The sequence below is a fragment of the Microtus oregoni genome, unplaced genomic scaffold, assembly GCF_018167655.1.
Source record: "Microtus oregoni isolate MIOR12 unplaced genomic scaffold, Mior012 000036F_ref0000092, whole genome shotgun sequence".
Classification (NCBI taxonomy): Eukaryota; Metazoa; Chordata; class Mammalia; order Rodentia; family Cricetidae; genus Microtus; species Microtus oregoni.
Genome location: NW_024543095.1, coordinates 10,278,983 through 10,423,161, shown reverse-complemented (window position 1 = coordinate 10,423,161; position 144,179 = coordinate 10,278,983). Strand labels below are relative to the sequence as shown.

Below are 144,179 nucleotides of genomic sequence, written 5' to 3'. Positions count from 1 at the left end.
ACCACACTTCCCCTGCTACGTGCTCCTGTCCACACCACATTTTCCCTGCCACGTGCTCCTGTCCATCACATTCCCCCTGCCACAGGCCCCAAACAACCAAGCTGACTGTGATGGATTGACCTTAGCAAAACTGTGAGTCAAATAAACCTTTCCACTCTTAGATGCTTCTCCCTAGTATTTGGTCAGAGTTAAACAAAGTAACTAATGGAGAAGGCAGTCATAGAGAGCGGCTGATTGGCTATCAGGAGGGGTAGGAACCTGAACATATGCTCTCATAAAGTGTGTGTGTTTGGTGTGTAAGGCTAGGGCAGGTACGCGGCATCACGGGCCCATATTTGTTTAAGAGGTCTAGAGACTTCCTAAAGAGTAAGTTAGTACTCCCACCCCTCCTGTGGATTATAAAAGGTTAAAAAAACCCACAAACAAACAAACAAACAAAGCCAGCACCTCCCACAATTCAGGGAGGTGTATCTTTCTAGAAACCTCCATGGGAAAAGCAAGTTACAATGGTGTCCTTCCTTTGCGCTCTGTCTCCTCCAAATCCGAAAGTCTGGGCCCCCAAGCTTTAGTGTTAATTATTCTTAAACCAAAAAGAAACAATGCTTTCTTTCATTTTTTTTAATGCAAAGAAAATATATTGGCCATATATATTTGGCCATATGTTTACAAAGAACATTTTTTAAAGATATTTGAAGATGAAATTCTACCACAAAAAAAATGAGTTTTTTGTTGTTTGTTTTATACAAAACAAGACATTTAAATGCAAGTTTTAAGTCCCACACAGCCTAAGTTAACTAGAAAACTAAAATGCTCTTGGGAAATGGTTTACCTTTGGCTCATTCAGCAGTCAGATAGACTGAAGGACAAATCAATTAAGATGAGAATATGGTCACTTGGAATGAAATCTAAGAAGCTGGACTGCAGCTACCTTGTAGCAAACACCTGTGGCCTACCTTAGCTTGCTGGTTCCTCTCCAGGGAGCACCACGCACCTTGGAGAAGAAGGCACAGCATTTTAACAGACAGCAAACTGAGAGTCACTGAGGTTTACAATGAGCAATCACGTCATTGTAAATGTCAGAACCAAGCTACCAGGAGTGCATTGGTGCTCCAGGGCATGCATCTCTGCTACTCAAGAGCAGCACTCTGCTTTTCTTTCTTTCTTTCTTTCTTTCTTTCTTTCTTCCTTCTTTCCTTCCTTCCTTTCTTCCTTCCTTCCTTTCTTTTTAAGATTTATTTAGTATGTATACATTTGGCTTCCATATATACCTATAGGCCAGAAGAGGGCACCAGATACCATTATTACAGATGGTTATGAACCACCATGTGGTTGCTGGGAATTGAACTCAGGACCTCTGGAAGAACAGTCGGTGCTCCTAACCTCTGAGCCATCTCTCCAGCCCACCCTGCTTTTCTCTATCACCTTCCTTCCCCGCTAAAAGTGCCAATCATTTTGAAGCCATGCATTTCAACTCTGGCATTCACAAGCATTGAGTGCAATGGTGAATTTGCCTGTTCCTAACCCACGGGCATGATTACGGCTCTGAAGAGGAAAGATCCCAGAACTAAAGCCAGCTCTCCTGTCTTCCTTAGTACCTGTGAAATGCGGACCCACTAGAGAGCCAGAAAGGAGAACAGCTGAGGCGAGGTCTCACCGTGTAACTCCAGGCTTCAACAGCTGCAACACGAGAGTCTGCTTGGGCCCTGACAATCCCATGACATGTGATACACTAGGTTGAACCAGATGTGGGGCAAACCTTCAGGGACTTTGTTGTGATGTCCACACTCCAATACCAGGAAGAGAGGAGGGTTTCATAAGGCTGGGAAGTTGAAAAGATTTGAGGAGTCACAAATAGATAAGACATATTTCATTTATTGGCACATGGGTTGCTAGGAGGGCTGATGCCAGCAGGCACCCAGGCACACACTGGCACACACAGGCTGCACAGAGGCACACCTACCGACCAATACAGATCCTTAGAACCTGGGTACATCTGGAGGTGGTAGCAAGAATCTATAGTCATAAATAGGTTGGAAGCTAGCAGGCCAAATAACATGGTTAACAGTTTACATAAAGGTGAACAATAAGAGACCCTGCCTCAAATAAGGTGCAAGACACCAAGGTTTGACCTCCACAAAAAGCACTGTGGCATGCGTGTTTCTGCACTTGCATGTAAATGTACACTCATGTATGTGCACGTACACACACACACAGACCAGAAGGCATTGGAAGAAAGAGGGACTCAGTGTTTGCACGTCGTTAGGAGCTCCAGGATGCCTCAGTACTTTGGTCCTGAACTTTCAGCTCAGGGACTTGCAGTTTTTTCACTGGCCTTTGTGCTTCAGTTCAGGGAAGACTGGTATCTCTGGCTCCTCCGAACTGACCTCACCTTATGCCTTTGAGGGCCCTAGACTCTCAGCTGGAAAGGACCCTCAACACAGACGGATCGCTCAGATGCCCAGCTTTGCATGCACGTGGAACTCTGAGACCTTGGCTTCATGTTTTTCCTCTCATCTCCAGGCCACTGCGCCTGCCCTGGCCTCCACCCAGCCCTGATGGAGGCCCCAACATGTGTGCCTCAAACCAGACAGGCCCCCAGAGTTTGGCAAAACACCCTACATGCACTAACTTTAACGTCAATGGCGCCGGCCCACACCATCCACACCCAGCATCTGCAATGTCTTGGAGCCTACCAAGGAGCTAACGTTTCTAGAATATTCATAATCATAATGGAGTTATGCTCTGAGAACACTTATCTAGTTTCCAATTCGTCCTTGTCCTGGACGCCTTAGCAGGTCCTTGCTGTAACTGCCTACATTCACTGTCAGCAGGGGAGCAGCCAGCCAAGGGGAGGATGGGCCAGGACGTTGCTGTCATTCGGTTCTGCACAAGCAGTACTTGGAAAAAAATAAACGATGAGCTTAGGAGATAACTCCCCAGCTCGTTCATCTCTCCCGAACAATAATACAAAGGTTCACTGTGTTTAAGGAGTAGACATTTGCTACTACCCTTCTGGTGTGTTGGCCTGGGGCCTATTTCTTCAGCTTGTTTGTAAGTGGAGACATATTGAAGGGAGGGTTGTGCGTTCTCTTCACAAACCCTGCCTTAGCTTCAGTGTCTCCCCTGTAGCGGAGCGATCCCTTGCAATGTATGGGAACTGGCTCCAGGACCCTCTATGGATATGAAAATCTACAGGGACCCAAGTCCCTTGCATGAATGGTGTGGTGTTTGCATGTAACCCAGACCCATCCTTCCGCATGTTTTAGATCATCCCCAGTTTGCACACATCTCCTGATGCAGTGTAAGTGCTGGGTAAACAGATGTACTGCTTAGAGAGTAATTATAAGAAACAAGTTTCTACATATTTAATACAGATGCAATCCTTCCCCCCACCAAACATTTCAATTTGTGGTTGGCTGGCTCCACAAATACAAAGTAGGCAGATACATAGAAATATTTTAACAAAAAGCTATAATAGCAAAAAATTCAATGAAACCTCACTGAACAGGGCTAGAGAGAAGGCTTCATGGCTGAGTACTTGCTACCCTTCCAGATGACCCAGGTTCCTTTCCCAGTACCCAGGACGGTACACACATCCATGTGTATTACCAGTCCCAAGTGATCCAAACCTTCCTCCGGCCTCCAAGAGTACTGCATTCATGGTGCATAGACATGCAGGCAGGCAAAACACCAATACACATAAAATGGGGGGAAAAAATCAATCTTGCTAAGCATACATTAGAACATAGTACCTGTAAGGGAATTCTTGTTACTCTTCGGAATTTGTGTGAGTCCCTTGAAGAAGTGTCTGAAACAAGAGATGTGCCTCGGGAGCTGGAGAGATGGCTCAGACGTTAAGAGCACTGGCTGCTCTTCCAAAGGTCCTGAGTTCAATTCCCAGCAACCACATGGTGGCTCACAACCATCTGTAATGAGATCTGGTGCCCTCTTCTGGCCTGCAGACATCCATGTAGACAGAATGCTGTATACATAATAAATAAATCTGAGAGAGAGAGAGAGAGAGAGAGAGAGAGAGAGAGAGAGAGAGCGCCTCCATCCCAGGTAAGAAGGTGGCCGGGCTGAGTCCAGGTCTCAGAGGAGTGAGAAAAAGTCCTGGATCTCCTGGAGACAAGTGAGCAGCACCAGGGGCCGGAAGCTGAAGGAGAGGCAGAGGGACGGCCATTTCTTGTCTGCCATGCAACATTCATGTTTCTGCTGCCTGGAGCCTTCTCTCTGGTGGAAGGGAAAGCTCTTGCTTTCTTTCTGTTTTAGAGAAGATAATGACACACATCAGTTGATACATTGAAGAGACACAGTATGTGGAATGTGGCATCTGCTAACCAATACTATCTCAAGCTCTTTCCCCTGTACCAGCAGTGTACTGAGTGTCCAAGCGAATATCGTCGCCTATGAGTCCCACCGGCCCCATCCACACACCCAGTTCTCAGTCTGGGAATGAACTGTAGCTCCTGTGCTCCATGCTGGAGGAGTCTGTGGACGGCAGTACCCGGGACTGCTATGCCAGTCTGTGCACTCCAGTACCCCAGACGGTCGTGCCAGTTTGGAGGTTGGGAGCTCCGGCAGCCTTCGGTATGCATTCCCTGCTGTTCACTTCAGTAATCCATCTCTCCCCTGAAGTAACATGCAGGTGACTTGGCTTATGTCCTCCTGGGAAATGGTGGCAGGGGACCAGTATTGACCCAAAGTGTTTAGGAGGCACAAAAGCCAATGTGATCTGTGGCTACCCTTCCCTTCTGGCTGGGCCACTGTTTAAACACAGAGCTGCAGATCCAAAGGCAAGCTCCTGCAGAAGTTGGCAAATAAGACCTGCGGGCCAAAGTCACACTGAGCTAAACCCGCTGATTTATACTCCTCCTGTAGATGGCGTCTTGCAGAGCAGAGTTAAATAGCTGGCTGCAAAACCACAAAACCAGACAATTCTCTTCTCAGAAGCATTTTTTTTTTTTAAAAAAAGATATTTAAATCCATAAAGAAGATCCAGGGAACAGTGCTGAGATTTAAATTGTTTTGCTTCTTTCTACCCTCACACGCCCCAGTCTAGACTAAATTGTAGCATGAGGTACGAACAGGAATGGGCCAGAAAACCTCACTACATGCTTCCTGTCCTCCTCTCCAGTGGTGGCCTTCATGGGGGCAAGTGGCCTCACTGCACAGTCCCCATGTTTCCAGAAGTCCCCTGGGCTGGGTCTCCTGCAATAGGCTGGCACTTATCTGTCTGTAACTCAGATTTTTCTCTCCACAATGCCTATGAAGATGTACCTTTATGTCAGCGTTTTTTCCTAGGAGATAGGACTACAGACTCTCTGCCCCCACACCTCCTCACACAAAGGTGCTAAACTTGGCACAAATAACACCACGAGCAAAGAAAACCCAGCTATGGGCAAATCAAGGGAAGACAAATCAGTGTGCAATAGGGTCTGGGGTCACGACCCATTCAAGCAGTCCTCTCTTTATTGCCACACCTCCTTCTTTGGAAACTTTACCTTGCTTGCTATTCCTTAGTGGCAGCTGCCTGACCTCTTCCCTGATCTTCAAGAATTGTGTCAGAAGTGGACACAGGCCCCCTTTGAACCAATCAGGCCTCTTCATCCGTACTTGGGATTGGAACCCGGAAAGCTCAAGGCCACCAGCTGTCTGTGGGTGTAGGATCTGTGAGATCCTATAGGACAAAGGGCGAGAGCAGTGGTTCTCAACCTGTGGGTCGAGACCACCTTTGCGGGTTGAATCACCCTTTCAAGGGGTAACCTAAGACCACATGCAAATCAGATATTTTCATTGCAATTCATAACAGTAGCAAAATTACAGTTATGAAGTAGCAACGAAAGCAATTTTATGGTTGGGGGTCACCACACCATGAGGAACTTTATTGAGGGGTCGCAGCATTAGGAAGATTGAGAACTACTGATCTGTGGGGAATCAGCTAGAGGGAACCAGCTGTATGCAGTCAATACAGTCAGAGGATCTAGACTGAGGGAAGTGAGAGAGAAACGCTGAGACGAAGACAGCTGAGAGACAGGGTTGGGAGAACCGCTACTGGAGACCCCACCTCTAGAGAGTCTCAAGCTGGGCGTTGTCACGTTCCTTTAAGAATGTGGAAGTCTTACAACAGTCTGAGTGGGTTTGTGGTCTCGAAACAAAATGTTTCTCCATGCTAAGATGAAAGAATTGGGGTGAGCAAAAGATAGTGAGGGAGCCAGAGGGGGCTTTTCCAGAGAGAGTAAATCTTAGGAGTCCCAGCTCATGTACAATAACCCATACATTCCAAATGTATGGAAACAGTGAGGCAGTCTGCTTCCAGGGTGTCATTTTGCCCAGATTTCTGTTTGGACAAGTGTGGTTCATTTGCTTAGGTTTATAATCTTAGCATTGGGTGTCATTGCTGGGCAGATGCAGACCTGGCATCCATGAAGAAAATATGGACGGTTGAGACCAACTAACTCCAAATCTTGAATTGTCTTTAATGAAGGCATTAGGAACAAAACCGAAGGCAATTGGATCTTGTGGATGTGCACGAACTCCCTCCTGTTGCAGACTGCACACACTTCAAGGGAGGCCATTGGCTGGGCCCAGCCTTGGCTTCATGGTTGCCACGTCTGCCAAGAGTATTGCAACTGTTGGCAGGAAGACCAGGGCCTCTCCTTGTCTCAGAGCGAGACAATTAACCGGAAGGAAGAAGGAAGGCACAGGACGCGAGGAAAACTGTCTGAGAGAAGCGGAGGGAGCAAGAGATTTGGAGACGGTTAGCTGTTGCTTCCTTTTCTGCGGCTGAGCCGTTTTTCCTGCCACCCTCGTGGCACACTGACTCACCGGAGTGTGGCTGTTTTAGGGACTTGCTGTAAAAGGCAGCTCGGGAGCTTCGCAAGCCGGCAACAATAGTGACATTACATGAGTGGTCCTAACATTGATTCAGAATTCAAACCTACTTCATCATTCCTTAAGCCTGTGGTTGGGCAAATTCATTTACTGCATGGATGGACCAAAGGCCTCTGAGCAGACTTTTCAACATCTGACATTTCCTTCCTATTTCCTTTTCTCCTAAGCAAAACTCCCTTTATTTTTACCACCCACTAGAAGGGAGAATTGAAATTAGGTCCTTTTATTTAATAGCTTGCCAAACAATAAACAGCTCTCTCAAACTAAGCCACATCTTATCTAGGGAGAGGGCAATAAAAATTGTGATTTATGCAGTCAAGAGGATGGCGAGACATTTTTATAGCATCACAGATGGTTTTGCAAATTGCAGAGCAGCGTTATTTGGTTCTGTGTATCGCAGTTGTTCAGCCTGTAATGTGCAAACTGTGAGCAGGCTCCTTCCCGCATCTCCAGTTGCTTGGGTAGACCGCTTCAATACATAGAAGCACCTTGAGTCTTCTAAGAGGAGATTCAGATGGTGAAATCAGTCCGTTGTCTCTGCATGGCAGGTTAATATGAGGGAGGCTTACAGGAATGTTTATGGGAAAGTGAGTTGACCCAGAGGATGCTAGACTTCACGCGGCCCCTTGTGCTGTTTGCAGGGATGTGAATATACAAAGGACCATTAATTTGCACGCACCTTCCACAGCCCTAGAGCAATCCTTTGAGGCACTCGAAGGGTGGGATGATAAGAGAAACGAGACCCACACTTACATTTCACTCCGCCTATGTGAGTCTGGAATACAGTCTCCGGTCCAGCTGCAGCATGAGGGTACGTGTGTGCAGCACGTTTGATTTGCTGTAGCAGAACGCCTACGAGAGACGACTTAAAGAAGGAGATATCCTTTTGGCTCACAGTTTCTGAGGCTTCAGTCCATAGACATTTAGTTCCATATCTTTGGGTCATGGCAAAGCAGTAGTGAGGATCAAGCCATAGAACAAAAGGAAGTGGGGGAGAAGGAGGGAGAAGATGGGAGGGAAAGGTAGGCAGGAGAGGAATACCTGGGATAAACATCTACAGCTAGAGCCTTCAAGGGCAGACTTCTAAAGACATCAATTAGCTCTAAGTTTCTGTCATTGTCCAGTAGCCAATTAAACAATGAGCCATCAATAGGTCAATTAGTTATTGAGGTGGGAGCCCTTTAGTCATCTGAATGGCTGGGGATCATGCCTTCAGCAAATAAGCATTTAGGGAATGTTTAAAATCCAAACCATGACAATGGATATTAGATCTATTCTCAGTATTCCTCTGGTCTCCTTCTCTTCGGGCCAAGCCATGGGTGCCATGTCTTTGAGATTGGCCAACCTGGGTCAGAGGAAGTCCCTAGAACATTGTTGAAAGCACAAGGCCTGGAGCCATCTTGGCTGCACATGAATGCCAGCTCCACTCTGGGACTTGAAGTGTTGCTTCATCTTTAAAATGGGCAAGCTACAAATACACCTACAGAGAAGGCTCTCAGAATAAATAAATGTGATGAGATTTGTAGGGTGGTTAGCTCCCTTCCTGCCACCATAAATGATGACTGGTTTGAAAAGCATAGGGGGTGGTGTCTTAGTTAGGGTTTCTGTTTCTGTGAAGAGACACCTTGGCCATGGCAACTCTTATAAAGGAAAATATTTCATTGGGGGGTGGCTCCCTTACAGTTTCAGAGGTTCCGTACACTATCATCATGGCCGGGAGCATGGCGGCATGCAGGCAGACATGGTGCTGGCTACATCTTGATCAGAAGGCAACAGGAAGTGAACTCTCAGTCATACTGAGCAAAGTCTGAGCAAAGCAGACCTCAAAGCCCTCCCCCACAGTGACACATTTCCTCCAACAAGGCCACACCTGCTTCAACAAAACCACACCTACTTCAACAAGGCCATACCTACTTCAAATAGTGCCACTCCCTTTGGAATTATGGGGTCCAGTTACATTCAGACTACTACAGGCGGGGAACAGTGGTTCTTCCAAAGGCAGAGCCCAATATTTTCTTTTGCTTATATTTATTTTTCTTGCATAAAATATTCTCTTTTAAATTGTAACCAGATAAAATTGCTGGAATTTTACAATTCACATAACTGAACTGATAAATCTTTGGTAGTTTTATAGTGTTTCCAATTTTTAACAAAAGTCTGCTTTCTTTTCTCTTTCTTTCTTTTTTCTCTTTTGGGATTTTAGGGCATTGCCCTGGAAAATAGGCACTGCATTGGTGTGAGATTGTACTTTGACATGGGATGTACATTGATACAGGATGTACATTGACGTAGGAGGGCCTTCTATCTGTCTTTTGCTTTCATTGTTTAATTAATGAGGAAACCTGCTTGGCCTGATAGGTCAGAACATAGTAGACGGGAAAGACAAAACAGAATGCTGGGAGGAAGAAAGCAGAGTCAGACAGATGCCATGAAGCTCCAGCCCAAGACGGATGTAGGTTAGAATCTTCTGGGTAAGCCACCACCTTGTGGGTGCTACACACATTAATAGAAATGGGTTAATCAAGATCTGAGAGTTAGCCAGTAAGAGGCTAGAGCTAATGGGCCAAGCAGTGTTTAAATGAATACAATTTGTGTGTTGTTATTTCAGGTGTAAACCTAGTTGTGTGGGAGCTGGACGGGACAAAAAGCAGGCCTGCTCGCCTCATCACTACAGTACATTGATATGGGACTTAGATCGTGGTATATCCTATAAGATCCACCTCTGGGCTTTACATTATAGTTCAGAGGACTTATGTTTCTGAATTTAAGGCCAACCATAAGCACCTAGACCCAGAGTTTGCAGAAAAGGAGCATGGCCATTTCGTGTATACTGAACAAACTGTGGAAACTGTTGGCTTTTTATATGCCAATTCTTGATCCTCAGGGAAGTGAGTCCTGCCACCTGGTCCATTTCGCAGATGTGGAAACAGCACTTTAAAGTGACTGACCTATGCCACTAGGAAAGGATAGGGTCAAAGTCCAAACCAAAGGCATCTGGGCTGACAGCCCACATTTCGGCAATTTGCTGCACTTTTGAGCATCGGTACTCGGCAGCGGCAGACCTGCACGGACTAGCCTTGGACTCTGATGTTTAGCTCTGCCATCCCACGGCAGCTGGCAGGTTCATGTGAGGCCACCAGTGACTAGTGCCAAGTCACCAGGTGTGGTGCCCAGAGAGCGAAGCTGGGAGGAGGATGAGTGACATGGGGACGATGAAGAAGGACTCTGCCAGTCGGAATGCGCATGTCCAGAACACACGTAGATGCTTCAAAGCATGCAAGTTCCACATGCTCATAAAAATGCCCGTGCCTTTATTTCAGTGGGAATACAGGGTGGCTAATTCATCCCTTGTTCTTGATAAAATGGTTAGAATTTGTTCAACAATACCTTCCATGGACAACAGAAATGATAGCCATCAGCCTCATTTGCTGTCTCCATTTCTTCTCCTGTTCCTTAAGCTCTCATCCCTACCTCCATCTTCGCCTCTGGCTCACTGTGCTCTTTCATAGCACACAACCAACTCATCCAGACATCAACTCACACATTTTCCCCTCCAGCAGATGTAGATTGACTCCCCTCCCTGATGGTCTGGCCCTCTTACCTTTGGCGAATGACTTTGCCAGGAACATTAAAGGAAAGAGTAGTACTTCCTTTAGGAGATCTAGCCCGTTAAACATGTGTCGTCTCACACTGACTTTTATAAGCACTTAATGCTCCCCATGGTACATGCAGTCACACAGCTATCCCTTCCGACATGAATGGTCACTTGGTCCACAGTACTCAGATTGACCAAGGTCATGAGCTTATGATAGGTTTACTTGAAGTGTGCCTGACACTCGAGCCTGATCTCTCAACACTAAACCAGACCATCCTTCCAGGAGGTCGGGCTGTGGCCCTCTGACATAACTTTCCCTAGGAAGCGTAAATAGCTGCTGTATACACTAGGGATGGAAGTGTCAGGGGCTGTAGCGTTTTTTTGGACTGTGGCTGGGGCTTTCTGAACTTAGGATGAAAAATGAAGGTGATTTAGCAGATTCCATTTGTTCAGACAGGGATCCTGGAACTCCCCAACATCTAGGGGAAAGAATGCATTCAAGTATGTCTCATTGTGTCTCAGGCTGAGCTGGACTTCACGATGACCTCCTCTGACCCCACTGTTGGCTGCACAGAGGAAGTCAAGAAACCAAGAAGCTTGATGAAATTTCTGAAGAAGCAGCCCTGTTTGAGGCAGGCCAAGACTGAATTTGACTTTTATTTAAAATTACTTGCCTTTCCCAGTCCACCTTCATTCTGCTTGCATTTGCTTGTTTGTAAGAAGTCGTGAAGATCAGAAAATTAACTGCCTTGTAAAAATACAATTTCATATTAGAGAGTTTAATGGCAAATAATTGTAACAATAATGTCGACAGTTCTAAACCTGTGGATTATGAAGTATTTCTGCCTTTACCAAGCTGATATATAGAATTCCAGAGTCGCATTTGTGCCCCATAAAATTTCCAGAGATCTGGATGATTTCCTGTAAAAACTCAGTTGAATGCTGATTGCCAAAGTTGAGAAACCCAGGATTTTCCAACAACTTTTACTTTCTTGTCTGGAGGAAATGCACACTGGGAAGCAGGCAATCTTTCCCAGCTTCCCCCTCTACCGGCCCCGCAGCTCGAGCCCCACCAACCCTTTCTGTCCTTGAGACTTTGTACATTTCTCTTAGGATCCTGTATATGCCCTTCCCTCAAAGCTCATCACATAAGCGCTACATTCCCAAGCTGAAGGTTCATATTTTTTCTCCACATTCCAGGACTTCTGGCCTAAAATGTAGGCAAATTTAGCCTTGTTTCTGGTGTAAATCTGAATCAATCACTTGAATTCTTTGGTCCTTAATTTCTCACTAATAATTCCTGCCTGGTTTCCTCCAAGGCTGTTCTGAACATTTCAAAAGTTAGAGATCTTGAAGTCAGACATACTGACTTTGGTCTCTGGTGTTAGAACTGAAAGAACAGGGCCCCTGGAGTTCTCTAACCCCTGCAAGATCACTGAGGCTCTGAGGTCATCGAAGTCCTGATCAATGACACAACCAGGGCCACGCTTCAGGTCTTCCTGGAAGTTCCTTCACTGTTTAGCTTTGATAAATACCACAGAGACAGCACACAATTATTTTATTAATTAATAGACTGTACTTTGAGTCAACAACACTAATGAAATATTTTTCATGCCTTGACAGGACTGTAGGTTGTTAGGATTTTCTGAAGACAGAAAAAAAAATGTGCATCAGAAGACAAATTCTTCCTCTTCCAGTAAATACAAGGGAAGCAGCAATTTTATCAAGAGATGCTTAGGCTCAGCCTCCTCCAGCAACCATCTTATTGCTTTCTTTAAAGATTTGTTATTGAGATGTGTTTTACATAAGTTCCCCGTGTTCTGGCATACAGTTCAGTGGCATTTATATATATACAAGATTATGTTTCCGGCACCACTCTGTAACGTGTTTACCATCTTGCTGCTTTCTGGTGTCCATCCTTGCCAGGCTGAGGGTAATGTCACTCATGGATGGTACTTAATTCAGATGAATTGCGTCCCGTCCTTGTGTAGACTTCATCTTGCTGAGATGATCAGCTATCCCAAGGGACTCTCTCCCATGGAGGGTCTAATTCCCTTGGCCCTGGGCTAGGAGTAGAGATAGTAAGGCCCTCGAAGTAAGCCTAAGCACATTTGTCTTTTTTTCCAAAGCAGATCTCAGCCATCAAAGAAGGCTGCCCTGCAAGGAGAAAAATTGCAGGCTGAGGATAAGTAGAGCTAGAAGTTAAAGGGATGGCTAGCGTCAAGACTATGGGGGGGGGGGGGTGGGGTAGTGTCAAGACTATGGAGGGGTTCTCCAAGAGTTATTCTTTGAACAACACTGCTGCCTCCATTGTGGATCTCATGGATGCTGAAATCACCCCCTCCCCAGCACCATCTCATCTCATGTTTGTTTGATCTAAGTCTTCCGGGATTCATGAGTACACATTATGAGATGTCTCCACTGCCCCTATGCTGGCCTGTCTCACTCTGTGCCTATACGATTACCTACATGATTGTCTGCATTCCTTAACAAACCGCAAGTTTCAAAGAGGAAGAATCAGCTTTGCCTCTTTCTGTTGTTGTCCTGGTTAGGTTTTTGTCAACCTGATAAAAGCTAGAGTCATCTGGGACGTAGGAGGGTTTTTTTGTTTTGTTTTGTTTTTTAAGAAAATACCTTCATCAGATTGTCCTGTAGGCAACTCTGAGGGACATTCTCCTAATTAGGGATGAGGAGGGAGGACCCAATCCACTGTGAACGGCACCATCCTTGAGCGTTTGGTCCAGGATTGTATAACAGAGAAGGATGAGAAAGGCGTGGAGGGAAATCCTGTATGCAGGACTCCTGTATGACATCTACTTCAGGTCCTGCCTCCAGGTTCTGCCCTTTTGTCCCTCAGTGATGGAGTGCGACCAGGACATGTAAGCCAAACAAGCCCTTCCCTTCTCCAGTTGTTTTTGGTTGTGTTGTCTTTATCACAGCAATGGAAAGTCAACTAAGATAGTAGCCTGTCCACCCTCCTCTCAATGTCGTCTGGCATTAGGACCAGTAACAACTTCTTAACCAGGTAGCTAATTTGAGCACATGCCCTCTTGCCTTTATTTGTTCCTCCAAAATTTCAAATCAGGTGCTGAGAATGTGCCCTATCACCACAGTACTTTTCAAAGCAATAACAGTTCTGAGTAGGAGCCATGTTTCTGTGTCTTTCCCTAATCTAGTTCTCTTCTGCACACCAGAGGATGAGAGGGCTCTGCCCGCTACTCTGTGATAATTCTTCAGGTGTTGAAACAGAGCTGCCACATCTCTGGGTCTTGTTTACCTGTGCTAACCGTCCCTGCTACCGTCAAGAAGTACACATAAAGCACGGTTGTATACACACTCATTCTGTGGAAGGGAGTTTGCACAATGGGGTCAAGAGAGGGTCAAGGCACAGACCCTGTCCTGAAGTACCTAGCTTCCCCATGCTCTGGCCTTTCTCTTAATTGATTAACATTCCTTTCCAAACATGGTTTCCAGAATTCGACAGTATATTCCCCAGTGGTCTGATGAGCGCGGGATTCAGGGAGAAGATGACTCAGGCCCTCATGCCACAGACCTCCTGCTTGTAAGAGCTTTCAGTCATTCTCCCGAGGGAGTGCTCAAGACTCATTGATCTCTCTCTCTCTCTCTCTCTCTCTCTTTCTCTCTCTCTCTCTCTCTCTCTCTCTCTGTGTGTGTGTGTGTGTGAGCGCGTGCGCACGTGTGCATGTATGTTTCTGTAACAGAGAAAGAGAGATTATTAAAAGACATTTTGTGAAAATTTTATAAGCTCTTTGTGTGTGGCAGGATTTCTGGCGATCAACGTTTGGTGAATGTACATCCTCACCATGAGCCCCTTTTCTGCAGCACACAAAAACCTTTAAGAGGAATCAAATGGCACTGTTTTGTCAGATTGAAAACATAAGGATGGACAGATTAAAAAATAAAGACAAGCCAGGACATTTCACACTGTCGCTAATGGTTCTTTATGATATTTCTGAAAATGGAAGGGAAGCCCAGACATCTGGCATGTGACTAAAGCTGTTTCTAATTATGGGGGGATGTTTGTCTTCAAAGCAGAACAGACACTGGGGTGTCCTTGCATGTGCTTTTCTTTAATGATACTTGCTCAGGACCTGGCAACCTCCAACAGCCTGTTCAAAGCACAGCAATCGACTCCCCTCCCCCCATTTTCACCTCTGACCTGAACAATTTGGTTCTTAACTTCTTTAGAGTTTGAGGGTTTTTTTTTTTTTTTCGGTGGGGGGAGTGTTACTTTGAAGCTGAAAATTGGAGGGGGTGGTTGTGCTGTTTTTGGGTACTTTCCGTCCATTTGGGACACAGCATCATCTGGGGCCAGCAGGTCAGCGGAAGAGAAAGTGCTCCTCCTCAAACAGACTTGGATGAATGTCGGAGAAGTCTGCACACTTGGGTGGGCAGTGACCAAGGAATGGTTCCAGAAAAAGGCATGATGTACTCTGACAAAATTTAGAGATGGCTTTGTGTGGAGTAGATATAGATAGATGGGCTATTTCACTAGTTAATATGTTGTCTCTATTTTTTATATCTATCTATCTATCTATCTATCTACCTATCTATCCATCTTTCTGTATCTATCTATCTATCTATCTATCTATTATCTATCTATCTATCTATCTATCTATCTATCTATCTACCTACCTATCCATCCATCTTTCTGTATCTATCTGTCTATCTATCTATCTATCTATCTATCTATCTATCTATCTATCTATCTTATGTGTGTGCATGTGTGTACCCTGCAAGTGTCAAAGGACAACGTGCAGGAGTTGGTTCTCTCTACTTATCATGTAGTCTCCAGTGATCAAACTCAGGTTTAGTGACAAGTGTATTTATGCACCCAGCCATCTTGCTGACCCTAATCAATATTTTAAAATAATTTTTCTTGATTCAATATCTTTCTACTTGGCAATTATCTATTAGGTACTGAATATGTGCCAGGAACTTGAGCCTCCAGGGGAAAAACTTCCAAAAACAATTCTCACAAAGGTGGCTTTATGAAGAACCTGTAGCTTCCGGTTCTGTGCATCACCCTGCAGTGCACCAAGAACCTCAGTCATCACCATGGAGACTTCTGGGGACAGATGAGGCGGAGGTCTCGGAACTCTCCCATGGGATAGTCTTGTTACAGGATTTCACTGATGTGTGAAAAACAGCAGGGGAGGCTCTCATAATCCCCAACTCTCTTTCAGAAATTACTCCTGGACTTTTGAGGTACATCTAGCTATGCCCGAAAGGGGGATGGTTGGATTTATAAAATTTTAAACAGACTTTGTCCTGATTATAATGTTCTCACCAAATTCATTCTTCATTAGATATTCTAATAAAATAGTGATAAATAAGAAGGCAGCATTGTCTTCCTCCTCCCGTCCTTGCTTTCTAACTTCTTATATTATACTTTATTGTCAGTATGTGTCTAGACTGCCATTTTATCTCCACTAATATCAATGATTCTCTATTTGTGGGTCACTGTCCCTTTGGGGAGGTCACATATCACATATCCTGCATGCCAGATATTTACATTGTGATTCATAACAGTAACAAAATTACAGTTATGAAGTGGCAACAAAATAATTTTATGGCTGGGGTTGTCACAACATGAGGAGCTGTATTAAAAGGTCGCAGCATCAGGAAGGTTGAGAACCGCTGCTGTATAACGTTAGTTCTGACCACCAGCTTCTTTGTGTTCTTTCTCAGTAATATGAAATGTTTTAAGTCTCTTACAGATTTTTTTTAAAGTCTTGTATTCTGTTCTTTCCCATTTTTTTAAAGTCTCAAATGAATACTTAAGTGGAAAGGAGAGTACTCATATCACCTGTCCAGAAATGACTCAGTTTATATGTAAACTAATTAAATATTTACTAAACCCAAAGGGCCCCAACTGGGCCTTCCAATTTGGACATAGAATCAGTAGAGTTTTCAAGTTGGAAGAAAATTTGGTGCCCCGAAATTCTGATCTCTGTTTGTAGATGAGAAAACTGAGGTTCAGAGAGATATAGTACAAAGCCGTGTGCTCCCCAGGCAGCAGCTGCAGGAGATCTCCATGGCACCCCAGCGTGTCTACTGCTGTTTCCGTGGGAATATGCACGCCAGAACACATCACAGCTGGTCCTTTCAATCTTGTTTTCTGGTAAACCAATAAATAAATCTACCCTTTAGGACTGGAGAGATGGCTCAGTGGTTAAGAACATGGACTGCTCTTCCAGAGGATCCAGGTTCAATTCCCAGCACCCACATGAGAACTTACAACTGTCTGTAACTCCAGTTCTAGAAAATCTGATACTTTCACAGCAATGCACATAAAATAAAGTTAAACAACTAAAAGAAAATCTGCCCTCGGTAGCAAGAATGCAGAGAGCAATACTTCTGCCTGCTACACTAGAAGTCCAAGCTGTTCTCGTGCTCCTCTCTGAGTCTTTCTGGAAGTCCTTGTCCCACTGTCAATGGCCCCACAGACTGCCACAGCCATACAAGTGTCATCCACATTCAGAGGGTGACAGTCCTGTGAAGGTTCTCCTGCTGTCATTCTGGAGTCACTGAATTCCCTCTAGCTCAGGTCAGCTGTTTTAGTGGGTATCCATCATGGTCTTGACCCCTTTGCTCATATTATCGCTCCTCCCTCTCTTTGACTGGACTTTGGGAGCTCAGCCCTTCTAGAATAATTTCTATAGGAATATTAAACACATTTTAGAAGATCAGTGGCCCAGGAGAAATTTAACTCTTAGAGGGACTTTAAGTCAAGAAAACATGTAAAATGATGTTTGTGGGAGCCCTGTGCCCCCTTCATCTGTTTCACTCTACCTATAAATTCTGTTGAGATAAGAAAGGTCTTTCCATTACACAATGACACATGATACTTAAGATGTAAATACCATAAGAGCCTTATTTGCAGACCAAGGAATAAAGTCTGAGGATGAAGAATTCACCAACTGTAGACGCTGACAGAGACCATGAATCACCTAGCAATGTCTCTATCTTATGGATGAAGAAACTGGGTTCAAACATGTACTCGTGGAGAATCCAGAGACTTGTACATGTTAGGCAAGGATTCTACTATCGAATTCGTCCTGGATTCTTATGAGAAGTGTGGTTAGATTGCAAATTGGAAAGCCATAGAGACTTCCCAGAGGATAGTGGCGCTGGGGTAAGACCTTCCTCACCTGTCCCTACGCTCTTGTCCTTTGTATGGGTCAGCGTCTGTAGGAGAAATGGCTTACACCAGTTGTCTCTCTGCTGCTTTCTGCCTATTGAAGGCAGGAGTTTCCCCCATGTGTTGTGCAACTATATAAGTAAAGATGTTTCTGGATCATTCTCAATTATTTATGATAGAGCCCATGCTGAGGAGAAAGTTGGAAGATGCGTTCAAAGCCACTGTCAAGAGGGGGACTGTTTAGATGAAGAAAGAATTTGGGGGAAGTACCTGGTGCCCAAGGGAAGAATCAGTCGGAGGGATGGAAGAGGAAGGTTAGGATTGACTGAAGAAGGTCCACTGTGAGCAGAGAGCAGAGAAGGCTCCCTGCTGAACTGAACCATCCATTGGGGGCTGAAGAGAGCAGACAAAAGCTGGAGGAGCTCACAGCAAGAACTGTAACTGCTCCTGTGGAGAAACGTAGGCTGGAGGCATCAGAAGAGGTATATGATGCCAGGAAAAATTCAAATGGGAAACCATGAGCCCTGCTGGGCAAAATTCACCTTCTGCTTGGAACCTAGGGAAGCTGCTCAGTGTGGCTGAATGAATGTGTCTCTGGGAATCGCTGCAGACACCTCACTATTGAGAAACCACTTTCTCCCAACCTTTCCGTGGCATTCTTCATTGAGCCCATGGCCAACCATTGAGCCCCAAGTTTTGATTGAAAAAGGATGCTCGCTCTAGGGAAATGAGGAGGTGAAGAGAGTCATAACAACAAGGAGGACTCACAGGGTCTTGGGAGGTGATGACAGAGTTGATATTTGTATGAGTCAAGGACATCCCACTGGGGGTGCGTGTGTATGAACCTGCATACCCTAAAACCCCCTTACACTCTATTTTGTTGTTGTTGTTATTTGTTATTTTTTTCAGCTTGGTCACATCTGGCAGCGTTTAGTCTCCCTCTCTAAGCTAATGCTTTGAAACACTGAGACAACCTGGTGTCACTAATTGTCACCAGCTGTATCTAGATTTTGAAATCTGTTATTAATCTCAGAGCTGGATGTTGCTTATTAACCAAACACGGCTTATTAATTATTTACAGGTATGTGGCGATGATCAGACTTGAGCCGCCAGAGACACTGCCTTGGTGGCTAAGAATATGCAGGCTTTTTACCAAAAAAAAAGAAAAAAAAAGTACTAGAATGTGAGAAAGGACCTCCCAGACGCAAAAGGAAAGGGGTATGGGAAAACATATACCGTATACTGAAGTCCAACACTCTGTCCTGCTGAACTGTCTTAGAAAATGCATAAGAAAAGAAAGGAGAGAATGCTTCTAAAGCCAGAAGAAACCCAAACCTCAGATAGTAACTCTAGAACAGGGAGTCCCGCTCCCTACACTGAGTCTGAGGGTGCCCACGCTGTAGTATGTCTCAGAGTACCCTTGAAGCTGGGCAGTTTTAGGGTTTCACTCTCTTGGAGTGTCCTCTTTATATTCTAAAAATGTAGGAATCACTTTTAAACACCCCTGTTAAAGGGTTTATGAGCCAAGCTGTAGGCTAGCTTCCCAGAAAGTAACCTTGGGACTCAAAAGCAGGGTCCATGATGATCCTATCCAAGCTGAGTTTGGGAATGGCCACCTTCTAGAAACCCTCCCAAGAAGGCAGGAGTTTCAGTCCTTGGAGTTCATCTTTCCAGAAAAGTGGTCTGATTGGAGAGTTGACAAGAGGCCAAGAGGATTCTTGTAGAAATGGAAGGTGGAATCCAGAACTTTGGAACATGCAGACATATGAACACCACATACATGTGAGCACCTCATACATATGAGCACAGCATATGTGTACATGCACACATATAGTGTGTATTACCATGTCAGAATATTAATGGATAGTGGAGAAATAAACATAATCATGGGATCATTCATCTAACCAAAAATTTCTCAAGTTTGACTTCTCAGATTACAGTAGAAACATATGGTCATTTAGGGGAAATAGTAAAAGTACAAAGAAGAAAACAATCCCATCACCAAGAGAAACATTTCCCACTTTGTATTTGGCAAATAGAGAGTTCTTTATTTTTCAGGATTGGAATCCTACTGAATACATTGTTTTACTTGCATTATGGATGTGCTCTTCCCCTGTTTTAAGTTAAGAATGCATAGCAAATGTTTCCCTACATTTCCATATATCCAACTGGACCATCATCGGATGAACACATTTCCTCATAGGTTAGCTTGACGATATTAATAAAAATGATTCTATCTCTAGTTAGGTTGATGGGGTCCTAATCTAGAGGCCTGACCCTGGGGTTTCCAGTGTCAGAGTTAGCCACTCATGACAAGCAGAAACAATGGTGAAAAGGCAGGAAAGGGTTTTAATCAGCAGAGCTATGTGGGGAATATGATTAAGAGTAAGAAGCGAGTCTGGTCTCAAATGGAGGCCATAACCCAATGGAACCAGAACAGTTGAGGGAGCTGTTTATTGGGGATCTGAACTTTGGAACCACAGATAGCAACAGTTTAAGAGGACATTCTGAGAAATGGAGCATGCTTGCAGACTATGTGATAATGAGAGATCCCCAAACACAACGTCCTAGGGACTTTGGTTTGTGACTTACTCATGTATTGAAGAGGTGGTTGCTGTGAAGTGTGCTTGGTCACACAGGTTGATGGGCGTGTGCTGGAACCAAAGACAGCCTTTTCTAGGAGGGGTGTTCTGTAAAGCCCCGTGCCCAAGAAAATGTTTGTTAGTGGTATTCAAGAAGATACAGAAGAATAGAATCTGAGCGACTACTTTGAAAAGTATGGCAAGATTGAAACCATAGAAGTTCCGGAAGACAGGCCCAGTGGAAAAAAGAGGGTTTGCTTTGGTAACTTTGGATGATGATGGCACAGCTGATAATGTTGTTTAAAATGCCAGAGAGGTCAGTGGGCAAAATTGTTAAGTGGAAAAGGCCCTTTCTAAATAAGAAATGTAGTCTGCTGGATTATGGAAGCTGTCTTTGGAGTTCGGGAGAAGACACTGGATCCCCCAGAGCTAGAATTACAGGCCATCGTAAATGGAACTATGTGGGTGCTGGGGATTGAACTTGGGTCTTCTGCAGGAGCAGCAAGTGATATTTACCACTGAGCCATCTCTTTAACCCCCTTCATTTTTTTCTTGATTATTGGTTGATAGCTACACTTGCAAGGTCTCCCTACAGATCCTTCTGATAATATAAACAGACTTGGTGTTTTTAAATGGTTACATAAATTACAACAGAGGTCTTCCAAAGATCCTGGCTCTTTAACATACCTTGTATTCTTATCTTCTTATCTGATCTGATGGAATTTTAAATTTCCTTGTCAAAATAATGAATGAAAGAAAGAAAGAAAGAAAGAGAGGAAGGAAGGGAGGGAAGAAGGAAGGGAGGAAGAAAGGGAGGGAGGGAGAAAGGAAGGAAAGAAAGAAGGAAGGAAGGTCACCTTCAAACAAAGGAAAGAAATGGTTTATTCCCAGAATAGACCAACAGAACTCTAATGACAAAGAAACAAGAAACTGACTACAATTCCAACAAATTTTCAAGTTTTTATTTTTAAAAAGCATATGCCTAGAATACGCTCCAAGGAGCTCAGACAACAAAAAGTCAAAAGAACAAAGCCCCAAGTGTGTGTTTGGGAAGACAACTCAGCAGGGGTCTTATGTTAAAGGTCTCTGAATTCAAACACTCTCTTCCTGGCTTCACCGGGTAATGGGATTTAGATAATGCCAGCCAAAGTGGAAAGCTAAAACAGAAGTCTCTGGAATAACAGAAATCCTGGCAGCTGTGTGGGTTCATTCAGTGTTTCCATTCAGTGTCAACTTTCTGCAAGTGGTCAGTGCTCAAAGGTTTGCTTTCTTCTATCTGGCTCAACAGAGTGTTATTGGAATATGGGAGCAAAAGTTGCAGCTCTTTTGGGAGCTCCAGGAACTAGGCTTGGTCTCTGATTCCAATGTGCCAAGTAAAAGGATAAGGAGTGTTGAGAGGCGGAGAAAAGAGATGTAATCAATGTGGCCGTGTTCAGAGTAATGGATAAAGGGGTATAATGGCCCCAAGTTTCTTTAAGGGACAAATGAGATCACTGAGGTTTTTTACAGGAAAGGGAATCATGAGGGCTTTTTGGAAGGTATATTCAGTGGATGGAGAGGTGATCTTTTTGGGTACAGTGTCTAACTGATGGTTAACTCTCTGCTAGTTCTATAAGGACCTTGGTCATCTCTCAAAGGGAACAATTTCAATCCACAAAATAATTCCATCTGCTCCAGGACACAGCTTCACCACCATGGGTAATCAATCACCCTTATTTGGAGGGTGGTCTGTCCTGTAAGTTGCTGTTGTTTGACAAGGCCGCTTGTCATGAAGAAGCTAATTGGTCAGTCCCGTAATTCCTGGGATTCAAGGTTACTTCAGGAGAGGTAACTCAAGGAGAAATTTTTAAAATTAAGCTAGAGAGGAACAAAGTCAGGAACTCTTCAGGCCAATCACTGGGATGCTCTTTCAGTCCCAGGACTCCTGTGTGTGTATACAAACATAAGTGCAGAAAAGCAATAATACACACAAAATTTAAAATATGTGTATTTGCTGGCTTTCACAGGAGGGAAATTACTTTCGAAAGGTTAAAGAAATGTTCTTAGTTTTCTGTTCATGCTTCTGACTCCCCTGAGGTATTTACAGCCTGTCCAAATCACACCTCGAGTTTTCCCTCGGGTCTTTCTCTCCCCTCTCACTTTCAAGCCCTTGCTGTATCTGTGCATTGCTAGGATAGCTTTTTCCTTTCTTCAGGTTCCGGCTCTCCCGATAACGCAAAAGACACGGCCTATGTTGCCATCATCATCTCAGGAGAGAAGAATGGCACGTGGACACCTGTTCCCCTGGCCTGGATGGTCCAGATGAACGGAGGTCCTTATCCCTGATGGAACCATCTGAGCAGTGGGCATCACAGAAAAGCACAGGGCTTTTCTACTCTCGGATTCTACGTCACTTTTTCTTCTTATCCTCTTCCCCCAAGCTTATCTCGGAAGAAAACAGATGTGACGTTGTTCAAGCCCAGAGGAAATGAGAAAAGGGCAGGAGCACGACACTGACAACAGAAGGTGAGGGCTGGCAATACTCTGCTGGTCCTTTCCAGTTCTCGTATCATCTTCCCTCTGTTCCTCTCAACAGCCCGCGGAGAAATGTCAGTAGCCATGTGCCCACCCATTCTGCGGACTAGAAAGCACCTGCTGGTCTGCAGGGGGTACCATGCTGGGCCAGCGGACTGGTTGCCGATGCAAGCACATCCCTTGCTGGGAACCTTACTGGGCTGTCTTTTCTCATTCTCCTTCTGAGATCATCGTGTTGTGCCATATTCAAGTCCTGTAGTTCCACGGCATCGCCCCTTTCCTTTCTTCATAAAATGAAGCTAACGATTTTATGTTCACAGAGTGATTGTAGGTACTGTTAAATGTAAATCACCCTGCATAGTGCTGCCATGCAAGAGGAACTCCACAAATGTTTGCTTCAGGCTTGCTGGAAAGAAAATGTCCCTTATCAGCCACTGTACTGTAATCACTGCCTGGAAAATAAGACTTTCAATGCCACCCTAAACCCACCACCCCTTTATACACCAAGTAGATAGTCTTTCAGCTCCGGTTGCTGGTAGAAGGCCAGCATCTCTGGCCCTGCATAAGCTTTGTGACTGGCCTTTCAGAGCCCCCGGAACACTGAGCTAATGGATTCAATGAATAAGGCAGAGAATAAACTGAAGAAGGAAGGAGAGAGCACCACGTAGGTGAATATGCCCCTCCTTCCACATATTTTCTTTAAAATGTCTGCTGTGGAGTGTGTCAGCCCACCCGAGAGAAGAGAACAAGAGATTCGGGTGGATTTCTTTTCTTATCTTTCTCTGTGCTGAAGCTCAGAGACATAAGCAGTGATGGAAACACGCGAGCGATACTCTATGCACTGCTTGGAAGCTGCATTCTCTTTGGCTCCATAGCTCATTACAGTTGTCTATCCATACTGATAAATATGAAGCATCTTTCATAGCTGCAAATGATCCCGTCTTATTGATATCTCCAGTTTATTGTTCGTATGCCTGGATGTTTAGGTGTTACACTAGCTGCTTTTCTTACTCCCATGACAAAGGATCTGACAAAAGCCCCCTAAGGAAGGAGGGTTTATTTGGTCATAGTTTGAGGATATTGTCCACCACGGCAGGGAAGTCTTGGGGCCGAGAGTGTGGGGGCAGCTAATCACAAGCAACCACAGTCAGGATGCAGAGACAACATGGCTGCTCAGCTCACTCTCTTCCTTTTGTTCAGTCTGAGACCACTGCCCATCAACAGTGCCTCCTACATTCAGGGTGGGTCCTCCCACTTTGGTTAAGCCTTTCTGAGAAAAACCATATGGACAAACCCCAAGTGTGTGTGTCTCCATGGCGATTCTAAATTCAGTTATGGTTGACAGTGAAGACTAGCCATCACGGGTGCTTTACAGCTATTTGTTATCAATTATAAATTCTTTATTAAGTATCTTTGTTTATGTATCTTAAACATGGCCAGTTCTCTGTAGGCTAAATTCCTAGTAAGGCTACTGAGTCAAAGACACGGCTTTCCAGAGAAGAGGTAATCATATTGGGTCCCATCTCAAGTATTGGGGAACGGTCCCCCATTATCGCTGTCTCGTGCATCATGTGCGGCTTAAATGGAAACATTTACTCTTATAGCACACATCTACATTCTTTCTCAATATTTGCAGCAATTCTTTTAGCCCTTTTCATTTCGAATTAATTCTACTATATCCTTTTCTCTTTTCACATGTTTTGATTTCAAACTTTAACAAAACAATTTTTTATATATATTTTGTATTTCTCTTTTTATTCAACAGGGACATCCAAGTGTACAGAGGGAACAATCTTAGAAACACAAAACATTTCCTAATCTATCATATAGTGCACAGTGTAGACACTGGAGCAGCCACGGCATTAAGTCAGGTGACGTCTTGGCTCTGATGGAATTATATGTTTATTCATGGTGGGAGGAATATCTCAGGTTCCCACCATTTATTAGCAGCAAACTGTGAAGGAAAAACAGGCTGGTGTGTTGACTCTGTGAAAGCAGTAACGGTTTCTAATTTCCATGTGCCCTCTGTGAAGGAGGTGTATGAAACATTTCAGAAACTCACTTAAAATTGAGAAAATAAGCCGTTCCTTAAGTAACACAAAACAGCTCATTTATGAATCTGAGAACTATAGAGAACATTAACCTTGTCTGTCTACCTTCAAATCAACACACATATACACATACAAATACACAGATACCACATACAGACACAGTCACACACCACCCCACACCCACACCACACAATCATACCATACCATACATGCACACACCACAACACACACACCACCACACTACACACACACACCACACCACACACACACCATACCATACCACATATGTTTTCTCTGACTTCACCATGGAAGAATCTACATGGAAGACATTGATTGACAACTTTCCTGAACCACATTTGTCCCATGAGTCATGGATTTCTACTTAGTAGTTGCCATGTAAATTTGATACCATAGTTGAACAAGAAGCCCACTGATATTTAGGGGTGGAGGGAGAGGAGGTCCAAGAGTGAAGCACAGTTTCTGCTCAGCTCTCATGAAGCCCATTGGTGAATGGCGTTACAATGCCCAGGATCATGTGTGGAACAAGGCTATCTCGGGGTAGATGAGGGCAAGCCAGACTCCCCTCTATAATGACCTACTCTCAAGGGAGTGAACAAGAGTCCCCCAAGAATGACTAATCCTTCCAGAGGACAATCCCCAGTGATCTATGTAACTCCCACAGGGCGCCCCCTCTGAACAGTCCAGTACTTTTTAATTCTATCTTATAGAACCCTGGGCTACTGACACAAACCTTTGAGAAACCTGCTTGTAAGATATCCAAACCCACAGATATAAACCAATCAAGAAAGATGAGACCATGGTAATGGGTGCCAGGTAATGAGAGAAGGACAGGACAGATAACAATGGGGAGGATGTGGGACACCTCTTCAGAAAGAAAGGACAGGAAATAAGTGATGAAGACAGCCGTGAAAGGATCAGGGAGGAATGTTTTAGACAAAACAAGAGGAAGTCTGGCTGAGGATGTTCCAGGCACTGTAAGGGGGCACAAGGCTAGCTAGACAGCAGTTCACAGTAAGGAGTGGTCAGAGTCCCGGTGCTGTGGGCCCAGATAGGAAGGCTGTGCTTCCTTACAAACCCAGTGGGAACTCATTGCAAAATTCCAAGCAACAAGGTTGAAATTTAATTTTTTTAAAGGAATTCTTGTGGAAATTAAATCATATGAGAGGATGCTCTCATTTTTATATTAAATCATACAGAACCCTAATAATCCAATGATGTAATCCTAAAAATCAACCCTAAAGATATATATGTATATATTTATATACATATATATATAATCCCACTCTCAAAACTAAGGTGAATTACTTGTGAAGATCTCTGAGTGTTACAGTCTATAAAACCTCTCTCTCTCTCTCTTTTTAAATACTTGGTTAAAGGCCTTTCTTTCTTTCTAGAAAAGAAAAATCAGATTTGTCCTTCTGAGAGAAAAAAGTTTGGCACAGGTTCTAAACAAACACAGTAAAACCATATTTTTTAATCTTCTTAGACTCATAAATGAACTGTTTTGTGTTACTTAAGGAACGGCTTATTTTCTCAATTTTAAGTGAGTTTCTGAAACGTATCACATGCCACAGAGAGCACGTGGAAATTAGAAACTGTTACTGCTTTCACAGGGTCAACACACCAGCCTATTTTTCCTCCACAATTTGCTGCTAATAAACGGTTGTGGTTGGAACCTGAGATATTCCCCCCCTACCATGAATGAACATATAATTCCATCAGAGCCAAGACATTACCTGACTTAATGCTGTGGCTGCTCCATTGTCTACACTGTGCACTATATGATGGATTAGGAAATGTTTTGTGTTTCTGAGACTGTTCTCTCTGTACACTTTGGATGTCCCTGTTGGATGAAAAGAGAAATATAAAGAGAGGACTTGATTGCTCCTAGATATGCTGGAGAAGAGGGTTTATTATAGATGAAAGGGAGAGCATTGTCAGAGTCCAGAGTGAGAGTTCAGGAGAAGGGGAAGGGGAGAAGGAAGAGGGGAGAGGAGAGCCTGGGCAAAGAAACTAGCCAAGAAAGGGGCATAGCCAAAATGGCTGAGTTACATAGGGGCTAGAGGAGCTGGTGGGGTGGGTGAGAAGGAAGCCCAGCCCAATATCTGAGCTGGAGAGTTTAGGGTAGGGGGCAGGGTAAACCAGCCAGGAGAATCTTCCTGTGACAGGAAGACATTGGCCGAGGTTTCTGTCCCACCTGGTCTCACAGCCGTTCAGTCCCAAAGAAACACACAGAGGTCTACATTAATCATAAACTGGTTGGCCTATTAGCTCAGGCTTCTTATTAACTCTTATAACTTAAATCATAATTCTTGTCTGTGTTAGCCACATGGCTTGGTATCATCAGTGAGGCATTCTCATTTTGTTTCCTCTGTGTCTGGCTTCCTCTGTGATGACTGCAGACTGACTCTTTCCTCTTCCTAGAATTCTCCTGTTCTCCTCGCTCCACCTCTACTTCCTGCCTGGTTGCCCCACTTATACTTCCTGCCTGGTTACTGGCCAATCAGCGTCTTATTAAAATACAAGTAACAAATCTTTACAAGGTACAAGACCATTGTGCTCCCCCCCCCCCCCAAGTAGAGATTGAGGGAGGCTGGAAGAACCAGCATCCGCTTTGATATGTTAATGGATACCTGGGTTACCCCTTTGTTCATGAGTTAGAGAAACCTGTAACCTTGCTTTAAGTAAAAATAAGATGGCTGGTGTGCAAGCAGGTCTGGGGTTGCTTTCAGCCAACACACATTTGACTAAATATATAGAAATGGAGCCATTTCCTTTCCAAGTCATTGTTTCTCAGAGCGAACCACTGGCAGTAGAATTTTCGCATGCTGGAAGGCTGAATGTCCTTGCTCCCTAGGCTCTCATATGTGGCTCGCGTCCCTTCAGACTCAGTGTGGACATCTTTGGTCATGAGTTTTCAAGGCTAAATTTTCCAGCAGTCGGAGCCTTGATAAGGGTTTCGGATTACTGTGACTCTCTGAGATAAACGTTCTTGCCTCCTCTTTATTTAGGTTCCAGATCTTCATGGGTGATCAGAAACTTTCCATCTCTTAGAACCCCAGAGATTTGGAGGTGTCGTTCCTGTGTCACCTAGGTCCACCTTGGCAGCCTTCCGTCACCACAGGCGCCTGTGAAATTCGGCAAGCAAAGCTAATTTCCCGGCCCTGGAAAGGCAGCCATGTATCTAATGCAGGTGAAGGGACACTGTCACAGACAGTCAGTCATTGTAGAAATTCTTGTGGGGGATTTTAAGTCAGGTAATTAGAAACCTTCCAGGCATGGGGGTAGGGCCATCCCCCACCCATTCCTAAAATAATTCTCAGCACAAATTTCCCTTTCGGGTTAGAAAGAAAAACTGCACCCCCACCCCCACCACCCCCGCCAGGTCACGTGTCTCTGACTCTAGCAAACTTGTTCTGGGGTTTACATCGCTCTGCTCTGGCCCATCCACATCCCCAGAATCCTGCCCTCCAGCCAGGGCACACTCTTCTACAGGTCTTGGTGGTCTCCAGCTTCCCCCTGCCATTACCCTCCCCCTCACTTCCTTGCCTTCTATAGGCAGCTTTGCCACATTCATTAACATTTCTGAAATGTTACAGCCAAGACGGTATTCCAGAACTGAGCCTTTCCCTTCCTTTAAGCCTTAATCGCAGTCAGGCATGGGGGAAAGAGCAGGGTAGAGTTGTTTCTCCCTGCTAGGACCTCTCCCAATAAGTAACGTCAAGCCTCCTCTGTACCCTGTGAACCTGGGAGAAGCGAAATGCCCAGTTCTCTTGGCCACTGGGCAGGAACCATCACATAGACTCTTGTTAAGCACCACTTATTGGTAAGAAAGCTCGTATTTCATTAAGGAAATGAAAGGGTCCTCCAAGGACATGCACTATTTATCTCCACACATGTTTATCAAGTGGTCACATGTTTATCAAGCTGACCACTGTAATCCTTTCCTGAAGAAATGGTCAAAGCTGGCTATTGTGACCTCACCATTCCCGCTGGGCAGCCCGAAAGAGCATCCTTGGAGAGAATAGGGCTTGTGCTCTCTGCCCAACATGGCACACTTCTATCTCAGCCCTGTGGAGCTTCCTCTCTCTGCCGTGATGAAATCCACAGGGTTCAGCAGTCAACTCATCAACAATGGATGTGCAGCGGGGTGCAGAGGGGGAGGGGGAAAGAGACAAAGACGGAGGAGGAGACCACATAGAAAACTCAGTCCCCGAGGCTGAGGAGATACACTGGTATCACATGAGAAAGAATGAAATCAGTGGAGCAGCAGGCCAAGGCAGTTCTGGTGTTGAAATGGTTCTACACGGAGGAAGGGAGGATGGGGGCAAGAGTTTTCCCAGTGGAGGGTTTTGAGGAAAAGTACGGCCTCAGGCAGGCCATGGAGCCTGTATTGTTGCGGATACAGAGTAAACTGAAAGAGGGTGAGGGGGGGCTCTTACTAAATCAGAGTACTATACTCTTCCTTACCTCGAGTTACTAGAGAGAACACTTTAAACTAAGAATCTTAAAGGAATGGCATGGATGGTGAAGTTCTCGGAAATAATCATAATAATAACGGTCATTATAACTTGATTATTGTTTGTGAAACTGCAAACGACGGCATTGTAGCCGAGGACCAGCTCACCCATTGTGCAGAGGAGCTCACTGGAGTGCTGAGGTCCTTGTCTCATTAGCGGCAAAGCAGGGCTGGGCTTCTTCTGCACCTGACCGTTTAAGTGAGATCGCTACCACTGACGTATGTCCCCTGCAGGGCCAACATGTCCTGTATCTCAGAGGAGGCTAGACAGTGCTGGGAGGTGTGATGTCCTCTCAGGTAGAGCTCAAAGCTGGAATGTTGGGGGGTGGCACAGCCCACACCGTTCTGCAAACTTTCTCAGCAAAAGAAAAGCCGGTTGCGAGTGATGGGGTATGAGCCAGACGCATAAGGCTTGTGTTTAGAGACTTCTGTCTTCGAATCCCCAGTCACGACCTGATTACCAAGCACAGGGGGCTGGGTGGGGGTCTGTTGTGCCTCAGCTGTCATCCGTCTAGCCTCACACCAGCTAAGCTTCGCTCTGGAGCTTACCAGCAATCTGGTTCCAATCAGATATGTTCTGCCTGAGTAGAATAAATCACTTAGGTGATATGCTGACAAAAAAAAAAAAAAAAAAAAAAAGGAACAGTCTGCGTGCTTGGAAAGCTTAGGAGGATTTAAATTATACGCTGTCACTTCAGAGAGGCTCCTCTGTCCCCCACACCACCACCTCCGAATCGCCTGTGGGAGGGAGCCACGGAGCCTTGCGTGCAAGCTCTGCCATAACCCAAGGCTTAACATAAACTTCAGGCTCTCAGGTCATTGGGAAAGAACAGGTATATCCGGTTAGGTCTTTTGTGCTTGTCTGCACGCAAATTGAAAAGCGCAAGCGCGTGCAAAGCTAAACTCCTCCGGAGCCTCTGGTTCCGGAGAAGGGAGGATGCCTTGGAATGGAATTTGTTCACAATCTCCCCCTCTTTTTTTCATGGAGTGAGGGCGATAGAGCTTGTTTATGGGACATTCTTGCGCCTCTGAGAGGCTGAGGTCAGAACGGGTGGGATGTGAAAGTGGGCCCGGTGCCAGATAGCCTGCTGGGCAGGAGGGCTGCAGAGAACCAGGGCTCAGGGCTTCGAAGGGGCATGGTTTTATGGGGGAGGAGGCAGGGGTGCCGAACTTCAGCTGGTGCCCACACTGCCAAGTTGGCTTGGTCCTGAATGGAATTCACAGATGGAGGTGGGTTGGGAAGGGTGTGAAAGGACTCCCGAACCTTGGGGAACCACGCCCTGAAGGCCGTGGTCGCCTCAGCTCCCCACTTCTCTACCTCCCCTAAGTCTGTCCTGTCCCTAAAGCCGTTCATCTCTGGGCCCTCCAGGAGGATGTCTACACTAGGAGCGGGATCCACTCTGTCTTCATGCTCTCTCCAACGGGAAGCAGGAACACTGCTCTAGCGGCGACAATAGCCTTCTGTTTCAACAGTGTGCATTTGGCTCTCTATTAGTGACATTTCCACTGTCATCAATTTTCCCACTTGGTATGTTAGAGCAGCAAGAGAGTTCTTAGAACCTGGTAGATGAAGCCAAATTCCAGGTCAGTCATAATAGAGACTTGTGATTTTGATGGATAACTTCACATTTTCCTGCCTTGTTCTGTTTCTCTATAATAGGGGGATTAGGATAATAGCTATTTCCAGCGGTTGATTGTGAGGGATTAAAGTAAAAGATTTATATCAAGCGCTTGGCACACCACCTGCCTCAAAGTGCTCATTATTATTGTCACTCTTAGTATTATTGGCATCACTGCCAACCAAGACGCCACTGCAGTTTTAGGCTTTGGCTCAATGCCTGCTGGTCCCAATCTGAGAGTACCCCTTTCTTCTCCAGCCCACCTGACTCAGGTACCTCCGGGCTCAGAGCAACTTGGATTTGCGGACTAGATCTCTCTATTTCCTTCCTTGCCCTTCCTGGGCTTACAGGCCATCAATCAGATGGGTGGTGGCCATGGGAAGGTGTCATCTTTCTGGTCAGACCCCTGCTGGGACCCCTCTTGAGGTGCTGCCTGAATGTACCCACACTTGTCTTAGGAGCTTGTCTCAGAACATCAGTATTTGGGACGTCACTCCTTTGAGAGCCACCATGTGCCTGGAAACTTTCTACATCACAAGAAAATCAGACGGCTTGAAGCGGGGGTCCCCAAAGGGTGGTCCAGGAGCCCCGTGTCTCCGAGGCCCTCTTTTTGAGAGACCCATCAGGTTGAAACTCTGATCATATCTTTTGCCTATCTCACTCTTACCCCGAGGTTCCCCAGGGATCTCCGTGATATTTGACATCATTAGCAACTGGATGCAGAAACAGGAGAATCCAGCTGTTTTCTGTTAAATTGGAAATTAAAGAGATTTGTAAAAACACAAAGCAATGTCCTTCTGACTAAATATTTTGGTTTTGGAAAATATAATCATTTCCTTAAAAGATTTGTATTACCATGCACTATCTTTATTGTTTTTAATGGACTAATGTGTAAATATTTTTTAATTTTTTAAGCCTTCATTTCTAAAACTGTAAATATTGATAGTTATAACTCAAGATAAACAATAGTTCCTTGGACTCTAGTAATTTTTCAGAGTATGAAGAGGTCATGAAAGAAAAATGTTAGAGAAATATTGAGCAAAGCTTTTGGCACCATGACCCATGAAGTCATGGTTTTGCTCGTCTCCTCCTGAATAAACCTGTCACCTCTGGGGACTGGAAGAGTGTGAACTTTATGAGGATTTCAATATAATGGGTTTGAGTGTAGCAGATCTAGCTACAAAGCCTTCATTTTAAGTTCACACCAACCCTCTCATCTTCCAGCCACTGTTTTAAAGGAAGCTTTGTAATGCTCACTCAAGATTTGTCCGGAAATTACAGACTTTAAGTTGTACCAGCAAAAGATTAAAGATATCCCAGGTCGGGAGAGGAGGGGAGAGCTTGATTCACGTTCACCACTGGAACAAAGATGGTTGCTTTTTGGAGTCTTAGGCTCCTGTAGAGAGTCACCTTATCTGGCCATGAAGGGCACTTGTATGGCCCAGATCCTTAATAGACTTATGAGAGAAGCCTATACGTGGTGTGAGGTTGGAAGGGAGAGGCATGCCAAGTCTTGGTGATGAACAGTAAGTCAATGATTGCTTGCTTACTGGTATAGTAGTGGTGGCCTTTGGAGTCGGCTCACCTGAGTTCAAGTCTCATCCTCTGCTATGATGTGACTATGGATTGTACTTTGAAAGTTCACCCTCTCAAAGCTTGATCCCAAGGGTGGTGATGTTGGTGGGGTGGAACCTTTGAGGGGTGGGGCTTAGAGAAAGATAATTTGGTCATAGTAGCTCTATTTTCATGGACAGGTTAATGGCACCCTGAAGAAGTGAACCAAGTCCCACAAGTTTGATTTGCAGATCAAAGTTGCCCCCAGCCAGTCCTTCTGAATGTCGCCTTTCTGCTACACGCTGCTCTCCCATGTTGTGATGAAGTTAGAGGACCTTTGCCAGGGTACTTCACTGTGTTATTGGGATCCTCCAGTCTCCCGACCTGCAAGTTAAAGAAACCTCTTTATGTTTCCCTACTTTGTGTATTTTGTGCTAGCAACACAAAGTGGACTCATTGCCACCTTCCTTTGCAACCCACATGACTCTAGACAAACACACACACACAAAAAAACCAAAACAAAACAAAAGAAACCCTTTATGTATGAAATAGGCTAACATACCAATCTCTTGAGGGTGTTTTGGAGAAATATGAAGCAAGATTTAAACACAGAGGACAATGTCCATCACTTGGGGGTGCAGTGGGAATCTAGTTCCTTTCCTTTCTCTGTCTCCAACTAGTTTTGTTGTTTGGGGGGATGCTAAGAGAGTAGCTAGAGGAACACAAGCCACAGGCCCTGTCTTATGATTATGATTATGACATGAGAGGAACAACTTCATACTTGGGCATAGTGGCCTGTATGTAGAGCTCAAAATGTTGGTGTGTGCCTTTCTTGTTCAATGATGTATGCAATTTGATTTTGACCTCTTTAGTCTTCTGAAGGAAACCCAGGCTAGTACTCACATAGCCTGGCAGTAAAAGAGTAACAGAAATAAGTCCTCTGCTAGCGGAGAGTCCCTTACATGTCCCTGTGGTAGCTCATACCCCAGAGAGTCTCCTGGGTTGTGACTGGACCTCAGAGGACTCCAGGCGCAGGCACATCCCGACTGCATGAGGCGTCCCTGAAACAGGAGACTGAGAATCGAAAGGAAGCCCCAGCCAGCCCCAAGTAGGTCACAGTGCCAGGTTGTCAAAGCTTGGATGCTAACAAACCCATCCCTCTTCACTTAAATTCTTAAAACGGATAACCCAGCGGGGACTGACTCGGCACAAGGGGGAAAAGAAAATTGGAGGTTAGTCAGTGCCAAAGTACAGACTGTTGCTTGTAATTTTTCCAGTTTGGACTGGGAAGGCTTCTGGCCACTTTCCTCCCTGGCATTCAGGAGGGAGAGCTGAAGATCTCCATGCCCTGTTTTCTGCTGTAGGCGCCTGTGACAGGATCATGGTATGGCTGTCATATGGGTCATACGTCCCATGTCTCAAGTCATGTGCATTTCTTCCCAGGGCTGGGAGAGAGGCAAGCGGATGAACCTTCTAGAAAGCAGCTTAGTACTGCTCCTTGGTTTCCATCCTCAGAACGGCTCCACAACACATCCTTGAGTTTTCACCCACTCTAGCTCCCTTATCTTTGCTGCCAGGGACTGTTGAGTACTACCCTGGAGCCTTCTTTCAGCTCTAGGCTGCAAAGCACACCCATCAAAGTCAACAGAGAGCCTGGACAAGAGCCTCAGAAGGAGGGAGCCAGCACGGTCCCTCCAGGGGCTTTAGGGAGCAAGCACACAGCTCCCACGGAGGCAAGCCCGGGTCAGGTAAGATGGGATAAGATAGGGTGAGGAGGAAGTGCCACAGAGCCACCAGCTGGAGTTGGTGGAAATCACAGGTTGGCCCCTGCAGCTGAGCCTGTCTGCCAAGAGTAGACGGTTGGGCGAGAGCCTTTTAAAGGCTGCAGCAAATGGCCTCCCACAGAACAGCGACAGTGGATGCTGTCTGAGTGGCTGCCACGGGACAGACACCAGTCTAGAAGCTTGGTATGAGCTCGCTCGTTCGTCCTCACACAGCTCTGGGAACCAGCTCCTGCTGTCATTGCCATTTTACAGACATCTAAACTGGGCCTAGAGGAATGACGTAAAGCAGGGAAGCCACTCAGCTCTACACGAAGAGCAGCATTCAGACCCTGGGATTCTGGCTGGCACTCAGTGCGGTACCTAAGAAAGATACTACCCAGAAACTCAGGGTTCTGAGTCTGGGCTGGCAGGAGTTGGCAGGTGGCTGAGCGGTTACTGTCCTAGTAGATGTCACACAGTGCTGACAGACTAGGTGCTTATTCCTGTGACAGAGCATAAAGCACTCCTTCAAGACCATGGTTGGCAGCTCAAAAGTAAAGACGTCGTAAGAGTAGGCGTAATACTGATACCACTACCGCTACTGGTTGATTTTTATTGAGAGTTCATTTTGTCATGTACTATAATAATTGACTTTCTCATTCACTCCTCATGACCACTTATCGTGGTTGGGATCTTATTTTTTTTAGACCCTAACCTTAACCCTAAACTGGGGAAACTCAGGCTCAGGAGTGCTTAACAGACCTAAAGCCACTATTTATATAAAGAACCCAGCCTTAGACCCACGAGTGTCAACCTCCTGATGAGTGGCATGTTGGATACATGGCTTCTAGTGTCCTGTAAAGCTTTAGAAGATCTTGAAAGGCATCTGGGACTGGGCCAGTGGGGGGCATGTGAAGAACTGTAATTATTTTAGAGTGGGTCTGTGCGGGGTGCTGATGTTTCTCTCCCCAGACTCCGGGAAGCCTCCCTTTGGGATGAGGAGATCTGGAATCCCCCCTTCTATTGTTTCACCATCTTGAACCTGGGGTTTTCCTCATTTGTCAGGAGGGAAAGATCTTCTGAACCCAGGCACACATCTCCTTTGAAATAAGAACGAGTTTGGAAGACAGCTGATATTTGTAACTTTGTGTCCCGTGTTTGCAGAGCTAAGTTAAAGTAACAGGGCTCTGTAGGGGGAGCAGTGAGTGCTCTGGCCACAAGCTACCTGGGACAGAACTCAAGAGTTGTGGGCATGCACCTAGTAGGCTTTTGCAGGAGGTAATCGGGTGAAGTTATTCTATATGTCTGGGTAAGCTTCAACACTTGCAGATACCTACAGAAGCAGAAGGAGAAGCGAACTCACTGAAGTGGAGTCAATAGTATCAGAGTCAAGGACAGCACAAATGATCACCTAAGTCATTACTTAGGGTTAAATCACGTCAGAACTGTTCTCCAGGGTTGTCTAAAAGCAGCAGCTCTACATCTTCCTTTGAAGTCAACACTGCTCAGCTGGAAAAGGTCACCACATAGTAATAATCTGAATAAGATCTATTCATATACATATATATGCATATATGTATATGTATATGCGTGCGTGCGTGCGTGCGTGTGTGTGTGTGTGTGTGTGTGTGTGTGTGCAAATAGGTAGAAGGTCCAGGGTTTCTACTCCTGGGGTCTGGGAAGCAGTGAGAGCAGTGCATCTTTCCAGTTGTTCTGTGTCATCTACTGGTTGGCTCTTGCAGCAGGAATCTACTTATGGACTGTGCAGGCATGCTTTAAGAATGTGTTTCTGGGGCTGGGGTGATGCTTACAACCAGCTGGATGTCCAGGTCCCCGTGCTCCAATGCCCTCTTGTGACACACATGCATATATGCATAAATAAAAAGCTTTAAATGTCTTATCTCATCAAAACAGAAAATAATAAGATGTGTCTAACATTGTGATTATAGGATATTGTAAGAGTAGAGCACAGTGCGGACCACGGCCCAAAGCTCATTGTCTTGAAAAAAATCAAGAGGAGGCCACAGTCACCTGGACATAGGCAGGTTCTTCAAATGCTTTTACTGTCCTGAGCTAGTCTCCATTTTTCAGGGTTGACAAAAGCATAAATATGGTTTTTCTAAACAGATGCAATGACAAGTTTCCTTCTAAATATTTATCTTAATAACCATGGCTCCATGCAGCCTCTCGGGCCTCATCAGGGCTGCTTCATTTTGCAGGAGATAGTAAATATTACAAACTGTCGTAAGTGGTAGAGGGCAGAGAATAAGTGTCTGTGCAGTGTTCAGCCCTAAATGCCTGTAGCACACCAGCTCCCTCCAAAGCTCAGGGAACCAGAGAAGGGGTAGGGAGAGTGTAAGAACTAGAGCTTACTAGTTCTTACTAGGAAGGCTGTTGCAAAACAACGTGTCTGGTTAGAACAGGGGCTGTTGGACTTTTGTTGAAATCACAGCAGCTGTGGTTTGCCTGGACAAGACCTACACAAGATGAAGCCAAGTAACATCACAGCACGGACGTGGCTGGGACTCTGGCTCTTTCTCTCTCTCTCTCTCTCTCTCTCTCTCTCTCTCTCTCTAAACTTGCATTGATTCCTTGTGGATTTCACATCATGCATTCTGATTTCACTCTCTCATCATCCCTCTGCCCTTGCAACACCCCCAAACAAAAAGAAATTTAAAAGAAAAACAAAAAAAAAAAGCAAAGAAACAAAACAGAAAGAAAAACTAAACAGAAAGGGAGAGAAGGAGAGAGAGAGAAGACTCGTGTACTGAAAGCTGTAGTGTGGCCCTTTGAGTCACAGTTCACCCTTTAGCCCGTTCATCTCTTCTTGGAAGTGTTCATTGCCACAGCCATTGGTCTGTCTTGAAGCCCCTGGCTTCTGGCTTCCGACACACCACCATCAGTGAGCTCTCACTGGGGCCCCTCTTGAATATCCTGCTGTCCCGTGTCATGGAGATCCTGCTGTTTTGAATCTGTAGGCTCATCCCCTTACATGCTCCAACATTCATAGATTCGGTGGATGTTGGGGTGGGTCAACTCATAGCCCTGGTTCTGGGCTAGGTCAGCCTGCCAGCTTTCCCTCATTGTCACTAACGGTGGGGCAAGCTCTCCATCACTGCCTGGCTCTGGAGTCACAAGAGTGAGAGAGCTGGCCCTGAGCCTCACTAGCTGTAGCCCTCAAGACAGTGGGCTCTGTGCCCATCTGAACATCTGGACTGCACACTAGAACTGACCCTGCTGTTGGGGACATGGGTGAGCCAGCCCTGGGGGCGTGAGAGCAACAGAGCTGACCTCCCCATTTGGGCACGGATAAGGGGATGATGCCCTCCCCCTTTGCCCTTTGTTTCCTGTGGCAGGCAAAAGGACTGATTGGAAAGTTCTCACAAGAGTGAGAGAACTAGCCCTGCCTGTCACCAGCTGCAGCCCCGGGCACAGGAGAATGGTCCTGCAACCCACCTGGGCCAAAAGGTAGAGCTGGCCATGGTGATGTGTGTAGTGTGGATGACCTGAATCTGGAGACTTGAGAGTGGGACAACTGGCCCAGCTCCTTGCTTCAGGCTGCATTGGGTGAGGTAGGGGATGCAGTGAGCGGGGACTCTTGATGTCCAAGCCCAAGCTGAGCAGCTATTGGTAGCCTATGGCCGCTTTAGGATGAGCAGCCAGTATTCTTCAGGAGAGTGGCCCTTAGTACTCTGCCCATGCTCCTGTGGATGGCTCTGTAATCATGCACAACCAGACAGCACTAATTGGCCTCAGTGGGTTATTCAGAGAGAGGGAGGGAGGGAGGGAGGGAGGGAGGGAGGGAGGGAGGGGGAGAGAGGGAGAGAGGAAGGGAAGGAGGGAGGGAGGGAGGGAGGGAAGGAGGGAGGGAGGGGGAGAGAGGGAGAGAGGAAGGGAAGGAGGAAGGGAGGGAGGGAGGGAGGGAGGGAGGGAGGGAGGGAGGGAGGGGGAGAGAGGGAGAGAGAGACAGAGAGAAAGTTGGGAAGGTATTGTGAAGGATTTCAGACCAAGTTGGAGAAATGGAGTTGGGGGTTGTAGATGATAAAAATACATTGTAACCATGTATGAATTTCTTAAAGAACAAATAAAAAATAGTACATGCTTAAGAAACCAAACAGAGCAAAACAAAACCAAAAACCCCAAGAGTATCAACATGGCCTCCAGGGCTAGAAAATTATCCTCAAGCTGTAAGATGTGTTTGGGAAGAATAAATGTAAAGCTTATATTGAGAAAAATAAAACATTGGTTGAAAAATGGGCAATTCAAGGCTGCGCCAGCTCTCAGGTGCGGTCTCACAAGGTGAGGGTGCTTCTCGATCGCAACATCAGCCAAGTGTAACTATTCTAACTGGGGGCACTTAAAAAGGACAGGACAGCAGACCTGGGATGTGTTCAGTTCCAGGCATTTGCTTCAACAGGAATATTAAAAACTCACATTGTCCAGGAGACCCAGACACTGGACACAATGCTGGAAACCAGGTTATTCAAATGTTGACTAAGGGACCAGGACATTGTGTCAGTGATGGGAGAATAGTTCAGAGGCAACATGGCTGCTCTCCTCAGGCGTGCCACTTGAAAGGTATGTTCATTCAGATGGATGTCAAAGAGTAGCTCAAGGTTTATTATACTTTAACAAAGTTCATTCTGGAACTTTCTTGCTTCTGAAAAGAGCCTCTTAGTATCCAGAACTTTCTCACTAAAGAAATGGAAAGACCATAGCATCTTTAATAGCAGAAGGGGTGAATTCCATTGAGGTCAAGGCCAAAAAATGCTAACATGTAATTATCCAGCTCTTATGTTCTCTCTGGGATTATGAAGGAAAAACAGCCACTTAGGTTATTTAACTACCAATTATTTTTTTTTTCAAACCTTGGGCATGAGTACAACTTTTTTTTTTCAAGCCTGAATTTTTATCTCATTGTGGTAAAAGAAGAAAACTTGGGAGAAAAAAGACAAATATAATATCAAAATTAAGAGGCTAAAGGAACAAAAATAAAAGCCTGGCCCTGAAGCTGGGATCTGCTGTTCGCTTTCCCGGAGCCAAGTGTACATTCTCTCTCTCTCTCTTTTTTTTTTTTAAATGGGAACTTTGTCGAAATATATATTTTCTTAGTAACCTAGTAAGCACTTAACTTTTGAAAAGGAAAACGAAAAACAATATCCCTCGTTTGTCTACAGAGTTTCATATGAAGTCAAAGGATCAGGGGGAAGAGGAACACTTCAGAACTGGACCAGGCTGTGGCAGAACCCCAGAGGATAGATGCGCAAAATCAACCATAGACCATGGCATCCTTTCTTCTCCCATGGCCCCATTGCTGTGCCCAGTTGTTCTAGTCAATGGCTGTAACACTAGATGGAATGATCACAAAGTTTAATATTTAGACCGACTAGTTTGCATTCCGCTCCCTTTCTTTTTTTCTTAGTCCCTCTTTCCCCTACTCCTCCTCTTATTTTCTTTGTTCCCACTTTTCTGCCCCCATCCTGGTCTGCTCTTTACTCTTCCATGAGAAAGAAAAGGATTCAAAGAAAGTAGAAAGTATGTGGGCATGGGTTTGTATGGGGTGTGGGGTGGGCAGAGAGGCCAGGGTGTATGTAGCTCAGTGATAGGATACTTGTGTGGCCTGGGTAAGGTGCTGGCTTCCGCCCTTCAAATGGAGGGGGAAAGGAAGAAAGAAGAGAAGGGGAAAGGAAGGAAGGGAAGGAGGGAGGGAGGGAGGGAGGGAGATAGAGTTACAGATAGATAGAACTGCAAGGTAGGGAAATTGGAGAAAAGTTTGCCTGAGAGGAAAGGAGACACGGAAGCTGGAAATGGACCCAGGGAAAGGGGAAATGAGACCGCAAGAACAAAGGGGAAGAAAAAAGGCCTTAAAGGAAGGCAGCCAAGAAAAAAGGAGGAAGTGAAGTGGCTGGGGAGGCTGTTGTTGGTACAGGCAGCTACAGGGTCACTTCACCAACTGCTGTGTCTATGTCTTGGAACCTTGAATGGGAGATGTGAGAAGGATTCTGTGCATGGATGGAAAGATGGGGGGATTGTGGTGGCTCCTTATCTTCCTGGTGTTTTGCCCATCTTACTTTTTCTGATTATAAAACAAGTTCTTAACTATAGTGTGAAACCCAAATACCAGCCTGGCCTTTCAGAGTCCTTCTAGGACCTTGGAAGAGATGCTTTCCTTCTCTCAGGGTTTCCAATGGAAGGCTGCCTGTAGCCAGCTTCCCCGCCCAGCATGTGAAGGAATTAGAAGAACGAAAATCAGCAGAAGTAGAGGCAAGAAAGAGCCGCTTTGCCTGGGTTGTTCCAGGCTGTGAGCTGTCTTAACTAATCCTCTAAGCTGGTGCATTTTTGCCCTGTGTGAACTTCAGCTGGGTCTTGGAGTCAATACACTATAAAGCATTTTAAAAAACCCCACTTTAAACCGGGCGGTGGTGGCGCACGCCTTTAATCCCAGCACTCGGGAGGCAGAGGCAAGTGGATCTCTGTGAGTTTGAGGCCAGCCTGGTCTACAAGGGCTAGTTCCAGGACAGGAGCCAAAAGCTACGGAGAAACCCTGTTTCGAAAAATAAAAAAACAAAAAACAAACAAACAAACAAAAACAAACAACAACAAAAAAAACCCCACAAAAACCCCCACTTTAAACCATTCTCTTACTTAACTGCTCTTTCTGAAAGTTAGTTTCAGGAAAGAAAAAAAAACAAAAAGAAAATAAATCAAGTTTGAGATTTCAGAGGGCAAAATCCTTCACCCTTTCTGTTTTGTTGACGGAGAGGGGATTTCTAAGCTAGGATCCACAGGTTGGCTGAGAAATTCTTATGGTTATCCCAAAGCCCCAACACGGATGCTTGGCTAAGAGAGAACAGAACTCCATTTTGAGATGGATTAGGAATATATATCAGTACTTTGGATGGATCTATCTATATACCTATCTACATTTATGCTAAAGTTTTAGTTGAGGACTAAGTAGTCAGCCCCTTCGGTGACATTTGTACTAAAAAAAAAAAGCCTGGAAGAGACTGAGACCTGATGAGGGTGCACTATGGCCAGTCACATCAGTGTCTGCATCTTCTTTGATAAGAGCCTATCTCTCTGACAGCACCTGACAGCATTGGTCCACCTGGTTCCTCTACTTTTTGAGACCCTGTTCTAGCACAGGAGCTGTGCCCAAGGACAACATTTTGCTGTGGCAGGCAGGTGTGCACACGGTGATCGAAAAGCTACCCAGCATTTGTTAAACAGGAGTTCTAGCCTTGCTTTATATTTTAAAACAGCAGTTGACTTGGCTTGAAGGCAGCTTCCACCTTCTCTACTTCTGGCAGAGATGCTGTGAGATGCGCTCGGAATGTGCACCAGCTGGTTGTAGATTCTTATCTCCTAACCTAGTGCTTTGGTGGGAGCCGAGTCCCAGGTCACTAGTCAGGGTCCTGCAAAGCTGGATCAAAAGTTGTCACAAACCTCCTTTGGAAGTAAGGTTTGCACGTGTCTCCAAAGAGTGCATGGGTGCCCCTTTAATTCCTCAGTGTAGTGCTGGTGCCTAGTGGGAACGTCTAGACACTGGGAGCTGCATTGTGGCCTCTCCTGGTACGTTCTGCTCTAAGGGACTGTGGCCATGGCTGCCCCCTTCCTTCTCACTCTTCTCAGGAGCTGGGATAATGCTCTTGGAGGGCTGGCGTTCCTGCTAACTGAACTGTGATCCCAAATAAACCTATTTTCTTCTGTAAATGGGCCAGTCTCGAGCCTTTTGTTACAACATGAGAAAAACAAATTAAGACAGACACGTTGGAGTAGTGCAGTTCTGAGAAACCAAGGCTTATTATTAAACTAATGCTCTTGCCCCGCAGGCCAACTTCATCTCTGGTCCGAGTACTTGACTGTGGTGTCTATAAAATCCCATTCAGAAAATAGCAGAAGTTACCGAAAACACTTATAAAAAGGCATTTTCTTAGCAGGCCAGGCATTTCATTCACAGATGTTAGACACTTTTTCAGACACCTTCGTTAAGTTTCTTTAGAATGTACTCAGTTATCCCAGCGTCAGCTGTGAGGCACTGCCCACTGGCCTCTCTCATAAATGCCAATTTAAGTGTAGTAAGCATACCTTTTCTTTGTGAGTCTTTCAACCCTCGGCCATGAACAAAGAGCATCTGATTCTTCCATCTGATTGAAAAGGTATTGTATTTATTATGTGTGTGTCTGTGTGTTTTGGCACAGGTGGGGAGATCTAAGGATCACTTGTTTACGTTGGTTCTCTCCTCGTACCTTGTGGGAGCCAGGCATCCAGTTCAGGTGGTCAGGCTTGTTGGTCAGAGCACTCTGCTGTTGAGCCTCTGGCTAGCTCTTGGCTGATTAAAAAACTATCTATCTATATTTATATATCATATAAATTATATATGATATATATTATTTATTTTGAGCAAGAAAGACAACTTTGGGCCTCTTAAGTATGCTTTTACTCCGTATAAACCTGTATGAGGAACTTGGAGTGGGACTTTGGGAGTTCAAATCCTGTCTCCACTTCTAGAGAACTGTGTGACTTAAGTGCCATAATCTCTCTGGATCTGTTTTTTGTAAAAGAGACAATAACAAAGCATTGGGAGTGGGTTGTCCGGGGATCACACCAATGGCCCGGAGCTACAATTCCTGCTTGATTAACGAGAAACAATCTACTTCTTCTATGGCTGGCCCTTTCCAGAGCCTGGCAGAAACCTTGTTCTCACAGGTGTTTTGAAAGTACGATTCTATGCCTTAACCGGTAAGAACAGGAGCAACTGCTTCCAGGACCTTGAGTCACCCTGGGAAGCGTCCCCGTGGTCCGCAGCCCCGCATTTGGGAAACAGGCTGCCGGAACGAGGGTCGAGAAGCCAGCAGCGATTGAGCATCCTTCGGGCAGGCCCTGGGGGCACAGCTGTGCGTGCGTCGCCAAGGGTGGTGGCGGCAGGCACCCCGCCCTTGGCCGCCGCCTCGGCGTGTCAGGTGGCGTGAGAAGCGCGGGAGGGGCGGCCACGAGCAGCGCCCAGGGAGATGACTGGAGCCCTATTTCCCAGAAGCGGCGCACGCAAGGCACAGCTCCGCACGCAAGGGGGAGGTGACAGCAGAAACTTTTCAACCCGAACGTTCGCAGGCTTGCAGAGCTGCCTCCTCCTTCCACTCACCGCCCCCTCTTAGGTCTCGCACTCCAGAACTGCCTCAAGCTTGGCTCAGAGCCTGAGTGCGACCAGAGCGCGTCCAGCAGGTGGCGTGGCCCTTATCTTTTCAAAACGGGAACCCTCCAGGCCAGCTGTGCTTTGTGTGCCGCCGAAGGGTGGTCCGCGCCTGGAGCGGTAGGGCAGCCGCTTTCAGGGTTTCCTGATCTCGCCAGCAGAGGTGGAAAGAGATCTGTGCACACAAAGGGCCACGACTGTAGGGCCAAATGGTTTGCAAAACCTTCAGATAAAAATAAATGCCAGACAAACCGTCTCAAACCAAGCTACCGCGGTACCTAAAAAATGACAAGTTTCCTTTTCTGGCTTGGTGCCTAAGGATCATGAGCAAGGCACCAAGCTCGAGTCACCTGGAGAAGGAGGGCGTGCTCTTGGGTGCTTTCTGCTCAAGCGCGCAGAAGCGTGGGAAATTCTGTCCCAAGCTCGGTTCTGGGGAAATCATGGGGTCTTGACTGGGGGATAACTGATGACAAGCCCTTATCGCCACGGGAAAAGTTTTCAAGGAGGCTTCCAACAAAACTGCCAGCTACTTTTTCCAGAACGGTCCGAGCACGCGGAGCGGACTTTCCATTGAACCATCCTTGGGTCACCCTGAGCGTGGACATGAGACCTGAGAATCCAAGTCCAAGTCCCAGACTTTCACGGCGCCCCGCCCCTCACGCCCCACCCCTCAGGGTCCCGTTTCCTCTCTACCCAGCCCTTAAAACCCCGGGTAGAGGGGTGGCGCGTGTCACCTCTGGGGCGCATTGCAGATACCTCTGCGACGCCAGCTGGAAAGTCTCCCTCAGCCTAGGATTTGACTCCAGTTTACCAACTCCTAACCCCCGCCCATCTCAACCGCAGCTCCAACTCCGTGAGAAAGCCCCGACTTTGCAGAGCCCCAGGTGCAGTGGAGCCCGGCAAACTTGAGACACTTTTTCCTTCCTTTCCTCCAACCCAATCCAAGTTTAGGTTCTGACTGAGCCAAGAGTGGGTGCTAAAGCAGCGGGGCATCAGGTGTCTAGGGCGGGCCTCCAGGTCCCTGGGGGGACTCTCAGGTTGAAGTCTTGCTGTGGGCAGAGGCTTCAGGGCTTCTCCCAGAGCCGGTTGTTCTGCACCGCTGGAAAACCACGCTTCATCGCAGGTCAGTCTGTCGGCGGAGCCACCTTCCTTGGGCCTCTTTAAACCAGTTCTTGAAAGTCAGGGGTCCGGGGTGTTAGGCACTTTAAAAGAAACCTGCCTCTGTGTCTGCCACTGGCCTTGTGTCGGAATTCTGGGAACCGTTAGGCGGCTGGGGATTCAGAAGCTGGCGTGTTTCTGCTGGAGGCTGGGTTGGGTATGGAAGGGTATCTTAAGCATCTTGTCCAGAAAGCCATCCTTGACCGAGGTAGGCACCGCCTCCTCTCTATTCAACAGAGTTCTATAGTCCCATGCTGATGCTGGGACCCATTCTCTCTCTCTCTCTCTCTCTCTCTCTCTCTCTCTCCACATCTGAGTGCCACGTTTTGCCTTTGTGTCCCCAGCATGGCCACCAGCCTTAGCGCAGACAGCCCGCAGCAGCTGAACCCGTTGTCTACCCAGCAGACCACACTTCTGCTACTCCTCTCTGTCCTGGCCGCTGTGCACTTGGGACAGTGGCTGGTGCGACAGTGGCGGCGGAAACCGTGGTCCTCGCCCCCGGGTCCTTTCCCATGGCCACTGATCGGAAACGCGGCGTCTGTGGGCCGGGCGTCGCACCTGTACTTCGCTCGCCTTGCGAGGCGCTATGGTGACGTTTTCCAGATCCGTCTGGGCAGCTGTCCCGTGGTGGTGCTGAATGGCGAGAATGCCATCCACGAAGCCCTGGTGCAGCAGAGCAGCATCTTCGCCGACCGGCCGCCCTTCGCCTCTTTCCGCGTGGTGTCTGGCGGCCGCAGCCTGGCGTTCGGCTCCTACTGCGAGCGCTGGAAGGCGCAGCGACGCGCGGCCTATGGCACGATGCGCGCCTTCTCCACGCGCCACCCGCGCAGCCGCCGCCTCCTTGAGGGCCACGCGCTGTGCGAGGCGCGAGAGTTGATTGCGGTCCTGGTGCGACGCTGCTCAGGCGGTGCCGTCCTGGATCCGACGCAACCGATCATCGTGGCCGTGGCCAATGTCATGAGCGCCGTGTGCTTCGGCTGCCGCTACAACCACGATGATGCCGAGTTCCTGGAACTGCTCAGCCATAACGAAGAGTTCGGGCGCACGGTGGGCGCGGGCAGCCTGGTGGATGTGCTGCCCTGGCTGCAGCTCTTCCCTAACCCGGTGCGCACCACCTTCCGCGAGTTCGAACAGCTCAACCGCAACTTCACCAACTTTGTCCTGGACAAGTTCTTCAGGCACCGCGAAAGCCTGGTACCCGGAGCTGCTCCCCGTGACATGATGGACGCCTTCATCCTCTCCGCAGAAAAGAAGGAGGCCGGGGGAGCTGGCGAGGGTCCCTTCGGGTTGGACTTGGAGAACGTGCCGGCCACTATTACGGACATCTTCGGAGCCAGCCAGGACACCCTCTCCACCGCGCTGCTCTGGTTGCTCATCCTTTTCACCAGGTAAAGCCTCCAGGAGGGATGGGTCAGGCCTTGCGCTTTTCTCCTTTGAAAAGGGGCGTGTGGCTAAAAGGTCACTAGCTGGGCGCGGGGTTTGAGGTTTCACCCTGCCCCACCCCCCATTCCTTAAAACTGAGATCTCAGGGAAGATAAGTCCCGATCAAGGGGGCCAATTGCGATGCCTTCCCCACCTAGCGTTGCCAGCTTCTTTAGCGTTGTCTCTGTCCCTCCCCCCTCCTCTTGTGACTGGGAACAAATTTATGAAGAGCCCTTGCCCGCAAAAACAAGATCTTTTTGTCATTTGCGGCAGATCAATCTTGATTCTTCTGTGGCTCAATAGAAACAGAATTGGACCCGTTCCACGGTTAAGGAGGCGCAGTAGAATGTTAACTAAACACGGCGGCGCACGGCTGGCACTTCCGAGGCTGTCCAGCCCCGGTCTTAACACCCAGCTACCGGGCAGGGTTTGGTTACCAGGTAAAGGAAGCCAGCATAGGCAGGCCCTCAGAGGACAACCTGAGAATAAGGTTTACCCGACGGCTGACGCAAAGCAAGTCGGAGCAGGCACTTCTGTGACTGCTACAGCATCTAGAGAGAAGTCTCTGGCACCGGGGCCATCCTAATCTCTGGGCCAGGGCACAGACCTCTACAGTCCTGCAAGGCTGCCTGCAAGGATTAAGAAGTCTCCCCCACCTCCGCTGTCAGGTGATCTAAGCAAATGAATCCTTTGTGAGAATTTGAAGATCACCTATTGTTTACCTGAAATTCTGATTTAGCCTGTATTTTATCTGGAAACCCTACTGCGTTTCTTAGCACTTAAGGGATACTGAATATGCGTAGCCCTCCGAGTTTAGCAGAAAGAGTCCGTTTCCTGTTGGGATTTACACAATTCGTCTTTCTTTAGATGTTCTACGTCACATTTTTATTATATTTAAAATAACTTTTTAGTAGTAAAGTCAAATTGTGAAAACATATATTGGAAATATTGCGACCTAGGGGCAAGGGAGGCCGAAACAGAAGAAAGGGAATTCAACCCAAGATCAGGAAAAAGGCCTTGGAGTTGGGTCGCCAGGTCTTTCCCATTTCAAAATAAGTGTGTACCCTTTTTTTTGGGGGGGGGGAATCTGTATTGAGCTGTATAAGCAGCTTTTCATGTGTTCCGAAGAAATAAAAATAATTTTGGGGTCGTTGCCAGTTAAAGATGACATTATTTTTTCTTTTTCGTGAAGAGGCAATATAATCAGTGGGCAAATTACAACGCCTGTTTAGAGTGTAAATTTCACTGACGCAGCGGGTTGATCCACTCCTATAATAGTGTCTGCTTTCACACTACAGGTTGGACTAGTAGCTGTTGGTGGGAGGGTTTGGTCCATGCGATCAAAATGCTTACCATTTGGCCTTTCCTGGGAAGCTTTGGGAAGTTCTGATTTTAGCATCTCTCAGTATTTAAACACCACTTAAATGGTCACTGCAGCTGTTCTCCACCCCCACTCCTTCTGAGCCTTCCATTTAAACTTCCTGGGCGGTTAGCATTGATTTTAGTATGTTCTTTTTCTTTCGAAACGATTTTTAAACTTTATTTGTTTTGACATATATGAAGGTTTTGCCCGAGTGTATGTCTGAATATCCAGCGCATACCTGTTGCCTGAAGAGGCCAGGAGGGCGGATCCCTTGGGAATGAAGTTACAAACTCCAGTTAGTGGTCACGTGTGTGCTGGAAATTATCTCAGGAAGTCTGAAAGATCAGCTGGCGCCCTTAACCACCAAGGCATCTCTCCAGCCTGGATTTTAGTGATTTTGAAGGCTACATAATATCTTGTACTAATATTGTACATATGTAAAATCAGTTTTGAGCTTTAGTATTAATTGTGGGTTTTGACTACATTTTAAGTATTGTTATGATTATATATATATTATACCAATAAGTTATTTTCTGAAAGGAGGCCCCTAGGGATAAATAATTGGGCTTAAAAATGAAGGACCAAGGGATTATTGCCTTATATAGAGTTTACTGTGCTTTGTCTTCCAAAGAACTGTCCCAGTTTCTATCAGCAACACTGCAGAAGTAAAACGTGTACCCCCATCTGAAAAACTGGGGCCCTGCTCTTTAAATTGAAGAAATATGTAGCTTTATCTAGCAAGAGACCAAAATTGCTTAATAACATAGGAATGATGGGGAGGGAGGAGGAAGGATGGGGGACAGAGAAAATATATAGCTTAATAGAAACAATAAAAAGTAAAGTAAAAAAGAATTAATTAAAATTAAAAAAGAAACAACTACCTGTGAAATTTTCAATTTAATTTTATATGCCTTAGTGCCTTTAACTATTAAATAAACTGCACATGTTTTCATGAAAAAAAAAAAAGACAATGAATTGCCTAAAGATCTAAGGGAAGGAAAAGAGTCTGCTTTCAGGGCAGCATTTTAACTTTTGTGTGGGGGGGGTCCTTTCGCTATAAACACACGCAAAAATACCTTATGACTACATTGATATAAAATGAATATGTGAAAAGTGTGTTATGTGGGCTTCTACTCATAAGTCCGTTTATTTAGGTCTACAGGCTTTACAAGAGAGACAGATATTTTCCTGGAGTCTAAAATGTATTGTGGGCCTAGGCGCTGTGTCCAGCCAGGACATAAGTAGGTCTGGCCACTAACGTGCATCTTTAGACTGTAAAAACTTAAGGGTTTTATCTTCTCACAATGGGAAATAAATCCTAGGCCATAAGAGGCTTATTACAGAAAAAATAAGATTGTTGTTGTTTAACTTGCCATATTGAGAGAGCGAAATTAGCCTGTTTTTTTTTTTTTATTTCTTTCAGAAATTGTAATTCAGTCACAGACCTAGATAGTTTGTGGAATTAGAGTAGAATTGCGGTGTGCTGTAGGTGAAAGGTAAATTAAACTAATTTTGCTCTCTCTCTCTCTCTCTCTCTCTCTCTCTCTCTCTCCATTTTTCATACTGCAATCCAAACAGATACCCTGATGTACAGGCCCGGGTGCAGGCTGAGCTCGACCAGGTTGTCGGTAGGGATCGTCTGCCCTGCATGGATGACCAGCCCAACCTGCCTTACGTCATGGCTTTTCTTTATGAATCGATGCGATTCACCAGCTTCTTGCCTGTCACCATTCCTCACGCCACCACTGCCAACACCTTTGTCTTAGGCTACTATATCCCCAAGAACACGGTGGTTTTTGTTAACCAGTGGTCTGTGAACCACGACCCAGCCAAGTGGCCCAACCCAGAGGACTTCGATCCAGCCCGATTCCTAGACAAGGACGGCTTCATCAACAAGGAACTAGCCAACAGTGTGATGATTTTTTCCGTGGGCAAACGGCGGTGCATCGGCGAAGAGCTCTCTAAGATGCTGCTGTTTCTCTTTATCTCCATCCTTGCTCACCAGTGCGACTTCAAGGCTAATCAAAACGAGCCCTCAAACATGAGTTTCAATTACGGCCTGACCATTAAGCCCAAGTCATTTAAAATCCACGTGTCTCTCAGAGAGTCCATGGAACTCCTTGATAGTGCTGTTCAAAAGCTGCAAACTGAGGAGGCTCGCCAGTGAGAAGCCAGGGTAGCAGAGATGTTACAAGAAGATCTGACTCATTACCTGGGGAGGGAAATACGGGTTGTTTTTTTTTTTTTCCCCAGCTCCATTTTTGGTATCACTTCTCTAAGTGAGCAGAGGCTAAGTGGCCTGAAGGTGAGGCGTGTTTACTAGTTCATGGCTCCTCATGTTTATCGGCGTAAATGAATTTAGACAGATTGTAATAATATATACAGCTTTAATGGGGAAATAGACTTACAGAACCACCGGTTCCCACGGAGAACAGGGAAGCAGAGAGAGCAGTGGGGCTCAGGCTTGCTAGATTTATAAGTAAACATTAGCCCGAGGCGAACATGGCCCCTAATGGGCTGGGCTTATCCCTACACTCATGGGCTCATGCTGCCCTTCCTGGAAGTATTTTTGAGTCAGAGAAAAAGGGTCTAAGGATTTTTATTTTTTACAATTAAACATATGCACATATACCAATAGATGTGCACAACTACCTAACAAAGTATTTCAGTAATTCTGCCCTTGTAGGTGGATTTGAAATGGAACCCCTATGTGCGGAAATTTACGCTTTCAGAACCTACACTAAACAAAGGTTTAGAATATACTCAAGATTCAAGATGAGTGATTTCAATGAAAAATTGTGAAGACCAGAAATTCTCCACCAAGAACCAACTTACTTGAGAAACTACTTTAATTCCTTTGTAGTGGCCTGGCTGAGGTTTGCTTTCTTCCTGAAGACGTTCCTGCCACTTTAGGATGGACCATAAAGTCAGTTACTCAAAAAGAAATTCGTAGTTAATTCAATAACTGTAGCAGGTTTCAGAGATTAATTAATTTAAAGGTAAATTTTTTAGATGGTAAAAAAAATTTTTTTTTACAAGTTAAAGTTACATGCCATTTGGCTGCTAAAGTGAACTGTTCCAGTTGGGAAGAGAAAAAATATGTGCCAGGCCAGCTTAAGCTGTTAAATACGGGACTGTAATAGTGGTCTCAGTAGTTAAGTCTCATAAATAAAAACAAACAACAAAAAAACCCCTAATGTCACCAGACAGTATTCAATGCCTATAAATTTGTTACGTAGTAATTCATAAACATCATATGAATATGATTTGATCAGAAAAATATTTGAATAGTATATTTCTTATGTCATATTATAAACCAAAAAGTATAATCATTTGAAATGTGTCCAAGGTCAGGGAATGAGCTTGACTAAATCAATCTGTTTTGACATCAGGAAACCAAGTAACAGATTTTTTTTTTTCCTCATTCAAGGTTCAGGCAAGGGACAAATCTCAAAACCTAAATTAGCAAAATATGTTCTTATCTGGTAATTGTTATAATACAGATGCTTCTTTTGGGATTGGCCCCGTTAATTTGTTAAAATTCCAAACGCTTGACATACTTCAATTTTAAATGAGCTTAAAATCCACCTTGATTATTTCGTTTCAGTTGAAGCTAGAGGAAATACGGTCATTATTTCATCGAAGGTGAGACACCTAACCTTTGTCTGAGGACAAATGCTGAAAAAAGGGGGGGGGAAGCCTGAAATTTCTAGATGTTCTTTATATTCGACAACTGAGAAGTTTCTCTTTAAATGTTATTATTATTGGTAGTGTTTTTAAAATTGAGTATTAAGGTCTGTGATTTTGTTTGTTTTGTCTTTGGAGGCTGTTTAAGTGATTGCATTGTGAGCTGGTAGAGATAGCTAAAATCAATCCTTTTATTTAGGATGGTACACTATGAGCAGTTAATTTTTGGTAGCTGGGAAAGAAGAAATCTAAGGTTTTGGATTATGTAAACAAGTCGGAAAAACCTCAGGAAGGGCTAGAAGAATGGGAAAGGAGGCCCAGGGCCGATGGGGGGGGGGGGTTCCCATTTCCGTTTTCACTGCAATTAGAGGTAACAAAAGAAGCCTGCAGCACTCCAGAGAGCATGCTGCTTGCTTGGTTTCCTTGGGCTTTTTGGAATTTTCAAATCAAAACGACAAAGGAAGGAGTGTGTGGAGACCGCCGGAGCTGCAAGACAGAGAAAGAATGAGTAGGAGGAAGATGTGTAAACCGCTCCTATTCGCTCCAAGTTAATTTACTGAACTATAAAATTTGAAGCATGAACATTGAGGAAAAAATATGTTTGGAGTGGCAGTCCTTAAATTTCAAGGGTATCTCTAGAATCGCCCTAGTCCTCCTCTACCTGCCCTCTCCACATCTATTTTGTAGTTGGAAATTGAACTATAAAAATGTAAACTTTATTCAAAAATTTTCATAACAGAACCCCTTGAATTTGGAACACAGATTGTGTCAATATTTCAAAGGCCTTAATTTCAACTACAAAAGTCAGGTCTATAAAACATTTTTTTTTAGATATCTTAAAAACATGTGCCTCAGCAGGGCTGGGACAGTGATTTGGGCCCCCGTGGCCTCTTTACTCCGAGAAATTCCTAATGGTGAAAGCCGTCGTGTACCACTCTGGACCCCTTATTACGTTAACCAAACCCAGATGTTTGTTTTGTGAATGTAGGCACCGTTTCCATCTAAGGCTCTCAGTGAACGGGAAAGAGGCAGTGTGTATGTGCATGTGTGCGTGTGTGAGTGAGTGTGTGTGTGCCTGCGAGAGAGAGAGAGAGAGAGAGAGAGAGAGAGAGAGAGAGAGCGCTTTGTCGAATATACTTAGAACTCAGTGAAAGGAAGGAGGTTGCAAACCAGACACAAGTAATAATTACCAAATCTGGAGGCTATCGAGATAGATTCCTGGCTTCACCAGAAAGCCTGATTTTTTTTCTGCCACAGACGGCTTCATTTGCTGATCCCCACATAAGTCAGAATGTCCACTTCAGCTCAGAGCAGCAAAAGTGTGTTTTTGTTAAATGCGTATTAGAGCTCAGACTTTGTCAGAACAGTCCCCCCCCACCCCGCCCCAAAACAAAAGAAGATGCCTTGGGTATGTTTTGTGGATTAATCAACAGAGTTCATGCCCCAGAACTTAGCCTTTACCTGTGAAATGTTACCTACACTTGGGCTGTGCCAGATCAACTCGATACTCCACCATGTGTGTTAATTGGTATGTTTTCAGCTGTGACGTGATTGTGTGATAATGAGTGTATATTATGTGATGACTAGAACCCAAGGATAACTTCCTACTTAGCCTTTTCCTATGTTTTTGTACTTTAACATATGTATTCTTAGTATGTATATAGCTGATACAGTGCACAGTCATAACCAAGACAGATCCTATGCACACAGCATTAACTGATGTATAGCCTTTACTTTTGATGTACTAAAATGTAAAGAGTTCTATTGGTCATTGTCTATTACCAAACACCATTACCTAAACAATAAAATTCACTTTCATAATTCTGTGAAGTTCCTTTTTATGTTACAACGAGGTCTCATTGGTCATGTATTTCTACTCTTATGTGCCCTTGCATTGAAACACTGAGGCGGGTGGTCCTTGCAGCCCCTACGTTTGTCACTTCACACCTCTCTGTGGTGTGTGCCCGCCTTCAACTTTGCTATACACCCGTGCTCTACTCCCTAAAGAAAATGCAGCATAAATATTTTGTTTGATCATTCCATACTTTAGCCTGTTTGATTATTTTTTCCAATTTATTTTTTATTTAATACTTTTTTTTTTTTTTGGTTTTTTGAGACAGGGTTTCTCTGTAGCTTTGGTGCCTGTCCCGGAACTAGCTCTTGTAGACCAGGCTGGCCTCGAACTCACAGAGATCAGCCTGCCTCTGCCTCCCGAATGCTAGGATTCAAGGCATGTGCCACCACTGCCCGGCTATTTAATACTTTTTCAACATCCAATTTTCTTGAGCAAATCCATGGTCTTTATATTATTGAATTTATAAAGACCAACAAAGAGTTAATTATTCCTGGTGATCAGCCAAGCAAAATAAGAATTAACTTGCAAATTTGAACGGATTGGATTGAGGTCTTATCATGCTGACCTAATATTTCTGCTTTGCCTGGGAAATGTAGGATATGCTTATCCCCCCTTGGCAGCAAACTGACCCCTTCTCTGAGCACGCCATCCATTCATTTGCAAGATTTATGTCCCTTGATTAGTAAGAGAAGCTGATGTCCAGTAAAATAGATTGGGTGAAAAAAATTCTGCAATGTGCTATGTGGAAATATTTTTCTGCTGTTTATTTGATAAGCTACATGGTATCACAGACACAGCCAGGGCCTCACTGTTCCTTACACACAGGTGGTAGGGCCATGCAATGCCAGGGGTCCTCATTTCTTCCAGACAACCACTCCTGTTACTGTGAAAACAGGAAGGGAAGCAGGAAAGCCAAAGTGGCACTCTATGTCACCGATGCTTTGGCTGGGAACATCAGTTTAGCAGCCCAGAAGCATTTCATTCATTTATTTTCCAGATATATGCAAAAAAAAAGTGCCTGGAAAATGGTCATATCCATTCAGGACAAGGGAAAAATACTTTCTGGGGGAAAATTAAAATCCCAGTGGGGTCAGGTTTTTTGTTTGTTTGTTTGGGGGAGTAAGCTCAACTAATCTAATAGAGTCCAGGCTAGGTGCAGGCGGGGAAACCAAGGCAGCTTTGGGTGTCGTTTGGGTGTGCTCACCAGAGGCTTCTAAAAGTCACCCTGGCACTTAAACCCAGTCCACTCTGCTGTATACATCTTCCAGAAACCAACTGGCTTTTAGCTTTCTCTTATTTTAGCTCAGGAATCTGGCTTTCTTCTCTTAGTTATCCTCAGAAAAGGAGGAAGAAGAAGGAAAACTAAACATGTTCAGATACAGAAACCATTCTCAGTTGGCATTTTGAATTAAGGCGCTTGGGGGATAAGGAGATGGTTCAGTGTGCAGAGTGCTTGCTATGCTAACATGAAGACCGACTTTGGATCCCAGTCCACCCACAAAAGCCAGGTGAGGCAGTGCCCATTGTACAACCTTGGCGCTGGGGGACAGAGATCAGCATAACTCTGGGGACTCATGGAACCAGTGTGTAGCAATAAGGGCGGCGGGGCTGCGTTCCCAGCACCCCGGCCGCCTGCCCAGCTAGCTTATGCTCTGAAATAACAACACACAAACTGTATTCATTTAAACACTGCTTGGCCCATTCTCTTCTAGGCTAATTCTCACATATTAATTTAGCCCATTTCTAATCATCTGTGTATGGCACCCCAAGGTGCACTTACCAGGAAGATTCTAGCCTATGTCCATCCTGGGTCGGAGCTTCATCCCAGGAGCAGGGCATGGCATCTCTCTGAGGCGTCTGCTCCTGAGAGGAGAGCTGTCGAGTCTCAGCTCACTTCCTCTTCCTCCCAGCGTTCTGTTCTGTTTACTCCTCCCACCTATCCTCTAACCAATAAAATGGGCCAAGGCAGTTCCTTTATTAGCCAATGACCTTCCTCCATCACCAGTGCAGCTGGAACACTGAGCTCCGGGTTCAGTGAGAGACCTTGTCTCAAAAAGTAAGGTGGAAAGGTGATTGAAGACATCCCAGTGTCATCCCCCGGCCTCCAAATCATACACATACTTGCACATGCACGACAAAAAGCACGGAAAAACTGTCCATTTTGGACATCTATGGGCAATCTTGAAGTATCAGCTTGTGTCTCACTCCTTTATTCGCTAAGTACCAACTTTAAGAAAACAGAAAAGGTCATTACTGCTTTTCTACATGTGTCGGGTAAGAGAGTCAGAAAGAGAAGGAAGGAACATTAAACACTTAGGAGTTTTGGGTCAGAATATTTAAATAATCTCTTAAACACATTCGAGTGTGGCAGCCTTACAAGGGGGTGGAAATATACAAAAATAAATTAGCAGCATCTTCATGTGGACTGTCTCTGAAAGCTGACTTCCTTGCCTTGGTACCATCACTGCGGTCTCTTCCCAGCTGGCCTGTGATTAGAAGCACAGGGTAGTTTGCTAGCTTTTGAGAGCCCCGATCTGCAGTAGTTTCACAAGCAATTTCCTTCCTTTTGGGAGACACACTGTTGCAAATTCATTCTAGTGGCTTAATTAATTAGTTAATTAATTAATTTTGAGGCAGAGTTTCTCTGTGTAGCCCTGGCTATCTTGGAACTCTATGTAGATCAGGTTGGTCTCGAAGTCAGGAAGCTGTCTGCCAAGTACTGGGATTAAAGGCGTGTAACATGACTGCTTGGCTGCTATATAGATTAAAACCTGGTAATAGTAAGAGCTAGGGAATATGTGAAGCTCCTGGAATTCTCACAGTCCTGAGAGGAATGTAAAATGGTGTGGTATGAGCTGACTCCAAGATATTTATTCTATATAGGGGAAATGAGTGCATACAGAAACTACCTGAGTGTTTGCAGTGGCTCTACTCACAATCACCCAAACTGGAAATGACTGTTTTTCAAGGATGATTAACTAAAGTGAATGTGGTACAGTCACATAATAGGATATGAGTCAGCAAGAAAAGGAGTAATTGTACATAAACCCCAAAATGTGGACACTTGTCAAGGGAGTTATGTTGGTTTTAAAAAAAAAGTTAGCTTCAAAAGACTATACACTGCATGTTCCCAACAGTTCAGCGGGGAGAAAGCTGTATTCAGTTCTGTACCAGGCTTTTTCCTTTAGACCACCAACCAGTTCCCAAATCATGACACGGAGACTTATTCTTAGTTGTGAACACTCAGTCTTAGCTTAGCTCTTATTTTAATCTGTTTCTCTTTATCTACATTTTACCCCAGGGCTTTTTACTGTCTTTCTGGATTGCTCCCTTTCACTGCTTCTCGTGTCTGCCTGGCAGCTCCCTGACTTCTGGCCCCAGGCCTCTACTTCTCCCTCATCCTCTCTTCTCGCTCTCTTTCTCTTTCTTCTGTGCCTAGGTTTCTGCTCCTTATGCCCTCTGCCCCGCCTATCCTGCTTTCTGCCTAGCTAGTGGCTCTTATTAGACCAATCAGGTGCCTTAGGCAGGCAAGGTGAAACAGACACAACACATCTGTACATAGTTAAACAAAGGTAGCAGAAACAAATGTCACACATCTTAACATGGTTCAATAGTATTCCACAGCATAGTTCTTCATGATGAAAATAGTTACTTGGACATAGAATTTTATGGAAATAAAATGATAACAAACAAAATTGTAAAAGTTTTAAAGGGTAATCGGTGTAAATGACTCCATTGACTGAGGTAGGTTTTCGGAGCTCATGACAACCATTTTTGTTAAGCAACAAGATGGAAGCTCTGAGTGGGGAGGGCAAGCCAAGGTTTGTAAAGAAGGACTGAGGTCTGTGCTGACACTATTGCTGTTTGCTGGAATCTCCAAGTTCAGCAGGAAATGGACTGGTGGTCTTTGGAATAAAATCACCACAAGTCAGAGAAATTTTACTTTGATGCCTTTGGCTGTTAATTGTCTATCAACCAGGCACTGCTGTAGGAACTGAGATAGAACGATGACCCCCAGACCCTGAGCTCATGGAATCAATATTCTTAGTGGGATGGATGGGTGGGTGAAGGGAAATAACATTTCAGTTAATTTTGTTATAAAAACAGAGTGGTGTATGTGTGTGTGTGTTTGTGTATGTGTAGTCATGTAAGGGTGGTGTGTGTATAGTGTGTGTGCATGCATGTATGTGTATAGTGTGTGTGTGTTTATGAGTGTGCACGTGTGTGAGTGTGTTGGGAGACTGTTTACCATGAGTAGTCAGGAAAGGCTCTCTATGGGAAGCAATACCAAGGGGTGAGCATTGAGGATGGCAGTTTCTGCCTAAGCTCCCCCCACACAAAGAAAATTCAGAAAGGGAGGTATCAGACAACACATTAATTACCTCAGCACTAACAGAAAGTCTGGTTCCACCCATTAAGTTGATTTCACAGTCACTTAAAATCTGGGCAATCAGAAATAAAACAGTCAGATCACACCCTGTGACAGATATTGTGGGTAAATCCTTAATCTGCCAACTTCTGCTTTGCCAAACGGCATTGCTGTGGTCCAGACCATTCCCTGACATCAGTTCACTGGCTCATTCTAGAAATGAAGAACCAGACAGCAGGCTTTTGGAACTATACCTTTAAAATACAAGTTACAGTGGATTTTAGTGGTGCATGCCTGCAATCCTAGCACTTAGAAGTAGAGGCATGAGTTTGAGGCCATTCTCCCACTCACAGTGAGTTTGAGGCTGCATGGAACCTCAGGAACAAAAATAGAATAAGAACAAAAAGTGTGTTCTAATGATCTGTGGGATCCTTTAATGTGGCATGTACTGAATTGATTTTGTGTGTCCCAGGAGTTCCTCTGGTTTTCTTCATACTGTGTCATATAAACACACTTTTATTATATATGATTGAAAAGATAGTCACCCATCCCCATAGAGTTGGGTCTCCTGGAGAGAGACTGGATGCAGGATCACACACCCTCTGGTGTTGAGTAGCCTGTGGAGGGGGGACCACACACCCTCTGGTGAGCAGCCTGTGGTTGGGGGACCATACACCCTCTGCTGGTGAACAGCTTGTGGATTGGAGATCACACACCTTCTGGTGAGCAGCCTGTGGATGGGGGATCACACATTCTCTGGTGAGCAGTCTGTAGATGGGGGACCACACATCTGGTAGTAAGCAGCCTGTGCTGGGCCTTCTCCTCAGGCATTGCTTTATTGTTTTGCCCACACAGTCTTTGGGACACCAGGCATCAGGTTACATCCACCTCAGAGAAGCCTCAGGGAAATCTGTGCTGATAAAGCACAGGACATTCTGCCCTCTCTCTCTGCCTCCATCCATTCTGTTCTCTTGGCTCATGACTCACAGCTATCCTCACGCAGTCAGGCTAAAGAGCCACCTTTGTTCTCTTCCCATCTCAGGCCTCATCATTTTAATTTAAGGCTCTCTTTCCTCAGTGTCCACAGGCCCACAGTAAATCCAGCTGCACTCAGATTGGCCCTTACACTGGAAGAAGAGGTGGAAGAAAGGGGTTGACATTTCACTGTGTTTTGCAATGTTGCTTCCAGGAACCAGTTGCTATAGAAATAAGGTGAGCCCATTTGTCCCCTCTTCCAAGCTCTTTCAAATCCCCAGCCTTGCTCTATTGTATCTCTGTCTGGCAATCCCGGTGTGTATCTCAAGACAGAATAAAGGTAACATAATTTAGTTTGGGTTTGTTGTCTGTCTCTAGTTCCATCACACACCTCAGAATGTAGATCTGTGTATCCAGTGCCCCACTAGAACAGAGCTGGGGGAAACAGATGGGATCGCCAGAGTCTTTATGATCACTCCTCCTGTCCTTCTCCTGATAGGAAGAGAACTGCCATCCTGGGAGGGACGTCTCTAGATGGCTTCTTCTTCCAAGACTAAGCATGAAGCCTTGACCTAAAGGTATGTGGGAGGATGATGAGCAGTTGAGTGTAGTTTTTCATCTACTTGGGATCCTCCACCCTGGGTTTCTCCACCCCTTCCCCTATTCCATCTGGTTGACTCATCTTGACCTGGCCTTCACCTACAGGCAGACAAGTCAACACCCCCATGGGAAAACAGACTCAAGCTCAAAGAACAAAGCACGGGAGAAGTATAGGTATGTTGAAGCTGAATTTGCAAGAGCTAAGGTCTCTCAAATACTGCCATCACAAGGGGAACATTTTCCCGAGTCGTTCCTCTGATATGGTGATTCCACTGGCTGCCAGCCATCTTAAATAACGTCAGGGGTCAACAAACTACAGCCCATGAACTAAATCTGATCTACCACCTGTGTTTATACAGCTTGCGAGCTAGGAGCAGCTTCGGATTTTTAAATGGTTGAAAGAAATCAAGGGACGAATAGTATTTCACAACGCAAGAACGTGTTATGAAATTCCAATTCTTATATCTGTGAAAAAAACTAGCTGGACCACTGCCACATTCATTCGCTCTCTTATTGGTCATGACTGCTTTCATGGTACAATGGCAGAGTTCAGGAGCTATGACAGATACCACATGACTTTCAACGCCTAAAATATTTACTATCTGGCCATTTACAGAAAAAAATTGTCAATCCTGGTCTGCACGATCAACTTCTCAAGGCACCGACTCCTCACAAGGATAGCAACCTCTTCACACTTTAGAGCACTCTTTGGCTGACAAAGCACTTCCATATGATTGCTTCCGCCTGGGTCTTGGCTGGCCTTGGACTGTGCTAGCATCCTGATGGGACTGACGCTGCTTCACAGAGACACACACCTGCAAAGCCAAGATCCCCACAGGAGGCACCAGGCAAGAGAAACACATCAATTGTGGTTTTCACAAAGGCAATATTCAAGACTCTTTGAAAATGTCAGCCTCGTATCATAAATCCAGCAACTAGAAGGCAGAATTCAGGCCCACATGTGATAACAACATTAAAGCAAGTTGAAGGAAGGTTGTGGCTTGGGATTTTGAAGGCTTTTTTCTTTCTTATTGATTCTGACTTTCTGATTTTTAGGACTAAATTCTTACTTTATCCTATTTTTAACCACCAAATAATTTTATACGTATTATGAGTTTCCAAGGTAGTGTTTTGGCTCATTGTTTATTGGCTAAGGGTCAACTCTGTAACTAGCACATCCGTCATCTTCAAACCCTTTTCATTCCTTTAGGGTGAGTACATCCAAAGTCCTCATTTCTAATCTAAAATAGTTGATGTTGCTTGAAGAAGCTGAGACTAGACTAGCAGTAGCCGGTGGCTGGGGAGAGTAGCAGAGAGAGAGTGATGGGAAGGGGCTGGCCAATAGGCACAGTGCTGAAGCTAGGGGACATAATTCCTGGTGTTCTATGGGCTTCATGATTTTATAGCTTCTGTGGCTGGCTATAGCTTCAGAACTCTTGTATGTAACCTAAAACATTTGATGGTACCTATCACATAGGTTTAATCCTTTCCTCTGAACTGTAGTTTGGAGAATTTTCACATGTTTTTACAGTTGTCAAATACAATATAACTTTATATACAGTCAGGTCATCCAGCCCATACTTTATTCAGCATCTAAGTCATATTTCTAAATGTTGTTGGACACGACAATAAACTGTTATGGAACGGAACCTTATAAAGATAACATATACTTTGACTCAGAGTTGCCTTTTCTACTTGAAGGAACACATTTAAACATGCCCAGCCCAGTTTGATGAGTGTTTAAAAGGAGATGTTTATTAAGAGATTTGGGAACAAAGATGAGGAAGTATCGAGAGCTTGTGGGGAGAGGACCATTAGGAAAGGCTCCAACAAGGAGGTGTTATGGTGTCATTTGAGTTGAAGAAGACACACACTCAGCAGTTGACCAGAGAGATACAATGTTGAGATAAGAAGGAAGGTGGGAAGGCCATAGACAGCCCTAGAGAACCCACTGGCAGAACTCCAGAATCCTACTGTACAGTGAATACTCAGGAAATAGTTGCAAGGTGAGTGACCAGGCTGTGTTTAGGGGTGGTCACAGTCTAGGTACAGTGGGGGATTAATGTATACATCTGTGTGCAATGTATGGGCGTGTTGGATTGAGAGAGTGTGGCAGGTCCTGTGGGTACTTGGGCTACTCAAACCATTCTTCCTACTTGCTAGGAGGGTCTTGGGTATAGGACATATGGATTCCGTGTAACTTTAGCCATCTTGGAACTAGCTCTGTAGACCAGGGTGACCTTGAACTCAGAGAGATCCAGCTGCCTCTGCCTCCTGAGTGGTGGGATTAAAGGGCACCATGGCCCAGCTTTTGTATGGACATTTTCAGGCTCTTCAAATATGTCTGAGTCCTAAGGTTAATTGTCACAATCTATATGACTTGCTTTCTCAGAAACATGAAAAGAAAAATTGAAAAGTCGAGGCTGTATGTGGGGTTCTACAGAAGGAATCCATGGTTAAGGTGTCTTTAGGCATGTGCACGTACTCATCCTAAAGGGAGCAAGGAAAGGATGAAGGAAATGTGTATATGAGAAAAGTCCCTGGGAAGAAGGAAACCAAGAGGTCTCTTATTTCGGGACATGGTACCAAATCTCAGGGGCTCATGTAATGTGGGTTTAAGAACTTCCTTCGCATCTTGTGCTCAGATCCCACCCTTTCCAGGTTATGAAAGTGCGTGAGCATGCTATACCTCTAACTATTTAAAGTGAGTGTTTAATGTTAGGGAACGATGAACTTATCAAGCCTCGGGTTCCAAATAAAATCAGTGCATGCCAAAACCTTAGCACAGTAACTGCAGCAGAGAACCACAGAACAAAACATAGCTAGAGTAATCATCATTACTGGGAACGTTAGGTCTAGATGCTAGGGAAGACCACAAGATATCTAAAAACAGTTTGCCAACAGAGATTTGAAAATTCAGCGTGGAAGGGAAATATGTGAGTCACGATACTGAGGATTAACCAACCCTTCTTTTCCACATCTTCTAAACTGCACTCTCAGACCCTCAGAAGGTATTTAGAGGCCCACGAGAAATCTGGGGATCATTTGGGATAAGAACAGGGCCCTAAGGAATCCATTTGCCCTTCCTCTTCCCGCTTCACAGCAGACTGTCCTTGAGCTCATTTGCAATTCTCCTGCCTGATCATCTCAAGTGCTGGAATTACATTCATGAGCCACTGAATCCAATGCTTGGCTTAACCCGTTATTTTTCTTCTGTGGGGATTTTTAAAAGCATATATGGAGAAAATAACTAAAAGATTTGTAAGTATAATTGTACTTGCCATTATGTAAATGTCCAGGCATCCCTCAAGCCAACATACTGCTAACTAAATACCTTCTCTCTTTTTCTTTCAGAAGTAAATTGAGACAAGCATTACGTCATTCCTCTTCAAGTCTATTAGCATTCAGAGTTATGCAAATGTAACATGTGTCAAAATGAATGCCACCAACAATTGTACTTTACTATTTGAAAGAATGAAACTGAACTTTTACACCCTAAAAATTCTAAGAATGAGTCAGAGCTTTATAATGGGACCATATCATTCCATAAACTTTTCTGGTACGAATGCCTATATGGCACCTGCCAAAGCAACAAGCAACCAGAATACAACTTCATGCCTCTACTTTAATAAAACTTAGGTTTTGCTTGTTACTTCTATACTATGACGGCATGGTTGAGAAACTTTATTTACACCTATGTGACAGTCTTTAACGGAAAACCAGGTGACATGTAAGATAAGATTATTAACATAAGCAGAGAGAGTAAAAAGCAATGAACATATATCGCATGGTTGTGAGATATATATATATATATGAACATGGTTGATATGTATCCAACTATAACAACTGTCATCTTAAACAGGAAAATGTGAGTGATCTGTAATATCAACTAGCAAATGAATAAGAAAATCTTGGAGCCAGTGACTGGTAGGACCATAGGAGGCAGGCAACCGCCTGGAGCTGTGAGTGACCTCTGAAGCAGTAAATGACTGCCGGGAGTGGCAACAGCAGCAGCTTCCAGCAGTGGCTTCCAGAAGCTATTGTAAGAAGCTCCTCTGGGAAAGAGCACCTGTGTCTTAGCCAGCAACCACTGCCATTCTCTGTACTAGATGCCCTGTCTGTGCAGCGACGTCTGCCATTCTCTGTAGTAGGAAGCCCACCACTGCAGTGACCACTGGAACCTCAGCCCCTGCCTGCATCTAAGAAAGTGATCACGGGAACTGTGGCCCTGCCTGCACCTGGAGAAGCAACCACCAGAGCCGTGGCTGCACCTGCATCTTGAGGAGTGACCATCTAAGCCTTAGGCCCACCCACATGTGGAAGAGCGACCAATCTCCAGAGGCTTTGCTCTGCCTGCACCCAAAGGAGCATTCAACAGAGCCACAGCCCCAACTACACCAACTGGAGAAGAGGGACTCCCTGAAGCACAGGCTCCACCTATACTGACTAAATGGAGGAAGTGATGGGTAGACAACAAGATAGGAATACACCCAACATCATAAAGAGCAATACAGCGCCACCAGAAACTAGAGGCTCTACAACAGCAAGACCTGAACATCTCAGCACAGATGAAGAAAAAGAAAAAGACCTTAAAAATAACTTAGTGAATGATTGAGACCCTTAAAGAGGAAATGAAAAATACTTTTAAAGAAGTGGAAGAAAAGACAAAGAAAAACTTGAAGAAATCAACAAATCCCTTAAAAAAAACAAGAAAAAGCAATAAAACATGTGAAGGGAACAGTTCAATAGTTGAAAACTGAAATAGAGGCAATAAAGAAAACACAGAGGGGAATTCTGGAAATGGAAAAATCTGAGTAAATGATCAGGAACCACAAATGCAAGCATAAAAAATAAAATGCAAGAGATGGAAGATAGAATCTCAGGTGTTGAAGATACGATAGAGGAAATAGATACATCGGTCAAAAAAAAATGTCAAATCCAAAAAATTCTTAACACGAAACATCCAGGAATTCTGGGACACCATAAAAAGACAAAACCTAAGAATAATAGGAATAGAAGTCCAACTCAATGGCACAAAAATTTATATTCAACAAAATGATAGAAGAAAACTTTCCCAACCTGAAGAAGGACATCCCTATGAAAGTACAATAAACTTACAGAATACCAAATAGAAGACAAATAAGTCCCCTTGCCACATAATAATCAAAACACTAAACATACTGAATAAAGAAAGAATATTAAGAGTGGCAAAGGAAAAAGGCCAAGTAAAGTAAAGATAGACCTATCAGAATTACACCTGACTTCTCAATGGAAACAATGAAAGCTGGAAGGCCCTGGACAGACATTATACAGACACTAAGAGTCCACAGATGCCAGCCCAGACTACTATGCCCAGCAAAGCTTTCAATCACCATCAATGGAGAAAACAAGATACTCAATGACAAAACTGGATTTAAACAATACCTATTCACAAATCCAGCCCTACAGAAAGTACTAGAAGGAAAACTCCATCCCAAGGAAGTTAGTTATATTCACAAAAACACAGGCAATATATGATGTCCCAGCAGCAAATTCCAAAGAAGAAAAACACACACATAGTGCCGCCAGCACCAAAGCCAAAAATAACAGGAGCTAGCAATCAATGACCATTAATATCTCTTAATATAAATGGACTCAATTCGTCAATTAAAAGACACAGGCTAACAGATTGGAAACAAAAACAGAATCCATCCTTCTGTTTCATACAAGAAAACACTTCAACTTCAAAGATAGATATTTCCTCAGAGTAAAGGGTTGGGAAAAGATTTATCAATAAAATGAACCTAAGAAACAAGTGGGTGTAGCTATTCTAACAGCCAACAAAATAGACTCCAAACTAAAATCAGTCAAAAGAGAAGGACATTTCATATTCATCACAGAAAAAATCCATCATGATGAAGTCTCAGTTCTGAACATCTGCATCCTAAATACAAAAGCACCCTCATATGTAAAAGAAACACTACGAAAGCTTAAATCACACATTAAAATAAACCCTACACACTAATAGTGGGAGACTTCAACACCCCACTGTCACCACTGGAAAGGTCTGCCAGACAGAAACTTAACAGAGAAATAAAAAACTAGCAGATGTTATGACTCAAACAGACTTAACAAGCATCTATAGAACACAAAAGAATACACCTTCTTCTCAGCACCTTATAGAACCTCCTCTAAAGTTGACACATAGTAGTTAACAAAGCAAACCTTAATAGATACCAAAAAATTAGAATAACCCCTGTATCTTATCAGATCACTGTGGCTTAAAGTTAGAATTCAACAACAAAGCTAATTTCAGAACACATGGAAATTGAACAATGCTCAACTGAATCACTACTGGGTCAAAGAAAAAATAAAGAAATTAAAGACTTCCTAAAATTCAATGAAAATGACTGCACAGCATCCCCAAACCTATGGGACTTCGTAAAAGCAGTGCTAAGAGGAAAGTTCATAGCACTAAATGCCTACATAAAGAAGCTGGAAAAGGGGCTGGAGAGATGGCTTAGAAGTTAAGAGCATTGGCTGTTCTTCCAGAAGTCCTGAGTTCAACTCCCAGCAACCACATGGTGGCTCACAACCATCTGATATGAAATCTGATGTCCTCTTCCAGTGTACAGGCAAAATGCAGACAGAACATTGTTTACACAATACAAGAAGAAGAAGAAGAAGAAGAAGAAGAAGAAGAAGAAGCTCATCCAAGAGAGGTAGACAGCAGGAAATAATCAAATTGAAGACTGAAATCAATAAAATAGAAACAAAGAAAACAATACAAAGAATCAACGAGACAATGAGTTGGTTTTTCAAGAAAATCAACAAGATTGATAAAACTTTATCCAAATTAACCAAAAGACAGAGAGAGAATATCTAAATTAACAAAATCAGAATGAAAAGAGGGACATAAAAACAGACACTGAGGAAATCCAGAAAATCATCAGTTCATACTTCAAAAACTTGTATTCCACAAAATTGGAAATTTTAAAGGAAATAGACAATTTTCTGGATAAGTACCACATACCAAAATTAATTCAAGACCAGATAAATAAATTAAATAGATTTATAAAACACAAGGAAATAGAAATAGTCATCAAAATCCTCCCAACCAAAAGACAAAACAAAACAAAAAAAGCCCAGGACCAGATGGTTTCAGCACAGAATTCTACCAGAATTCCAAAGAACTAATACTGATACGCCTCAAATTGTCTCACACAATAGAAGCAGAAGGAACACTTCCAAACTTTTTTTTTTAACAAGGTTACAGTTACCCTAATATCCAAACCACACAAAAACATAACCAAGAAAGAGAATTACAGACCAAGCTCCCTCACTAAAATTGATGCAAAAATACTCAATACAATACTGGCAAACTGATTCCAAGAACACAACAGAAATATCATCCACCATGACCAATTAGGCTTCATCCCAGACATATGGGTATGGTTCAGCATATGAAAATCTGTCAATGTAATCCACTGTATAAACAAACCCAAAGGTGCCACACTCATACCACACCACAAGCGTGTTTGTTCAATTATGTTCATAGTATTATTAGTAATATCCAGAATCTGGAAACAACCTAGATGCTCCTTAACTGAAAAATGAATAAAGAAAATGTGGTACATTTACCCAATGGAGTACTACGCAGCAGTAAAAAAATGACATTTTTGAAATTTGCAGGCAAATGGACAGAATTTTAGAGAAGGCTGGAGAGATGGCTCAGTTGTCAAGAGCACTTAATGCTCTAAATCCATATTTGGGTTGCTCACAGATATGTGTAAATCCCAACCTAGGGGAATCTATTGGGGCACCAAATAAGCATATGGATACACAAAGGCAAACACAAATGAAATAGACAAATCTAAATAAATTAGAAATTTAAAAATGTTTGATGCGTTCATTAGAAAAGAATAAAGACCCAAATCAAGAGCTAGGTTCTACCTATAGTCTTACAGACAGGAACTACAGTAAATCTAAATTCAGAAGGGGAAAGGAAGCAAAAGAAATTATGGCAGAAATCAATAAAGTTTCCGCATTGTAAATAGAGACAGTTTCAAATGGCTAAAGTCTTAAAGGACAACCTTAAACAAGAGATTGTCATTGCAGGACGATAGGTAGGATTGAAATGACATCTACAAAGTGCTCCATGGCACTTGACTTTTAAGTGTTGTTCAAAATTACCTGTCATTTGTCAAACTCAAATTTGTGGCAAGGAAACTAACTGCACACTTTGGTTGTGTTCCGGTGGGACATGCTGGCCGGGAATACTTAGTGACAATGAGGAAAACCTCTTGGGGCACTGTTACCCTGAGGGATTCTAGGAAGGGATGCTGTGGTCCCCAGGTACAGGCTCTAGAACTGGGCTGACAAGACCAAGGTACCTCTGCCCCTACGTGTTCACAACCCACCCGTCATTCCCAAGCCCCTGTTTGTCAGAAGTGCTTACTGTAATGAACTCACTTTCTACTCTAACTCCAAAAGAAAGTTTTACCCGGCTCTTGCTCTGCGGCAGGTCTTATTCTAGATGCTTTGGATGCAAGATTGAAGACGTGTGGTTTCCGTTTGGCTCTAGACCAGCTAAGGAGATAAAAGAACACAGCCTGGTTCTGAACACTGAATTACTTGCTAAAGACTCAGCTCTGAGAGTTGGGATGCACACAGTGCTAACCAGCTTTGAATCATATGGGAGACAGTTCAGAATTTCCCAGAAAAGAGCTCACTCCTCAATGCCTATCAAGTTTCCCCTTGACTCTCTCCCCTGAGCACCAAGATAAATGAACTGGTAATGCTCAGCCTATTCGATTGTTGGGAAAATCCAAAAACACCCCAAGGGAGGCAAAGCCGGGGTACTGCGCAGAGTCACAGTTAGCAGACTCCCCCCTGGACTGGATCCCCTTGCATCTTGGAGACTCTGGGTTGGCCCCCTTCAAGGACTTCTACGTCCAAGGCAGAGGCCAGTCAGTAGAAAGTCCCTGTCCGTGCTTCAGATTTCTGTGGGCTAAAATGAAGGTTTTCAATATCTAGATGGGAAAAGAAAGGGAGCAAGAGAAGAGAGAAATGAGGAGAGCTAAGTGTTGTTGCAAAGGGGGAACGGTGGGTGCTGGGGAGGGTGCTCGGGGCCTGGTCTGTGATTACAGAGAATGAACGCCAAGCCCCACAGGTTCTGCCAGGCACACAAACCCCGCAGAGCATTGCACTTTTATCTCAACCTTTTCCCCTCCCCATCTCATTGCAGGCTGTCTGCCTGTGGCCCCTGGCGCTGGCAGGCTCCAGCTCTGGTAGTGTGCGTGTGACTTTTCTAACCTCAATTTGTTTCCCATCATCTGGACAATTGGGATCACGGCCCGTGGGGATTAAAAGAGCCTGGGGGTGCAAAGCATTTTGGGGGAGTTCCTTCTTTGAGTTTCCTCCAAGTTCCTCTGCGACTCAGTTACAAAAACTGGCAGCAGCTGACTGGCTTGGGAGTGTGCGGCACATTCCTGGGGCAGTGGTGTGCAAGAGAGCTAGTCTCCTGAGGCTTGTGAGGAGCCCTTGCTGTTACTAAGCCCTTCGGAGACACTGGGCAGTGAGCCCATTTGCTGAGTGTTTCCAAAGACATCTATGTAAACAAGCAGGATCTAGGGGACAGTCAATGTGTTTGGCTAAGTTCCTGTATGGGAGTCACGTTAGCAGGGGACCAGGGGCGTGGAGGTAGAAAGCAAGTGGGGGACATGTGGGGGGCCTAGGGAGCCCGGAAGAATGTCTGTCCCTTGAGAAGGAAGGCTGGGAAGATGTCACATATTTGTAGGTGTCAATTCCTTTATGCATATTTAGTTACCTTTCAACAAAATCCTTCATGCTGAAGATTTGTAGCCCCACTTTTTAAAAAGCTCAAGAGTCACTTACTCAAGCTCATCCAGGCATCACGTGCAAGGTGCAAGGTCTGGATCTGAATCAGGGTCCAGTCTAGTGTGCTCCGTCCTCCTTTACACTGCGCTGCCATTCCCTAGAAGCCGGTAAGTCTGGGAGATCGATGGATGCCAGAGATGAAGTAGCTTTGTTCCTATGTTCTATGCTCTTGATCCTACCTACTTCCCCCACCTAAATAGACAAGCTGCCTTCCCTAAGCAGCTCGGATTATCCTTGTACTAGGCCGTACAGTAACATCTTTGCCAGGCTGCTATCTCATCAGACTTCAGCAGATATAGTGCTGTGTGTGCCAGCTCAGTGGTGCCCACCCTCGGCCCTGTTTCTCCACAACAGGGATGTGGGTGCTTCATGCAGGAACACGGGCACCATAGCCTGTTCTGTCTTGCTCTATGCCTATCATCACTGTCCGGCAATTTGAACGCAAATGGAGCAGGAGGCTTGCAGGTGACGCTGCTTCCTTCACCTGCGCTTGGACAGAGCATCAAGAAGATGCCAATCGGCCAGTCTGTGGCTCCCAGCCTTAACTTTCTTTGACCAAAAGTATGGGAACTCTTACTGAGTCTGTCTGATCCGTGCCACCCAGGGCTCCCATGGAAGTAAAAGGTGGCCAGAGTGAAGTGAGTGCCCGTCACAAACAAGGCTCAGCTCAGAGAACAGTTATTGTTTGGACCCCTACCGGGGTTTGAAAAGTGTACTTCTGTTCCGCACTTGATGTTATGCGAACGCTGAGAGCTGGAGGCAAGAGGCACAAGTCTTGGTTGAGATCATGCAGAAACATGCCTATGCGCCCCTCAGTGATGCTACTGTAGGGACGCTCTGCCCCTCTTGGATGATCCGTCAGGTATCTCTATGATGAGATCTCCGCCATTCTCTAGGATTGGCATTTCTGTATCTTCAAGTTGAGCCATACCTAGGAGGTTCCTGTGAGTGTGTCAAGCCAGGCCGTTCTCTTCACCCCCACCCCCACATCCTCATTTCTCTAAAGTCGCGCTATCCTTCTTAGTTGTCCCTTTTCTGCTGCTGTGTTCAGAGCTAGTCTATGTACCTGCCGCCTCTGTGGATCAGCTCCTGTGTCGTATATGCTGGCAACACATCATTGTTGCTGTGTCGTGATGCAGACGGGAGTGCTTGGGATGTAATGAGCAAAGACACCACTAGTGTTCCCCAGTGGACTATGAACATCACGGCGGTAGGGCAAGTGTGAGCTGCTCCTGACTCTTGTGAAATCACCAGGATCTAACTCAGTTGCTTTCCATTCTTATAGCTCGCCCCAGCTCTCTTCTACCCCACCCCATTCCCCCAAGATCTTATTCTTTGAACAACTCTCTTATATACCACTTTCACCATATGGTAAATTAGCATGTGCCTTTGGCCCTTTAAATCCCAGCTCATCAACGTATCTGTCCACTCACGGTGTTTTTGAGGACCACGGTTTCACACATTTTATTTTCACTGTCTAGTCTTTGTAGCTTGCCTCATTCGTTGACTTGACATTTTCAGTGTTGTCACGGCTCTTCCTGTGTACTTTCCGCCTGAAAATTAAAACAGAAACAGTCTTGGTTCTTGTTCTGAAAATGCAGGGTGTGCATTGTCTTTAGAACGCTGTCTTTCTTGTCAAAGTACAGCATGACTTTCTGTTTGTTCAAAACTTTGGAGTCCTTCAGTTTGGTCATCCTGTTGTTTATTCTCAGATATTTGATTTTGCTTAGGTTATGCTAACTGAGGCATGATACACCAGGCTGTCTTCTAACTGGCTGGCATCTATCTGTGATGGTTACTATTTTATACATTATTTAATGAATCCTGTTATAGTTGAAAATAGTTTTGCAGTTAGTCCCTCAGGTTCTCCCATGTATACTCTGATTCCAGCAGAATCAGAATGGCATCCACTGCACTCTATATACTGCTACCCCGTCTTCAGTAGTTGTTTTGCTCATTAGAGCAAATACCGCTAGGATGTTATCAAATAACAGGAGGGACAGTGTCGTCTGGTCTGCACCCGACTTCAGTGTGTTTCTCAAGGTTTTGTTCTTAAGCGTGGTGAATTAGAGTAAGAAAATATCTGTTTATTTTCTCATGAAGAACTTTTAAAATCAAGATTAGGTTATTTTATTCTATAAGATGCTTTCCCCCTTTTTTTGTTCATGTGTGTATACATGTTCACACACACACACACATGTGGAGGTCAGACATTAATGGTGGGGGTCTTCCTCACACTCTCCATGTATTTTCAAGCAAGGTCTCTACTGAACCTGAAGCTTACTGATTCTTCTAGGCTACCTGGGCAGAGCTTCACGGATCCAGTCTTTGTCTGTCTCTCCTGGGCAAGAATTATAGGTGTGCACCTCCACCCCTGGCCTTTTATGTGGGAGCTGATCATCCCACACTTCCATAGCAAACACGTATCAACTGAGCTGTCTTCCGACCCCTAATATGTTTTATATCTGTGCACATTTTCTCAAGAACATTTTAGTACAGTATTAATAGTCACAATTTATAAATAAACAAATCTAAATGCATTAGGCAATGTTAGTGTTTTCAATTTAACATTGATAGATTTGGAATCTGCGGGACCAGCAAGGTGACTTGGTCTGTAAAAGCCCTTATATTGCCACCACGCCAAAGGCAGTGGGACCTGGGACAAGGGATCCAACACATGAGGCCCATGCAACAGCCCACTCAACTCAGAGTTACGAAAGGTCATATGAGAAAGATCTCCTGCTTTCAAACTGTGTGCAATCACAAGGATAAGTGCCACGTGCTACGTGGCAAAAAGCCATGTCTTCCCATAGAGGCATAGTTTAAACATTTAATTGAACAACAGCAGCAAGCAGTAAGGTGTCATCTGATATATACTCACTCTTATCTGTACCCTGGGGAGGGGCATGAAAACACATTCCAAGAGCAATTCTGTGTTTTTGAAGGAACTGAAGTCACAAGACTCTGGTCTTGTTCTCTTGGAGAGCTCCCACAAGCACTCACAATTCTCCTTGCATGACTCCATCCCTGGACCGTGTGCTGACACTGGGGAAGCCCCAAGACTTAAGTTTGATCCCTGGAATCCATGTGAAAGTGGAAGGAGGGAACCAACTCCACAAAGGTGCCCTCTGGCTTACACACACACACACACACACACACACACACACACAATGGCATGCATATACCTGCACTTAAACATAATAATGATTAAAGTGCACATTAGAAATATTTGGCAACTGGCTGATGTGGGAGGGTCATCTGTCTATGTGTTACTTTCATTGGTTAATAAAGAAACTGCCTTGACCTTTTGATAGGCCAGCCCTTAGGTGGGTGGAGTAGACAGAACAGAATTGTGGGAGAAAGAAGCAGAGTCAGGCAGACACCATGACCCCCCTTCCCGAGATGGAAGCTGGTTAGACTCATGCCGGTAAGCCACAACCTCATGGTGGCATACAGGTTATTAGATACAGGTTAGTCAAGATGTGAGAGTTAGCCAATAAGAGGCTAGAACTAATGGGCCAGGCAGTGTTTAAATGAATACAATTTGTGTGTTGTTATTTCGGGTGTAAAGCTAACAGTGCAGGACAAAAGCCAGGCCTGCTCGCCTCATCACTACACTGAGCATAGCAGCACACATCTACAGACCCAGTACTCAGGGGACCTAGGCAAGAGAAGCGCGAGTTTGAGGTCAGCTTGAACTACATTGTGTGACCTTGTCTCAAAAAAACATAACAAAACAAAGAACCAATCAAGCAAAAACAAAGAAAGTTTGGAGGATGTGGGTTTACAGCATTTCAATAGAATTATTACAGAGCACCATATTAAAAGGTTTTAATTATCACCTATAATTTAATCTTTTTTGACAATGCAGAATATCTTTTGAGATTTTGACTGCTTCTGAATAATTTATGGATGTTGATTATTTTATTGATTGATAGAAAGACTGTTGAGAATCAATCACTGGAAAGGCTAAATTCTCACCTAAAGAAGTCTGAGTTTTATGTCCGAGCTTCCTTCCTGTCTCTTGGACAGTTCCAAGGAAGCAACTAGAACTGAGCGTCCCAGAACTCATTACCCTTGCTATTTAGGCACCAGACTGGGGTGTTGTTAAGGGTGTAGGGTTGGGCACCCTGGCCTGGGTCCAGCCTTCATAAGTCATGTCTAGCACAAGTAGTGTGCTGGCTGAAGTGAGCTCTTTTTGGCAGAGACAGGGTAGGAACTGATGCATCTCTGGGCAGATCAGGCAAAGGGTGGAAGGCATCCAGACCTCATAAAGATCCACTGCCTAGCTTCAGCACAATGGTGACTTCCTGTCAGTACCCTGCTGGAGCATCCCTGAGGACATTCTAAAAAGTGAAGAAAAGCCAATATTCTTCACCATCATTAAAAAGAGAAAAAAGAGAGCTGGAGGCATAAACATCTCAACTCAAGATTCCTTTTATCTGTGTTTCTATAAATCTTTACTGAACCAAGACATGTGTTCTTTTAAAGTTAATAGATGCAGTGACAAACTCAAATAGTACACTGTTCTGTGGAGATAAGATGCAGGTCAAACGAGGTTTGTTTTACATCGGCAACAAGGGCAGGAGGTTGGGGGCGGAATCTCAGAATGTCCTAGGGATGAAATTTTGGATTCCCATGAAATGACTTCTCGGAAGTGTGGAACAAATTTCACCCAGACTGAATCTCTCAAAAGAAAAAAGGATAAGATCAGCTTTAAAAGTACTTTTTGGTCAGTGCAAGAACATAGGATCAAGGTAAACCAAGCTATTTTTTTTAATATCTAGGCAATGAATTCATGTCCCTATGGATGAGATAGCAATTCAGCCAGACATAGAATTGAATAACAAAATAAGAATTCTGGAGAGTGTCGTGAGAAGTCACAGGACAAACTGATGCATGGGATTGTTTCAAATGGGCTCCTGCGCATTTGGCTGAACAGTAGTGTTTGGTGTCCCAGGTTCCATTTCCTTGTTTGGTAATCTCAACCTAAGATGGGAGGGAAAGAAGAGTTGCTAGGTAACGTATGTCGAGAAAAACAAAAGGGTTTTCTAGTAACCGACAAGGATGCTTTGTAGCTCTCTTGGCTATAAGATTCATCAGAGTTGGTGACACTGAATTAGCCAGTCAACTTAACTGAGTCAAGGAGGGCACAGGGAAGGCATTCAACCTCAGCAAGCAGGAACGTGTGCAGGAAAGGACACGGAGGCACAGCCACCGTAGTGTGTAAAACTGAGGACTGCGGTAGACGGCACCAAGAGGTGCTGAGCATGTGGAGGGATCAGAGCACAGACCTTCCTGACTAGAGTGCGAGACGGTGCAAGGATTTGGTAAGTAGTTTGCTGGCTTTTGATGAAGTTAGAAGGCATACTCATTATGAGAAATAACAGCACCACTTTTAGCTTTGCATTTTCTTCTGCTTACTCCCTCAATAAAAACATGCCTGTAAAAACGACAATAACATCAACAAACCAAAACCAAACCAACCAAGCAAACAAAACCCCAAATCTGCTGAAAGACCAGTGCACGAGAATTCAAGTCAGATTTCCATCACTCCAAACCACAAGTCACCCCACACGGGTGAAGCAAATCTGGTGTTTCAATGCCTCCAAAGTGGAATAAAAATCACACATCTCTCTGTTAAATATAAATATCAAAACATGCTCAGCAAAAGAGCCATGTTTAGCAGTATACACAAGATTCCATTTTTCTGGAGTTCTAGAAAACAATGGACCTAGAGTGACAGAGGGCTAATCAGTGGGTCTGGGATGTAGGTGGGAGTGGGACAGGGTAAAAGGAACGTTTGGTGGTGATGTATATATTTTACATCTTAATTGTGGTGGGAATTTCATTGTAGGCATATTTGTTAGAATTCATCAAACAATATAATTAAACTATCAGTGTTTTTCTGTATATAATCTATAACTCAATACCCTTAACGTAAAAAATGAGACAGCTTTTGAATTTTGAGAAAATCAGAGACAGCACTCACTTGAGAGAACTTCTTGAGGTACTGGCCTGCAGTGTGCAACTGCTACCCAAAATGACTAGTAAAAGTGTTGAGCGAGGCATAGGCAGAGCCATTGTGGTGCACAAACTACTTTGTAGGATGATTCTTTTAGGAATTGACTCAACTCATCAGCTCTCGCTTGGACAAGACCTTGTGTGGTCCCTACATGCCTCATGGGTCCTGTGCATCCTGAAGAGGTTCTACTCTGAAAGGATGTCCAGTCTGGTAACCCAGAGGAAGCTCAGGGAATGGTGTGGAGTTACTGTATTCCATACCCCAGCAAACTGTTCTTTGCAAAGAAACGGGGTACAGTAACCCTTAGCTAAGTGGGTTTGGGAGAAGCCAGATAAACGTCTCCCTTGTTCCTAAGTTTCTCTGGCCAATTCCGGGCATGTTTCAGTGGGGATTTGCAAATGTTAGAACATAATCTCAACCATTCTATGAAGAATGAAGTATAGTTCTGTAGCAGTGAAAATTTACATGTTTATGCGAAATAAAAAGGGACACAAAGTAAAGCTGAGAAACATCGCGACAAATCATAACAATATACAGTAACAGCCCAGCCATCTTTTCATGAGTGACTCATCAGAACCAGGGGTCCTGGTAAAGTTTAAACCAAAAGGCAAGGCTTTTTGCCATTATTCTTTGTGAATAAAGTGGCTGTCTTTTGCTGTAGATTTTTGCTGTAGCTGACTCCCCTTCTGTTACATATTTGGAAATTAATTCACACAGTGCAGAACTGTTTCCTATGCCTTTAGGCTCTGTGTGAAAACAGTTTCCCACTGCCAGGTAAACACAGAGCTCTGCCTTTCTGTAATTATCTTTATCAGCAGGCATTTGGTCAGTGTTTAGGGTTCAGGCAGGAACACTCCATTTAACAAAGTCACAGATACCCATGGACATAGAATTACTACTTGTCCAAGCTGCTGACTCATAGCTGTTTACCCCACTTAAAAGATTCTTAACTCCTTATGCTCACCTTCACCTCAGTTTACTGATGATTTTAATTCGGGTAATTTATGGCTTATGTTTTACCCTCAAGGACAGCAGAAGAGATGATTAACTGCTACCTGAGAAAAACTTCCTTCCTGCTGGGCCTCGAGACACACAATCACCCACCAACCACAATAGCTGATAGCGGCATACCCCAGAAGGGATCATTTAGAGGCCTGGATCTCCCCTTTTTCATTACTGCTTAGAGCTTTAGGTGTGTACTCCAGACCTGGAGGCCCATAGAAACTGCAGCATCTGGTGCTATTTGATCAAGACCTTGGCTTCTCCCTGATTATTTATGTAGGTTGCTTGATTATCTGATTCTATGCATGTTGGGAGCAGAGAAAAGCAGTGTGCTGAAAATAAACATTTCAGCACTTTACTAACCACCAAAAAATGTAGCATAGCATACTAACCTTCCCCTCCAGAATCCCCTGATGTTAATTTCTTTCTTAACTAACTTTCTCCATTCAGGAGTTCACCAGACATGCACTAGCCACTCCCACCTTTGAGCTGACAACTGCGGATTTGTGTGTGTGTGTGTGTGTGTGTGTGTGTGTGTGTGAAAACTCTTATCTGATTTTAATGAGGAAAAAGATTTCCAGCCCTGGAACCTGGAGGGCTGGGGAATTGCTGATTTTAAGGGTATATATTACTGGGAATGTTTGTAAAAAGACAGAGAGAATAAAGAAACACGGATAAATGGACCCTGTTGTGAATAGATTTCTTAACTCCCAGACTTTAGTCTCCTTCGCTTATTGTGTCTTTGATTGTATCCAGGGAGGGGTTTCTTAACAGCTGGACTCTTAGGGACCCTATTAAAACATCTGATGGAGAAACTGACACTATCAGGGACAAGTGAGTTGTTCCCTAAGAGGATACCTTCTGGGCCATTCTCACGACTTTTTCTTCTATGGCCACCAAGTTCTCTTTTCAAAGTTCCCCTTAAATTTCTGTTTCCTTTCTAGTGAACCAAATCCCCATTTCCTTCCACTCCCGTGGGAGACACTTATTATATTCTTGGATAAGTTAACAATGATATAAATTTCGAGAATTTTATTTTTCTATCATTTTTAGCTGCTTTAATCAAGAAAAGCAGAAACAAAGTAAAGGGAAATAGATTTAATAGCCAAGGATATTAAACTCACAGAGATCCGCCCGCCCCTGCCTCCCAAGCGCTGGGATTAAAGGCATGCGCCACCACCACCTTCATGGACTAGGTAATGGCATCATCAAATCTAATTTTTGTTCTAGCCAGTCCCCCCTCCCCAATAATTATTTTCTTAGCACATCCCAGGGGCTAGCAGTTTCTCTATATTACCAGATGTGACAGGTTAAAAGCTTGCCTTGGCACCACCTCAGCTTTGCTGTCTCTGGCTTGGCCTCTGACTTTTCTAGCTCTCTGTGTCCCTTTGTTCCTCCCTCTGTGCCCGTTCTCCGCCCCCTCTCCTGTCGCACCACAGCAGAGGACAGCAATGGCTCTCCACGTCCCCTTCTCACAAATACCTGGCTTTGTTTTATGTGGTTTTACAAATGTTAAACGAGCACCTATTGACAGGAGCTATGAAGGGAAATGACACCTGACCTTCGATGTTGTCACCTTGCTGAGGTTGGTTGGCCTTGAAGAAGGCATAGAAAAGTGTTGTGGCATTGTGGGGTGGGTGAGATCATAATTGATGACATGGGTCCTAAAGTTTTTATGGAGGACCTTTCATCACTGGGTCAGGCTTTGATTTCTATGGGCAAATCTGGCGGGGGGGGGGCACTTATTCCCACAGGGAATAAAACCAAGCAGTTGGGCAGGAGTACCAGAAAGCTTTTGAGTAATGACCAGTCAGTGTGTGCACAGTGAGGCAACTTTGGAGGTCTGTTGGAAGGACAGGTGAGGCAGAAGCATGGGGTACAGTTGGACTGGCCTTTAAGTGGTCGGCAACATGCAAAAGACCACAAGATATAGGTATTAGTTTGTCATTCTTTGCTTCACTGTCCTCCCAAGAAGAGAGCTTCGGAGGAAGGCTTAGAGAGCCACGGAGGATGGTGTGTGTATAGCGTTTCCTACACATCCTATAGGATTTGATATTTAAGAGGGTCAATATGAAACTTCATCATCAGTGGTAACAGACTATTTCTGGATATTTACATTGAGCTTCAGGTCCTGATTTGGACTTCTAAAGACAAGATCTTGCTTCCTTGCTGAGGGTCCACCGTGACTCAGGCTTCAAGGATTTCTGGGACCCACCATCACTGCAGGTGAGATGGGGGTTCTGGAAGTAGAGAGGCCCTGTAGAGCTGGTCCCATTGTTGTGACAGCCTAAGGTATTCAAGGGACTGGAGATCCCAGAGGGATCACTTTAGGAAGAAGGGACACTGAGGAGTTTGTTTGTCACTGCAAACATGAAGTGGGGCTGAGAGGAGCCTTCCTACATCATCTGCAACAAAACACAAATGCTACTCCATGATGCTAGGGAAAGACCACCGACATTTTAATTTAGTGTCATATGACAACATGAATGAAGAGTATATGGCGAAAGCTGAAATATGATAAGCTGTGTCATACAGTTACTAACAATAAAGAACTATTTTTCTGTTTTTTAATGATAGTTGTTATATTTTCAGCTTTTGTTGGGATATCTTTTGCATTGTAAATACATGATCATTTTCAAAGCTAATTTTGTATTTACATTTCTTGTATTTTTCTATTAAAAATTATACAAATTAGCCGGGCGGTGGTGGCACACGCCTTTAATCCCAGCACTCGGGAGGCAGAGGCAGGCGGATCTCTGTGAGTTCAGGCCAGCCTGGTCTACAAGAGCTAGTTCCAGGACAGGAACCAAAAAAGCTACGAAGAAACCCTGTCTCAAAAATAAAATTAAAAAAAAATTATACAAATTGCATATGCTTCAGGTCCCCCTAAAATTTGGATCAGTATTTGGATGGTCTTTTCATATTAGCTCAATAAATCTTTGATTAATTATAATGGAAAGGGATCCTGAGCTCCCAGACTAAAGGAAACAAGGGGATAAAATACATGTCAAACAAAGAAAGAAAACAATTAATGGCTCGGCTGTAAAATTGCTATCTTTATGACTGAGACCTTTAAAAAAATTATGGCAGGCAATACTGCAAGCCAGATACATTCTGTAGCCAACAGGGCAGGGCCATTCTCCCTGGCTGGAAGGGACTGTCCAATTAGGACTCTGCTGTAGCCACAGTTACATGGCATTTGTAACTTATAACACAGTAATTTCCAGCACATTCTTTTCCTAGTATTAAATTAGATTTTCAAACTTTAAATTGGCTAAGATGAGCCAACATGAAAGGCTCAAGGAGGAGGGAAAGTAAAACTTAACTCCTCACAGGCAATTCATTTTATCGCCAAGAGCAGGGACCCTGTTTAAAAACAAGCGTTATCTCAGCTCTAACCAAAGTCCGACTTCATAGGTGATTTAGTTGTTTTATTTTATAAAGCAGACATATCTGAAACAGTACAGAATCTTGTCTATGTGGCACTTCTGAGTTTGCTGGCTAGAAAGATATTGAGTAGGTGAGTGTTTATATGCAATGTGCATCTTCCCAAGGCTCCACCGCATGGCTCTCTACATGGACACAGCATGGGCAGCAATGGTTTTAAGACACCGGACAGAAGAGAAGGACAGAAGCAATTCCCGAGAGTTGGGCAACAAGACGAACCCTACAGTCGCCCCAGCTCACTACCTCGAGAGTTTCTAGGTCATGGATGGGAGCCTAATTCTGCTGACTTGACAAAGCAGTGGAGACCAAAGGAATTAATAGATGTGGTGAAACTATTATCCAACTTAATGAGATAATTGATCTATAAAGACTATTTTCTGCCGGGCAGTGGTGGCGCACGCCTATAATCCCAGCACTCGGGAGGCAGAGGCAGGCAGATCTCTGTGAGTTCGAGGCCAGCTTGGTCTATAGGGTAAGTTCCAGGACAGGCTCCAAAGCTACAGAGAAACTGTGTCTAAAAAAACAAAAACAAAAACAAAACAAAGACTGTATTTTCTACCAGCAAATAGAAAATAAATGGTCTATTTATAGGCGCAGTTACTCAGGAGGCTGAGGTAGGAGGATTACTTAACTAGAGTTTAAGACTAGTCTGGACAGTACAGAGATTTTTCTCTTCCCAAAAAGGAGTGCATATTCTTTTTAAGCATATCCTGACCATTAACCAAAATAGAGACTATTTGTACCATAGAGTCTCAACAAGTTAAAAAATTCAACACAAACAAAATGGATTTTTTTTTTATCACAGTGAAGTTGAAACCAACAGCAGACAGACCTTTGCAAACTCCCAAAACAGATTAAAAAAAAAAAAGAACAGATTTCTAACTAACTTATGTGTCAAAGAAGAAATCAAAACAGAAATTAAAAGTTATCTTCCATTGAAATAAAGGCGGAAACACAGTGTATCAAAACTTGTGTGATATGAGACCCTTGGAGAGGAACTAAAAGTCTATGTTATGATTATTCTAAGAAGAACTTGAAAGGAGCCCCACATGGATGGACACTGCTCTTCCCAGAGATGGGAGTCATTAAACAAGAATCTCAGTGCTAGGCATGGGACATCTCCTGCAGCAACTACTCAGGCCCCAGAGGTCTCCAAACAATAGAAGTCATTGCCATTGATTGTCCCCCACAGCTAGACGAGCGCTTACTGCTGAAGCCCTGACACTTTTTGGTTGCAGGACGTAGAAATCAATCTTGAGCTGACTGGGGAGCCTTCCTCCCCGCTGGCTAGCTTTCACTGTGCTAGAAGGCATCACTGTAGATCAAGTTCTGAAGAATCTTATGTAAACATACATTATGGATCTCTTTATACATACATATGGATCTGTTGACTTCTTTAAGCATAGTTCATTTGAGATTCACCCATTTTGGAGCCTGTGGTAGTTCATTCTTTGTCTACTTCTGAGTTACACTTTGTCACCAGACTCAAACTACAGCAACAGCAAGCAGCTTGACTGTGTGTGGTTGTAGCAGGGAGCAGGGCCAGAAGCTGGGAGCAAAGACTACAAAGGACAGGGAAAATAGTTTGAGTTTATAGAAATGTTCTTGATTGTGCTCAAGATTTCCTTGGTATACACACATATTAAAATTTGTCAAATGATACATGTCAAACACATGCCAATTAGTTGTAGGCCAGTAGTCTCTCAATATGGCTGTTTTAAAAACTCATCCTGAGTGATTTGGCTGCAGGAATCTAAAGCCAAATCTATGCTGGGGAGACCCAAGATCACAGAACATCAAGATATTAATCTTCCTTGTTTCTAAAGCCTCCTTTGTCTTTGTGGAAGAAACCAGCCTTGTTCATCACAATTAATAAGCTTATCAAGTCTACAGTGACACAGACAAAATAGGGCATGTCATTCAACTAGACTCCACTATCCTCTCCTCTTGTGTAGGGGAGGGGCTAAGGTAAGCATATGAGAAAGATTTAATGTATTAGAAGATTATATGATAGGTTGTCAGAAATCTATGATATAAAACTAGAAAAGACTTGTTAATATAAAAAATATTTTCTTTACATGTTCTCTTTACTCTTCCACCCCTACCTTACCCTTCCCTTTTTAGTGTCTTTCTGTCTTTTGTCCCCTTCACTTCTGCTCCTGACCCCATCCCCCTCCCCGCCATTTACCAACAGGAGTAAACTGTGGCTTAGATCATAGTATAGACCCTGGCACGTTCCCTGCTTCTAGTTTCCCCGACACTGTTCAGGGTACGGCAGTTTGTATCTGGTTTCCATGATGTAGGCAGGGGTAAAAATCAAATGCCCTTTCTTTATAGGGTTGGCGTATAACAGTTATTCTCAACCTGTGGGTTGCGACCCCTTTGGGGATTTGCATCATGTATTTACATTACAATTCATAACAGGAACAACATCTCAGTTCTGAAATGGCAAGGAAATAATTTTATGGCTGGGGGTCATCACAGCATTAAGAACTGTATTAAAGGGTCTCAGCAATGGTGTATAAAATGAGTTGATACAGGAAGAACAACTTGGGAGTAGCTATCAATCACCATGCAAGTTACTGTCATCAGAACGCCCATTCTATGCCAGACACACTGGACTCCAATCCTGACATGTAAACAGCCTTAGGCACAAGGCAGCTTTGAGAATACATGAAATGCCAAGATCTGGATCCCAGTCCTGGCTTGGCCAGTAGGATTCCCTGGCCCCCACTGTGTTCCTCTTACATCAGAGCATAAGCTATGTATTGTTAAAATGGGAAGTTTGGTGTTGAAGATGTATTTATGACCCCTTTCAGCTTTAACTAGGGCATTTTCTAATTCAAAAGTATAAAACCATTACAAAATAAAAAGCTTAGCTATAACGTTTGGGCACAAATGAAGTGACCTCAGTTTTCCTATCACAGCGAAAGCCATCTGTCCCTCAGGGAGGAGAGCTAACAGCACAGCTAAAGGGACATCAAAGCATTAAAATGTCAGGGGAGTATGATGTTATTGCTTTAATGTTTTATGAGAAATTGTAACATACAGTTTTGATTCGTATCTTTAGGAAGTATTCAAGGTTCTGGATTTGAATTCCCTCTTCCCAGCACTGGACGTGAAGTCTCCCGAGAGGTCAGTGTGTGTGCATTTCATCTTTAAGTGGGGAGGAGATCCTGTTAGCCTGGCCTCAGTGATGGTGAAGTGAAGTGGTTCTCACTTCATACACGCTGAACGTGTTCTAGCTTTTCCAAAGTCAGGCATTCTGAGTGGTGAGTGAAGTAACCACAGAAAACTAGCATCCATACACATGAGCTTGTGTGAAATTCCCTGGAGAAGGATGGCATATTCTCTATGCAACGTGGTTGGTTGTGCAAGAAAAATAGCTTTTACAAGACAAAGAAATTTAATGCAGACACTTGAGTTGGTCTCATGACATGGTCTTGCATCACATGGTTTGGTGAGGGCAGCAGTCAGACATGAGTGTTCTGGAACAGAAGTGTGAGTGTGTGTGTATGTGTGTGTGTATGTATGTGTATATGTGTGTTGTTTACATGAGCATGAGGAGGCAGGCAGCCTGGAATTAGTGCCAATATCTGGAGGTGTTGACTATGGTGTGGACCGTCTTCTGCTAACCCTCTGGGAGAAACTGCGACATGGAAGGGAAAGCGTCACTGCTCGGAAGACTAAAGCAAGAGCGTCACACTGTTGCTGGGTCAAGGACTTAGCCACGAATGGCCACACTAATTGCCTGTGCGGTGGCTATCTATCAACTTGCCCATTGAAGACATATTGACATCAGGGACCAAATAGGACTTTTGCTAAAATAAATGAACATTAGGTCTTATGACCAGAGTCTCAAGTCTCTCCCGCCTGCCAGGACACTGTTTCTCCTTCTCAGGCCCTCCTTCTATTTACCAGGACACTGTTTCTATTTCTCATATTCCTTAGAGAAAAGTCTCCAACCGTTTCCTATTGGGAGGAGCTGCGGAGTTGCTTCCACAAGGCTTATGATATGACTAACACTAGGTCACTTGTTGCCAGCTGGAGCAGCCTGCCTCAGCTGGCAGATTATTATGAGTATTATTTATTATTTTTAGCTTTTTAGAGTTGCCAGCCGCTCTCATCAGCACTGTGGCCTTTGCAGAGTCCGTGAGGTGACCGGCACGTTTTCTCCCCCATCCACAGTAGACCAGAGAGGTGGAAAGTGAATGACGTGGCTACTATCTGAGAAGAAACAGTTCCCTTTAATGAGCTGGTGTCTCTAAGTGAGGGGTTGGGTGTGTGTGTGTGTGTGTGTGTGTGTGAGTGCGTGTGTGTGTGTGTGCACGCACACATGTGTGTGTTGGGAAGAGCAAACAGAAAATTTAAGTTTCACTCTGCTTTCTTGGATGGTTAGAGGATACCAGAGAATCTCTACCAATTACTGACTAAGTTTAATTTTTTTAAATTTTATTAGTTTATTACTAAAAATTGAGAAATAAACAAATAAAATGCAGAGTCACAGATATAAAACTAGCATTAGTTTATTTTCTCTTAATACTTTTCTGGCATATTTTCACACAGTTGACATCACATCTACATACTTATTTACAAGATATTCTATGCATTTCTCTATCACATACACACATTCACACAAACACACATGAAACAAGAGTCTTGCTTTTATATCCATATTGGACTCATGATCTTCATATATCACATGATATCATATTATATCCCATCATATATCATATATCACACTATATTATATCATATTAGTTTGTATTTTTTTGAGACAGGGTCGGGTCCTGCTTTTTAGCCAGGCCCCCTAGAACCCATGATCATACACCTCCTTTTCCTGAGCCATGGATTAATGATTGTGCCACCATGCCTAGCATATAATTATTTTTAATATCAAAATATTTCTACCATAGTGGAAATATAGTATGGTTAACTGTTCTCTTGTTATGTTGTTGGGAACACACATAAGTCACCTCACTTTCTCTTTAGGGTTATTTCTGTGAAGTGACGTTGCAGGATTAAACAATATAGTTTTTAGTCCTTAGATATATTTTAACCCAAGGTTTATAGCAAAAATATCACCCCCACACTAACTAGTATTTCCTAGTTTATATACACTAGTATATAAAAATATTTCATCTTAAGGCAATACTGTTAATATTGAGCATTTCCTGAAAAAAAGGGAAAAAACTTCCAAGTTTGATAGTAAAACAGTATTTTATTGTAATTCTATTTACAATTCTCTGATTACTAGCTTTTGTTCTTCCTTTTCTACTAACTGAGCCCAGTGTCTACATTTTCATCCTTATGAGTGAAATTATTTTATTTTATAAATTCTATTGACACAATGATTATATTCACTGGGGTGCAGTTTATTAGACTGTTTAAGTATTTGTTACACAAATATTCTAAAGACTGTAGTTTATTGACATAAAAAAATGAAGCATACATGTTTAGGGATCGTGTCATACTAACATTAAATACTGTTTCCAAACATCATGATTTGTTTTGCTGTGCAGCGGCTGCGGAAGGCAGTATTATACTTTCAAATCAAATAAGAACACATAATCTTTACATTAAGGACAAAAGGATTATAAAAATACAATTCTGATAAACTCTAGAAGACGGTATTGGGATGGCTGAAGAACAAACTCTTATATTTACCTCTTCAAAGAACAGATTATTTTTTTCACCTCTTTATGTGACTCCTTGTCCTATAAAGAAAACACAAATGCACAATGAAATGCCACACATTTATCTTGGTGCTCTAAGTACTTTGATACTGACTGTTTTTGATGTATGTGCATTTTCTGACAGACTCTTACAAATAGACTGCAGATTTCCTCGGACTACGCAGGATACGTGTCTATGAGAAGGCAGTTGATGTAGGGAGGTGTTTCTCCGTGAAATCTGGAGTGGGATGTAGGAGGGAAAGTCTTCACGTAGGCTGACAGACTGCTTTCCCCAATGTTAACGTGGTGCCGTCCCCATTTCTAGGCAGTGTGAAGTCATAGCCCTAACATCAGGATTTGAAGTTCCCCGAGATTACCCCAGAAGAGCCATATATACATAGTTTACATAGGCAAATATGTCACTTTATCATGTTTCATAAATGTTATACAATGCATTATTGACTTTATCAAGTAGCTTATATTGCAGGTAACTCTCCTATGAGTGATTAATGTCATCTGAAAATATTATAGCAATTTAAACTACAGCTTCTCCTTCAGATTAGTACATCTGTCACTGTAAATCAAGAATTTCTTTCCCATCTGAGCCTCCTTAGAATGCTCCAGGGTGCTGGACTTGAATGTTATCACTAGGCAAACGGTGAGGCTATTGATGACGTCAGTATTTCATTCGGCAATCATTACATACTGCCTCAGATATAGGAATTCGTTTTATTTTCAGTTTGAAAAAATGTTTCTTAGGATCTGTGACTAGCCCCTTAAAGTACAGAGATGCTCACGTAGGTCATAGAAATGTTGTAGTGTACTGTAAGGCTGTCTATACACATTAATTTGGGCTGACGGTCTGAGGAGCAGCTCCATGTGTGATGTGCTTAGAATATTCTGGTAGGAGGCAAACACACACTCGCGGGAGAAGTGTAATTCAAAGAAGTTACAGGTGCCAGAAGGGAGATGAGGGACGCTATGACAGCTCGCAGGCAGGGGAAGAAACTAACGGAGAAGCGTTTGCACTGCGTGGCACTGTGAATCTGGCAGCAAAGAACCTAGTTAGCAAAATCACTAACTGACCCAGCGAGTGTGAGATGGAAAAAACTTTCAGAGCAGGTGGTTATACATATAATTCATTTTATCCTATGCTCTCAACAGAAAGGAAATTGAATTCCTGACAGTACCTACACAACTTAGGAAAAAAGTTTAATAACACAAATGAAGGCTAGAAAAGATAAGAGAGTTGGACCCCAGTGCTGCTGAGGCCCTCGGACTCACGCTCACTGTCTGGACTCACCTCTTTGGTAACAATAGGCAGTAATAAGGCCAAGTTACAGAATTTCCATGCATCCTGAGATTCCTCGAGATCAACGTAACACTAGAAATGAAAAAAAAATCCATATTAAAGGTAACCTATGTTTACTGTAAAGCACTCAAAGTGATCTTTAACAGTCCCCTTCCTTACCTTGGCCACAAACATGTAGTTGGACACAGAATAGCCAGGTTGCAATTCTTCAGCCTGAATTAAGAGAAAGCAGACAGGAGGATAACACGGCCATGCTATAATAAGGATGCTGGTCATAACGGAAAGGGACATATTTCCATAAACCAGACACCAGGGGCCACGCTGTCACAAGAATTTTGGTTTTTTCCATGTTTGAATGCTTTTATTGGTGTAAGTATCTTTGTGTAAAAACAAAGCTTTCAAGGGTAATCATTAAAGTGGAGTGATGTTTCCATCATGATCATCATTAAGCTTTCCAAGACAACAAGAAGATTTCGTACATAATCATTGCCTTTATTTTTATTGTGCTACCCTCTTTCCTCTTTTCCTTTGAGAACAAAGACATCTGGCAACACAGTCTCCCTGGGACAGGTACTGTCCATGTCACAGTCTGTTTAGGAAATGAGAGTAGAGCATAGCTGTTACCCAGTGGCAAGCATTTCTAATAGACTAAGGCTGGAAAGCTTAGGAACACATGTCACATGACTTCAATAACATGTGACCATCTATCACATGCAGCGCTTTGACAGGAAACAGGATTGTTGAAACAGCTGGTCCTACTAGTAAACAGAGTAGGTACTTTCAATGTGCCCGACTCTGCTCTTCCGCCCACAATTCTTAATCTCTGGGGCCTAAGAATTCCTTTAGAGATAAGGTTCTAGAGAACTCTTGTAAGGACCCAAGTCGGTCTTTGCCCAGGAGCCAAAATTTGCCAAGGTGGAGAGGCATGCCAACTCCCAACCTGACACCAGTCCCCAGCCTGGAGGGACACAGAACCTAAGGGAAGAGACATACCTAAAGAACTTCAGAGTTCTTACTGCTTCCAGAGTAAGGCAAAGAGACCGGCTGAATAGGAAATTAATTTAACGGGTGGATACAGTACATGCTTAGATGTGTACAATACTATATTTATTTGTTCAAAGTTGTATCAGTAAAGCAATTATATACTTTAAGGGGGAAAAAAAACAACTGGTTTGATCTGATGCCTGAAGAACCTCCTCCAGAAGTGTCTGCAACTTAGAAGTGGTTGGTAAGATCTCACATCTCCTGGACAGCTATTTGCTCCACCTGAAACATTGTTTCCTGGAGGGAAGTAGGAGGCTTGCAAGACTCAAGAAGCTAAAGAAACTCAGCAGACACACGAAACTCAGGGACCTTAGCCAGATTTGAGGAAACCCAGATAGGTACGAGACTCACAAGGCAGGAAATAAGACTGCTCAGTGGAGCAACCTGAGCTGGAGAGGCGCTCGGGAGGCGGCTGCTGCAGGCTCCACCCACACTGGGATGGTCTTTTCAGTGCAGCTGCCGTGGGGTCACCTGTGCCCCATAAGCAGCCACCCACCCAGCTATGCTTGGGCAGAATCAGTTTGTTGTCTGTGTCCTGTCTGGTCCCGGTGAACATTTGTTCGCATCTCCCCAGAAAAGTCACACAACAGAATCCTTTAATATTATACTGGTTCCATGTCAAACTCATGAGGAATGCTGGGAGCAAGTCCAATAATTTGCTCTCAGACTTGGTAGTAAAGGGTTGCTCTACCTACAGGTTGATTCAGGCTACCGAATTTCTTTTAAAAAGTAGTTTGTCAGCAGTGTGTGGTGCCACACGCCTTTAATCCCAGCACTCAGGAGGCAGAGGCAGGTGGATCTCTTGAGTTTGCAGACAGCCTGGTCTATGGAGTGAGTTCCTGGACAGCCAGGGTAACACAGAGAAACTCTGTCTCAAAAAACCAACCAGCCAACAAACAAAACAAAACAAAAAGTTAGTGTGATGTTCCTAGGACCGAGAGCACAGTTTCAGATGCCAAAAGTTTAGATTTGAAGCATTACTCAAATCTCGAGAGACTTAAAGGCAACACCAATTCAACCCGGGGCTGCGATGAGGGCTCTGCACATGGCGAGAACGATTTCCTTGCCAACAGGACAGCTGACACTGGTGTGGATGAGGTGTCATGACACTGAAAGAACAGACAAACACACCTTAAGGAAGTTATGCAAAGCCTCATGAACAGTCGAAGATGGTATTTCCCCAAACAGAGTAGCGGCCATCTTTTTCTCAATCCAGCTGAGTTTTGAGACCTACACATACAAAGGAACACCATGTTTAGGAAGCTAGTCACCTTTGAATGATCACCTCTCTCCAGTTACATGTGTATGCATATATGTATCTGTGTGTATATCCATAACGCATGTTAATAAACACACTCATAACTCATATATCACAGTATGTGGTAGTGACAGGACCTACTTCATGCTATCAACTAGCCTTCTGCGTCAGCCACTTTCTTAGAGAAAGTCTAGGGTGTGTAGAGGGCTGAGAATCCTTACTTACTACTCAGAGCCCTGAAAGGCTCCTGGCAGATGCTCCAGTAGATGCCCCATACCCATGCACACACTCAGTGGGTTACAGACAAAGAGTAATTGAAGTTGGGAGGGAAGAGTGTTGGGGAGGGAAGGGGAGGTGCAGAGAAAGGAACAGGATGAACAAAACAAACTATGTGCATGTATGGAGTGCTCGGACAATAAAAAAGTAATCAAATACAATTTCATATTATTACTTATTTTTTCACTTCCCCCAAATATGAATATTGGGCATGTATTTCAGAAATGCTCCTTAAAGTCATTGATAGAGCTCCTGTCCTCTCAGTGACATCAAACATCTTCTCAACCTATTTTTTTTAAATTTCTAGGTAGTCATCTTCTGATAAAAAGAAATACATAGCTGTGGACCTAGGAACGGAGTCCTGAGGCAGAGCACTTCCCCAGCACGCATGTGGCTGTGGGTTCAATCCCCGGCACCGACAAACCTATGCGCATTTCTACATAATTTTATTTATTTGCTTAATTTTGTTATTCTAAGCTTTGTATAAAGTATATCACATTATTTATTTCCTTTCGTGATTTTTTTCACCTAACATTGCTTTTATCAGATTGCTGAGTATAGTTGAAGTTCAATGACTTCAATAAATTATTAGATATGGAATTTAATATTATTATGTGCTTTGCATTAGAATAGTTTTTGTATTATTGATTTATAAGTTATCAAAAAAGGCAGTTTGGGGGAAAATGGTCTGCTATACAAACATAAGGACTTGTGTCCGGTGGTCAGCACCCAAGTAAAGGGCATGGGGTAGGACACTTAACTGTAAGCCCAGCACTGGGGTAAGGAGTGAGATGGACAGACAGGTCTCTGACCCTTGTCGGCCAGCCAATCTTGTAGAATTGGTGAGCTCGATTCAGAGGGAGACAGGAACATGTGAAGTCTGCCAGCATTTTGTCAATTTGCAATATATGTGTATTTGCATAATTTAGTCAATTTTTATTTTATGGTTTTGAGGCTGGTATTAGCAGGCATAATAACTTACAAATTCTTTCATGGTTAATACATCTTGTTATTTGTGCAGAGTTAGCCTCTGTAGCTATGGAAGTAACTGTATCTTAAAATAGATGAGATACAATAAGAAATATAAAGCATAAAATTCACACGTGGTCTTCAATAAAAGAGAGCCTCCTTCCCCATCCTCTTTCGGCCTTAATGAAAAGGTTCCTGCTTATGTGAAGTCTAATTTCCTTACTTATGAATTGTATCATCAAGTCCTACACCTTCTTCATGCACCTTTTTGGATATACTTTTACATTTTGTAACTCTCCTGCATGTAGGGTTAAGCCAGCCCCTTAGGGGGCGGGCTTGCCTCGGGCGAATGTTTACTTATAAATCGGGCACAAACGGGCGCTCTCCTTCTGCTTCCTGTGCTCCGCAGGAACCTTGGTCCTGTAAGTTTATTTCTTCATTAAAGCTGTATATATTCTTTACAATCTGCCTGCATTTATTTACGCCGCTACACCTGCAAGCTAACAGTGTTAAGACACTAGGTCCTAGGTTGACCAGTTGCCCTAAGTCAAGCTATTTTGATATCTCATACTCCATTAAGTTAAGTTCTTTGAAGGAACCTGGCCTGTGTCATGCTTGGAGATAACTTTTGGGACTGTGGATTAGTGATAAATGTGGAAGATAGTCCTGAGTTTGATCCCTAGCACTACAAAAAAGAAACAGAAAAAAGAAAAAAGTATTTATCTTCTTTCTACAGAACCATGGGCAGAATACTTGCATGTGTGTGGTAGCTGATCTCAACCTGAGACAGCCCAAAGTATGACTTCTGAAATTCCATGGAAAGATAAGAAAAAAATGTACACACAAACACACATACCCCTAGATATAACACATAAAATGTAAGCTTACAAAAGATAAAATATATACATTATAATTTAAAATCGATATTTGATTTAAAAACATACGAGTCATAGATTAAAAACTATTTTTACAATGCTCTCTAGTGTGCAATAGGTAAAACCAGAAAAGAATGAGTAAGTCACTGAGAATGCACTAAATAGCCACATTGTCTTCAAGAGCTCTAAGCAAAGGCTTAACTCACAGTGTAACAGTATCTTCCCTTGAGGTAGTACAGGAAGGGCTCTTCCGGTAAGAGCTGGATGGCTTTTTCCAGATGCTCCTGGAAACAATCACAGCCAAGTCAGCTCCCGCTTTCAGAGCAGCGCCCAGCCTAAGAACCCAGCATGGTCTGACAGTGTCTCAGCCACTTCCCCATTCCTGACCACTCACACAGCTAAACCTCGGCAATAATTCCAAACTGAGATCCCTGCACCTGGAACCAAAGCAGCGCCTGTTCCTTAGGCACACCATGCTTAATCCCAAACCCAGCGCCACAGTGAAACCAGAATGCACCCAAGTCAAGTGTCTTTTGGTCCTGACTTTCCCAATGAAGACGCACCGACCCCAGCCCAGAAGCGAGTTTATTGGAACAAGATGGCATAAGGCAGGATTTAATTTAAGAGAAACAGCAGCGCTGGAGAGGCCATGGATGGCTTCCCTCAGCGCTGTCGGAGCGAGTACTGGGCACTGGGGCACAGGGAAGAGCCATTTTCTTCTACCACAATTACCCAGTCAGAGAGACTAGTTATTGGGTCACAAAAGCCAACAGCAAACAGGACATGGTATGTCAGCAAGTTGCTTAATTTATTCCTGCGTCATGGTAATTTTAAGCTTTATATCAGACCCTGTATCCTTCACCCCTGTCCCGGAAGTCAGTAGAGAGTGTTGACTGCCTAGCCCGTCATATGTTATGATGTCAGTGAGTTCATGGCCAAAATAAGTCAACACTCATTCTACTATGTGGGTTCTTGTACCATCTTGGATAATACTTAGCCACCAAATAGTTTGATTCTTTTTATTACAGTATTAACCACTTCATTTTCTGTTGTTTAAACATGAAACTAAATCCTTGGAGTTTAATATGCCAAGTAATCTCATGTCAGTTAGTAAAATGAAACATTTTGAACACCAAGAAATACCTTGAATAGATTTCCACAGTTAATCTTGTTTTGCAATCCCTCAAACTCAGACACATAACCACACAGAACTGCATACCTGAAAAGGAAAAAAAAAAAACAGTGTCCACCATGTAAAATCTGAAAAAAATGCTATTATCATATAACACTTATAATATGCCTCTAAAGCATCATCAATGTTTTACAGAAGCAATAATATAGATGCAAAGGCCCTATAAATAGATAGTTGACATTAATATGAAGCCACTTCTTCAGGAATAATGGGGCACAGGCATGTTGTCTATGCCACACACATGTGGTGAGGGTGAGTGAGTCATCCAAAGTGATGTGATTTGAACAATGCCTAGCAAGAAGGAGGTTTTAGCCAGTGCCAGGTTTTAGCCAGGCCATCATCAGTGACATCATCAGACAAAGCTCTCTCTCAGTCCAATCATGTACTAAACTGGGCAACAATGTGTTAACAGATTTATAAATCTTAAAACATATTAAAACCAATCTTTAAAACTTTCCCCGACCTCCTTAAATGTCACTGGAAACAAAACGACTATCCCGATTAAAACTAAATAAAACTAAAGATAATCTTACAGCATGCTTTGAAAAAAATTTCCATTTCTCCCAGTTCGAAACAGTGTATTAGTACAAGAGTGTATCCTGGGGATGTTTCCCCACTGGTAATACAAAATCAATAGCAGTGGTTATTTGACTATAGGCTGGATGCAACTCTTGTTCCGCAACTTGTGTGTTTACTTTAGAAACTGGTGATACATTGTTCTTCACACCTGTTTCTGTCTGTGCAAGTCTTCGGAGGATTTCAGAATGCTGCTGCCTGAGGCAAAACACACACGTTGAACTATCTTAGGATTATGGGATTGTTATTGCATTGCATTGTTAAACTGACTGAGATCAGGAATGTGGTTTTGTAGGCTATCTCAATCATTTCTCTGAATACGCAAAATTTCTAAGTACAAAAATGAAGCGAGCGATTTCTCAGTTTGGAACAGGATGACCATTCCGGGAAACAAAGGATGACAGAAGTCAACCAAGCATGAACAGCCAAGAGAATGACCTCTTTCAGCTGTGGCATTGTTCTCCGTACAGCCAATGGAATCCATTACAGTAGAGGCAGGAGGAACAATCAATCCAGCCTACTAGACATGATATGGGGATGGCGAGTAAGACACATGACTGCGCACACATTTTAAACGCGACTTCACTTTGTTCCTCTGCACCCTGAGGTTGGATATAAGAACAGTGCTGTTCCATAGGACCATTGGCCTCCTCTGTGGAATCTGTACCCTTTGCCTGCAGGCTCCGTGATCACTGCTGCTCCCGGGTTACTGTCTCAAGCCTTCAAGGCCAGGAATGGTGCTCCTCAGCTCTGTCCCCTTCTCCAACACTGACGTGAGTCTTTTGTTTCTCCATAAAAAGTATGTTCATGAGATCCCAAAATAAGTCGATGGGACTTTTTGGCTGGTGGTGTGTTGAATCTCAGGGCCACCATGGGAAACTGACATCTTGACAATGCTGGGCTGTGCACTTACGACATGAGCTAGCTCTCCGCATCCTTTACCGGAATTTTGCAGTTTTTCTCATATATTTTGTATGTTAAAAAAACCAAAGTATTTAAATTTGGGGGCATGCTATTGCAAACAGCAATGTGTTTTCATTTTAAATTTTAATTGCTAATTTCTAGTCTATATGAAAGCCACTGGGTTTTACACATCAGTTTTGTAACCTGTAGCCTTGCTTTGAGGACTAAATTCTAAGAGTAAAGGGTATCACATCTTCAGTCTGTATCTGTTGCATCCTTCTGTGCCTGAGCTGGAATGTAAAAAGGTGACATCCTGACGTCCCCTGGTGGTCTACACTCACACGGCAGGAAAGCAACTTTCCGACATTAGCAATGACAGTAACTGCAGCCAGTCTGGGGTCTGTTCTTTGCCAAGCTGAGAAAGTTCCCGTTCTCCTAGTTTTCTGAGAGGTTTTGTTTTACTTTCCACGAAGAAAAGCTGCCTGTCCAGCGTGTTTTTCTGCATCTACTGATGTCAGCAAATGCTTTCTTCTTCTTCCCTTTGGTAATTTGCTAACTGCGCCGAACCAGCTTCCCAAAAGCCCAGGAAAGAATCCACATGGCTACTGTGTGTTCTTTCTGTACACTGTGGGGATTCAGTTTGCTGATGCTTTTTAAAACTATTTCTATACCCATACTCATAAGATGCTGGCCTGCAGCTTTCTTGCAATATTTCCATCTTGTTCTAGAAGTACTCTACTGCTGGGAAAAAGAAGGGAATTCCGGAAGAACTTGGAGAAAGCTGGTGTGTTTCCCCCCTTAAATATGTGATAGAATTTACCAGTGGGTCCTAATATTTCATCCTCCTCCTCCTATTTAATAATAATAATTATTATTATTACTATTACTATCATTTGGTCTTTCGAGACAGGGTTTCTCTGTGTAACAGCCCTGGCTGTCCTGGAACTCACTTATATAGACCAGGCTGGCCTTGAACTCACAGAGATACACGTGCCTCTGCCTCCTGAATACTGGGATTAAAGGCACGCACCACCACACCTGGCTCTACTTAATTTTTAATAAATAAAGGTCTGGGTTGATTGCTTATTCATATGTTCTTTTGAAATGCGCTCTAAAGTTCTGCTGTATCATTGCCAAAGACTTCTCAGAGTGATTTCAACCCTAGAATTCCATGTAACTACCTCTGTTTTGATTATGAGTATTACAATTTTTCAGCTTATTTGGACTCCAAACCTCGGGTTACTTTCTATTCAAGTATACTTTCCTTTCAGTTTTAAATGTATAAAAACTTTGCATATGGCAGAGGCAGCAGCATATCCCACAGTGAGTTTCCTCATTATAGCATAATCTATTACTATAGTACAGTATTGTTATAGTACATTATTATTATAGTGCAGGATGAGTACTGATAACTGTTACAGTGAATCCATATTAATATACTATTACTAGTTAAGCTTTATATTTTATTCAACTTTCTGTTTTCCCGGATTTTGGACACTTTAATTCACATATTATTAGGGATTTTTTAAACATGGTAAAACTTTTTGAATTATTATTGTCATCTTTCATAAATCCAGCACCCCTTATTTTGTTTTCTATAATTTTATAAAAATACCTCCTATATTTTCTGAAAAATCAGCACTACTTAAGCAGTCTCTGGGTTTTTAATCTGCTCTTATTGCAATTCTTTCCAAGTTACTTGAGTGAAGAGAAAAGACAAATAAAGTTTATGAGTTATAAACATTGTAGGAATTATTCTTTTCCCTTTCAAATAATATGGCCCTAGAGACTTAGAATATTATAATTTTTGTCTTATTCTGTGCCATAAACTCCAAGGTCACTTGCTCACTTTCTTCTAAAATATCATTGCTTCATTTTGTCTAATCAACTTTATCTTTGTGTATGTTATTTTTGTAGTATTCATTTTAAAATGTAATTTAATATTTGATTTCTCAAACTCAGTCTGATGGGAATTCTCAAGAAAGTTAGTTTACACTACGATGAATTACCTCCATCTAGAGGTTATTTGAAGTATTGTTGCTTTCACAAGACTTCTGATTTTATAGATATAAGTATTTGCACGGGTATTGAATATACACTTAATGGGTGACAGCCATATTATTTCAACAATTACAATAACTCCACTCATTTCTTGCACTATTTGTGATTCAAAAGTAGCACTTTGTACTTGTTAGGGATCAGAGACAGCCTCCTGCAATAGAAGGATGACTGAAAATATGAGAATATAATATCTTAAGTTTTGTTCTGCTTCCCTACGTATAGTGTGGCCTTGCTTACTGATCAACACACACACACACACACACACACACACACACACACACACACACGTATGGGGCTTTGCTTCTATTTAGAAAATGGAAACAGACCTTCCTTCCTGTACACATATGCTATAAGGTGTGTAGCTATAGCTCACAAACTGTGGAGCACAGCTCCTGTGGAAGATACAGTTAGACCTACAGCCAAACCTATTTGGCCAACATACTGCAAACATACTTTATTATTTCAATTCCAGAGTATTTTAGGTTGATGTGATAAAGACAACAGGATCCTATAAAATGTTGAGGTAGCCTTAAAATTACAGCAAAGAAACTCTTTCCAGCTAATCTATAACCTCAGCTGTCCAATAAATATCTATTTTGCTGGATTTAGGCTTCAGACCCCAGTTTACCATTCATGTTGACTGAATGAGAAAAAAATGAAGAATAAAATTAATTTTATTAATGTCTTAATGTACTGTGAAAGACTCCAGAAGAATAAAGGTTTTTTCTCAATATTGAGAGAACTAGCTATATAATCAGTTTATCTAAATTCTACCCATTCTTTCACAGGTCAAAGTTTAAGATTTTCTTTTGCCACCGCCTTTAATTTTACAATTTGGTTGAATGAAGTCTTTTCTACCGAGTAGATAGAACACACTTTAAGAGTTATGGTTAAGACAACTTTAAGATACCACCTTACACCTGTCAGAATGGCTAAAATCAAAAACACCAATGATAGCCTTTGCTGGAGAGGTTGTGGAGAAAGGGGTACACTCACCCATTGCTGGTGGGAATGCAAACTTGTGCAACCACTCTGGAAAGCAGTGTTTCGGTTTCTCAGGAAATTCGGGATCAACCTACCCCTGGATCCAGCAATACCACTCTTGGGAATATACCCAAGAGAGGCCCTATCATACAACAAAAGTATATGCTCAACTATGTTCATGGCAGCATTGTTTGTAATAGCCAGAACCTGGAAACAACCTAGATGCCCTTCAACGGAAGAATGGATGAAGAAAGTATGGAATATATACATATTAGAGTATTACTCAGCAGTAAAAAACAAGGACTTCTTGAATTTTGCATACAAATGGATGGAAATAGAAAACACTATCCTGAGTGAGGTAAGCCAGACCCAAAAAGAGGAACATGGGATGTACTCACTCATATTTGGTTTCTAGCCATAAATAAAGGACATTGAGCCTATAATTCATGTTCCTAGAGAAGCTAAATAAGGTGAATCCAAAGACAAACACATAGGCATCCTCAGGAATATTAACCTTCATCAGGCGATGAAAGGAGACAGAGACAGAGACCCACACGGGAGCACCGGACAGAAATCTCAAGGTCCAAATCAGGAGCAGAAGGAGACGGAGCACGAGCAAGGAACTCAGGACCACGAGGGGTGCACCCACACACTAAGACAATGGGGATGTTCTATTGGGATCTCACCAAGGCCAGCTGGCCTAGGTCTGAAAAAGCATGGGATAAATCCAGACTAGCTGAACATAGCGGACAATGAGGAATACTGAGAACTCAAGAACAATTGCAGTGGGTTTTTGATCCTACTGCACGTACTGGCTTTGTGGGAGCCTAGGCAGTTTGAATGCTCACCTTAGGAGACCTGGATAGAGGTGGGCAGTCCTTGGGCTTCCCACAGGTCAGGGAACCCTGATTGCTCTTCGAGCAGATGGGGGGAGGGGGACTTGATCGGGGGAGGGGGAGGGAAATGGGAAGCGGTTGTGGGGACGAGGCAGAAATTCTTAATAAATAAATAAATTAAAATAAAAAAAAAATGCCAGAAAAAAAAAAAAAAGAGTTATGGTTAAATTGGAATTCAAACTTATTAAATTTTCACTAACTGAATTGATTTTTCACATTTTTAAAGTTAAAAATTAATACCGAATTTAAAAACACCACGTGAAACATAACTGGATCACTACTTTTTTGATGATAAAACTTAATCTGGGAATTTAAGTCCCATTGTCATAAACAAGGTATTTAATTTACAACAACAAAAAAAAATGAAAGAGAGGGTGAAGGGGATGAAGGGAAGCCATAGCACAGGTGCTTTTGGGGTCCCTGAAGAAGACTCGATATTGCTTCTGTGTGATGAAAGTCCTCACTGAAGGCAAGGTACATCTATAATGTGATTCTTCATGGGTTCAGAGGAATGTTGGGTTGTGGAATAATCTTTCTGTACACTGTGAAGATGTGTCACTCTGATTGGTTTAATAAAAAGCGGAACAGCCAATAGCTAGGCAGGATTCTGGGAAGAAGGCATAGGTGCCAGGAGATGCAGAGCCAACAGGATGGGCAAGATGGAGAGGAGGTAAAAAAGCCACAAAGCAGAAAGTAAATCAATAGAAATTAGTTAATTTAAGTTATAAGAGCTAGTTAGAAACAAGCCTAAGCTATCGACTGAGTTTTCATAATTAATAAATCTCCGTGTCATTACTGGGGACCAGAGGGTCTCAGTGAAAAATCTGACTACAGTGTTGGATAGAGGGAAGAGCAGCAGAAGACGACGAGGAAGGGAGAGAGGAAGTGAAAGAAAGAATATGGGAGGGTGCTAGGGAGAAGGAGAGAAACTCAGAGTGAAGAAGGAGACAAGACGGCCTTTTCTACACGCAGATCTGGCTAACCAGGTCCCAGATACCCAGTTTCCAAAGAGAGGAGAGAAAAGAGCTTGCTCAGTACAAACAAAAGCATTACAGTCCTCCTCAGAGTGAAGAAGCAGAGCCCTTTAACACCCACGCTAATCTAGAAGCATACATCTATACTGTGGGGATTAGATTACCTAGACAAACTAACTAGAGCTATAAACCAAGACGCTTACACACTACAGTGATCTTTTAAGTCCGCAGCGGAAAGTTAACTTCACGGTCACTCCTTTTCCAGGTTAGACAGAAGCACCAAGAGCAACCTTCACTTTCTGTTCCAGGGGCGCGCTGGGAAGCGAGTCACATGTTCCAGCTCCTAAAGTTTATTCCTCATTTCGGGGTGTGTTTCTTAGATTTTAGATCACACAAAAACTGCTGGATTTTTTGGGAAGTTAAAGCGAGTGTTTGTAAATGGGGCGCCCCCTGCTGACCACCGAATAAATAGACCGCTCTGCTCCTGGTTTGTCTGGTGAGCAGATCCTTAGGGGTAGGTAACAGGAACAGGGAAGAGGTAGATGTTTTGAAACAGATTTTGCCTAATGATGCCCCTAAAGACACAAAATAACCCCAGACTGGGCATGTTTCTGAAAACCTGCACTGAACAAGTTAACGTTTCACTGTAGAGCCTTAATGTCTGGGGAAACAGTATGAATAGCCCATGCGAAGAAAAGCAAAGCCAGCCTGCGCAGCAGTAACTAAGGATGCAAAAATGCAAAACTGCCACAACAGCAAAAGGAAGGCTAGTTTAAAACAATATGCTGCCTTTAGTTTTGCTTTCTATTTTTCACTATACAAGGGGCCACCACCCTCAAAACAGAAGCAAAGTAAAAAACCCCAAACAAACAAACAAAACCTGGAACATTTTCCCTTCTTTGTTCCACAGGTGCCCGTCCTCCGTCTACCCAGCTAGTCACATTTCTTTGTGCCGTCGTATGCACAGACTGGATTTCCCTGACCTGGGGTTCTGTTTCCCATAGCTTACCAGGTTAGAGAAAGCAACCTCTACGTTGTATGCACAGACTGGATTTCCCTGACCTGGGGTTCTGTTTCCCATAGCTTACCAGGTTAGAGAAAGCAACCTCTACGTCGTATGCACAGACTGGATTTCCCTGACCTGGGGTTCTGTTTCCCATAGCTTACCAGGTTAGAGAAAGCAACCTCTACATCGTATGCACAGACTGGATTTCCCTAACCTCGGGGTTCTGTTTCCCAAAGCTTACCAGGTTAGAGAAAGCAACCTCTACATCGTATGCACAGACTGGATTTCCCTAACCTCGGGGTTCTGTTTCCCATAGCTTACCAGGTTAGAGAAAGCAACCTCTACGCATTGCTTCTTTGGAGCACTTGTTCCGCATTTTGTTCAGACACAGGACGTAACTTCAGCCTATGTTTTCAGAAAACCTGGTGCATCTTATCAGACTTAACTATAGTTTACCTTCAAAGGCATGAGGCTTGTCAGATTCTCATGAGATACTCTCATTTAGAACATATCTAGCGGGAAATATGTGAGAATAACCATAATAACAATTACTGCACTATCGCTATCCTCTTCTGGGTGGTGAGCATGGCAGTCATAGCCTCCCAAACTCCTCAGAGTGTCGCGAGAGGTTGAGGCACAGGGATCCTGCGTGCTTACCACAGATGGCAATGTCCATTCATGGGTGCTCTCGTGATAGCTCTTTCTCCCAGTGTTTTCCCTGGAAGACAAAGAGAGCGAAGTCACTGTCATTGCAGGAGTTGGGGGGAGGTGGAGTCTTCAGCAGAGTCGTGGCTCCTTCAAAGGGTCCCGAAGTGGGGTAACTTCATAGGGTTCTGAGGTGGGGTAACTTCATAGGGTCCTAAGGTAGGGTAACTTTGGAAGAGAGCATTCACCAGCTGGGTCAATGCTTTACTCTGGGGGTCAGTCCTGATGATCTGTGCTTTACTCTGGGGGTCAGTCCTGATGATCTGTGCTTTACTCTGGGGGTCAGTCCTGATGATCTGTGCTTTACTCTGGGGGTCAGTCCTGATGATCTGTGCTTTACTCTGGGGGTCAGTCCTGATGATCTGTGCTTTACTCTGGGGGTCAGTCCTGATGATCTGTGCTTTACTCTGGGGGTCAGTCCTGATGATCTGTGCTTTACTGGTTTCCAAGGATTTTGTCGTGCGCTCAAATTTGAGACCCACTGGATTAATTGACTTAGGCAAGGCCAAGGAAAGTTTCTTATTCATTACTTAAAGTAAAACACACTGCTTTCGTGTAATCAATTCAAACGACAATTGCTGAGTGCTCATTAGTTGTCATGTTGTGTGACCATCTGGGAATAAAACATCACTTAGAGAAGGCCTTTGCCTTCCAGGGATTGCAACCTTCAGTATACAGCAAGTGCACAGACAAGCTACTTGGTTGAAGAGTACGGTCAGGGTCTCTGTGAAGGAGTCGGGATGGCCCGTGGAGCTCAGCCTGCTCATTCACAACGGGAATGGGTCTAGGGAATAAATGATGCCCTTAAAATACTATGCTCAGTTTAGAACTGCTTTTAGCCATGTGAGGACTATTCTTCACAGAGGTTCGCTAGTGGCTTGACGGTATTCTGAGACTCTCAAAGAGACTCTCTGTGCCTCTTTTTTCCCTGCCCCCACCCCTCTGTGCCCTGAAGACACTATCCAGGGACTACAAAGGCCATGCTACAAAAGTGGCATGGTAATCTTAAATAGGGATGGTCTAAAATAAGTAATTTATTATTTGCTCAAGGTGCATGTTATAGTTTATCCACTGAAAGATATATTTTGTGTGGAAATCAACCTAGGATGGAGAAAGTTTTAAGCAAAGCATTTTAGTAATAACTGGTATTTCCTTCGGACAAACACCAAAGGGGTCAGGTATTTTTAAACATGCTCCCTTTCCCCAGCTAGAAACATACTTTTTTGTTTGTTTGTTTGAGACAGAGCATCATACTGTTGCTTAGACTGGTATGGAACTCACTATGTATCCCAGGCTGATTTTGAACTTATGGCTATCCTCCTGCCTCAGCCAGCCAAGTAATGAGATTACAGGCATGAGTTACCACATCCAGCTAAAAATGTGCTCTTTAATGTGAAAAGCAAACTAAACTTTGCTTTAGACTTCAGGTGCCGCAGTTCTGGCACCTGAAGACTGAGGCAGGAGGATTGTGAGTTCAGCCACTCACAGCACTGTACAGCAAGACTTTCTCAAAACAGAAACTCAGATCTGAATCAATACTTCAGCTATTGAAAACTGGCGGTGCACAGCCACAGGCTAGGTAGGGTTGAACCCACCACTCTGAGGATAACAGAGGAAGTAGGGTGGCATCCAGGCTGGCTGTAGCGTCTCCTCTTCCCCCCCAAGAGCAGCTCCTTCCCTTACAGAATAGGATTCACACCTATCGTTGAAGTGCTATAGCAATGCCCCCTTAAGAATTAGAACGCTAGTTTACTTGGAATACGAGTGAACAGCCAACCACACTTGGAAAACATATTGCACAATGGCACACTGAGTTTTATAAAGGAGTTCCGGACGACACCCCACACAAGCTGATGAGGGAAAACACTTCAGCACCTCTCCTCATACTGAACCCAACATTCCACAAGAGCCGGCTGAATCCTTGCCCTTAGCCCCAGTGTACGCGATCTTGACCTTACTAAGTGTACATTCCTTATACACTGAATCATGATGGCCATTTATCAGTCCTTTCTATAAGTTCTCAAGTGTGGCACTGTCATACACGCATGTGTCCTTTCTTGGGTCGCTTTTCACCCCCCTCCAAACTTTAACACTGTTCCCAATAACATTTTGAATTAACTTCTTAAATGTACAAATAAAAGTGATTCTTTCTGCTTTGCTTCAATAACTGAATAAATCCCTTCTGTGTGAGCGAGAGCGATGCTCTCTTTTCTGCGATACTGTTACATTTTCTTCTTAAAGATAAACCTCATTTCAACCCTATGTACTACTGGCTTTACTCCTGGGTTTCCTGCATCCCGTCTCCCATGTTGCCATCTCATAGGTTAACTCCCGCTCTCGTGTCATTCTGTTGCCGTGACAAACACCGGGACCAAAAGCAGCTTAGGGGAGGAGATGGTCTGTCAGCTTACAGAGAGATCGGAGACTGCCAAGGAGGAAAGTCCGGGCAGCTTTGGGGAGGAGATGGTCTATCAGCTCACAGATCGGAGACCACAGCGGAGGGAAGTCAGGGCAGGAACTCAAGCAGGGGCTCAGCCCCAGGCCTGCTTGCTGTTCCACGCAGCATTGCTCTTCACCAAGGAACTCACAGCCACGAAGGCACAGCAGAAACCGAGGAGAATGCTGCTTGATGTCTCGCTTGCAGGCCCCTGCTTAGCTGGCTTTCTTGTTCGGTCCAGGACTACACGTCTGGGGAGTGGTACTGCCCACAGTGGGCTGGGCTCGCCTGAAGCAGTTATCAATCAAGACAACCCTCCACAGACATGACCACAAACCAGTGTGATCTAGGACGCCCCTCAACCGAGATTCCCTTCTCAGGCAACTCTGAACTGAGTCAAGTTGACAGTTAAGGCTAAGACAGCTCACTCGAACTCCCATTGAATTTAAAAACAGATGAAAACGATCGTACCTATGGAAACTGGTTACCTCCCTACATGAACCGCTAGCTCCTGCTAGCAACTTTTGCTATACACTCCGAACTCGCTACACCCTTCTAAAACAACAGCCCATCTCTGCTAGTCTCTTTATCTACGGCGATTTGAACAAACCGCCTTCCCAGCAAAGTCAGAGGCCCCCCTCAGTCTATTCTGAGACCCCTTCTATTTTGCGCCCCTCGTCTCATCTGCCAACAGAACACCCAAGAGGAGGTGTTAAGAAAAATGCATTACTGCTGATGAATGTCAAACAGTTTTTACATCAGTATGCTTTATTCCCCCAGCCCCCCACAGATATGAGTATAAAACTTCTAGACTCTGCTTGAAAATTTCTTCTCTTTGAAATTAATCTCTTTTCTAGAACTCCACCACGTATATTTCCTGCCAACTGGATCGCTATAGAACACTGACCCCCGGAAGGTGGAGGATAAATATGAACAGGGCAAGAGGGGAAATCTCTCATCTTCCTCCAGTGAGGGGGAAATTAAAGTGCAGCAATCACTTGGCAAGGAAGTCTTCCAGAGGAAGAAAGACCAATACAGATTCTGGTGTTACATCCTTTATGGAAATAAAAATGCCAGCACTAGACTTGGAGGGGTTCTCGCTTGCTATTTCTTTCTCATACGATCATAGAAAAGCCAGCAAAAGAGAAAGCTTTGGAACAGAAGGAGAGTAAAAACCAGCCACGACATCAACTATTCTGAAGCTCAGAGAGATGGGCGCTCAGGGGCTTCCATGAGAAAGCATTCTGACGCCCAGTGAGACATCAACACAGCCACCAACAGCAACCGTTTGACGGTCTCCTTGGTTTTTACCATGACTTGCTATTGTGGAAAATTTCAAATATATGCAAAAACGTACACGTGGCAACATCATGGTTGCCATACGCTCGTCTTAGCTAATCATCACATCAAGGCTGCCTTTGTTTCATGCAGACACATTGTGGGAATTCCTGACATGAGAGGTTATTTCTGTGTTCCTAGGCCTGCATGCCACAGGAAGTGAGTTGTGAGTGTAACTGTGAGCGACCACAGCTGGAGACCATGGTCCTCCAGACCAGCACAGGTATTTTAGCTTCCTGTGACATCACAAACTTTAAAAACTGAGGTCGGAGTTTTTCAGTTCCCTGCTCTAAATTATTAGCTCAATTATCTTAAAGGAACATAAACTTTAGTTCAGGAAGGCCATTTTGTTCTGAGACTGTGTACAGCTTTTGGTCACCAGAATATTTTGAAATAAATTGAGTTTTTAACTAAAATGACTTCACTTGAATTAAAATCTACTAATGATTTATTGTGGAAAACAACGCCACCTGAGAACAACCAGTCTTGACAAATGACTTACCGATATTAGCATAATGTTTCTTTTCTTGTGTATTGGTAGATAATTTATACATGTCTCCATAGGCTCGGGCAAGCCGCCACAGAAACTCTATTTCCTCACTAAACTGGAAAGACAAAATCAAACACTAGATTAATACACGTATTTGTCCAGACTGACGTACCTGTTTTCATCATACCTTAAAAGATTTAGGCAGGTAAGATGGTATTTATAGGTGAGTGAATTTATACATACAGATATTTAACATTTAAACCCAAATGTTATGGCTAAGAAATACGACCAGATATAGTGTTACATTTGGATCATAAATCAATTAATATTCAACAGAAACCGGACCCAGCCGTGTAGTGGACGGAACCGACACAGTCTCCCTAGACCAGGGCGCCCACTCTCTCAGTATCCTTTGCGAGTTATCTACTGCAGTGTAATGAATAGGTTACTGAGCACTGTAGGCAGTATTTATAAACTGAACTGCATATATTCAAAAAGACATTAGGATTTTTACTTAACTAATTATGAATATAGATTTTTTTTAAAAATTTTAAAGCTCTTATTGACAATAAGTGTTGCAGATCCTTACGGAGCATAGACTGGTCTTTTGGTATGCTTATACATTATGTGTTAATCAGTTAGGATTCATGGGTTTTACAGTGTGCTGGAGTTGCTAAACGCTCATACCCAGGTTAGGCTTATCTTGCTCATGGGCAAAAAAGATATTATTTCTCCTTGAGCTGTCATGAGCCCTTAGATTCCCCTTTGTCATTGGTGATGGTAAGACAAATTAGTTCTTCAAGCCCATCATGAAACACTGCAGAATGACTATTGGTAGAAACAGCTTTAAAATGCCGAGAGGTGTTACATTGATAGCAATATAGAAAACTTCAAATACAATTTTATTCTCTCCAGAGGACATATATGACATGCCTGGGCACAACGTCTTATGCTTCATGTTATAACACAGGCATTACATATCAAAGTTAATAAACGCAACACAACACCATATAAGGCTGGTCCCTATTTTTGTGACCTTAGGTAAAACTAATTAACTCAAATTCCATTTTAAAAAAATCATTCGTTTTATTAAAAACACACCAAACATTCTGTTCCTATGAACTGTGACATGGTATTGGAGTTCGATATGAGCAGGGTAGTACTTAACAGTGCCACACAGCACTTACCTTTTCTTTGTGGTCACACAGTAGCTCAAAACTCTCCACTTTGTTAGCCTCGGTTATCCGTAAACGGTCAACCTTCTGGAGGAGGACATCCAGCTTCAGCTCTTCAATGTGTGTGTTGAAAGCCTTAGCGACTGGGAAACTCTGCTCTTCTGTGTCAGTGTTAGCTGTAATATACCTAGGATGGCACAAACAACCACCAACTCCCTTTAGACTTGTGCACAACGACCCGGGCAAGCCTTTGAAAATGCAAGTTGAATTACTCCGCTCTGTGCTAGAAAATGTCGTGGCACCCATTGTTACCCAGAGAGAAGGTCAAAGAGCTGGCTATTTACAAGGACTTGAGCAATATGCCAAACCTAATAGTTCTCCAATTTAATCTCTAACCCATCTTCCCCGTCACTCAAGTCTACACTGGTCCTCTTCAGCCCGTCACCATGCTCCAGCCTCCTACCTTTACCTGCTGTGCTCCGATTGGATGTTCTTTCCCTAGACAGCAACAGAGTCTCTACTCTTGACTCAGTTACATCGGTGCAGAGACTTGTCTTAGTGATCCTTCGACCAGACCACTCGAATGCCACAGCACCAACTCTTCCTTCCTCTTCTCGATGTCTGATTTCCCCGCCCCCCCAGCTAACATTCTCTTTAATATGCTATAAACAATAGCCCTACAGCATGTGTGTTTCTTTTAAGCATCAGCTCCCCTAGAATATCGGCTTCTTAGTGATAAGGTTCACTAACTGAAGAGATAACTACCCAAAATGGTGTCACAAAGTTTACATCACTGGATGTTGCTGAAAACTGAATAGATTGTACCAACTTAGCAGGCACTTAAAAATGTGTGTGTGTGTGTGTGTGTGTGCATATTTACACATGGGTAGGTATTCAGCTCTAGGTGAACCTGATGAGCTAACTGTGTGTGTGTGGTGTACATGTGTGCTCATGTGCAGATACAGTGCGGTGCACATGAGTGGTGTGTGGAGGCCAGAAGTTGACATCAGCTGTCTCCCTGAGTCACTCTCCACCCTGTTTTTGGAGACAGCCTGGCTCATTTAATCTGGAACTCACCTGGTAGCCACACTGGCTGGCCAGAGAGTGCCAGAGACCTGCCTGTCTCCATTCCCTCAGTGCTGGGGTTCAGATGGGTGTGGCTGTGCCCAGCATTTACATGGGTGCTGGGGATCTGAACTTGGGTCCTCATGCTTGTGTGGCAAGCACAAGCACTTTTCATGCACTGTTCTAACTTTAGTTTAGTTTCAAAAATGAACACTGCTTTCCATGCTGGTTAGTTTTATGCTAACTTGACAAATCAAAGTCATTTGAGAAGCGAGAACATAAATGAGAAGTAGCCCCGACAGAATGGCCTGTCGGGTATTTTCTTGATGGATGATTGACATGGGAAGCCCCAGCTCACTGTGGGAGGTGGTGCCACCCTTGAGCTGATGATCCTAGATGGTATAAGAAAGGAAGCTGAGCAAACCATGAGGAGCAAGCCAGTAAATAGTACTTACTGGCCTCTGCATCAGTTCCTATCTCCAGATTCCTGCCCTGCCTGAGTCCTGTCCTGACTTCCTTTCATGGTGGGCTGTGATATGGGAGTATAAGAAAAATGAACTCTTTCCTCCCTAAGTTGCCGATGGCATGACGTTTTATCACAGCAATAAAAACCTTAACCAAAACAGAAATTGGTACCAAAGGGTAAACTGTTTCTGAGACAGACCCGAACATGTGTTTGCGGTAGGCTATGGAAGGACTTTGGGCTGGAAAAGGTTGAAAGATGAGGACTGTGACAGAAAAGGTCTAAAAGGCAGACTTCAGACTCATGGGTACCTAGGAATAGGAATCAATGGGCAGAGGAACACAACAGAACATTGAGGTTTCCAAGAAAACTCTTAGAAAAAAATTAAAGAATGTTAGAAGAGTTGCGTATGTGGCAGGAGGTGGAAAAATTGTAAGTACATATGCAAATAGATCTGTAAGAAATGCATGCTTTATGCCACTCAGCTTGATCACTGAGGGTCTTCTACATGGAGCCAGTGTACAGGTCTGGATATTCTTTCAAATTCTCAGTTTTCAACAAAAACCCACAAGCATACAAGGAAATGAGGTTCATTCAAAGAAAGAGACTGCGTCTCCGGACAAGGACGCTAAAAGTGAAGGCACACCTTAGAGTTCCCAGGCAGTGATTTTAAAATCATAACCTTAAACCTGCTTTAAAAGCCAGGAAAAGAAGGAGAGACTAAAAAACATTAAAAATAGGTACATAACAAATGAACAAAATGGGAAAGTCAACAAAGAAACACAAATTATGAAAAAGAACCAAATTACAGGGCTAAGATTATGTTAAGTGAACTGAAGTTTGATGGGTGAGAGCAACAGAGAATTTTAACATGGAAAACAAAGAACAGGCAAACTTAAACATTTGAAAGTATGGTGAGGAGTAAAAAGAATGAAGAATGAATAAAAATAGATACAGATACAACTTAAAGGGCTTGAGAGGTACCATTATGGTGATCAAACACACGTGATGAGGGTTCATGAAGATGAGAAGAAGGGACAGTGAGTTTGCATGAAAAAAATCTTCAGATCTGAGAAAGGACAAGTGCACAAAAAGCTCAGTTGATGCCAAGCAAAACAAACCCAAGGATGTCCACCCAAGGACCTCCACATGAGCTGCTGAAAAACAAAACCAAAGCATCTTGAAAGGGGCAAAGGGCAAAAGAAACTCAGCATATGTCAAGGATTGTCTCCTTTAGCAAACTTCTCGGCAGAAACCTTGTTGACCAGATCGTGATGAAACACCGCAATGCCACAAGGAAGAAAGGAATAACAAAATAATTCTACATCCAGCTAAAACTGCCCTTCAGACATGCAGGAGAAATTAAATACTTACAGCAAAAAAAAATTAAAAACCATGTTTATTATCTGCCCTACAAGAAGTGCTAAAAAGAGTCCTCCAGACTGGCCTTATACAATAACCTGAAGACAAATAAAAATGTAGATTTCTCAGGCTGGCGAAGCATTTATCTAACTATTCTTTATCAACAAATACTCAGAAATCAGATATCGGGGCAAGAACCTGAATGATCAGAGAATTGGCAGAGAAGCAACCAGTGACCTCCTCTCTTTCTTGTTCAATTCAAAAAGGGCCAAGACCCTCTCTAAGCCCCACCCTACCACTTCTTGTGTCTCTCTATCTGTCCTCAGTCCTCCAAAACATCTATGGCTAATTTTGGTCAGCTAGTAGCTATCTCTGCCCTCTGACTTAAAGCAAATTTTATTGGCAGTCTTGGGAACATCCGAATACAATCAAAATATCACATAAATTTCCCCCTTGTTGTCTAAATGAAAAGGGAATGTTTAACTATGACAGATAAAAGCTATATACAATAAGAACAATTATCAGAAAAGAACTAAATTTACAAGGTCCACTCCATTTTTATTTGGCATATTTGGAGAAAATACTCCATCTATTCTATCTTGGCAAGTCCAAAGTTTTGTACCTAATTCACTTTCTATGCTAACTTGTATTATCAATCCATAAATAATTTTTCTTAGACCTCAAACATTTTCTTAGATAAACAATTTAAGCTTTTATGTCTTTCAACCTTATACACTTTACACCTCTTTAGTGAGTTTCTTTTCTGAATTTGGTAACAAGGAAAACTGTAACTTTAATTATCTAATCTTCAATCCCATTAAGGACCTGAGGATATAACATTACCTGAGTAAATGGGAAGTGCATAGCAAACATCTTCTAAAACTATAGAAATGACAGAAACAGCTGGCTGTCTGGACAGTCACCCAAGGTTCCTCTGTAATGTTGGGCATCCATCTTCAGCCTACAGGCCTAGAATACCTGACGGATTTTTTTTGTGATGTAGGAATTTTGAAGGACTGTCCCACTTTGTCTTGGTTAAGTTCAGCAGTCACTTTATTTTCTGTCCTGCTTGTCCAATTCAGATAGCATACTGTCAGCAGTCAAAGCAAGAGCAGTTTCTTGCCTAGTGACTAACTTTGCCACAAAGCAAGCAAACTCTATATGGAGTTTCTTCGATGCCCATCATCTTCTCTGAAGTAGACTATTGGGAGCAGATGTGTCTCATTGTCATAAAAAGCTTATGTTATCAAAATATTTTATATGCCATATTCTGTAGATCTCTGAAGTGTCTGAAGACCACTTGTCTATCTAAAATATATCTGTTTGACCTTAAAAACATACCTAACATGAATACAAGCTTGATTGTTTTAGGTGAATAACTACTAACATGCATTTCTTTATTATCCTAAGACTAAAAATTTACATTACATTGTTAAATGAGCTGCATATGTATAATACCTTAAACAAGAGAAACATAGGCACAGTATGTTCTAGCAAAAATAACCTTAAATTTGTATCAATGTACAAAAATATGTTAAACAAGAGTAGAAACATTCTCCTTTGTTCTGCTTTTTTCCTGACCATTACCAAAAACAACTTGTAATCAATCCCCTAAATAATGACAAATATCCATAACCCACTAAATAACCTAAACCACCCACCCAGTCTCTTGGGAATATGGGTATTGTGTTCTGTAACTGCTTCCTATTATCTGGGGCAGGCAATGGCATCTCTAGGGGACCCTGAGAAAACTGAGATAATGGTCAAGTCCTGGGAGAGCTAGCTGTATCATTTGGTGCCAGGCTCTGTTTAATGGGAAAATGTAGGGCTTATCTGAAGTCCTAGCTGGAGTAGTCTGTGAGGCTGAACCATCTCAGTTAGCTACCTTGAAACTGTCCTGAGTAGTTTGTAGTCCAGAATTGATCTCTGGGTGGTGTTTGTCAGCTTAGTGGTGTTACCACAATCCAGGTGGAATTGTTGTGGAGCTCCATCATCCTTTTGAATACTTCAAAGGTCTCTGTTAGGAATGGTGATGCTATGTGCTATGAATATGTTTTATTGCCATTGGTTAATAAAGAAGTTGCTTTGCCTATGGCAGGGCAGTATATAGCAAGACAGAAAATCCAAGCAGAGAAAGAGGAGGAGAAAAGGCAGAGTCAGGCAGATGGCACATAGCTGCCCATGAAGCAAGATGCAACAAACCACAAGCCTGTGGTAAGACATAAAGTAATAAAAATGGGTCAATTTATAATGTAGGAGTTAGTTAATAAGAAGCCTGAGCTAACAGGTCAAACAATGCTATAATTAATATAGTTTTGTGTGATAATTCAAGTCTGGGAAGCTGGAAAACAGAAGTGGTCTTTGTTTACATAATGGTGCCCAACATTCAGCACCGTACATGTACACAAAGCCTAAGAAAGCTTAACGAAAAGGCTTCTGGATGCACGAAAATGGCAGTCAATTTCAGTTTCTTGGCAACCACAGTTTTTCAGATAGACTCTGTTTGCTGGTGGAGAGCAGAGGTGTGACTCCAGGCTTCCTGGTTCGTACTGGTGGCAGAAACAGCTCTGGCTCTTTCAGGAGGTCTTGCTACAGAGCACTTACCGGGTTTGCGAGAAGCACGTGGCAAGCTGCTTAATGGTGGCAACACAGACCTGCTGCATACCTGGAGCGGGGGCAGTGAGCATGGCCGACAGAGCTGGCAGGGAACGTACCTCTGCCATGTTGGACTTGGCAGAGCCACAGCCTTAGTCCTAGCCATGCCACTTAGCATTCTAAGAGGAGCTCCTGGTCAGAAAAGAATTACAGATATACAATAAAGATAGATCCAGACCAGAAAAAAAAGACCTCTAAATGGGTCACAGTATTGGATAAATGTACATGGGCTTATGAGAGTGGGGAGGGGAGAGATGAAAGAATACAGACAGTCATATATTGAAGGAGTAAACATAATCAAATAAATATTAAAAAGTAATAGAGAAAAAATAAGGCACATAAAGATGGAATATACACAGGAGTCTGGAGTATGTATATTATTGTGTTTTATTTATTTATTAATGTGTATATTACATGTGTTCACATGGATGAATACTAAACTGAGTATTATCATAATTTTGTTTTGAAACGCTACCTTTTCTTTAGGATTTAAAAGAAAAATATAAAATTGTGAATATATATTAACGATTATGTAATACAGATGCAAATTGTAACAACATAAAACAGGGAAGCTGAAAAGGAATAGAAGGGTTTTACACTGTTGAAATTTAGGCCATTTTAGAACCAATTGTTACAACCTTTTTTAAAAATTGGAAACTACAAAAGAACCATCCAGAGAGCGTACTTAAAAGGAAATAAGAACATATCATAAAACATACAATTTTAGCACAAAGGAAAGAAAGAATTAATTGAAGAAATGAGGGGCAAAACCCTACAACACAGAGAGAAAATAATAAAATAGCACCTATAAGTTCTCTCCTGTTAGTTGTTATTGTATCAAATATAAACGGAGTAATTACTCAATGAAAAAATATATATTGGCGAAACATTAAAAGTCAGGATCCAGTTTTGGGATGCTTACAAAACACTTTTACTCTAAAGAAAAACACAGGTTGAGGGTCAAAGATGGAAAAAGATGCTCCAGATGTACGGTGACTAAAACAGTTTAAAAGTACTATACCAACAACACACAATATAGACCCAAAGTCAAAATCTGGGATCTAAGGCAAAGAACACTGGGGCTGGATTCCTCGACTCTGCATTTTGATTGGTTGTGGTTTTATGTGATGGTCTCCATCTGTTACCAGAAATCTCCTTGGTGAGGGGTGGGGTCTACCCTTATCTGTGGGTGTAAAGTGATGGCTGTAGGTTCTTCTCCAGATCCATGACTTCACTAGTCCTGGGGAGCTGGAATGTTTTCAAAAGGTTTCCCTTTTGTTGAATAGCGCTAAGCCTAATAAGCAAACTGCTGGTTACCATCAAGTTATGAGGGCCACTACTGCCCAATGGATATATCTATAAAACAACTCTTGTACCTAAGGCTCAGGGAACATTGCAGAAAAGGGAGGGAAAAGATTGCAAGAGCCGGAGGACCAGGGAGTGTGTTATACCCACAAACTCTCACCAGTATGACTGTCTAAACATGAGCTAACCAAGGACAACAACAACAACAGACATGCCAAAGTAGATGGGGGCAAGAGCACGAGGCCTCAACTCTACCCAAAGATTTACAAGCCACTAAGGAATGCCAAGAGTGACAAATAGTCCTACCAGGGATTATCTAATACCAAATGGTCAGCCCAAAAAACATACATGCAAATAACAGGATATAAACTGAGCAGGGTGCACTTAGGAATATATACACATAGATTTATATGACAATAATTAATGAAAAAAGAGGCCAGAAATTTGAAGGATATTAAGGAGGAACATATAGGAGAGTATGGAGGAAAGAAAGGGAAAGGGGAAGTGATGTAATCATATTATAATTTTAAAAATAATAATTAAAAAATAAAGAATATGTCAAAATGACCAATTTATTAGGAATAAATAATAATATTTATTTACAAGACATTAGAGCTTCTGAACATATGAAATATCTGATTAATATTTGACAGAACTGAAGGGAAAAGTGATAGAGGAATAGTAAAAAGCCTCCAGTGTCATGTTTTCTTCAGGTGGCACTAGGTATTGAACCCAGGGCCTTGTATATGCTGTGTAAATGCTCTACCAACAGGCTATGCTCCTAGCCTTTATGTCCGGTTTTCAGTAACGAATAAAACAAGAATATCAGGCAGAAAACGGATTGGAAAATGATGTAAATATTACTGTAGATGTTGGGCTCAATAATGCCTCTAGACAACAGCAGAATACACATTTTCCTCAAGACAAAGAACACAAAATAAGTTAAACCACAAAATAAGTCTTATACATTTAAAAAAATACTTGAGATGTATAGACTTTCTTTCCTGCCTCTTGGGATTCATAGAAGTGCACCATCACACCTGGAAAGGATTCTCTTTTTTTTTTTTTAAATTTTTAATTAATTAAATTATTTATTTATTAAAGATTTCTGTCTCTTCCCTGCTACCGCCTCCCATTTCCCTCCCCCTCCCCCTGTCAAGTCCCTCATCAGCCCAAAGAGCAATTAGGGTTCCCTGCCCTGTGGGAAGTCCAAGGACCACCCACCTCCATCCAGGTCTAGTAAGGTGAGCATCCAAACTGCCTAGGCTCCCACAAAGCCAGTACGTGCAGTAGGATCAAAAACCATTGCCATTGTTCTTTTTTTTGGGGGGGGGGTTTCGAGACAGGGTTTCTCTGTGGTTTTGGAGCCTGTCCTGGAACTAGCTCTTGTAGACCAGGCTGATCTCGAACTCACAGAAATCCGCCTGCCTCTGCCTCCCGAGTGCTGGGATTAAAGGCGTGCGCCACCACCGCCCATTGTTCTTGAGTTATCAGGAGCAGAAGGTGAGAGAGCAGGAGCAAGGAACTCAGGACCGCGAGGGGTGCACCCACACACTGAGACAATGGGGATGTTCTATCGGGAACTCGCCAAGGCCAGCTGGCTTGGGTCTGAAAAAGCCTGGGATAAAACCGAACTCGCTGAACATAGCGGACAATGAGGACTACCGAGAACTCAAGGATTCTCTTTTCTGATCACAACAGATGAAGCTAGAATCCAACAGAAAGAAGACTGGAGGATCTAAGTATAGGCAGCATTTAAACAATATGCTCTTCATGTGTGTATACGTGTGGGTGGGGCAGTGTGTGTTCACGTGTATGCACATGCATGTGAGCCCACAAGACAAACTTGGGTGTCATTCCCCAACCGTCCACTTTGGGGGTTCTTTAGTTTGTTAATTGACTGTAACTCTTATGTGTGTCTATGGTGTGTACTGCACCAACACCATGGCATTATGTGGCAGGTGGAGGGAAACCCTACGGTGTCAGTTCTTTCCTTTCACATTTATGTAGTTTTTGTAGATCAATCTCAGGGTTGTTAACCTTGTATGGCAAGCACTTTTGCTCATGGAGTCATCTGGCTGGCACCACCTTGTTCTTTAAGAGAGGGTCTCTCACTGGGAACTGGGGGTTCACTGATTAGGTAAGGCTAACGGCTAGCAAGCTCCCAGGGATGTTAGGGTGACAACCACGGGCCACCACAACCAGCTTTTCCCACGGGTGCTCGCTCCTTGTGTTTGTGTGCCCTTTACTTACTGAGCTATTTTTTTAGTCCCTAATTAATATTCTTAAACAACAAATAGGCCAAAAAGAAACCATAAAGACAATTACAAAATATCTTGAGTCGAAAGCAAACGAATATATATCAAATTATATAAATGCATCAGGGATAAAAGGAAAATTTATAGCTACAAATTCTTATATTGATGAAGAAGGTTCCAAAACAATAATCTCAATTTACACATTGGGAAATCAACTCACCAAACAAAACAAAGCAAACAATAGTTATTAGAATATAAATAAATAATTGAACTAGAAAAATGATAGGAGAAAACCACAAATAGAAAAAGTGTATGCTCTTTAGAAAGATCAGCAAAACTGATAAGTATTTAACTAGATTGACTGGAAACAAAAGGGAAACTCAAAATGGAAGATGCGATATTACTTCTGGTTTTATAGAAACAGGATTATGAGAGGAACTGATGTAAAAACATCAAATAAACTAGTAGAAATTGGCAAATTTCTCAAAACACACAGTGCCTGGCTGAATAAGGAAGACATAGGAAACATTAGTATTTAAAATGAGCAAAGAGTTTGTGAATGCATAATCAAGAGCTCCCAACATGTTTAATGTCTAGGGCCAGATGGCTTCTGTGAATGCCACCAAATGTTTTGTTTGTTTGGGACAGGGTCTCACTGTGCATCCCTGGCTGACCTGAAACTCACCGTAGACCAGGCTGACCTCAAACTCAGAGAGGGATTCACCTGACTCTACCTTTTGAGTTAGGGATTAAAAGCATGTGTCACCAGGCCCAGCTCTCCCACACATTTAAAGCAGAATTGATAGCAACACTCTTGAGTCTCCCCACTGCCCCATAACTGAAGAGGGGAAAACAATTCAAATGGATTCTATGAGGTCAGCATTGTCCAGACGGGAACACCAGACAAAGACACTACCAGAAAAGAAAATGATAGACTAATATTTCTGATGAATATTTACACAAAAATTCTCAAGTACAAGCAAACAGGATTTACAGGATTTAACAACACAGTGTGAAAGACTATACCCTTCAACGGGGTAGGATTTATTCTTGGCTGCAAGGGTAACTTAATACATGAAATAACCAGCATAGTATACTATAGCAACAAAATGCAAAGAAAAATTCAAGATTATCTCCACTAATGTAAAAAACAAACAAAAAACCCCTTGGCAAAATTTAGCACTCTTTTCTGATAAAAATGGAAGAAAATTGTGTCAATGTACCAAAGATTGCATATGAAAAGCACAAGGGTAACAGGCCCAGCGATGAAAGGCGGAGAGCTACTTCTTTAGACCTGGAATGCACAAAGCTGCCTGCTTTCACTAGTTCAGTTCAACATATCCCTTAAGGTTCAACCCAGAGCAATTAGGCAAAATGAAGAAATAAAAGGTATCCATATGAAAAGGGTAGAAGAAAAGTGATGGGGAAGCTCAGCCAATCACATTTGGCTAGGGTGCATTTATTTATAAATATATATAGAGCTGGTTTTGGAGTTGGACTCTGGCTCAGTCTTTCTCCAATTCCAATCCTGTTGGTAAGAGATATCTCAGAGTTTCTGTCTCCTGTCAAGAGCCATGATATGGGACATAATAATAATAATAATAATAATAATAATAATAATAATAATTTATAAACTTTCTTTGCTGATGTGGGAAGGTCTTCTATCTATCTGTCGCTTTCATTGGTTAATTAATTAAGAAACGGCTTGGCCTGATAGGTCAGAACATAGGTAGGCAGGGAAGACAGAACAGAATTCTGGGAGGAAGAAGGGAAGTGAGGCAGACGCCATGATTCTTCGACCCGAGACGGATGTAGGCTAGAATCTTTCCTGGTATGCCACCACCTAGTGGTGCTACACAGATTATTAGATATGGGTTAATCAGATGTGAGAGTTAGCCAGTAAGAGGCGAGAGCTAATGGGCCAGGCAGTGTTTAAAAGAATACAATTTGTATGTTGCTATTTTGTGTGTAAAGCTAGCTGTGCGGGAGCAGGGCGGGACGAAAAGCAGGCCTGCTCGCTGCATCACTACACTTTGCTTTTTCTCATATCTGTTTCTGTCTTTAGTATACCTTTCATTAAATATATACGTCTGTATATGTCTTTATAGATAATGCTTAAGTTTCCCATAAGTAACAATAAATTTTCCTGCAGTAATCTTTGAAGCTCCAGGAAGAAGATGGGGCCCCACAACATCGACTTTACCCGGTTAATATGATGTCATGATGTTGATATCGCTACTACAAGACCTGTTTTCTGGTACCAGCTGGACAAGACAGTTCCAAATGGTTCACATCTCTTACAACACTCTGGTCAGACATCCTCAAAACACTCAGAGACTACTTACAATTTTCCCAGACCAAATATTAATCTTGTAATTTTACCATTATTTACTTTCACAGGACCCCCTAAGAAGAACGTCGCCCCCATGACAGCTGAAGCAATTTTAGAGGACAACGTCCCCTCTCCCAGGAGAGTTTACCCTCAGGTTTAGGGACATCCTTTAGGGGTTGATTATAATTGGTATGTGGTTGAGGGATGGGGGAAGTATTTTATAGGCTCATGGAGGTTCTAAAAAAAAAAAGAGGGATAATTGGTGATAGGATACTAGATTGGTATTTGTAAATTATTGTTTTTAGAAAATTATATTGGTATCAATTCTTATTTTTGATACAAAGTTAAATTATATTGACTATTGTATGCGAGTATGCTTCTACCTCTGTTTAAAACATTTTTATGTATATATATATGTATAGTATTGACATATATATTTACCATGTTGCAGTGTACATTTCTACCTCTGATTAAGATACTTACATAGTGTTTATGTAATGATATACATTGTTTACATTTGGAGGTCAAATTGCTGTACAGATGCCGAGAGAGAACTGCCATTAGGAGTTTTACTCAGCTATGAGCCCTCCAGTGCAATAGTAACTACTGGCCAGCAAGACATACTTCTAGTGCAAGAACGGCAAGTCTATCTGGAGAGTAACCGATATGTTTTCTGATTGGATTGGAGGCCTGGCTCCACAGGAGGGAATTCACATCTGGTACTAAAACGCCAGCCAAAAGCCCGTGGCTGGGAAGGTGATAGTCCCTAGTGAGGAGGCTACTCCTGTCGTTTTGCTAACTGTCAAACTGCTCTCTTTGTTTAAGCCAGTGGATTAGTGGCATTGTCGGCTTCGGTCAGAGAGGCCTCTTTTTGAAACGGCCAGCACTAACTTCAGAGACACAACTGTTTGAGTGGGAGAATAATAAGCGACTGCTGAATGCTCAGCAAGAAACAGGGTGTCTGCACAGCTCCCCGTCCCCACAAAGTCCTGCACATATCACAGACGCGGTGGGCAAGAACGTAAGAGCCAGAAGACGGGATGTATGGTGTGGAATGCTGACTACCAGGCATTGCACGGCTGTTGCACTCGAGAATTCACAGGTGCTGCTCAAGGCCTGCAACAGAGGCCTGTCAACATCCTGTTGTGGGATAGGGAGCAGTTCTTCAGGCACTTTCCTCCCTGAGAATTTACACATTGTTGTTGTCTGGTGGGGAAATGTTTTCTTCAATTGGATAGCACTGGTAAGGTGTCCATGCTCCTGCCAATAAGCCGAGAAATAGAATGGGGTGCTAGTTGAGAAAAGGGGATCAGAGGGAGTGAGAGGGAAACTAGAAGGCAAGAGTGAATAGGATTGAAATACATTGTGTGCATGTATGAAAATGTCATGGTGAAACCCATTATTATGTATAATTGATACATGCTAGTAAGCATAAAAAAGCAGTATCTCAAAGAGCATTTGCCCTCATGTTCATAGTGGAATTACTCAGAACAATTCAAATACAGAAAAAAATCCAAATTACTCAAGGACAGATGAATGTTTAGGTGAAATGTGATTTGTATATAAAACGGAGTGTTATTCAGCCTTAAGAAATAAGAAAGGACATTTTGATATATGCGACACAGACCTTTGATGACATAACGCTAAGTGAAATAAGCCAGTTGGAAAAGGCAAATACTAATAATTATACTTATATGAGCCACTTAATTAGTCAAAATCATGGAAAGCAGAAAGCTAATAGACAGGGTACAGGAGGAAAAAGAACTAAAGAGTTATTATTTAATGGGTAAAGAACTTCAGTTTTACAAGGTGAAAAGAGCCGTGAAAATGATGGTGATGTTAGTCCTATAGTACTGTGGATGTTTTTAATACCTCTGAACTATACACCTCAAAATGGTTTCAATGATACATGAATTTCATGTTCATTGCAAGTAATAAATTTAAAATTAAAAATAAAATTTTAATATGTTAAGATAAGTAGAAACACTCGCATTTAAAAATAGCATTTCAACCTAATGATGGGGCTTGGGGTTTCATTTTACTATGATAAATAACTGGAAAATACCATAAGTACCTTTTTATGAACAAAGTCTAATTATATTCAAACAAATCTTCTTTAGTTGCGTACGTATCTCTCTACTCATTACTTTTTGAGAATACTTATGTAACTTTTGTCTACTGAGAAAGAATAAAAAATACTCTAAAAATACAATTTTGAGAGACATTTCATGACTCTTTGAGTTCCAAGATTTGTGCATATACAAACACAGAATTAGATTATTAATCAAAACTTCTGGGTTATGAGCCAATGAGATGGCTCAACAGATAAAGGCACTCACCACCAAGCCTGACGACATGAGACTGACATCTGGAACCTAGATGGGAGCGAGAATCATCTCCTAAAGGCTGTCACCTGGCCTCCACACATACACCGCGGCATGTATATGCACCCCAAATAAATGAATTTAATTAAAAATCTGGGTTCTAAATAAGCTATATTTCCCATTACATCACTGTTTACTTAATTCTTGTGTTAACGAAAACTCTGTCAGTGTGGTATCTGTGTGCGAAGTATGAGGAGTAAAAGGTGGTGTGGATGAAAATGTATGACTCAATCACCATAAACACAGATTATATAGAGTTACCATCTCTAGCGATTAGGACCAAAGGGAGCGCTGTCTCCAAGGAAGCATTTTGTTCAGGTAAGTTACACAGAAAAAACTCAGTGTCACTTTCAAGACTATGGTATATTACAACAGCCACTTAAGAAGCTAGGACTAGTCACCCTCTGGATTGTAATCTGACAGAAACCTGAAACATGAAATCATCTTTGGCTTCTACACTCTAATACTATCTATAAACTCTCAAAACCACACACTATTACGTGTAGACTACAATCCAGAAACCTCGCCCGCCTACTGCGGTAGAGCCATGAGCACAGATTTCCAAGCGGAGTGAGTACTGGTTTCAAGTGACTTTGGAGACGGAAGGGTGGGAAATTCTGATTTGAGCTGCCCTCCTCAGAGAAAGGAAAATCTAAGTGACCTTATTTGAGCCATTTCAATAGGCGAAGCTGTATCTTCATCTGGAGGCGAGGCAGGAAAACCTTCTTCTTCAAAGGGGCCTGAGATAACTTCGACAATTAAGTTGTTGACATCATTATAGAGTGAAGAACGTCCATCACGGGGGAGGCTGGTGGAAGCATTATTCTGAGACAGATGTTTGGTGCCACCTGGAGAGTAATTTGTACTCTGAGACCTATGATGAAAGGCATCTTCCGAATCCTTATTTAGTTGGCCATATTCTCGGCCATCAGCAATTGATAAAGTTACTTGACTGGAAGAAGACATAACAGTTGGAAGAGAAAAGGGAGATACTGTTAGGCTTGGTGAGTGAGATGTCCTTTCAGGAGTCCGAAGGCCTGGAGAAACGGCTTTTGTTTCCCAATTTGGAAAATACTTAATGCCATGGTCAGGATCAGAGAAGCTTATACGTTTTTGAGCATCACTATTATTTGATTTTTTAGAAAATCCTTGAATTTCCTTTGCATGAGGCAGGTTCAGACTATCTTGAGGAGTATCATAGCTAATGCTACCCCTGTAACAGGAAACTACACTTAGGTGAGGGGATAAAAAACATCTTCGAGATTTAATGGCACCAATGAGATCTGAAGATCTTGCGACATTAGAAGTTATGTCTTCCTGAGAATCAAAGTTAACTCTACTTCGCTGTCTCCGTCTCCTTCGAAGGCTTGCCAGTAAATTATGTCGTCGTCTAGAGGGGAAAAAGCGACTTGATGCACTTGATGAAGAAGAGAAATTTTTACTTAACTTACTTGTTGAAGAAGGACGGCAAGTTATTAAACCCAGAGCTGCTTTTGGCCGTAAAATACAAGAGGATCCAAGACGCTTGTGTGGTGGATTAACTAGGTCCTCAGGATAATTTTGTTGGAAGCTCTGGTCATCTTTCTGGCAGCTAGAGTGAAAAGAAGGCCAAATGAGGAAGAAAAAGCGAACAGGGAACTGAGTGGAGACCTAGCGAGCCTCCTGGAGAATAATTTCTACCATACCAACGGGAAACAACAGCTACTTAGAAAACAGGGCGGCTCAGATTAATGGACACACAGATGAGCCCAAGAATGTGTAGATAGGTAGATTATCTCCTGACAAGAGCCTGCCCACTCTGTTAAAGCTCAGGGATGGGGAGAGTGAAAGACTCGGGGAAGTAGGCAGAAAGGAAAGAAAAATGAAGGGAAACATAAGACGACATCATGCCTAAGTCCCCAGAGAGTTAGAACTTACACACACACACACACACACACTTTGAGACTATTCAACTACCATATTTAAGGGAATTAACTGAAACAAACCTATATCCCATTGACTAATTACATTTTAACATATCTGCCATGGATGAAGCAAAAATCTCGGCAGGTTTGAGGATGCTTCAAACACACACATCTCCAGTTGCTGTGGGAACCCGAGGGCAGCGCTACAGTGGGGTTCTGAACACTTTCAACGTTCTTTAGCTCACCAAATAGGAAACACATGAAGTGCTTGTGGTTTTCGTTTGCTTTGTCTGTAAGGCATACCTTAAGCATTTTCCCATACTGAATTTAATCCAAAGTAAGTCTTTCCCTTCTAAGCCATCATTCATAAGACGTAAAATGCCCTGTGTAGGTGGAACAGGTCAGAAAACTGAATACTTAAGCTGCATGTAGACTACCATGGCAACAACATAGTCTGTGATGGCGGGAAACTCTAGAATCTAGTGACATAGGTGTCAGACGCCTGAGTAGTAAGCTGCGCGAGAGACTACCATGGCAACCACACAGACTGTGATGGCGGAGACTCTTTGGGGCTCTTCTGAGGCTCATCTTTCTGAAGAGCTGGAGTTCCTATGGCTATGGAATGTGTATTTGGATTTCGGTACGTGCAAGGAATCCGCTGACAAGAGGTAAAAATGCAGTTGAATGAAGGCGCTAACACACACGATTTCTGCACAGTTCTTTCCTTGGGATGGCCTCTCACCAGCAATCTTATGCATAAGACTGGTGTCTGGATCCTTCCTTCTTTCTCTGGAATATCCTTTGCCCAGTGTCGTTACATCTCGTGCAGTGGGTTACTCCTAAACACTTGAACTGATGACATATGAAATGGGGAAGGAAGGTTTAAAAAGTGGCAAATATTTATCTATCCACAATGACAGGGAAGCGCCCCATCTGATACTTGGACTACAGGCACAGATGAAGGAGATCTGCTATGTGTATTATCCTTTATGCTTTATCAGTCTCTGAACAACTGACACCCATCAACTGTAAGTTTAGCAGAGCTATTAAAAAAGAGTCCTTTCTCCATCTCAGTTTAGAGTATTGTCTCTAAAGCATTTGTAAACCCACTTAGGGCGTAAAGCTCCCCACAAACACTTTTATTTGCTGCTCAATGTCCTTCTATGCTCCTTTGTCCTTTGTCACTCTTCCTTCCTTAAGATTCTGCTCCAGGAAACCCTTGAACAGATTCCTTACAAGAGGCCTAGAGCTCTCAGTTTCCAACACAGCACTGTCAGATCTGGGATATGACTTTATTCGACAAGCAATCGAATCGGTAAACCACTTACAGAAGATGCGGAGTCCCAGGTCAGCAACAAGAGACATAATACTCATGACACAGCAAGTGGTGTAATTGCCAGAATCTTCGGGCTGGCCCTCCTTGGCCCACTGCCCTAGGGCAATGCAGAGGGGCTCAAGACACACAGATTATGTTACAGGAAAGAAACATAGCTTAAGTAGCTCACCATCTTAAATCTACTTGCCACCTGTTTTTGTAAAAACTTTTTTTTGGAGTCACATGTCGTCTGTAGTTACTTCCACGCCCCAGTGGAAGAGCTTTATAGATGAGACAGACCCTATATGTCTTCGATTCCTAAAATCTTTGCAGAAAGAAAAAAATCCTGCCTCCATTTAAGTGCATTTGAGACATTTATCCCTTTCCTTCACGGTGCTAGGTGTACAACCCTGGACCTTGCAATTGCTAGGCAGGTGCTTCACAAACAGTAAGCTGCATCCCCAGGCCCATTTCCCTTCTAACTGATAAAATAACGGCGTTTTACAGAATTCACTATGGATCAGACTGGGGGCAAAGCACCTGCCTGTAGCATCTCAATTAAGGCTAAAAACGACAAGACACATACATTATTAACCACATTTTAAGGAAAATTATTTTGCTTGTTATTTTTTGTTTGTTTGTTATTTTGTTTTACTGGGGATGGGGTGTGCAAATCATGGCATCATGGCAGGCATGTGGAAGTCACAGGTCAACTTTTGGGAGTCAGTTCTCTCCTTTGACCTTGGGCTCCAGGGACTGAACACAGGTTGTCAGGCTTGTGTGGCAAAGGTTCTGACCCTCTGAGCCACCTCACTGGCCTCAACTCCATCTTAAGAAAAGAATTCAGGTTTGAGGAACTGATGCCAACTATGTTGTCAACGCTGCGCCAGGGTGTATTCTTGTGTCGGAATGAGGAGAGCACAGGGTCTCACTGATGTCCTGCAAACCGCATTCTTCCTTGGCTTCTCTGTCCTCTGCTGCTTTGTTGTGGGGTGGGGTTGTTTGGTTTTCTTCTTCCACCTCAGCACACACTTGCTCGACCAGTTCTCCGGGTCCTTTTCAGGCTCATTTGCCTCCACCCACTCCAAGCAGCACTGGTCCCAGAAGCCTATACACATTACCCTTCAGTCTCCTTCCAGAGCCGCACGTGCGTGAGCGCTCAACAGGAAACTGCTTCAGTCTCCTTCCAGAGCCTCACATGCGTGAAGAGTCACACAGGCAATGGCTTCAGTCTCCTTCCAGAGCCGCACATGCGTGAAGAGTCACACAGGCAATGGCTTCAGTCTCCTTCCAGAGCCGCACATGTGTGAAGAGTCACACAGGCAATGGCTTCAGTCTCTTAGCGCGTCCTTGTCCTTGCCAGGAGGGTCTAGCACCTGATTACACAGGATGCTAAGCACTTGAAAGGCTTTGTGTGGTTCTTCACCTTTGGGGCTCTGGTTAAAATGACTGGAAGCATTCCTCTTCAACATCCTGCCTGCTTCATCTGAAAGAAAAGTGGTAGGGCTGGGCAGTGGTGGCGCACGCCTTTAATCCCAGCACTCAGTGGCAGATCTCTGTGAGTTCGAGGCCAGCCTGGTCTACAAGAGCTAGTTCCAGGACAGGAACCAAAAGCTACGGAGAAACCCCGTGGAAAATCAAAAAAAAAAAAAAAAAAAAAAAAAGAATAAAGAAAAAAAAAAAAAAGAAAAGTGGTAAAATTTACAGGACTGTTTAGTTCTCTGTTGCATCCCCAGAGTCCAAACAGTGCCTGGTACAGGAGTGGACACAGTAAGTGAATAAGAGGGACTTCAGCTGTATTATTTTTTTTCTCTCCAGCCCCCTCTCTCTTTCTCCCTTCCCCCTTCATGGAAGTGAAGATCTGTTTGCAAACATATTATGAGACTATGCTCAACATTACTAATGTTCAGGCAAATACAAATTTGAAAATTATTAGTTAACATTTCATCTTCACATGTTTGTCTAAAATTTAAAAGTCTGACACTGCAAGTATTAATATGAGACAATAAGCATTCTCATACAGTCAGGTTTGTGAGCCGGGAGTACTTTAAAGACTTGTTAATAGGCACATGAGTTATTAATACGCATTAAAGATTTATTAATACGCACATAAGCAATACAAGCAGTCTCGACGTCAGTACTTCAAGCGCATGCTTCATAGAATTCCATCCACAGGTGCCTGAGGAACTATGAGGGCGTTCACGGAAGCATTATTTATAGGAACAAACCAATGGCGACGTAAACATTCACTAATAAGGCATACCTATATCCTGTTGGGAGATGCTTTCACCGCACTCTGACACCCCCTGACACCCCTAGACCGCCAGTAAAGTTCACCTTGAATTAGAGGGCAGAGCTAGCTACTAGCTAGCCAGAATTAGCCATAGAGGTTTTGGAGGACCCAGGACGTATAGAGAGACACAGGAAGTAGTAGGGAGGGACCTAGAAAGATTCAGGGGGTCCTTTTGGATAGAAGAAGGAAAGAGAGGGAAGGTCACTGTTGTCTAGTAGCCGCTTCTCTGATCAATCAGATTTCTATCCTGATATCTGACTCTTGAGTTTTATTTAATAATAGAACAATGTAAGTAATCACTTCAAGATCCCATCAATGGAATGCAATACCACATTTAAAAAAGAAGCATATTTGCATGGCATCAACATGGAAAAGCCTCAAAAGAGAATAAAATATTAAAGCAAAAACAGCTACAAAAACAATACATCAGTAATGTCATTTCTGTACATTTTAGGAACAATTTACCATTTGTTCCTCATATGCAGGAACATATACATGTAGGAAAAAACACTGAAACCGTCAAAGATTGCATGCAGATTAAGGTAATGGCTGTCTCCTAAAGAAAAGATTTCATTACAATATTTTATTTTTAATTGATCTGAAAAAAATTATTTTCTAACTCTAACAACTTTGAGGGCTACAAAGTCATCATTACAATCAGCATCTGTGTCTGTTTGCCTGGAAGCCTAGACCTGAATTTCAACACCAACGGAAGGAAGTAACTATAAGAGCAAAAACAACAAGAAACAAACAAATACCCCCCCTACACACACACACAAAGACAAAGTCTGTATTTTAGTTCACATAGTTAAAGGGTTCCCCAGTAGATTCTGCAAACTGGGACTAGTCAACTGCCCAACACTTGCAATCATTTTGTTATTCATAAAATAGCATAATCTGACTGGCATATGCCTCTTTCTTGACTGGTTTTCTCCTGGGGTCTCTGAAATGCATGTGGTGCTAAAGAGTGCCTGCTGGGAAGAGATCAGGCAAGTTCCATATATATATATATAGAGAGAGAGAAGGCCTAGGGAAGTGGCTAGCTTACAGATATTTACCTACAAAGATAGGGTACATCTTTTAGTATCTCATTCAAAAAATAATTTAATTAAATAATTTTGGGGTTTTCCTTAAAGCATTTTTCTAAAGTAGTATTAAATAGGAGAGAGTTATTCCTGGTTGTTTGGTTTAGTGACATTTACTATAGTCTAGTCTGTTAGTAGGACTGTATTGTATCTACCCTTTCATGCAATTGCTAGCAAAAACACCCATGATTAAGCCAAGGGAGGTACTGTGTTGCTCTCTGTCTTAAAGTCTGGATCCCTCCATTCCAGTTACGCCATTCACAGTTTCCACAAGTCGTCTTTGAACCCACATTCACTACATACTTATCCCCATATGTGCACATTCACTACATACTTATCCCCATATGTGGCGTTATTATCTTCTTTTATCTGTCCTAAATGGAACACAGACTGCTTCTTTCTAGAATTTTAGACTTCTGAGCAAGCAGGCTTGAATTAATCGAGACAGGGTTTTAAGAATACAGGCCACTTACCACTTTAGCCTGTACTCCTACACCAGGCTTCTGGGTCGCCTCCCCGTCTCTAGCTCTATTGCATCCTGTCTGTGAAGGGACGGCTCAAACCTCACCCAACATTCCTGATGAAGTATGTCCATGCAGACACGATAACCACTGGTTATCTGTGCCTTTCAGTGATGCCCCATATTGTGGTAGATATCTGAAAACTATTAGAGTCCTTAGAGGCTCTTACCCACTCTCATGAAAATTCCCAGGTCTCTCTTCTGATTCACACTTCCCAATGTACTCAGAGCTTTCTAAACATTCCACTTACCCATCTTAAAACTAGTCTAGGGCATTTTGTTTCTGTTCAGGAACACCGAGTTCTTAGACCTGACCATTTACTCTGGCATCTGTGGCTTTTTCCTATCTAAAAAACTTCATAGTCATTCTCCCAATGCACAAAAAGATGCTTGGCAATTCTGGACCTGGCACTGATGTCTAAGACTTGAGTACAAGCATTTGCCTTCCGATGCTACCTCCCAGTTCCACAGAAGGTGTACGGCTCACTCATTTGGCTAAGACATTCTTACTGGCACCTACTCTGTGAAAGCACAGAGGTAAGGTGTCATGAAGACAAGGTTCCCACCCTCAAGGATGCCAGTTCTATCACATTCAGTACAAATCCTTAAGAAACAAATGACAAAACCCTGGATATTTTGTTCTTCAGAAACACTACCCAAGGCAAGGTTTTAAGGCACAATCTGACTGGCATACGCCACTTATGGTTCCCAACTAAGAGAATACTTGTTTTTAGTGCTAAGATAATGTAGGGATAAAACAGAATCCCTTATATATCCTCTGAGCTTTCTAGATCTGCAGTAAAATTCAGTAGCTATTAGTTCCTAGTGGTTCATTTAATTACATGAAATAAAATTATAATTACAATGAGTTAAAAAATGTAAGTTCTTTCCTCGTTCATGCCAGTCCACATTTAAGCGCTAAAGGATCACACTTGGTTAGTGGCTGCTGTGTCAGGCAGCACAGATACAGTCAGCTTCTAACATCACAGTAAGGTCTATTGGACAACATTGGTCTACGGAGTTTGTATATAAAAGCCATATAGTGATCGCATTATAAAACAGGTTATCCATCTTGGCAAATGATGATCATCTTCCCCAGCTCTTACATGATGCAACTTACTACTGGTTATTTTTAATAACCACATTAGAAAATAAGTTATCTATTCTGGAAAATAATGACTGTCTTCCTCAACTCTAATAGGATGATCTATCTATCTATCTATCTATCTATCTCATCCTTTTTTCAATGTGATCTAAGCTATCTAAAATATCAATAATATTTAACATTTTTAATTAAATTTAATTAAATATAATCTACGGCAAAACAATCGTTGTTTTCCATTTCCGTTCAGAGCAGAGCACATGAGTGAATAGCGACCTACACAACAATACCATGAGAAGTAACCAGTTCACCAGAGGAGGCGTCACGGCCACTTACCCTCCTTCACTTTCTGCTTCCTCTGAACTATTATTGTTTGTTGCTGCGCTTGGAGCCGTCGTCGGCCGTTTCTTTCTAGCTCTGTGCTGAGGACTGATCTTATGAACTGTTACTTTCCCTCCAAGTTCATCCTGCAGATATTCCTCCAGCTTCGGAATCGTCTCTTTAAGAAATTTGATTTCCTCCTTAAGTTCTTCCATGCTGGTCAGTAATTCATTCACCTTTTCCAGGATCTGAAGTTGCCTTCTTTGAAAGACCGCTAATGCTCCTTGTTCACTGTGAGTTTCATCTTGCAAAGTTAGTGAATTGAATTTCTTACCCAGGGAAAGAAATTTCGGCAAGTTCGTTGTTATTCTTGTTTTGCGGATCTTGTGGTACCATAAGGCCAGCAAGCTGATTCCGGCAGTTCCCACCATGACACCAAGGATCAGTTCTTTCTTTGTGGAATGAGGCATTTCTTGGCTTTTAATTTCTAAAATTAAAAAAGTAAAAATGCAAATGAATGTTTTTCTATCCAGAATAAATATATTGACGCTTGCAGGGTGGCGGTGGTGGCATACACCTTTAATCCCAGCACTAGGGAGGCAGAGGCAGGTGGATATTTGTGAGTTCAAGGCCAGCCTGGTCTACAGAGGGAATTCCAGGACAGGTTCCAATGCTACAGAGAAACTTGAAAAACAAAACAAAACAAACAAACAAACAAAAACCAAAAAGGATGCTTTTTCAATCAGTCAAAGATAAGCTTTTGTCATCAAATGTTATCAAAAAGCCTGACAAATCATAAGCTAAACTACGCTGTGAGCAATGTGTCTTTAACTCATACCTCAAGAGAGATAATTGCTTAAGGCTATTACTGAAGTATGGTGTGAAATACTGACTTTAATTCTGAATTCATATCTGCTACAATCAATCTGCAACTTACCCTTTAATTGTACTTTAAAGAGCTAGCTAGAGAGAAGTAGAGGTACCATCAACTCGAGAGAAGTAGTTGAGAGTTCAAGTTGTCCTAATTTTCTCTGCTATTCTATGTGCAATTAATGTGCTGGGTCTCTTGGTCTTAGCTCATTATTAAAGTCTAAGAGGGGCTCTTTCTGAACATCTTGCTCACACTGGGACTTAATATTACAGAGATTAATGGTGTCTTCTTTTAAAGCTCGGGGCTTAGAGATATAAAATACAAATGGCAGCTTTGTTAAGTTCATAATTCACTTCATCTCCATTTCGTTCAGCTAGAAAGCCAGTAAGGCACACGCACGTTTCCTCTTTCTTCTGACCCAGAATTCCTTTGCTTCTTACATTTCTACTCATATCTGAGATCTTAATGCTTTTATTTTAATTTTTCACTTTTTAAAAATAACTTTTGAAAGCTATTTCTTTGACTCCGTTTTTTCCTCATCTTTCACTTTTTTTTTTCATTGAAAGCACAAAACAGAGCCTACCTCATTCAGTATCAACTCAGCTACTCTGATGAAATGGACCAAAATTTCTCTTTAGCAAATCTCATTTCTACTAATATCTTTGTTTATCTAAAGTCAGAAAATGATTTAATGAAAACATTGGTATATTCCCCTTCCCCTCCGAGATGGTGAAACAGAAATAAATATATCAATATTGTAATAGCTTTTGTAACTATGTATACTGAAGCTTTAAAAAATATACTTAGAAGTCCCCAAACTTGATTTCACTTCAGTTTTCTCTATCAGACATATATTTGTGTTAAAGTTTGCTAACAACTTGGGAGAAATAGTCATAAGCTAGCCACGTAAGGAGCAGATCATTAAAGCACTGCTAACTGTAAAAACAGAAAGAAATAAATCCTGTAGGAACTCTTGGATCCTAGCTGGAAAGTAACTTTTAGACTATGGGAAAAGGAAAAATAAGATGAAAATCAAACAACTAGATAGTCACTGAACTGAATGGATAACTAAAATATCTAGAATTTATGTGCCAGAGATAGAGGCTAAGGGAAGTCTGTCTAGAGGAGAGACATTTAAACTCCATGGGACTGGCAAAGAATAACCTCAAGGGAAATCACAACTATCAGGACGCTATAGGATGAATGGGTCCCAAAGATTTCACACAAGTGATTCACGTTCAAGTTTCCACGAAGGCTTCCAGGCTATGTGAGGCTTTCAGCAGAGACCTCAAAAGGACAATGTGTTGGTAGGAAGGCTAAAAGAATCTTAGAGGTAAGGCTGCTTAGGTTCCCTCCGAAATGGATTAAAAGTAAGACTCCAAAGTATTATTGATTCACAGTGATTGAACTGGAATGAAGATGAAGGTGTCTAATCCCATAAACAGAAAAAAAAAATGCAGAATTCAACAACGTACAACCAGATTGTCCAACACTTAGCAACAAATTTTCAAACATGCACACAAGCCAGAGGATGCCAGACATGATGTAATTAGCAAACAGAGGCCTTAAAACAATTATTTAAAATGTTTCAAAATATTTGCCATTTATTACAAGTAAATTAAGATATTGTCATATTATAAATGCCCAAATACATTTACGAGGAGAGAAAAAAGAAAGCTTTAAGCCAGATTGTTTGGAATTTCTAGGAATGAAAAAAAATCTCTGAAAAAAAGTTTTCTGAAATGAGATTGACAGTGAAAAAAACATAGCATGGAGCAACAAAAGCGGTGCACTTGAAGAAACAGCAAGAAACAGCATCCCTAAATGAAGAGCAGCAAAGAAGGAACACAAAGAAGCCAAGTGGAACTCCCAGAACAGTCAACAACAGACAGGGCTGTAGGAGAGAAAAACGGGAGCAAACAATCCCCAAATTAAACAATAGTCAACTCAATCAAGCACAATTAAAAAACAACAACAACAACAAAAACCCAAGGTGTACTATTATTGTGTTGATAAAAATCAGTGGGGAAGCCCAGCAGAGGTGTTTCAATCCCAGAACTTCAGAGCCAGAGGCAGTTGGATTTTTTTTTTTTTTTTTGAGTTCGAGGCCAGCCTGGTCTACAGAGCAAGTTCCAGACAGCCAAGGCTACACATAGAGACTATCAGGAAAAACAGAGAGAGAGAGAGAGAGAGAGAGAGAGAGAGAGAGAGAGAGAGAGAGAGGGAGAGAGGGAGGGGAGGGGAGAGGAGAAGAAGAGAAGAGAAAAAACAGTGGGAGAGTGAGCCAGAAGAAGAAGGGAAGAGCATAGAGAGAGGAAGGAAAAGGAGAATGGTTGCCATTCTTGTGTCCTCAGGAGTCATTTAAATAAGAACATGATGAAATGACATCTTTAAAATGCTTGGGTGGGGGACTGCCCTGCCAACTGAACTTTCTATATCCAGTGAAATAGCTTTCAACACAAAGGTAAAAGGTTGATGTTGTGGGTTAACAAAAGCTGAGACTATTTTTACCAAGCGAAAGTGCTAGAAGAAATGCTAAGGGAGTTCTTCTAGAAGGCAAACAGAAACAGTTAATACGCACAAAGGACATCGCATACCAACAGTGGCAAATATGGGTAACATAAAAGTCAGTTTTTTTAATTTTACTATTTACTTATAAAATAGTTTCTATTAAAGCCAAAGTGATGACACATCACCATAGGTTTATAACAGACCTAGAAGGTAAGAGGAAGGATAACAGTTTAAAATATGGGAAAGTCCAAAGTCTGGGACAGAAAACCATAAGGGTATAGATAAACCAGTGTGTGTGTGTGTGTGTGTGTGTGTGTGTGTGTGTGTGTGTGTTGTGGGGGGATAATAATGGAATACTAAGACATTCACTCAGTCCAGAGGAAGGCTTACTGGGCTAAGGGATGGGTAACTAGAAAAGCGAATAAGGAGAGAGGATACCAGTTATATAGAGAAATGGTGGCAAAAGGTCAAGGAAAACTTTATTTTCCAATACAAAAGATCCAATTGAAAAGCGAAGCTGGTGAAGTAGAAGAAACGGCAGAGAACTGCACAACTAGATGATCTCTAGAGCATGCGCACAAGCTTGACCTTGACTACATGCACAAGCCTTCATTCATAGCGATGAAAGAAAAGACAGATTTCATCAGCAAAAATCCAGGTTAAATGGGTAGATATACAAGTCTATGAAAGTTCTCTTTGCTTGCTTCTTCTCCAAAGCAGCCAAACATGAAAGCCAAGGCAGAAATACTAGACAGACATCATTCCTGAATTAGGTGGTATACGTGAAGCCTTGGGTCCTGTGGCTAGAACACTATTTGACACATTCTAGTGAGGCACTATTGTTTCCTGTGTACTACATGGCCAACTAAACGTAATCTTCAGATGACCTATGGGGGGTGGGGAGCAGCAGGAACTTATTCCCAAGGAGCTGCTTAAAACAATATTTCTTTTCAGATTCCTATTAGAGTAGAGACGGTTCAGGGGTTAAGGGCATTTGCCATCAAATTCAAGGACCTGAGTTTAATCCCCAGGACCCTCCTGGCGAAGGGAAAGAAACAACAGCTGTATACACACACACACACACACACACACACACACTAAATAAAAGTAAAAAAGAATTAAAAGTCCTATTATATTATTGTTATGATTTTAGCCAAACCAGCATGGCTGGCACTTCTGGGTTCCAGGACCATGCCTATGCAGACAAGCCCTCAGGCAAAAAATACCTACTCACCCTGGGGACCTTGAAAGGCCCTGTGTGACCCCCGTGCGGCGTGATTGCGTCACCTACATATGACGCAGCTCCGTGAGTCCTTGTGCGCATGCGTGAGCTCCATCATCTGTGTATGACATAGTCACGTCATTCCCCCTGTGCGCATGCGCTAGGCAGTCTTTAAAACCTGGATGCGCCATCTTCAGCTTTCTCCTTTCTGCACACTGACTTTGCCAGGTCTGTACACGCCTCCTCTAATAAACTCCTAAGTGAGTTTGTTTTGTGTTTCATGCTTCCTTCTCACTCACTTCAGGTAATTTCAATTATACTATATGCATGGACAATAGTTACTACCTAATTTGGATGCTCTATCATTAAAAAAAATAAAGGTTGGGGAGGTCTTTCAGAAATTACCTCAGATTGTGATCTCTAAGAGACTGACTTTAAATCTCTCTCTTAACCAATTCCAGAGATGACCTTGGTACTTAATCTGGCCTGTCTGATGGCAGAGCATTTGCCAATTTTTCTTTCTTTTTTTCTCTCTTTTAAACCCAAATATCCTCTGAACTAATATAAAGAACTGTAAATCTAACCAAATGCTCACTCCTACTCATCCAGAAGACACAACGATAGCAGAACCTAAAGGCTTTGTAAGAGATGAGCTGTTTACTATTGTTTAGCTCTGTCAAACATTTCCCAATCCCAGAGAACCTAGACAACAAAGAGGACCCTAAGAGCGACATACATGGATCTAATCTACATGGGAAGTAGAAAAGACAAGACCTTCTGAGTAAATTGGAAGCATGGGAACCATGGGAGAGGGTAGGAGGGGAGAGGAAGGGAGGGGGTGGAGAAAAATATATAGCTTAATAAAAACAATTTTTAAAACCACATGATACCATAAAACTAAATTACCTTTTTAAATTACCATAAAAAGCAATAGAACTAAAAAAGCTACTACATACCTATGATATACATTTATATTCCAGGTAAATCATGTATCCAACTTGATCGTCTTGAAGCTATACTTTGTTCTTTACTGATTAATAACAATACTGATAATAATAACGGGGAGCAGTTCAATAGTACAGCTCTTGCTTAGCATACACGAGGTCCCGCATCAGATCCCTAACGACGCTCATTCTCTGAACTCTTCTCTTTTACACACACACACACACACACACACACACACGCGTGCACACAAGCGCACATGCACACGCATGTCATGCGTACATACGCATGCGTATACACACACATGCGCGCACGCACACAAGCACACATGCACACGCATGCGTACATATACACACACACACCACACACACACACACACAACATCCACATGCCCATCTAAAAGTCCAGCACAAGGAATTTTCCTATGATGACTTAATTCTTTGGCCCAGGTCTGTCAGGCCAGCCTTGAACTTTACATTATGAAACACATCTGAAAGGTTTTTTTTTTTCATTTAACAATTAAATAAAAAGAAGTGAAAGTCTGATGACAGACCCAGGTTTAAACACACGAGAAACAGTTAAACTTTTACCTTTCTTTAGGTACTATGTGGGTTCCAAATTATCTCCTTCAAGGAGTTCAAAACAATAACGCCACTATCATTTTTCAGACAATAGAGCTGCTCTCATTTGCCCAGGGGTTATCCAACTAAAGAAGTGAGAAAGGTTACCCCAGGGCTCCTGTTTCCTAATCTGAGGGCCATCTAGCTGCATGCGGAATCGGAAGGCTTTAAGCAAGGACAGGAAGGAGAATGCTGACTGAAGCCGAGGTGTTCAGAGGTGAAAGAAGACATCAAAACCAGGAAAACCACCAGAGAAGAACGAGGATCAATAGAGTCAGCATTTGTTAGTAATCTCACCACTAGAAACGTATAGGTCTCTGTTTGAATTTATGCTAAAATGTGCTTCTGTGTCAATAATTTGAAAAATAACACTGAACAAAAATAGTGAGGTCCAAGCAAGAAATACATCAGTGTGTGTTTTTGGACCAATAGTCTGAAAATGATGCTGACGAGAGGGAGAAGTGCCAAAGTTGTCAATAAGAATCCATGCTTGCCTACGGTATAACTTAGAAGGTAACATAAAATTGTATTGTTTTTGTATTTTTGCTTATAGTAGTATATTCCTATACTAAGTATGGATTAAACAATCAAAATTGATTGAGCAGACCTTACACCTCATTTTAACCCACGGAATTTGCATTTCAGATGCAAAAGAGAATTACAAACTCCTAGTTTTAAATCACTTATGATGGAAAGTGAGCGACATTGGTATTAGTATGGCACACGATCAATGGTTACTAGCCGAGAACTAGATCGCCTACTGGAACAGTGAGAGTGAAACGGTGGAATATTAACTTCCAGGAATGCCTCCTTGAAAAGGAAAACCTCACGGTGCTGGTCTAGTGTTCATACTAAAATTATGTTCTCAATCTAACAAGAATGTGTACGGTGAGGTCCTAAGTAGCATTCACACCCGTCATCAGCTGGTCCTTGGGATTGGGGGAGGACATAAAATGCTGTAACCCATAAAAACCCGAGGAAGGAAAAACTTTACCAAGAGGGTCAAGAAACACTATAGGTTACAAATCAGCTGCAGGTTTCCAAAGAGAACGTTCTGACCCCTTGGTGGGGGGGAATAAGGTTAGCCAGACTGTGTACAGCGATGCCGAAAAGTCAGTACTTTCCAATTGAAATTCAAGTCTTGCCTTATCTATAACATAAATTTGTGACCCCTTAGAATTCAGTTTATTTGCAAATGCTAGTAGTGCGGTTTAGTCTGGTTTCCATGTTTGCATAAAATAGGCAGAGCCTCCAAATTTTTTTAGCACGAGGACACGAAGCACGCAAGGACACGACGGCTGGGCGAGGCTGCGGCAGGTGCAGGGGCGCGGTACCCGCTCGTGTGGTCGCCCAGCCCAGGGGTCACGCTGACAGCCCTCTGCGACACCGGCCCCGCCAGCACCGCGCCAGGACAGTCCGCCGCTGCCGGGTCAGCAGGCGTCTGGCCACGACCCGGAAGTGGAGCCGCCGCCGGAAGTGCCGCCGCCTTCTTCCACACGCCCCCGGGCCGACGGAGCCATCCGGGCTCGTCGCCCCCTCCCCGGCTGTTACTCACCTGGGTTCGCAACGAGGGCTTCTCTGGCCGGAGCCGGAGGAACCGGGGCCCGCGGGCGAACGAGCGGGAAGGGACAGCCGACTGGAGCCCCGGAGCCCGCGTGTCCCAAGGTCCGGCGGCGCGGCCTTCGCGTCTGACCCAAATAGCAGAGGCGCCGGGGGAGGAGCCGCTAGCGGCCCGGGGCTCCCGCCTCCTCCCGCCGGCGCTTCTCAGCCTCGGGCTCCCCTCCTGCTTTTCACCGCCCGGGGAAAGCTGAGCCTCCCGGTGCGTCCCGCAGGCCGGCTCGGAGGCCGCTGTCCGCCTCCACCCTGCGTGTGCCCTGGCCCATCTCTGCCACCGATCACTTAAATGTCCTCAGAGCGCCCTTAGCTAATCCTCCTTTTTGGCAGAGTTTGAACCTTCCGTCAGTCGGACGCAGACATCACACCTTGCACTAATTTCTCGGTCTTCCTTTCTTCAACTCACATTGCTCTTTTTAATGATCGAAATTACTAGCCGCTTCGTCTCCCCACTGCTTCTGAGTTGCCTTTAGTTCGGAAACCCGTCTTCTTAGATTGAAGGTTTTGGCTAGCATCTCATTCTGCAGTTCGTATAATAATTCTGTCTGACTTTTTAAGAACAGCTCACAAGTCCCTCTCACTTGGAACGTGATTGGCTTAAACGTTTGCTTATTGAGGATAGTCTTAATTATTAAAGTCCCCACCACGTACTAAAGAGAATTAAAAATGGATGCACTCCTGCTGTACAAAGAATCAGGGCTGATTTTACACACACACACACACACACACACACACACACACACACTTTTTTAAAAAGTATAGAACAGATTAATACTTTACCCTTCGGATCCAGAGCAGTTAAGAACTACTTTTACCCCATTGTCGTTTGTAGAGATATTGCAATCTAACGCTAATTGCCTCATTTAACCATACTATGATACGATGTACACCTGTCTTACAGGGCGTTGTTTCTTCTTTAAGAAGATGTGGATACAAGAGAAACTTTACTCTCAAAAACACAAAAAACTTTCCCAGGAACCATTGAGTTCATGGCTGCATCCTGGTACACAGCTGAAACTAGGCTTTATAAAATCGAGGGCTGTGGGTTGAGATTTACCAAGTCAGCTAGAAGAGGATGGTGGGGCTGGGGTAGGGTGCTAGCTTGATCCTTTCTGAACTGGGATACTGCAACTAAACTAGCCTGTGTTCCTAAAGCCTGATCCCACTAGCCTGCAATGCCTTTGATTTAGTCCGTAAAGCAGTTAAAACTGTCTAAGATGTAGAAGCTCATAGATAATAACTATTAATCTGACAGTTACATTTAAATATCAAAATGAGAAAGACAATGTTAAGGATAACAATAAGAAGAAGTAACTTCCTCCATGCCTTCTAGGACGGTTTGATTTTTAAACAAGCATCTGAAGAAAAACCAACACACTCTGAATGCCATAGCTGCTGCCACCCATCACCGTCAGTGCGGCACAGTCTGGTCACTTGGCATGAGTGTTTCATTCTCTTCCTAACGTGTCTCCACCTACTCTGCCGGTGCTCCTCCTAACATTCTCTGCTGGTGTGCCCGCTCTTCTCCCACCAGCCAGTGTCCTCTGTAGACAAACCACCCCATCATCTCTCCATAAGCGGTGTGCTTTTCATACTGGAGCACCTTGTTCCTTGCCACTCGTGTAAAGCAGATCAATGGACTTTAATCTCTTTCCCCTGAGACACATTCTCCTTGTCCCTGAGGATTCATTCCTGCATTGAAACTCCCGTGAAAGGATGAAGAGTTTAAGGGAACAGAAGACACCTTCTGCTGTCTTTCAGCATCCCTCTGTGCCTAGCACGTAACTACTGCTTGCCAGTGGCCATTGTGTTCCCACACTGTGCACATCCTCCAGACACGGAAGGCAGCGCTCACCTTTGTTCCCAGGGTCTGGCACAGCATGCACTTATTTATTTATTTATTTTTGAAAATATTTTTGAAACACTTCTTTGAAAATATATACATTGGTGGGAAAACCATTTACAAAATTTCTAGTTCTTCCTATAGTAGTGGTTTATAGATTATATAGTTCATATAGTCGGTGGCTTATGGTTTTGTTTCTGAGGTTTTACCTTAGTTTTATTTTCTGAAACAACTGAAATGACAAAGTTTTAATCCTGTAACTGACATCAGTATATCATATGGATTACTGTTCTATGGTTCTTGCTCAATTAGTTCCACATGGAAAAAATGCTTTCATTCAATTAAAAACAAAAGTATTCCCAGAAAGCCATGAACCTGGCTGGATTGATGCTAACCTTACCCGGTGACTGACCTGAGTTTTTCTAGGTTACTCCATGAAGTTTCTTCACAAACTGAAGAAGAGTGTACAAGTCCTATCCTTACATGGATTCAGAGCGCTCTAAAGGAGAATGAAATAGATCCTAGGAGAGTAGCTCAGCCCCCTCTGTTCTTTCAGCCTGAGAGATCATGTTGAAGGACATCCTTGATAAGCCAAGGTCAGTTTCATCATCTGTCTAGAATGAAATACAGTTGAATAATCATCAGGAAAAATGATGCTAATACTACATGTAAATGAAACTAATGAAATGTTTACCCAATAAGTAGAACAAAAGATTTTTTTTTTTCCGAGACAGTGTTTCTCTGTAGAGTTTTTTAGAGCCTGTCCTGGAACTAGCTCTTGTAGACCAGGCTGGCCTCTGCCTTCCGAGTGCTGGGATTAAAGGCGTGTACCACCACCACCCAGCCAAAAGATTTCTTTTTATTAAGCCTTGACTAGTGAGGAGGCTGCTTGATATTCTGCTTCAGGATGCTGGGCCCCACAGGTTTTGTGGCTCTCCTTTCCTCAGTTTATGCAAAGAAAAGTGACTTCCCTTTAGGAGCAGATATCCCTCAAAGGTTCAGGAGATGGGGAAAAACTAAAAGAGCACTTTGTAATATTAATCTATTGGTAGAACAGATCAATAAGGTTAAAATAGAGACTCATTAGTCAACCGTTGCTCAAGCTTTCTGTTTTAACGACATACAATATAACAAGCAGTAAAGGGAACAAGAGAGATTAAATATCAGGGATGCAAAGGACTGAATACAGGTAAAGGACGTGAGTTATGAGAAAGGATATAAAGCTAATTGTTTCTCCAGTTCTGTCATGGTGGTTTTGTTGGTAGTGGTGGATAAGTTCATAAACACATGTTTGGCAGCAAAACAGCAAAGGCCCATGTTGAGTGCCACAGCTTCAGAAGGACAGTCCTAACTGTGTAGAAGTTCAGAGATGTACAGACTTCAGGTCTGGTTGATTTCAGTTGTGTAATCGTTTTCCAGTGCTTTTTAAATAATAAAATTAAAAACTTTAATTTATAAAATGTCATTTCTATCATTATAATTAATATGCATATTTGGACTCACATCCAGAGACGTGAATCTAGAAAATAATGAAAACTGAAACCTAGTAGTGCAACAATTTCAGCAGGAAGTCTGCATCCCAACCCAATACAACTACAGTTTGTTTGTTTACAGCAGGAGACATAAGTTATGAAGATTATGCCCTGAGTGATGATTAGTTTCCTAAACAAACTCATGAAATCTTTTATAATCTATGAGATAACATCCAGCATGGTTTTTGCTGCGTTCTAACTGAGTACTGACGTCAGGAAATCACTTATCTGTGTGCAATGGCCTTGGCTGATCCCAGTTTGCAAAAAACATAAGGTGGTGTGTCAGGAGCTGGAGGTTGTCCTGTGGCCGAGGAAAAGACAACTGCACTCTGTCTGTGGCAACTACTTACCAGCCATTGCGGAAGAAGTCTTCCTGGTGCCAGTCACAGGCTCTGCCGGGTGTCCAGCAAAGAATCTCATTGAGCCGGAGGGTGCTTCAACTTTCTCTCATGCAACAAAACAGCCTTCAGTCCTCCTTAAAAATAAAAGCAAGGCAGTTCTGATAGTAATGGCTTCACATTGACCCCATCGTTTGTGGTAAGCTTTTCATTTCCCCAGCTGGAGCAGCCAGGGCAAACTTTTCTGCTGTACATAGTGGAGAGCTGTCCGTCACTCCTAGAGCAGGAAGACAATAAGTGTCTTATTCAATAATGGAATACGGTCAATAAACTAGCGTGGATAATTTGGATATTAACATAGAAATACAGCAAGGCTTTACTAAGCAAGCCACAATACAGTCACATAAAAGATTTCGATTACACATTTAGCTTTGAAACTTGATGAAGATGTTAAGATACTTTATTCTTTTCCTTTGCTAAATGTTTACAGTTATAAAGCATAATCACTTTTATTCCCATTTAAAATGCCGAAATTCTAAAATCGTACCATGCTACAATGGCTCAGATTGCTGTGTGGAAGACATTATACTTCTAAATGAAAACTGGAATTTTCATTTGATTCAAATATATTTAAGTATTTTGTTATCAGAAGTGATCAAAATTTCCACTTAAGCCTTCCCCCTTAAGCAATAACTTTGTTTAACATCGTTAACTTTTGAAACTAGAAAATTGGTCTCTCCCAGCCTTTCCTGGCTGACACCCCTCCCCCGCAGAAACCACCAAAGCTGCTCTCTACCACACTGAACAAAGGCCTCCCCATTTTCCAAGCCCGGGGCTTTGATCTTTTGGAGCAGTTTCTCAATACAAGTACTATTGACTTTTTGGGCCAGAGAAATACCGCAGGAGAGTTCTTTTCCAGTGTTTCTCGGCACTCCTGACCTCTGCACACCAGTGGCGCATAGATCTATTGGTTAACGGGTAACTTCATAGGCTCGGATCCTTTAATAACAGCAAACAGCACCGACATGGACACACTCTCCTAGAGAATTAAATGATGCTCAGATAGGATTAAACAATGCCCTAGTTTTGAGAGAATATGCTAGAAGTTCTTAATTTTTTAAGTTATGGATAATTTTTCTTTTCTTTTTTAAAATTGTTTTTATTGAACTATATATTTTCTCCCCTCTCTGCCTCCCTCCCTCTCTGCCTCCTTCCTTCTCTGCCTCCCTCCCTCCCTCCCTCCCTCCCTCCCTCCGTCTCTCCCTCCTCTCCTTCTACTCTCTCCCATGATCCCCACAGTCCCTATCTACTTAGTAAATTTTGTCTTTTTCTACTTCTCATGTAGATTAGATCTATGTATGTCTCTCTTAGAGTCCTCATTGTTGTCTAGGTTCTCTGGGATTGGGAATTGCAGGCTGGTTTTTCTTTGCTTTATGTCTAAAAGCCACTTGTGAGTGATTGCATATTATATTTGACTTTCTGGGTCTGGGTTACCTCACTCACTATGATGTTTTCTAGATCCATCCATTTACCCACAAATTTCAAGATATAATTATTTTTTTCCGCTGTGTAGTACTCCAGTGTATAAATGTACCACATCTTCATCCATTCTTCGGTCAAAGGGCATTTAGGTTGTTTCTAGGTTCAAACTATGACAAATGCTGCTATGAACATAGTTGAGCACATGTCCTTGTTGAGAATTCTTTGGGTATATAGCCAAAAGTGGTATTGCTGGGTCTTGAGGAAGGTTGTTTCCTAATTTTATGAGAAATCACCATAGTGATTTCCAAAGCAGCTGTACCAGTTTGCATTCCCAGCAGCAATGAAGGAGTGTTCCCTTTAACCCAGCATAAGTTGTCATCATGTTTTTTTTCTTAATCTTGGCCATTCTTACAGATATAAGATAGAATCTCAGAGTTGTTTTGTTTTGCATTTCTCTGGTGGATAAGGATGTTGAGCATTTCCTTAAGTGTCTAAAAGCCATTTTAGATTCATCTGTTGAGAGTTCTCTGTTTAGGTCTATACCCCAATTTTTAATTGCATTATTTGTTCTTTTGATGATCAATTTCTTGAGTTTTTTGTATAATTTGGAGATCAGCCCTCTGTCCGATGTGGAGCCTATTCTGTAGGCTAATGTTTTGTCTTGTTGATTATATCCTTTGCTTTAAAAAAGCTTTCCAGTTTCAGGGGGTCCCATTTATTAATTGTTTCTCTCAGTGTCTGTGCTACTGGGATTATATTTAGGAAGCAGTCTTCTGTGCCAGTGCATTCAAGTGTACTTCTTCTTGTACCGCTTTCTCTTCTATCATGTTCAGTGTGGCTGGCTTCTTTATGTTGAGGTTTTGATCCATTTGGACTTTAGTTTTGTGCATGGTGATAAGTATGGATCTATTTTCATTCTTCTACATGTTGATATCCAGTTATGTCAGCACCATTCGTTGAATATGCTTTCTTTTTGCCATTTTACATTTTTTGCTTCTTTGTCAAAAATTAGGTATTCTTAGGGGTATGGATTTATGCCTGTTTGTTTTATTCCAATACCAGGCTGTTTTCAGTACTGTAGCAGAGTTTGAAGTTAGGGGTTGTGATGCCTCCAGAAGTTTCTTTATTATACAGGATAGTTTTGGCTATCCTGGGTTTTATATTTTTCCATATGAAGTTGAGAATTATTCTTTCGAGGTCTGTGAAGAATTTTTCTGGGATTTTGATGGGCATTGCATTGAATCTGTAGATCACTTTTGATAAGATTGCCATTTTTGATTCTACCTATGGAAGAGCATGGGAGATCTTTCCATTTTCTGATGTCTTTTTCAATTTTTTCTACAAAGATTTAAAGTTCTTGTCATATAGGTCTTCCACTTGTTTGGTTAGAGTTATTCCAAGATATTTTATGTTTTTTGTGGTTGTTGTGAAGGGTGGTGTTTCTCTGATTTCTTTCTCAGCCCATTTATCATCTGTGTAAAGGAGGATCTGTGTATCGTCTGATTTTTTCGAGTTAATCTTGTATTCTCTTATATTACTGAAGGTGTTTATGAGTTGTAGAAGTCCTTGGTAGAATTTTTGGGGTCACTCATGTAAACTATCATATCATCAACAAATAGTGAGAGTTTGACTTCTTTTCTGATTTATATCCCCTTGATCTTCTTTTGTTGTCTTATTGCTCTAGCTAGAACTTCAAGTATTATATTGAATAGATATGGAGAGATTGGACAACCTTGTCTTATTCCTGATTTCAGTGGGATCGTTTTGAGTTTCTCTCTATTTAGTTTGATGTTAGCTGTTGGCTTGCTGTACCTTGCCTTAACTATGTCTTTATTATGTTTAGGTATGTTCCTTTTATCCCTGCTCTCTTCAAGACCTACATCATGAAGGGATGTTGTATTTTGTCAAAAGCTTTTTCAACATCTAATGAGATCATCATCTGTTTTTTTTTCTTTCAGTTTGTTTATGTGGTGGATTACACTGACAGATTTTTGTATGTTGAACCATCTCTGCATCTCTGGGATGAAGCTGACTTGATCATGGCAAATGATTTTTCTGATGTGTTCTTGGATTTGGTTTGCCAGTATTTTATTGACTATTTTTGTATTGTTGTTCATGAGTGAGATTTGTTTGTAATTCTTTCTTAGTAATGTCTTTGTGTAGTTTGGGTATCAGGGTAATTGTAGCCTCATGAAAAGAGTTTGGCAATGTTCCTTTTGTTTCTATTGTGTGGAACAATTTGAGGAGTATTGGTATTAGTTCTTTGAAAATCTTGTAGAATTCTGAGCTGAAACCATCTGGTCCTGTGCTTTTTATGGTTGGGAGACTTTTGATGACTGTTTCTATTTCTTTAGCAGTTATAGGTCTATTTAATTTGCTTATCCGGTCTTGATTTAATTTTGATAAGTGATATTTATCCAGAAAATTGTCCATTTCCTTTAAGTTTTCCAGTTTTGTGGAGTACAGTGTTTTGAAATACGATTTAGTGATTCTCTGGACTTTCTCCATGTCATTATGTCCCCCATTTTTTTTCTGATTTTGTTAATTTGGATATTCTCTCTCTGCCTTTTGGTTAGTTTGGATAAAGGTTTTTTTTTTTTTATTTTGTTGATTTTCTCAAAGAACCAACTCTTTGTTTCATTGTTTCTTTGTATTATTTTCTTTGTTTCTATTTTGTTGATTTCAACTCTGAAATTGATTATTTCCTGCTGTCTACTTCTCCTGGGTAAGTTTGCTTCTTTTTGTTCTAGAGTTTTCAGGTGTTCTGTTAACTCGCTAGTGTAGGATTTTTGCAGCGTCTTTATGTAGGCATTTAGTGCAATGAACTTCCCTTTTAACATTGTTTTCATTGTGTTTCATAAATTTGAGTATGTTGTGTGGTCATTTTTATTGAATTTTAGGAAGTCTTTAATCTCTTCCTTGACACATTGGTGATTCAGGTAAGCATTATTTAATCTCCATGTGTTTGTGGGTTTTCTGAAGTTAGTGTTGCTATTGAATTCTAATTTTAAGCCATGTGATCTGATAGGATACATGGGGTTATTACAATTTTTTTCGTATCTGTGGAGGTTTGCTTTGTTACCTAGTATGTGATCAATTTTTGAGAAGGTTCCATTAGGTGCTGAAAAGAAGGTATATTCTTTTATGTTTGGGTGGAATGTTCTGTAGACATCTGTTAAGACCATTTGAGTCATAACATCTGTTAGTTCCCTTATTTCTCTGTTAATTTCCTATGTGGCAGACCTGTCCAGTGGTGAGAGTGGGGTGTTGAAGTCTCCCCCTATTAGTGTGTGGGATTTAATGTGACATTTAAGCTTTAGTAGTGTTTCTTTTACATATGAGGGTAGCCTTGTATTTGGGGCATAAATGTTCAGTTTTGAGATTTCTCTTGTTGGTCAGATACAAGAATACAAGTCTTTCAGTTGAAAAGTGAAGAATTTAGATA

The 144,179-nt window shown here is 42.9% G+C and overlaps 2 protein-coding genes across 4 annotated transcripts; one reads left to right on the top strand and one right to left on the bottom strand.

The window, feature by feature from the left end:
• Positions 1-44,222: 44,222 nt before the first annotated feature.
• LOC121432953 (cytochrome P450 1B1) lies at positions 44,223-50,378 on the top strand. The gene is made up of 3 exons (XM_041631152.1): positions 44,223-44,590; positions 44,970-46,013; positions 48,989-50,378. The coding sequence occupies exons 2-3, from the start codon at positions 44,971-44,973 to the stop codon at positions 49,575-49,577; spliced, it is 1,632 nt and encodes a 543-aa protein (XP_041487086.1). The 5' UTR covers positions 44,223-44,590; position 44,970; the 3' UTR covers positions 49,578-50,378.
• Positions 50,379-70,222: 19,844 nt separating this feature from the next.
• On the bottom strand, positions 70,223-139,946 carry Rmdn2 (regulator of microtubule dynamics 2). 3 transcript variants are annotated; one of them, XM_041631149.1, is made up of 13 exons: positions 139,800-139,946; positions 139,265-139,389; positions 127,775-128,246; positions 105,408-105,582; positions 104,233-104,335; positions 99,908-99,968; positions 91,802-91,877; positions 90,865-90,942; positions 88,412-88,510; positions 86,396-86,449; positions 86,228-86,308; positions 84,917-84,966; positions 70,223-70,328 (listed from the first exon to the last, which is right to left on the bottom strand). In XM_041631149.1, the coding sequence occupies exons 2-13, from the start codon at positions 139,332-139,334 to the stop codon at positions 70,253-70,255; spliced, it is 1,395 nt and encodes a 464-aa protein (XP_041487083.1). In that variant the 5' UTR covers positions 139,335-139,389; positions 139,800-139,946; the 3' UTR covers positions 70,223-70,252. The 3 variants fall into 3 exon arrangements, with proteins under 3 accessions (XP_041487083.1, XP_041487084.1, XP_041487082.1); XM_041631148.1 differs by lacking the exon at positions 70,223-70,328 and adding an exon at positions 119,881-120,810 and having other exon boundaries at positions 83,705-84,966; XM_041631150.1 differs by lacking the exons at positions 88,412-88,510; positions 90,865-90,942; positions 91,802-91,877 and having other exon boundaries at positions 86,396-86,465.
• Between the last annotated feature and the right edge of the window lie 4,233 nt (positions 139,947-144,179).

Bases quoted from the DNA above. Each gene is read 5' to 3' on its own strand.
- LOC121432953 (XM_041631152.1), top strand. From the start codon at position 44,971: ATGGCCACCAGCCTTAGCGCAGACAGCCCGCAGCAGCTGAACCCGTTG. The intron at 46,014-48,988 runs GTAAAGCCTCCA...CAATCCAAACAG, and splicing joins TTGCTCATCCTTTTCACCAG to ATACCCTGATGTACAGGCCC.
- Rmdn2 (XM_041631148.1), bottom strand. From the start codon at position 139,334: ATGAGATTCTTTGCTGGACACCCGGCAGAGCCTGTGACTGGCACCAGG. The intron at 105,583-119,880 runs GTCACTTAGATT...GTGCCATCCTAG, and splicing joins ATTGAAATGGCTCAAATAAG to GTATATTACAGCTAACACTG. The intron at 86,309-86,395 runs GTAAGGAAGGGG...TTTCATTTCTAG, and splicing joins ACTACATGTTTGTGGCCAAG to TGTTACGTTGATCTCGAGGA.